The sequence below is a fragment of the Lagopus muta genome, chromosome 3 (assembly GCF_023343835.1).
Source record: "Lagopus muta isolate bLagMut1 chromosome 3, bLagMut1 primary, whole genome shotgun sequence".
Classification (NCBI taxonomy): Eukaryota; Metazoa; Chordata; class Aves; order Galliformes; family Phasianidae; genus Lagopus; species Lagopus muta.
Window position 1 is genome coordinate 12,241,585 of NC_064435.1, and position 144,179 is coordinate 12,385,763.

At 44.6% G+C, this 144,179-nt stretch overlaps 1 protein-coding gene across 5 annotated transcripts; it reads right to left on the reverse strand.

The window, feature by feature from the left end:
* Positions 1-13,680: 13,680 nt before the first annotated feature.
* Positions 13,681-82,008, reverse strand: ZHX2 (zinc fingers and homeoboxes 2). 5 transcript variants are annotated; one of them, XM_048939276.1, is made up of 5 exons: positions 78,582-78,712; positions 50,658-50,723; positions 36,803-37,043; positions 20,859-23,520; positions 13,681-15,271 (listed from the first exon to the last, which is right to left on the reverse strand). In XM_048939276.1, exon 4 carries the CDS (start codon positions 23,350-23,352, stop codon positions 20,863-20,865), a length of 2,490 nt encoding a protein of 829 aa, XP_048795233.1. In that variant the 5' UTR covers positions 23,353-23,520; positions 36,803-37,043; positions 50,658-50,723; positions 78,582-78,712; the 3' UTR covers positions 13,681-15,271; positions 20,859-20,862. The 5 variants fall into 5 exon arrangements, with proteins under 5 accessions (XP_048795233.1, XP_048795229.1, XP_048795231.1 ...); XM_048939272.1 differs by lacking the exons at positions 36,803-37,043; positions 78,582-78,712 and adding an exon at positions 79,245-82,008; XM_048939274.1 differs by lacking the exons at positions 36,803-37,043; positions 78,582-78,712 and adding an exon at positions 78,959-79,050.
* Positions 82,009-144,179: the final 62,171 nt, after the last annotated feature.

Sequence of the window (144,179 nt, forward strand, 5' to 3'; positions counted from 1 at the left end):
TTGGGGTGAGTGCGTGCTTAACAATTCATTCAATCCTTATTGTCCTCTGAGAAAGAAATGCCCTTCTACTAACTCAAGTTTTGTGAGGTCGATAGAGATCCTGCCAGATATCCCCAGATGCCAGGTTTTTTTTAAGGGTCTGTTATCTCAGCTGATTTGGAGACACATCCTCCAAATGACTCTCTTGAGTCTGATCATTCATCTGAGTAATCGTAGAGGTGCCAAGGAAGGTCACTGACTTGGTACATAATACGCTGTGTGAATTTGTTGAGTTCTTTAAAGTGCAACATCTTGGTCCATACTCAATACATCTGACAAAACATAACAAGTGTTTGCTTTTTTATTTTACTCAAGCTGTATAAACGGTCAGTGGGAGAGCCAGGAATGTGAAATCAAATGTATGCTTCTGAAATCCTTCATCTTTCATTCTTATTACTTCGTCTTGGTGGCAGCTATTCTCTGGTAGCTTGGTGATTTTCTTGGTGCAAGAAAGGGACATTGAGACCCTGGAGCATGTCTAGAGAAGGGCAACAAAGCTGGTTGAGGGGTGTGGAGCACAGGTTTTACAAGAAGTGGCTAAGGAAGCTGGGATTGCTCAGTCTGGAGAAGAGGAGGCTCAGGAGAGACCTTATTACCCTCTGTAACTGAAGGGAGGTTGTGGTGCCATGGGGATTGGCCTCTTCTCTCATATAACCAGTGATAGGACTAGAGGGAACGGCCTCAAGTTGTGCCAGGGGAGATTCAGGTTAGATGTTAGGAAATACTACTTCTCTGAGTGGTTGGGTGCTGGAATGGAGCTGCCCAGGGAGGTGGTGGAGTCACCGACCCTGGAGGTGTTCAAGGAACGTTTGGATTTTGTGTTGAGGGACATGGTTTAGTGAGAGCTATTGGTGATGGGTGGATGGTTGGACTTGTAGGTCTTTTCCAACCTTGATGATTCTGTGATTCTGTGATGTGATTTAATTCTGTGATTCTGCCAGTGATTTAATGAGAAATGCTAAGTTGCTTTGACCCATTTTGTCACCTGATTGCCTCATGAGGGAAACTGAGAGGCTTTACCTTGCAGGATAGCATATTGCATGCAATATAGTATCAGATCTTTTCTGTGTTACTGTATTACTGAACACAGTACACAGGAAGTTAGATAACTTTGCCTTGACATGATAACGAGCTCAAGAAAAACGCACTCTAGTCTCAAGTTTCTGTGATGACCAGTCACCTGATACCTTTATTTCTGTTTCTCATATGTGACATGAAGATGATTCATATTCTTTTCAGCCCCATATTGGATTAGGATGGTAGATCAATTTGTACTTGCCCCACAGTATGGCAGGGCACTAAATTTGGTGCAGGTCTTAGTGTTATCAGTGCATGCAGTAGTAAGCAGCTTTTTTAGTTGTGCACATCCCTAGATTCTTCTTTGCCATGGATGATAGTAACAGTGTGACTTGAAATTCGGAGTTGAGTGTATCATCTTGGTTTTATTAATGAAGTTAATTATGCAAGATATGCATATTAAGCAGAAGTATTTCTATCTAAAAGATGTCAATGTGCTGTTTTTTAGGATTGAAAAGTTAAAAGGACTTCTTCAGTTTACATTTTTGAAGCCTGTGATTTTGGTGATGAAAGGAATTTGGTTTGCAGCAGTGGCTCATCCTTTTGTTATTTGGAACAGGATCTAGGAGGAATGATTGTAACACCTGTGAGCAGGAGTTGCTTAAAAGGAACTGTAAGTGCAGGATGCTGGCAACATCTTGTTGATACTGGGGAGGGAAGAAGTGATGATGAAACCTTAGTTCTAGTGCTTTTTGTTTTGGCATTCCACCAAAACAACAATATCCCTGCAAAATGCCATTAGAGCTCAAATTCCTTCATAAGGCCAAGTTTCTCAGCTGTTGGTCACTCATGTTGAAAATCATGGAAGCTGGGGGTAGCATGTAGAAGCATAAACACAAGAAGTCTTCTTGCATCTGAAAGTTTTCATAGAATTCTTCAAAGAAGCGTAGTTAGTCTTGAACTGACTGTGGATTAATGAACAATGGGTAGATCCCAGTGTTAATGATTTTTTTTTTTCCATTGTATCCAGGGATGTAAGGATTCTGTCTGCACCAGCATATAAGCTTGTCAAGCTGAGTGGTTGACATGAGGTTCACATCATCTTACACAGCTAGTCAAGTGTTGGAAGCTGCTTTGTAGTGATGCTTCACTGTTTTCAAGTTGTTCTGTTGGTTAGCTGTGGTTAACTCTAGCATACCCCTCAGCTTAATTTAAAACAAAATAGCCACCACCTGGAAATGCTCCTTGTAATAGTTGTTTTCACTCAGACTTGCAATGCTCAGTATTGTTGCTGCAAGAAGTCTAGCAGGTGGTTAGCTAAAAAGTTCATTTTGAAGCCATGGGAGGTAAGAATAACGGGTTTTCCTGTGCTCATCCATACCTCTGCAAATGGTGATGTTGCTCTCTGGCTTGGATGAGGCTAGAGGGACTAATTGTCCTTCCTTGCAGTCCACATAGTCCCCCTGCTGCGTATTGCTGTTCCTGAACGTAGGAGGGGCTCTCAAACCCACACAGTCAAAACTCTTGTAGCTTGCTCAGTGCCCAAGCAGTGGTGTGTGATCATAGACATAAGACTGTGGGCAGTGTATAGCATGACAGAGGATCACAACTGAGGTCATGTTGGTGCTTTATTTTTTAAAATGAAACCTTGTGTGTGTGATGATGGATACATAAGGTAGAGAAATACACTGATTTTTGGAGTGAAAACATTTCAGTTCAAAAATCTGAAGGGATTTTGATCCCTAAATTAAATTTCCTGAATGGAGGATTCAGGGATCAGGAAGGGGATGTGAAGGTGCTGAGAAGTTTTTTAACTGGACTTGTGAATGGTCTGGTCAAAAATATTTTTCCAAGTGCATTTTCACAATGCAGGCTGTGAAAAGTGACAGTCTCTGGTTGTAGAGAAAAGCAACACTTGTCTCTTTTTTCCTACTGAATCTTTAATCCATGATGGGGGGAGATGAGGCACTACATAATATCTGTACTTGTAACTGGGATAAGAAGATAAGCCTTTCATAACGAGGAAGCCTTGAGCTTGTGCCTGTAATATGACTGTCTCTCTAAGCAGGTACTTGTTCACTCTGAACTAGCTGTGCTTATTGCTGCTACTTCAGCAGGAGAGTAAAGAAAATGAGAAGGTGTGTGTCTTGGGCTGTTGGCTACTTTTGTTTTGGGGATTCAGTCTCAGGAGTTAACTGACTGCCATCACTGTTTCAGTATTTTCAATTGGAAGCTTCTAAGCACGGATTACATTTTCTTAAACCTGGATGCTGGAGGATTTGGGTTTTCTAATTTATGCATAAATGAGTAGGAAAGTTATTCTTGCCATGTTTTCTGATCTGTCTTACCCTTCTTCCCCAAGACACATCATGTAAGATAAAAATTCAATTAGTATTAAAATCAAAAGAGCACAGCAAAGATGCTGGGGCAGTATCAAGAAGATTAAATAAGTTGCTTTATGCAGTTGATGGCATTGGGAGCTCTTATTCTTTCAGTACTTTCATTGTGTAGATCCAGGAAGCAGATTAAATCTTGCAGGAGCTGATATTCCTGGAAGATCCTGGATATTCCCATTCACAGGAGAAGGATGTTGCAAGCATTCAAACTGTTGCTGAATTTGGAAGTGCTCTGGATCGTGCAGTGCAACAATTTTTTTTAACCTGTTCTGCATCTGTCATAGCAAAACCCAAACTTAATTTGTAGGAACAGATGTGCTCCTTTTCAGCTGTTTTGGTGTCTGCTTTGGCTTTGTCTAAAGTGCATGTAGCCAAGGGCAGTAGCTCCTTATGGGAACCAGCACACCCAAATGCAAAATGTGGGAAATAAGAGAAAGAAGTGTCAAGCATGACAGGACAGTCAACTTTTCTTTATCTGACTGTCAGTTGGCTTTGCTAAACAGTTGGGGTTGTACAACCCAGAAGTGGTACAGACAAGAATGATGTTGTGGCTGAAACATTTTGGCTCACAGCTGAAGATCAGTCCTTGCTTGCAAGGTTCTTGCACTGGGTTGATTTCACTTAAATAGTATCAGACATCTGTGTGGTGTGGGAAGTCCTTGCAGTGTGAGAGTATTTGATTTGGATGACAGTGAGGATGTGATACTTCAGTTTTTATTTCTGAAGTGACTTTTCAAGTAGGTTAGAGTATACAGTGAAATTTTTGTTTGCATTTAGAACTCAAATCAACCCTTAAAAGTTGCTGTCGGTGCATACTGCTTTGTCTAGGGCAAAACAGTTATGCTGCCTTCATTTTCAGAAGTGCTTTGGTAGTGGTTTAATTGCAGTAAGCAAAAACTTGAGAGGTTTTAGAAAAAGACCTAGCTTGGATCACTGTCTCTCTTGCTCTTTGCATAGAAGGTACGTAGAGATGCTTAAGAACTTAGAACTTCTAGACAGGCAATTTCTGCATTTCTGGTGAGTTTTCTAATACATCTGCTGCTCTTGTTGGGTAGTTGCAATCTGATTTTTTTTAGTTTTCCTGTATGTTTTAGTGAGAACAGTGTTGTCTCATTAAAATCTTCCTTACCTCTTTTTGATCTGAAACTGAACTCAATTTTGTGCCAATTGAATGTTTCGGGATAGGACTGGTGGAAGGACAGGGTATTCTTTCAGCAGCCCTATCACTTCAAACCTGCACCCTCTCCCTGTGCTTTGTGAGCCTGTGTTCTGAGGTGGAAGGGAAGACTTGTCACAAGAATCACCAGATGCATCTGCAGAATGGAAATAGTCTGTTTACCTGAGCAGGTTGTACCAGAGACTCTTCATCCTTTGCCTACCATGACAGCCATTATATATAAGAAAGAATTTCATTTTTAGAAGTGTAGTCTTGATACTTAAAATCATGGTCTCAGTAACAGTATTGGTTTTATAACAGCTTACAATCTTTTTTTGTCTCTTCTGTTAGCTGTTGTGGCAGTAAACAATCAATCTCTCCCTCCCCGCTCCCAGGGAAGAACTTGTTTTAGTACCTCTTCCCTTGCTCACATCCATCTCTGTTTTCCAGATATCACCAACTCATTCTCTCATGATATGATGGAAGTAACCAGTAAAACTCAAAGTAATTGTCCTCAAATTCAATATATGCACTTGGAGCTTGCTGCTGCTATTCCAGAGGATCCTTTGTGCAGTTCTTTCCAGCTCTGTCAATCAAATGGATAACAGGTTCTCCAGATCTCCACATTCCTGACAGCTCGTCCTTAGAGCTTGCATAGATTGGGGTACAGGAGCAGATGGGAGTGTGGAGGGCTGTGGCAAACTGAGCTGTGCCATTTTACCTGGGCTGTCTGCTACGACCTTGTGTCTGGCACTGGGAGGTTTCAGTAGTCTGCAAAGTCCTCAGGCAGAGCATTGCCTTGATCAGAGATGGATTTTTGTGGTTCAGAAAGACGTCCATCAGTAAAAAAGTTTTCATATCTAACGATGTATTTCCCTACTTTTGCTCTCCTCACTTTGTCCTTTTCAAACGATTTATTCTTCTGTGCCACGTGCTTGGCAGGGGATTGGAAAGAAGAAGCGAGAGAAACTGATACAAATTGATGCTGTTCAAGTTTTCTGAGTGATGTGATAGTGGATTTGAAGGGGAAAAATCCTCTATCGATGGTGTATGTGGTGCAGTGATACAGTGCTTGATGGTCTGGTAAATCTCGAAGAACTGTGTCAGCCTGATTCCTTGAGGGCAGACAGATGCAACTGGCCCTACAGCTGTTATCTGGTTGAGTAACTAAGTGGATGGAGGATATTTAGCTGGCTGCAGCTGCAGGATTTTAGATCTGTAGCCGCTATTAGAGCACAGCTCACTGAGGCCAAATAATTACTCTATAATTTAACGTCAGTGCAAACAACATAAGCTTATGCATTTGCTCCCCTATAGAAGTGCTTTGTCCTCTAAATCTGTTCCTGTGCGTTCCTCAAAGTCATCCTGCAGCTTTCATGTCCCCTTGTGCATCTTAAATTAGATCAATAACTTCCTAGGCTGGCTCTGGTGGAGTGGCTTGCTCCACAGAGCTGCTTTCTGAAGCTGAAAGCAATGCAATCCTCAGGAAATCCTGCTGAGTAAGGAGTGCTTCGGTTAATGTGTAATCAAGTCATGATAAGACCAGCTAATAAAGATAAGGTTCTTAACAAGCAGCATGGGACAATGAGCAGGGAAATGGAGAATGGCAAACAATGTGATTAATGATGACCCCTAGCTGCACTGCTCCCAGTGAAACCAAACCCACAAACCACCAACCCTGAAGAGGATGTGTGGGCATGATGCTGAGGGGGAAGGAAAGTGGGAAGAATCTAGGGACAAGTAGCAGGAGAGTAACTGTACCTGTATAACTGCAAGGGTAACACCTCTGGCTGCAGGCAGGGTGTCTTAGACATAGCTGGAGGGAATTCAATTCCACGCGTGCGAGTTTGTTGGTCTTTTTTATTTTAAAAAGTGGAATTGGAGTTATTCTCTCTAACTCATTAGGGGAGCCTCTGTAGAACAAATAGGAAGCACACAGACTCAGGAGGAGCACCCTGCAGTGGAAATGCCCATGGGCATGGAGCAGCAGTCGCTGGGCAGGATATTCTTTGTATTTGATGGTCTTTAACTCAGCGCTGTTGCCACCACTGAGATCACTCATGTTGAATCTGTACCTTATTGTATTGCTGCCATTGTTTTGACTTAAACTAAATTCGCCAGTGGGCCTTATCAGTAGGGCTGACACTCCCACTTCACTACCTTTCTTGTCTAGAAAGATACACTCTTTTCCCCTAAGTAAACATGAAGATGCAAGCTTGCTTACACTGAGAGGCTCCTCACTATGCATGGAGCAGTGGTAAACTGCACACTGCCCAAATGAGGGCAGTTCTGTGGACATGCATTTATTTCTGACTATGCCACTGTGTGTCAGACTTCAGCTTTGCTATGTATGTGCTAACACTGATTGGAACTGCAACCCCAACAGAGAGCTGATGAACACAGGTGAAATAGGAAAAGGTTGGAAGGAAGAAGAACGTTGATCTAATCTCTTTTAATAGCAGCAGCAGATAAGATGTGGGCATAATTTTTGCCATGAGCATTGGTTTTGCAACCCGAGCAGTGATGGTTTTAAGAAGCTGGTAGTCTGGAGCACATTGAAACATTAATCTAGTGTTGAACAAGCATAATTGTCAATCAAGAAATTGCTGCTTGCATACGATGATTCAGGAAGAACATCACCCCAGAAAACTGCTGATCTTGTCCGAGAGTTTGTTCCTTGGCTTGTTCAGGCTCTGATGGCTGTTGTTCGGGAGCAGCAAATTAACAGCAGTTATGCAAGGCATGGAAGTAGGGCAGTTCTAGCTAGCATTGAGAAATAGATGGTGAAAGCCTAATAAGCTCTGAAAAGCTTTTATATTTAATCTTACGCTTGTAACAGCTTTAATAATTTCTTTTAAAAAATGAAGATGAACTCGGAACGTGAGTGTGCAGGTTGCTGGGGAGACATCAGCTTTGGCTCCGCTGCGTTTGTGGAACCAGGAGGAGTTACTGCCACAAGTCTTAATGTGTCAGCAGGAGCTGTTGATGTTAAAAATCATCCCGTGTCTGTATCCTTCAACTCTTTTGCAACGGTTTAGGTAGGTTGGCAGCTTTTGTCAAAAAATTGAGAGGAAGAGAGCGAGAAGTTACAGTTCTGGCACACAGCGGCTGCAGATGGCCATAAGCAGTGGCTCGGGGAGAGGTGGGAATCGCTCTTTTTCAAAGGGGTGTCAACACCGCCGTGAAAATTCAAACACAGTGAGATTTCTGCTTGCTGAAGGTCAGTGCGGCAGCATCTGCAGTTATCCTGAGTCGGTGGGTGGTGCTTCTGCTGAGTGAGACCATTTCTCTCCTGCCAAGGGACACCTGGAAGTTATTTGTGAGCAGAGGGGGGAAAAGCTTCAGCAACTTGTGTGAACTCAGCTCCCAAACCACTTGTGTATATACATATATATAAATATATATAAGAAAAAATCCTAAACAAGTCAGGGGAGCATGAGTATTAAGAAAACAATTCAACCCCCCTGAAAGGCCAGGCACATCAGCACTAAGTCCATTCTGCAATGCGACTTGCTGCTGTGCAGCTGAGGACAAAGCATCAGAGCCATCCTTCAGTGCCGCCGCCCCACCGCCTGCTTGCTCTGGGAGAGACGTGCCTCAGCTTTGTTTGGATGCTGGAATGCCCTTGAAATCAAAATCCACGGACACTCAGTGGGCTGGAGACACGTCTGTGTTCGTCACAGCCTTGTCTGATGAGATGCTGTCATCTGCCACCTCGATGGCAGTCAGCACTGTGGGCACTTCCCAGCCATAGAGGTGCTGGGTCCGATTCCCCTTAGCACAGAATTCATCTCTGTGCGTCTGGAAAGAGAGCGAGCTCCCTAGGTTCACAGTTAGGCTGAGCATGAAGAAAACAAAGCAAAGACTCAGCAGCTTGCTGTCATTTAGACAGGCAAAGCTCACACCAGAGAAAAAAATCCCTGTGCTCTCTGGGTGAGTGCTTATCATTCCTGGAGTTGGCACAGCAGAGCAGAGCTGCACATGCTTCAGAAAGCAAAGTAATTAATTCTCCTTGCTCCCAGCCACAGCAGTCTCCGTTGTGCAATGTTGCACCACAACCGGCCATGGAGAAACTTTCTTTCCAATCAAAAGAAGTATTCTTTTTTTTTTTTTTTTTTTCTCTGACACAGCAGGGTTGGTCTTCCTTTTAGTGTTACTGAAGACAATGTCTGCCCTGCCTTCCCATGACCTTCAGTGTGTGGCTTCACGTTAAAATTTCCATCTTCCTCATTCAAACACTGGCATTCAAACAAAAAAAGATTAAAATTCCTTTTGTTTAAATCCCTAGGAGAGAGCCTTGGAGCATGCTGCTGGTGAGATGCTGGGGTCCAGACTGGCTTGTGCTTCTGGCTCTGCTCTGGTCACCTGGGTTCTGGCACTAGCGTGGATCTCAAACCCATGGACCCTCAATCTGGATACCCATGTTTCTGGCTGTTTGCCCAGTTGTGGTTCAAGCCTGTTCATAGCTGGACTAGAGAACAGGCTTGGAGCTTGGTTTTCCCCAGCCTGGGATGCATCTCTTCTCCGTCATGGCTCCAGAAGTGTCAGTGTCCTCTTTCTTAAGATGTCAGGGGAAATTTTTCACTTGGAGGACGGTGAGACACTGGCACAGGCTGTCCAGAGAGTCTGTGGTGCCCCATCCCTGGAGCCATTCGGGGCCAGGTTGGATGGGGCTCTGGGCAGCCTGATGTGGGGGGCAGTTCTGCCCATGGCAGGGGGTTGGAAGTAGGTGATCTGTAAGGTCCTTTCCAAGCCAAGTCAATCTGTGTTTTTGATGCAGCTGCTTTGGGTGTGCTCCCCAGAGTCCATCTTAGCAAACTGTCCACTCCATCTCTGCATGTGTCATGGTATCGACTGATTCAGTTTAGAGGTAATTCCAGGTTGGGGCAGAGCTCCTTGGCTTTTCAGAGCCAGCTTCCTCATCAGTATCCACTTTTTACCTTGAGGTGAATGTAGGAGAGCTGGGCCTGGACCCCTGAGGAGTCAGCGTGACCCATAATGTGGGGCAGTAGTTGGCATGAATCATGAATTGAAGCTATAGCCAACTCAAATGGAGGTAGATGTTCATGGGAGCAGAGCTGGATTTCTGTGAAACCTTGGCTGTGACATCCCTTGTGTCATTGCCTCTTGGAAAAGACTTTGTGAGAAAGAGTAAGGAATGCAGGACAGGAAGAATTGGATACAAATGACACGAAATAATAATAATAATTTTTCTTCTACAAAATAATAATAATTTTTAAAAAGTATGAAGAGAAAGATTTTGGGTATAAAGAAGTTTCATGGCTATCCTGTTTACTTTGTCCAAGCCAATTTGCTGCCAGTGAGTATTTACAGATTTACGTTCAAGAGCCATAGACCTCATTTGTAGATTTCCATTAATTACTGATCAAATGACCGTGGAAGTCCTTCATTTCATTGACTCCTATGATCTTCCATCTTTCTCTGTTTTGGAGAACAAAAAGCTTCCTTTCCATATACTTCCCTTACTGCATAGATGCCACACTGCCTTCTGCTACAACACTGTGTGTGCTTTTATAGTTAGTAGTTCTTTTTCTCCCATTTAAGATTGTCTTTTTGCTACAGAACATTAGCCAGGGCTACTGGAAGATGATGGGCAAATTTGCAGTGGGGAAAGTCTTGAATGCTACTTATTCAAATTCAATGCATAAATATTGTTTATCTTGGTTGCTGTTTCACCTGTGTAATTCTTTAAATTCTGAATTCTCAGTGTGTAATTACTGCAATGGTCATAATCACTGAGAACCTATACCTTGGTCTGCAGAAGTCCAGAAGGTACTGAGCTCCTGTTCTGGGGGTGATCCCTGCATCTGCACTGCTGCTGTTGCATGCAGCCTCCCTGCCTCCCTTTCCACTTGGATTCAGTGATACTTCCAAAGGTTCACACCAGGGATTTGAGGTTAGAAACAGTGCCCCTGCAACGGCTTGCTTGAAAAATGGAATTTTATTTAAATGCTGACGTTTCTGCCCTGAAACTTTCCTCCCTCTGAAATTCTCAACTCTGAGGGAAGCAGATGGGGCTGTTATTTCTCAAGCACTCCTACATGACGTGTGCAACTAAACTGTGTCACAAGTGATTGCTGGGGCAGAGATGCTTGGTGGCACATTGCAGCCCTACTACAGTTGGAAAAATCATGGCAGCTGAGCATTGGTGACTGGCTCTCAGTGGCCCTCAGCTGATGGCAGGCAAGAGGTGCTCACATAATCCCTTGCTGGACAGAACTTCAATAACCACACAATCCAATCAATCAGCATTTGGAATCAAATCAGTGCCACGACCCAGGGCAAAGTTTAAAACTGGTGTTTTCTGTGCTGGGTGTTTTTTTCCATCATTGTGGAGGGGATACTCACAGCACATCTCTTCTGGCAGGAAACCTGCTGCTTGTAACTCTAAGATGGGAATTTTCCTGCCTGGTGCCCAGATCAGGTGTTTGTTTTGTTTCCTTTAAACATATGGAAACAGTCAGCCAAAAAAAACCTCTCAACCACTTCCATAAAATCAGGCTAACCTGATTTGGCCTGCAAGAAAAATTCCTAGCAGCATTGATTTTTGGAAAGCTCCAGTGCCTTGCAGAGGAATTACTGCAGAAGGTTAATGGCTGTGCCAGTGCTGCTTTTCATCACCCCTAGAAAGACACATCAAAATTTGATCAAACTATAAGCCACTGATAGCAACAGTAGCAACAGCATGTTCCTCTTTATGGCAAGGCTGAAGGCATAGTGAATTTCCAGGGATTCCGTGGTGTCTGTTGACAGGGGAGTTGTCAAATCTCGGTGGGCTCTTCAAGCAGCTTGGTCACCATTGTTCTGTGATCTCTGCCCAACACTTCTCAAATGCCCCAATTCAGCTTCTAGCTTCCTCAGGCAGAGCTGTCAGGTGCCCACCTTGCTGAGAACTGGTGCAGGAGATACAACTTGACTGGTTTGGGTCTTTCTGGGCCCAGACAGAACAGTAGTGTTATTGAAGAAGTGCTGAGAAGAAGAGGAATGTTGGTATTCATGCTCTTCCACTGGCAATCGTGGTGGTTTGGCATCAAACTCAAAGCAGCTCATCCTTCGGTGAGATGCTCCTTATACAGAGTGCGATCATCTGGGATTTGTTCTGCAGGCAAGGTGAGAGCATGAGGTGCAGTCAGGTCAGGGGTAATCCCATAACATACAATAAAAACGCTAGAAAAGGTCAAGCATAGCAAAAAAACCCCTGTGGTTGATGGCTGTTTTCAACCATATTCTGCATTAGGAAGACCTGGATGTGCCTTTGCTTCAGCTTCCTGGCTGTGAGAGAGATCAGTGCCCTGTCACTATACTGTGTGCCATCCTGGAAGCTCTTCAGCCATGGTGGAGTCTTGTGCTGCAGTGACATCAGCTATAGAAAAACCTGAAAAAAAAAAAACAAAGAAGAGAACTATTTTCAAAGCAAGGCCTAAATAATGGCAGTAGGAGGCAAATGGTGGCTTGTTGCTGATCACCATAGAGTCTTAGAATTATTTGAGTTGGAAGGGCCTTTAAGGGCCATCTGGTTCCACTCCCTGCAAGAACAGGGACACCTACAGCTAGATCAGGTTGCTCAGAGCCCATCCAGCCTGATCTTGAGTGTTTCCAGGAATGGGAATCCACCCTGTCTCTGGGTATCCTGTTCCAAGTGTCCTATTGAACAGGCAGGAAAGTTGTGTATGCATATAAAGAAAGAACAGCCTCATGTCAGCGTGCAAGGAGACATCAAGAAAGCGTGGATTACTCTGTTCAATTCATTCCTGTCTTCTGAGTGTGGGTTGTTTTTTTGTTTGTTTGTTTTGTTTTTTTTTTACAAGCAACATCATTAAAAATAAAATAGCATGACACAAATGCCTGCCCTAGACAGGCCATGTAGAGGGAAGGCAGAGCGCTGCACAGGGAAATCCAGCATCAGCAGACTGCTTCCATCCATGTGCAATGAAATTCTGTGCCCAAGGACATCCCCGGTCACTGCAGAGCACAAGCAGCTCCCTGACTGTGCCTTGCCCTCTCCTGACGTTCCTAATTACAATGAAGCCTGCTTGTGGTGCCCATTTTGCAAACTTGCTCAGGCATCCACTTGAAAGCAGTCCTTGTGCGGCACTGGGATGTTCCTAAAGAGGAAACAGGATCAGTTTTCTGTGATGAACCCTTGCATTTGAAGTCTTGGTCCCAACCATGACCTGCTCATACAAACCCGTCTGCTTTCAACCGAGGCTGGCAAAGCTGTATTGTTTTGCAAGCAAAGTTTGTTTGCTCCAGGAGAGCCCTGACTTTGTTATCTCTGCAATAACAATTTCCAGGGCTGCCACTGTTGCTCTGACTGAATTGCAGCGATCTTCCAGGGCCCTGGTCTCGGCCTCAACCCCACTGTGACTGGTGCTGTGCTAACACTGAAACCCCAGGTGGGTCTTGTTCTGCCGAGAGCTCCTGAGATCCATGGAGCACTGCTGGTTAAACAAAATAGGTCAGCACTCCAGACACACATCCTTACACGCACATTAGCCAGGAGAGACGCAAACTGGAATATTAAGCTGCCAAGTGGCTGCTCAAAACTGTGCACAAGGGCAATTAAAATATTAGCATCCTTTCATGTAAGCAAAGCAAGCAGAAGTGGCAATTAGTTTCTGTTACAACTTGCAGCCCCAGAGGAAAGGCATGAGAGGCATTTTCTCCTTTGCCACCTGACACTCGCATCCATCCACCCGACAGTCCACGCGGGGACATATGATGAGGCTGTGGGGGAAATCCAGCTCCAGTAGGCAGCGTTGCCCTGGGCTGCTTCGTATACTGCTGCGGTCAATGGCACAGCCCAGGTATGTGCTCACCAACAGGCCACAGGTGCTGCTGGAGCACTGGGGTTCTTTCCTTACCTTAAATTTCAGCCCCAGTGCTGCTGCAGCACTCACAGGGATAAGGGACTCCCCTGGCACAGCCCTGTGCCCTGGCACGGCACCTCTAGATGCTGGTATCGCAGACGCCGCTCTCAAAACTCTGCAATGTACCCCAAGAACAGGACAGAGGCTTGGTTCCCCATTCCCAGGCACTTTCATGTGGGAAACTACAATCTGATGTCAGGAAACCAACTATCTGCAGTGGGCTGAGCATTCATTTTCATCTGGCTGGTGTTTGCCAATCACCACAAACCCAAATCGCAGCTCTGAAGCCACCAAGCTCCTGTTTGCAGTGCAGAGCGGGAAGAGGCCAACGTTTGTTTTCAATTAAGAAAAAAAAAGAGACGAGAAAAAGGTTACCAAAATGTCTAGCCTTTGTTTTATTGAGTTACAACAAATGAGCAACAAGTTAGAAAAGTAGGATTTATTCAAACTCCCTAGCATTGTACTTGTGCAGTGTGCTGAAACAGGGGTAGGGCCAGGCAACGCAGCCAGCTTGCGCTCCCGCACCCACGCTGCTCCTCCTCAGACCCGCACGCAGACACCCACACAAAGGAAAACTAGCAGTACTTGAAAACAAGTGCACTCAGGGATCTAGAACTGATCTAACAATTTAGTGGCAAGGGTTAATTGGAAATGTCAGTTGTGTGCTACAGCTTCTAGAACCGGAGGATGGACGTTGGTTTCTGCTGTCCATCTCAGTGCCAGCTGAAGAAAGGCAAACAAGTTCAGGTTATGAAGCATCATCGTTTTGTCACCCCAACCCCCCTGGGGGTTGTACTACGTGTTCAAACAAAAAGTGCTGAAAACAAACAAACAAACAGAAAAAAAAGGTGTTCCAGCGAGATCATCGGAGAGCCGTGGCCCGGCCCGCGTTGTGAGGAGTGCAGCACAGGAGCTGGAGAAGGCGCACTTCAGAGGAGCACAGGAAAGCAGAGATTTAAATACTTCAGTAGCAGATGGCCATAAAACAAAACAAAAGAAGTCAAAACAGGAAAAAAAACCCAAAGCCCCAACCGAACCAGACCGACCCGACCCTCCCCAAACCCATAGCGCACTGTGTGGGCTGAAATGTAAACGGCTGTGGGGTGGGAACCCAGGATCGGATGTTGATTGGCACCAAAGAGATTCCAAAAAATTGCAAAACTTTTCTTCAAAGGCTTAAGAGAGGCTGTGGGCTCTCCTCCTGGAGGTCTCCAGAAGCCGCCTAGAAGTGACCACGGGCTCCCTGCTCTGGGTGTCCCTGCTGGAGCTCGAAGTGGGTCATGTGGACCCTGAGGTCCCTGCCAGCCTCAGCCATAATGGGATTCAGTGATTCAGAAAAGATCTCCTCTCCCTCCTCCCCACAAAACACACTTCCCTCCCCCAAACCAACCGTAACATTTTCCCATGGCATTGTATGCAAGAATAACTCGCACCTATTAAAAAGTTAACAAAATTTCCACATTGTACAAATCTGTTCCAGTACAGGAAGAGACTGGGCAGGAAAGTGGTTAGGAAAGAAGCTGAGGAGTAACCTATATACAAGGACCCTTTTTTCTTTCTCTCTTTTCTTTCTCAATGCAGTAGTAGGACTTTGGCACTATGAACAACCCCACGACGGCGCTCCACCAGAGGATTTCTCACTGTGCCTCCGCAAGCACGATTTGAGACGTGGAGTCGCAACACGCTGTCTCACCCCAGGCAGGAAAATAGATGTTCTATTTTCAGACAGAATTTCCCCTTCATTGTCAGGACAGTGCAGCTGATGAGTATCCCTGCAAAAGATTAAAGAAATGTATTACTTTAAAAGGCATTCTGAACAAATACTTGAGCTGTCAGCTAACACAGCATCCAACTTTCACTCCTGAGGATGCACGCAGCAGCACTGCACTTGGTAGGAACCACACCCTGAAGCTGATCCCTATTGCATCCTGATGCTGCAGGAGGATGCCAGGCTGGTTCTGTGGTACCAGCACACTGATGATACCCCCTGCAGACTGCTGACGGGAGCACACAGCCCAGCCTTGCCTCTTGCTGATCCCTTGCTGCCACAAACCCCTCAGGCAGAGCCTCACACTGACAGAGCAGACAGGGACACAAGGCAAGGCTTCTCCATTGGGGATGACTTTCAGCATGGTTTTCCCACTGAGCAAAATGTGAGAGTGCAAGAAGTGCAAGCACTCATGCTGAAGCAGCATGCAGCAGCACAGGGTTGCTCCTCCACACCCATGCTCACCATAACCCTTATTTCACACCTTTTATGAAGGCTGCTCTGTTATCTCTCACAGAAGCAGAGGGCTCTGTCTGGCATCCACAACTCCTATGTCAACAGAAAAGGCAAAATCCCCCCTGTCCCAGCAGCCTTGTCTCAGACAACCCCCTGCTCCTTCTAAAAAAGCTGAGAATATTTAATAGTTGCTTTGGTTTTGTTTCTCCCTCTGAAGTCCTTCATTGCTGTTCAGCCTGAGTCCCCAACATGGCTTACTGCTTTCAGGGGAAATGGCAAGACAGTTTTAGTTCTGCAGAAACCACTGGGAAGTCCCACAGTGCCTTCAGGACGCTCAATCTGGGCAGCAGGCACTGCAGCCATTGTTAAAGATAGAACATCGAACCATAGAAAAATGGGAACTTGAACAAAAAGGAAGGGAAACTCCACTGCTGGTGGCTCTTAACCATCTCGGAAACTGAGGAATGTGCAAAGCCACCAACAACTGACGTCAGCTCCCACAGTGGAAAGAGCTGAGGACGTCGGCAGAACCCGGACCCACTGATGCTTATCAGCATGATGCAAGCAGGAATAAAAATCATAGAATCACAGGCTATCCCAAATTGGAAGGGACCTCCAAGGATCACTGAGTCCAACTCCTGGCTCCACACAGCACCACCCAAAGATCAGACCCTATGTCTGAAAGCATTGCTCAGATGCTCCTTGTACTCTGGCAGCTCGGGGCTGTGCCCACTGCCCTGTGGTGGTTGTTCTGTTCACCACCCTCTAGTGAAGAACCTTTCTCTGGGGCTTTGTGGCGTGCAGTCCCAGACCTGGCTGTTCTTTGGCACATCTCAGCACAGTTCCTGGTGCTGCAGAATGTACCTCGTAGAGTCACAGCTGCATAGTGCAGCAGAGAAGTACTTCAGGACATTGTATGCTTCTATGTCTGTAAAGAGCATTTTCTACTTTGCTTGTTCCCACCACAAACTACAGGCTTTGGTGTCTGCACTTTGCAGGGCTGGGGCAGATGGGAGGTGTGGAAACAACTCTGAAACAGCAGTTTTTTGGTGAAGAAGTACATTTCTGAGGAAAAACAAAAGCTCTGGTCTGAGGATATCTTGGGAAAACCCCAAGGGATACAACGCTGTGAAGAAAGCCAGCAATGGCTGCCAAGCCTGCTCCTGCCCCTGTGGTTGAGCTGTGATTCTTTACTCAGAGGGTGATGGGACACTGGCACAGGCTGCCCAGAGAAGCTGTAGATGCCCCATCCTTAGAGGTGTTCAAAGCCAGGTTCGATGGGTGGCAGCCAGCCCACGGCAAGGAGTTGGAAGTAGATATCTGCAAGGTTCCTTCCAACCTAAGCCAATCTATGATTCTATGATTTGATGGATATAACATAAGGCCAATTTATATTCGTCCAGCTTGCACAAATGGAAGAAGAGAGCTGATTTTGACCCATGCTGTCAGAAGGCAGGAATCTCCACTGATGGATGTGAAGTAAGGCACTCTACTGGTACATACGGGATATGAGACTTCATTATGCAGCATCAGGAGCATTTGGAGTGATGGCTTGCTGCAGCCACTCAGGATCATGAAGGCACCATACTGAAACAGCGCTACTGTTCAGGACACCTGATCTTGCTCCATGGAATTCATGTGACTTTTTCAAAAGCTTCAAGCAGGCAGAAGTGTCCCTAGAGGTCTTCAAGAAGCATAGAGATATGGCAGTGTGGGACGTGGTTCAGTAGGCATGGCGGTGATGGGTTGACGGTTGGACTGGATGATCTTAGCAGTCTATTCCAACCTCAATGATTCTACAATTCTAAGCGTAACAGAGATTTTATCAACCTGTGAATAAGATTTCAGAGTCATGTGTGAATTCTGCTCCACTGAGGACAGGTGGCCATGAAAATCCCACCAGCTGCAACAGAAGCAGCAACCACTGAACACACATCACTTCAGAACAACCCATTTTCTAAGGCATGAGGTGCATTTAGGCTGTAAGGCAAATACACCCTAATGGCTTCTAGAACTACATGGGGAAACAAAGAGACCTGAAAAGTTCTGCAGCAGTTCAGGTTTTTACAGAATCTGCACATGAATTCCTGCCACAACAGAAGTGTGGAGACTGAATGCAGACAAATGTTCACTTTAAAGTGTGCATGTCAGGCTGAGAACATAACAACAAAGGAGCATTTCTGCACAATGTGAAGTGCAGCAGTGGAAGTTTCACATCGTGGCTGTGGCTGTGCAAGAATCAAGAGGAGAAGTTCCCGTCAGCAGTTCAGCACTCGGCAGTGCCTCCTGCCTGCAGCCAGGATGGTAACGTTGCCCCTCCGAGGTGCTGAGGTGTGAGGAAGAATCAGACTTCTATGTAAGAACAAGCAGGAACAATCTCATCTCCAAGCCTCTTGGTCTTTCAGCCATACTCTGGATGTCACCTAAGACAATGACCTGTTAGTTCAACTCCAAAGCTATAGTTAAAAATTAAGGAAGACAGTAGATCGCCTTCACTAAACTGAGAGTAAAAATCTATCCTGAAAGAAAAAGCACATGGATTTTTCACTGTTTCCATCAATGCAGAGAATAAAGCTCCCATCTTACATGTCACCATGGCTGGTCCCATGGCTTTCTGGCACCAGAAAGCAGGTGTCAGCAATTCTGGGCTGAGATGTGCTGGGAGAGTAAAGCAGAAGAAAAGAGAGAAAGGCTTTGGGCCTCTGTCCTGCAAAATGGTCGTCTGAACTCCTGAGTGACCCACATGGTGAAAACCCTGCTTTGGTGCATCTCTTCTCAGCAGGTGCATTTTACAGCCCTTCCAAAGCTCCTCACCAAAAGAATAAACTGATGGAAGTTTATTGCAAAGTTCCTGTTAAAGTTCATCTCTGATGGCCCTTGGGCCCCCATCCAGCTGTGGAGCTCCATGGTCAGCACCAGGGTGCAGCACGAGAGCTCTGTGAGAAAGCAATCCGAGGTCCCTTCCTCTGCTACAGAATCATAAATCATTAAGGTTGAAAAAGGCTACTAAGATCATCTATTCTAAACATCCAACTACCACCACTATTACCCATTAAACCTTATTTCTCATGGTCACATCTCCACATTTCTTGACCTCCAGGGTCCACCTCCCTGGGCAGCCGGTTCCAATGTCTCATCACTCTTCTGAGAAGAAATTTTACCTAACATCCAATCTGAACTCTTGTGGCACAACTTGAGGCCACTGCCTCTCATCCTATCGCTGCTACCTGAGGCTGACCCTCACCTCAGCACAGCCTCCTTTCAGGGAGTTGTAGAGAGCAGTAAGGTCTCCCCTGAGCCTACTCCTCTATGACTGAACAATTCCAGTTCCCTCAGCCATTCCCCATAAGATCTGTGCTCCAGACCCTTCACAGCTTCATTGCCCTTCTCTGGACAAACTCCAGGGCCTCGATGTCTTTCTTGTAGTGAGAGGCCCAACACTGAACACAGCACTCAAGGTGTGCCCTCACCAGAGCTGAGTACAGAGGGATGATCACCTTCCTGCTCCCGCTGGCTGCACTATTTCTGCTAAATGCCATGGGCAACACTGGGCAACACTGCTGTCTCACGTTCAGCAAAACATTGACCAACAATCCCAGATCCTTTTCCTCTGTGACGCTTTTCAGCCTCTAGGTCTGCCCTCATTACTAATCCTCACTCACAGCCCATCTCTCTCCTCAGTTACATTAGTGTAAGTATCTATAGATGAAACAGCAAAATGATGTGCAATAACAAACCTAATAAAAATAAAATAAAATAAAATAAAATAAAATAAAATAAAATAAAATAAAATAAAATAAAATAAAATAAAATAAATCTGACAGTGCATTTATTCATCGCTCATATAATTTAAAATACCAAATCAGAACCAAGCTTTGGTTTCCTATGTGGCTGTTCCCCATGCACCTCTGCAGCACCAGCACAGCTACAAGAGACACTCCTACCTCTACGCAGCCAGCACAGACTGCTAAGAAAAATCTGCACCTCTGCAACAAGGAGTGGTTCAGTCCCAGCACTAACTCTTCAACAGCAAATGGCCTTATGCAAGTGTGGGGACCTCTACCAGTCCTGGCTAGTGTATTTCCTTTTCAAAAGTTTTTAAAACAAATACTGAATTACCTTACACTTGTTAGACATCAGGGGACTATTAATTCTTTCTGAAAGATGTGTTCTTTAATTGTCAATGCTGTGCTTTCTGTCAGGTATATCCTAGCTTAAGGAGACCCCAGCTTGAGAGAGACAAGATCTGATCCTGTACATTCTCATACATGCACAAAATATTAAAGGTTGGTGAGTTCAGCTCCACACGCCATCAAGAAGCACAGATGGTACTTGCTCCAGTTTATACCTGTCTAACTGCGATCAGAAACAGACTTCAGGTCTCCGAACAACACATCTTTTCACACTGAAATATCATGTAACACTCCCCTCCTAAAAAAAATGGCCCCGCAGCTTGCTTTTAAATTCAGGATACTGTGAAGAAAAGCTGCTAAAACACCCACACAGCTTAGTCTGGGGCATTTCCTAAGCATCTATAGAGCAAGCAAGCAGAACAAAGCAGGCTGGAGACAGTTCTCACCTGCAAGAGGAAGAGGGCACATTTGCATGAGCCGCTTCATACCCTACAGCATTTTTTTTGCTTGCTGTTGCATACATCTCTGGCCCAGGCCCTTCCCCCAGACAGCTTTTATTCTGTGTCAAAAGGAGAAGAAGTACAAAGCCAGGCATGGTCTCTGTTCATGGGAGATCAGCAACCCTTTAGCAAGAGGACTGCTAGGAACTAGTGTCACCTAGTCAGTCTCTGCATGGCTCCACTGGTATGTTTTACATCAACCTCTGCAGAAGTTACATTTAAAGGAGACATTTCAGGATTTAATAGATTGATGCAAAAAAAAAAAAAAAAAAAAGCCCTTACATGGGATTTGACCTACAAGGAGAAAAGGAACCAGGCAAACAGTGCTAATCCCTGCCTACCAAGCAGCTGCTTCCATTTACAGGATGGCCATGCCTTGTGCTCAGGCACCCAGCAGGCACCAGGATCCAAGTCCAGGGATTTGCACTGAAAAGGGGCTACGGGATGCTGGAAGCACCCCAGAGTGAGGCAGTTCTGGGAAGCAGGGCACCCCAAGCATTACCTGTCTATATGTGGGCATTTTCTCCAGATATACTTTCAGAGTCAAAGTCTGCCAGCTCTGCCTGGCCCTCAGGTGCTGCCTGGCTCCACGTGTCCGTGCAGTCCGATGCGGCATCATCCTCGCCCACAGTCACCTCCACCCAGTTGACCTCCACTGGCCCCTCATTCTCCTCACGTCCATCACGGCTGTTGCACTCCAACCTGCCTGTATCCTCTGCTTGATTCCCCAACAAAGAGTCTTTCAGTGGTTCGCAGTCTCTTTTTGGTCTCACCACCAGCTTCCCCGAGTTCTCTTCATTCAGCTTTTTGTGCTCCTGGTAATGCTGCCGAGACACCTCATTACCGTTCTTTGGACTCTCAATGAGTTTTGATCCCTTTTTCTGATTCTGCTCGTTATGGCCATCAGCATACTGCTGCTGGTACTGGTCAACCCATTTAAGCAACCCCGATCTTAGTGAGGACCGGTTTTCCTTGAACCAGCGAACAATTTCAGTTCTTGTGAGCCCAGTCTGGGACGCTAGCTGGTCATACTCTTGTGGTGTTGGCCACTGGGTTCTTGCAAATGTACTTTTCAGTAGATGAATTTGCTCCTGGGTTTTCTTAAGTGTGGCAGAGGATCCCGATAAAGCACCAGGGAGCTGGGAGCTGTTCATCAGTTCTGCTTGGTTTATTGCACCATTAGGAGTTCCTTGTTCCTTAATTTTTCGGTATGACCCCATTGAGTCCAAGACTGCTTGCTCCATGCTGTCCCTTATCTTTCTCCTCTCGGAGAACCAGGAATCAATCTCTCTCCTGCTCAGCTTCGTCTCCACTCGAAGCCTGTCCAATTCTCCCTGCGTCGGAAATGAACATCGTAGGAAACTCTCCTCAAGGGCCCTAAGCTGCTCTTGGCTTTTCTCTTTGAACCTCTGGGGTGCATAATCTGCATATGGGTGGAACGAGCGGCTGTGTCGGCCCAGTGGAGGTGCTACTGGATCCTTCCCTAAAGCATCACCAGCGACTTGCACGATGCCCCGCTGACTTCTGTACCTGTGGTCGCTGAACCACTTCTTGATCTCGCTCCTGGAGAGCCCCGTTGCCTCTATCAGCCGGTAGACTTCCGCGTCATCGGGAAACTGGCTTGCTATGAAACTGGCCCTTAGCTCTGCTATTTGCTCCTTGGTCTTTTTTCGCTCGCTGGCAGGTGTCAATGGTACAGCAGTCAGCTTAGCAGGACTCTCAGGCACCTGAACTACATGAGGTCGCTTGGCCTCTGGAACGTTTGACAGAGTCTGTATTGTCCTCTTTTGTCCCTGGTTTGGGGCAACAGCAAGTGTGATTGGTGAACAGGAAACTGCTGACCCATTTGAAACGGGAGTTAAAACCAGACCAGTCTGGCCCAGTATCTGACAAGGCAAAGCTGTCTGGATGATAGGAGGGGGAATTTTTGCAGTTGTCAAAGGAGCTGGCAGGACAGTGATGGTTTGGGGGACTGCCTGGATAGTACCATTGAACATCTTCTTTCTTGCCTCTTCTACTTCTTCAGGTGACCAGCTGATACCATGCTTCAAACGTTGCGTAGCAAACCAGATTCGGATCTGTTCTTCAGGATGCTTTGATGCTGCTGTCAACCACGACAATTCCGCTTGCGTGGGGTAAGGAAATTTGTTGAAGGAGTTGATCATGGTTGCATTAGTGTCCAGTGCAGAGTTGTATTTGGTACTGTTCAGAGGTACCGGGACCTTGGGTACAAGGTTAATATTTGGTGGTAGCTGTACAGAGGGCATAACATGAGCTAACACATCCTGGAGAAGGTCTCCATTTATACACGCGATAGCTTCGGTGGCTTCAGTTATGATGCGGGGGAGAGAACCATCCACATGGTTTTCTGAAACTCCCTCTTCTGGCTTTTTGGGACCCTTCTTGGTTTCCCCTTTAGACTTTCCCAATTTCATCATTGGCGTTTTACTCACACTAATTCCCCCATGAAGTGAATCCTCACACTCTGCATTTTCCACCCCACTGCTCGTGACAGTGACATCATTAGTGGTGGTCTCAATGGACTGCTCTAAAACAGTCTGATTATTGCGTTTAATTAATTTCAGTTTAAAGTTACTCTCTCCTGGGTGATATTTTGTGTTGTGGTCAGATAAAGAATCGTATTTTTTGGTTGTGAAGTTGCATTCAGCACAGACATACAGGGGGTTGAGAATGACATTCGGATGCTGAGTGTCAACATGCTCTGTAAATTCGTTTAAGTTCTGTGTAGAGTAAGGGCAGTATTTACACTCATAGCCACCCTGGGGTTTCTTAGACTGATTTTCAGCAGGGGGCTTAGCCTCAACCACTTCACACTCTTTCACTGAGCTTTCTGAAGGCCAAGTTTTTTTAGCATCCTGCTGTGGTGTGCCAGGCCCCTTCTCTTTAGCAGTTTCTGCACCCTCTGGGACTTCCTGCTCCATCACTTCAGAGGTTCGCACCATACAGGGAGTTGTTGACTTTCTTTTGCTAGCCATGGCAGCCCAGGCTGCGCTTCCAGAAGGTGACTTCTATGACAGGTTGAGCAATAAACTGAAAGATCTTGTGAACGGCTGCAACCTTCCTTGTTCACTTAACTCTTGTTTTGTTTAATACAGGATTTCAGCCCCAGCTGTGACCATCAGCTCACATTTGCTGCATGACACCTGTGAAACAAAGAACACCCATTAGGCACTGATCTGTAAAACATGGCTCTTGCAGAAAGCCATCACTCAAGATAGGTGCATTTACAATACCATTTTGGACAACACTGAACTCTTCCTCTTGCTACTCTCCCCATCAACTTAAGAGGAAAAATCTGTCCACGCAGAATGAAAGCAGTGGACAGTTCACAATGAAGTGTGCCTCAGGTAGAAAATGGCTTTGAAACTAACAGGGGAAGCTGAACAGACAGGAGGTTTTAATCTCCATGAGAGTCAATGCATTGAGCTGGAAAGGAAAGCAGACACTGCTATAAATACTGTACCTGTTTATAGAAGCTGTAGTTTCTATTAATTATTATTTTGAAGCATGTAGATTCGAAATTGAGTGTGATTATTAAATTTAATTACTTCCCACTGTCACTTACCTTGTAAATATGTCTAGTAAATGATTGTGGTTACTAATGACGGGTGATTTCTAAATAAAGCTATGGGGCTTGCCTTGCTCGTAAAAGTAAAGGCAGTGAGAGGAGTTAATGCAAATCAGCATTTTCAGAGGTCTGTGTCTTGATTAGAGCAGATCAGTAGAGGTCTGTCAAGTCTCTTCTGGAATGAAAGTTTTCTTAAAATGCCCTTATCACGGAATATTGATTGCCAGGCAGTGAGCAAAGGTCCAAGACACCCTCAGATCCCTTTTAAATAGGGTCCTTTCCTGTGACCCTACTGATATTCCCATCAAGTCCTGATCTGTGCACCTAACTGCCTACAGAATTAAACAATATTTTTAAAGCATGATTCACACACTAAAGTGGTTTTGGAGTTCCCAAATGTAATAATTCCATCAAAATACATATTCTTAAGAGGATATGAAGTCAGTATCAATCAGTATGACCACAAAGGAAGAAAAACCACACTGGCTGTGTTACAATCTACCCATGCTCATCAGGACTGAGTGAACGGAGTGTAATTTAATAGCTCTAACAGCCTCATCATGCAAAAAAATAAATTGATATCACTCTCCTATTTGACAAGATACCTTTTCTAATGATTCCTTGACTCTACTTTGCTACTCCTCCTGATCAGACAGGCTTGGACTGTAACACTTTCAGCCTGATGGGAAACTCACTGTTTGCCATCCATTGGATGGGATATGGGGAGGCACCAGGGCTTAGAGGCTGTCATCGTCACTGCCCAAAGCATCAGCACCTACAAGCAACCCATGTTTTGGGTTTCTGCAATCTCTCTTTAAAAAAAATAAAATAAAATCCCTTTTAATAATAAGCAAGTAGATGAGCAATGGAACCAGTGATGCCCGGTTTTCTGCAAACTTGTGCTAACCTTTAAACTGGATTACACTGAATATTCTGTTATTTTTACATATTCCTCCAAAATTCCCCTCTATTTCCCTTCACAATCGTCCTCCCACAGAGTATTTTGTCTGAGGTCTATGGCTTGCAGTGTCCCACTGCAGATGGGGTCAGAAACACAAACAACTGTCCGAACACTCCTTTTCCTGCCCACTCATTTTTAATGAAGTTTGCAGAACTTCAATTATCTCTGATGCTTCTTCCCTTATATCAGATCTGGCTGAAATGGGTCAAAAGGTTAAAGAAGGGTGCAGAATCAGCTCCCTAAGCCAGGCTGCTGCTGGAAACAAGGTGCAGGTCACCTTCTTCTGCCCTGCAGATCCCACTGCACTTGTGATGTTGATGTTTGCAGACAATGGAAGGAAAGAGCAATGCCTCATCCTGGAAAAGGGTGGTAGGCATGAGGACGGAGCACAGCTCCCTGATGCTCTTTTGCTGCTCTGCCACCTAGGCCATGCTGCTTCACTTAATGGTCTGCTCCTTTTCTGATGTGTGACCTTCTGCAAAATTCATGCGGCAACATCAGCGAAAGGAAAAAAGTCAAAAGGCACCAAAGACAGAGTAAGGCTTATTTATATTTCACTATCACCTCCTCCTTACCCAAAAAAGAAGAAAAGGCTAAGAACAAAAAAATAAAGGAATGGGATGGAAGAAAAAGAGTGGAGAAAAAGCAGTATCTAGGTTACTGCATTGGAGCAATAAATGTTTCTTAAAAATGTTGAATGTGTTGACTTTCTGAAAGCTCAGCAAGCACTCTGCCACGTCAGGGAGCTGCGCCAAACTCCCACCTCTCATCAGGACAGAGGGATCAACAAGGATGCTCTGACATTAAGCGAAGGCCAAGCTCTCTCCAAAACACACATACAACGGTGGATGGGTGAAAAATTCTGTCTTCAACAATTTTAATAGAAATATTTAAACACTGTTTCTTTTTTATGGCCCAGTGTTTTTCTATATTTCTAACTGCTTTGCTAACTCTACACTGAATAGCTTTTCTGCCACACAGGAATCCTTATCCAACATAGCGGATAGTTTTGGAAGTCAAGAACAAAACAAATGAGATCCAACTCCAGATGTACTTGTTTTCAGAAGGAAAGAGTTAGGAGACCACAACCAGTCAGATCACATTTGTCCTTCAACCTCAATTCCTGGAGCTTCCTGAAAGAGGGGGAGGAAAGCAAGGCACAGCAACCGTGTGAGCGAGGGGTTTATTGAGACTTCCAAGCCACTGTCTTCTGAGGACAGCAGTGAGTTCCTCACTCCAGATAAATCCATGTCAAGTTGCTTTGGATCTCCTGGTCAGTTCTAGCAAAGAACATGGCCATACCACAGTTCTGAGAGACAGGCAGGGTAAACACACACTGATTGCACAAACCAATGGATTTTACCCACTGGTGGCTGGTCCTCCAGTTAGCGGTGACTCCCAGCATTTGCTGGGAGACACAAGATAACCCTCAGCAGCAACCAAAACTTAGCAAGCACCATATCGAGGTAGGAACACAAGTCAACTTCACCACCTAGCCCATGTTCACCATGCTCCAAGGGACAAAATTCACACCCAGTGCTCAATGAATTGGGCTGCACCAGGAAAAGGCTTCTGACAAACTCTGTCACTAAATCCAGTGGTTGGATCAAGGCAAGTGACTTCAGTTTTGGGCTGCTGTCACCACGATGCATGGCTACAGACCGGTTGCAGTTTTCCCAAGCATGGAGAAAGGCAGCCCTCGCCCCTGCAGCTGTCCTGCTTATCTTCTGTGAGGTTTGCCATACTGAATGAGGGAAAACAGATCATAAAAAAATAATTTTTGCTTTATTGTCTGAAATTTGAATTTTTGTTTTTAGATGAGCAGATGCACGAAGCAGCAACAGGCAGCCAGGTTAAAACCAAAAGCATTCGCCTCCAAGCAGACAGCTGCCTCTGTGAACCAGCTCCAAAGCAAACCACAGAGACCGTCTGCAGCAACAGGAGCTTTCGGTTTGCTTTGCTTCTGCAAAGCAATCACGATGGGAGCACGTAGGTCAGAAGCAATGTGTTCTTTTCAGCATCTCTGCTCAAAAAGTACAGTTATGAGGGAGGCCCCAGCCTGGTTTTGTTTAATTTCCAAGAGCTAACAAACGAACCCAGACACAGCCCTCTGATCTTTCAAAGCCCAGCTCAAAAGGCTCCAGAGATCAGGCAGAAGAACAAAGTGGCAACTCAGTGGTGACTTGGTGCATGAGCAGAGCAACGCCAGATCCCCTTGCTGCTTGCCTGGTTTCCAGGCTGGGAAACTGCAGAGCACCATGCAGAGAAAATAAGCCATGTTTTCAGGTCTGCCTGTCACTGGAAAAATGTGGGCTTGGATAGCAATATCATCTTCCAGCAGAGAAAGGTATCTTCTGCCTCTGTGGGTTTCTAAAGTGAAGAAAGTTTGGGTGGTGAAAGAACTTCCACCTTGGTAAAGCTCTAACTGTCTCAGTGCATTCATCAGTTCAGAGCTGTCAAAAATAAAACCCCTGTGCAACCTGCACCAGTGGTACCAACAGGACCAGAGCTGCTGGTGTGCACTGGCCTTACAAACAACGTGGTTCATGTGAACAGCTGGAAAAATAAATCACAAAGCTTTCTTGTGCTGGACTTTGCAATCTTTTCATTGCCTCCTATCTTTTCCTTGAGCCTGTACAACACTTCTATACTACTCCCTTAACCAAAAAAAAAAAAAAAAAAAGGGAAAAAAAAGGCAAACATTCAGATAGAGGCTGAACTCCTTGTTGCTGAGCTGTTCCCCATGGGCTTCGGTGTCAGGGTCCCCAGAAACATGAGAGAGACTGGGAAAGGCTGTTTGAAGGCTATTCCAAACATGAGACATGTTAAATAAAAAAGACAGGGAAACCCTTAATTCCCCCATGAAGACAAATGCCACTACTTCACATGGCACCTCACTTCCAGGGCTGGATGAAATGGATGTAATAGAGACTGGAAGGGTTGAAACCCTTACTCAGTGCAAATGGATCTTCACTGTTCTCAGATACACTGCGGTTTTGTTTTTTTTGTTTTGTTAATAAAAAAGCTATTAGAGTTTTTTTTACCTGTGATTTTCCACCAAGTCCTATCCAGCTAGGACACAGGACACAAGTGCCCATGTTTTGGAATATTACCCTTCCTTACCAAGCAGCAAATCAAAAACCAGCTGACTACTACCAATGTCATGTTTACGATTTGGTTCAGAGAAGGAACTGCTGCTGCTGAGAGCCCCATAACCCCCTTATGGCCTTTTACTCCACACCTGTGGAGGCTGCTGGCACGGGAAGGTGCATGGTACAGCAGAGCTGCTCTTCTGCTCCCTATCACAGAGGCCAAACTCATAATCCTTAACACTGCAGTAATATTATTCTCCTACAAATGCAAGGATGAGAGACAGTAGATTTATTTCATGGTGCAAGGAGGAACACGCCTCGGGTGATGTTTTTCCTGCCTTACAACTGTTTTTAGCATGCAGCTGCTGCAGCACTATCAAAAAGCATATCAGCTAGCACAGCAAAAATGCTGTTGGTCTCCACTGTGACAGTACACTTAAAAACATTGCTTAATTACATGCAGGAGAATAAGCAGAAGCAAACCAGGGCAAATAATTCCTGCATGATGGATCAGGGCTGTAATGATTCACAAAAGGGAAACCACAGAAAGAAAGGAAGGTTTTGTGAACTGCAACGCTGAGCTTTTAAAAAGCATTTAAGTTTGAGCAGCCAAGAGCTCTAACTCTTTCCCAGCTCTTTATAAGCTGAGCAAAACAAAATTGATGGGGAGGTATACAGATTGCCACAACAAAAACATGAAAAAATAAATTTGAAAATGCTGTATGTTTTCAGATCTCGTGAGCTGCTGTAGACGTTTCTAATTGGAAAATAACCGTGTAGATACATGTGGCAGGTGCCACGTACAATGGCAGTGCGTGTGATGGCCATGAACTTTTCCCTATATGGGAGAAGCAATTTATGATTTTTCTTTCTTTTCACAGGTGAATAGCAAAGCAAAGTGCCTCCAGGACTTCTGACTCATGTCAACACAACTTGTGGAACTGGGTGCCAATACGTCCGCAAAGTGGGGCAGATGCAAACGTGATGCATGCCCAGCTTGGGGGAATCCATGCCTGCAGCATGGCCAAGAGGTTCTGAAGAACGCATGCATCAAACACGACACACAGAACACTGAAGGACTGTGGGTGGGATGAAATGGCTCAAAAGGAGCCAACAATAAGAGAAAAACCTGGAGAACAGCGTGCCAAAGCCAATTCACACAAACGCTGCCTTTTTGCATTACATCTCAGCTTCTATTTAACCATCGTGTAGAGAAAAGACGTGGACAAATGTACTCTGGAAAACACAGGTGTCCTGGAGAAAACTTCAGTAAGCTTTCCTAGATCAAGCTGTGTTAGCCAGCAGCCTGCTCTTGATGTATTTCAGTGTATACTGCTCATAGTATATTCGCTGAACTAAAATGCTCACTTTCACACTGTTGCAAAGCCAAAAAAATGGCAAAAACTGTGGGTTTTCTGTGCTATCGGTTGTATGCATGCAAGCGGCCAATCCCATCCAAGAAATGGGTAAGTTGAACATTGTGTACTGTGAATTTTCTATTTTAAGTCTTCATCTGCAAACACTGGCTTTTTTTTAATTTCTCTTTTTTAAATGCAAGTTTAAGTTTTTGCCCAGAGAGGTTGTGGATGCCCCCACCCTGGAGGCATTCAAAGCCAGGCTGGATGGGGCTTTGAGCAACCTCCAACTGTTCTGCAGCAGGAGGGTTGGAACTAGATGACCTCAAGCGTCCCTTCCAACCCAAGAATAGAATATTGTTCAGGCCCATAGAATCATTAATATTGGAAAAGACCACCAAGGTGATCTAGTCCAACCATCAACACATCCCACCATGCCCACATCCCTTAGTGCCACATCTACATGTTTTTAACACCTCCAGGGACAGTGACTCCACCACTTCCCTGGGCAGCCTGTTCCAACTACTCACCACTCTTTTTGAGAAGAATATTTTCCTAATATCTGAACCTCCACTGGCGCAACTCGAGGTCATTTACCTTTTGTCCTATCACTAATTGCTAAAATCTGGACTAGGCCTGTTTTTAGCATTTTTGCTTTCTAGAAAGTGATAAGAATAACCTACCCAGAATGAAAAGCACCATCTGGTTCAATATTTATATTACAGCAACGTTTGCTTGTCCCATTTAAGAGACAGGTTTTGCTTTGGGAGGTGTCACCGTTCAGTGCTGATGGGATGGGGCAAGCCCAATGGGCCTGAGGTCATGTCCTGTGCCTGTGGTGGAGGTGAGGAACACAGACAGGATTCTGCACTTCCTGGCCACCTCTTCCTCCTCTGGAATACGAGTCAGCAGCCTACAGCTTGAAGACCAAATGGGGCATGTGGCAACCATGACTGGTGCAGAAGGGCCAAATCTCCTACTGATTGATGAACTTGGCACAGGCTGGGGAAAGCCATTTTCCTTCATAGTTTGTGCTTCTGCAAAGGTTTTAGGGTCCTACTGGACACATGGCTCTATCCATTGGAGTCACCCAATGGATACCAGTGTGCTTTCTGCACATGACAAGAAGGGACCTAAAATCCCTATGGTGCCTATGGTTGCCCAGGCTCAAAACTCAGAAGGTACCAGTGAGTGTGCTCCTGTGGCCTTGCTTTCTGCCTGGGGAGGGAAAAAAATGTCAAGTGGCCTCTTCCAAGCAACAGGACACATGAATCACCCCCAAAATGCCACTGGATACAAGAGCAGTTGTTCAATACCCGCCCAGGGGTAAAGCTTCTTTCCGACATCCTCCATCAATGTTTTCCAGAGGCAGTGAGTTGCAGAGATCAGTCACGCACTGTCAAAATTATCTCCTCTCATCAGCAAGCTAGTAGGGTGGGTACTTGCATGTTCATCAGAGAGAAATAAAAAGCAACAGATTTCTTAAGAGAGAAATAGAGACACTATAAAAACATTCATTCTAATTAGTTTAATTACTTGTCTGTGCAGCTCCCTGAATCCTCCTCACTGAAGTGGATTAAAGTCGCTGGATTTAAGTAATTTTTCATATTGAGTTTTACCCAGCATCATGTGGTGGAAGGACAAGAAATTCACAAACACAGAACAAAAATTATTTGTACACAGTATCTTCAGCTACGTGGCCAAAATCTGCATGTAGCCACGTTTGATTTTACATATTAAAACCGGATTATTTCACTTGAATATTCAGGTAATTTACTATTATATTATTGTTATTCTGAGCTATGCACTAAGCAAAGGATTCCTTGTGGGGCTAAAGTTTGCTCAAGCAACTTCTAGAAACCATTTCCCATTTGTGCAGGTTAAACCTCTACAGCAATGTCAGGTCTGCTTTCTACCTCATGACTATCTAGGCAGTTGTATATATTAATATAGATTTCATATTTCATTATGCATTCTTTCTGTTCAGACTTAACAGTTGTTATAGGGGCACCATCAGTTAAATGTCTGCAGAGCAGGAAGAAAACAGGTTATTACAGAATCAAAGCATTTAGTTTCTTTACACACTTGCAAAACTTTAAGTGACAACACAGAAGTTTTCCTGCTTCAGGACTTCAGGAGCTGCTCATCTCCTTCAGCAATTAATCCTGCCCTGGGAATCACAGTACCCAGCCAAGCATCAAATTTTTCAAGTAAAATTAAGGCACTCACGAACGTTTTTGTCAGTGAATTGCAAAGGGAAAACAAAAATCACATGTGCATACTGGGTGTTCCTTTTGTAAGACTTCAGGATAGAAATGAGCTCCAATGTTATTAAAAAGAAAGTTTTAATTTATCAGAAAGCAGTCCCTAAATCCCACTTCTGGCACAGGCAGCACACATCACAGCACAAAAGGGAAAAGTGCCCAGAAGACCTGACAGAGGGGAAGGAACATGGGCTGAGGGCAGGAGACGGATGGTGACCATTTCTCAGCTGGATTTAGATTTACATTTGAGGGAGAGAGAAAAAGAAGTCTGAGTATCAGGATGCTGAGTCTGAATGACAGACACTGACTTACTGGATGTTTGGCCAACACTATTTGTCCGACACGTGGAGCATCCGTTGGATCATCCTCACTCAACACAGCAGCAGCAATGAAGGTGTCTATGGAGTTCCCAGAAGAGAGGAAGGAGCTCAACGAGGAACACACAACATTAGTAACCTGCGTGTCTTTAGCTGTACACCTCCCTCTTTGACTCATTCAAGATGTGGTAAAAAAACGCAGATGGTTTGTGATTTATAATGCTGGTGACTCACTGCACCTCTTCCCTTTTCCCCCACCCCCAAGGGCTTCTCTGCATATCTTCATGTTTCCAGATGAGGAGATCAGAGGAGAAAATGCTACAAACTGACTGATGCAACATCTCCCTCCCACAGAATGACTCTAACATTGCACCCTACACCATGCCATTCTTTTCTCCTGCTTCCATTTCCACTTCCACTTGCCTATGCTCTATCAAACTCAGTGGCTATCACTTCACACCTTTCTGATTGACACTGCAGTCTGAACCTCAGCACTACCAGAAAAGGCTTCAGAACAGTTTCCCATTTTATAACATTAGGTCTTAGCTTATAATCCTAACACCTAAAAATATTCCCCGTCCAAATGAAAAGTCCTGAGTTACGGTGTCATAAGTTACCATGGGGTTTGAGGTACAAAGCACATGACATGCACAGTGATGAACAGAAATGTTCCACCACCTTGAGACTTCCAGAAGCAGGAACTTCAACACACCTTCAAAACCAAACCACTTCAAGAACTGCCAGCCAGGTTTTCACAGAACCTGGACACTCAGCATCCTCCAGATGAAGCCAGAGGATGTCAGACAAACCTGATGCTCCAAACACTTCCAGAAAGCGCCAACTTTAAGCAGATGAAGAGTCAGCTCATGGTTAGATGGTTAGATACTGTAACTCAGATGGTTAGATACTCTAATGAACTCAGGAGGCCAAACTGAGGTGACCCACACTGAAATGCCACATATTGGTCTGGGGGTGCAAACAGACCCCAACACACATGCTTCTGTCAGGTTGGCAGCCTATGGTCACTTTAGATCACCTGCTCACTAGCCAAGTTCAGGTGAATGACCCTAAACTGCTGGCAGGTGACGGAGGTGTGCTTCCCAACCTGGATCTCTACTTAAGAGACTGCTGTGATACCGATAAAGCACTTGAGACATCTTCTTTTCCCCAGTATTGCTGGCAAAATACAACTTATTGCTTACATCTGATGCAACCTCTCTCCAACCATAGCTGGTGCCCCCTCTCCAAACCAAGATAGAGACAATAACCTGGTGTAAGGTCAGCAGCTCACCTCTCTGCCATTCCCAGCCACGAGAAAGGCAATCACAGACTGGCTTAAATTGGAAGTGACCTTAAAGACCATCCAATTCCACGCCCCCTGCTGTGTATCTTGGTGTACATAAGGTTCACTCTCATCCTGTCCCATCTTAAATTTTCAAGCGCTCTACCTGTTTAAAGGACTGACTGTTTCAAGAGAGGACTCACCCCACACTGTGATAAAATGTAGTTCCTCTTTTGGAGGTTTTTCTTCTCACAAAGAAATCATGTGATGTCCACTATGTAAAACAGGTAGCTTTCCTAGGTTCCTTCCCCTCATGCAGGAGTCTGTCTTGGGTAGTTAATGACCTACGGTGTTCAGAGGATCCATCGGCCCACTGTCTGGCAGCCTTACAGCTGTTGAGGCAGAATCCTCACACTAGGGCTGTGAATTAAGGCAGCACGATTATCCCCATGGCTCAGATGGGCAATTAAGGCATGAAGACATTGTGGCTGAGGCTTCATTAAATGGCCAAGCCAATTTATCACTTGATGCTGTCAAATGTGATAGGGTAGAGACAATGCAAAAAATCATGTCCTACCCAGGATCATGTGGGAAGTAAGCGGGGCTGGAAATCATACTCAAGATATCTGTCTGCAGGCTACCACTCCATCCTTCTGTAAATTCAGATCATCCTCTTGACTCACAAGTTAACGATATTTAACAGCCCATGCCAAAGTGGCTGGGACTTTTAGTTTAGGTCCCAGTGAATGAGTACCAAAGTCTCAAACACCCCAACTCTCACACCCCAGCAGGCTCATGGCAGGAAGCAAGCATCTGAAGATCAAAGGCCTGCCCTATCTGCCTTCCCTTAGAAACCACTCATCAGGCCCAACAGCAGAGACACCCGGCTCTGCATGTAGGCTGCAGAGAAGCCCTCTGCTTCTGATGGTGCCAAGCCTCCCTCAGTCCTTACACAAGCTGAAAGTGTAGAGGCAGCTCTTCTGTAGCTGCAGAAACGCACAGCTATCCAGTCTGTAACAGTTCCTCCTGGTCTTTCTTTGCTTGAACGTTACAGCTCTCACTCTTCCTTTTTATTTTTTGGCCAAATTCTTGAAAATCCAATATTTTAGGGGGGCTGTTCCATGCGACAACGACCTTCTCATGACAACATCTCATTCAATATACTTGCTCTCTCTTGCTGTCTCTGGAAGCCCTGAAAATCCTGAAGCTGACCCATGCCCGCCCTGACACCTTTCAGTCAAGGACAGCCTTTCTCCTCTATTGTTAATACAAACCGAGTGCTCCTAGTGTGCATCAAATTATCCCTTAGTCAGTTCCTTGGTCAGCTCTGAGGTCAAAGACTGAAGGCGTGACCCTCTATAAGATGCTCAGCCACTGTTTTCCATCACCATTATCACACATCATGTCTGCTGAAGTTGTTTTATCATACCTGCTGTCTTGTTGAATTTGTTTTATTATACCTCTGTCCTTCATCTCCTGCAATTCCCGTTTAGATCACTTCTGCACATCATTTCCGCCTTTCTGGCTTTCATTTTTATCTCAGCACTTTGTTTTCAACATTATTGAACAGTATTCAATTATCCCACCCAAAACTCATAACACATAAAACACTTTGCCTTAGTATAATCCTATGGACAGTGTCATAAAGAGAGGACCTACAACACCTTCAGCAAAAGACTACAGAGACACTAAATAGAAGACTCTTGCAAACATCTGCATGCATCCTCTTCATAGCAGGACACAAAAACATTTTCCCTCAGTTTACTGGGGTTTAGGGCATCTAATACTAGACCAAAAGCCACCTGTCTATCATCAGAAGCCAGCTGAAGCATCACTAATGCCCCCCATGTCTATTCCATCTAAAGCTTAAAATTAATAGTTGTTTGGATCTTAAGTTATTCGTGAAATTCTTGTTCTGTACCACTGTTCTAACTTGTCATCCAACTAATATGCTAATATGCAACTAATAACCTTGTATTAAAGACGAACATTTATTTTCTTGAGGATAATCGCAGATTATACATACAACTCTTCTAAGAAAACCCAAGCACAGAGTTAAAAGCCTTTCAAACCCATGCTAGCTGATGGAGAATGGTCCTGCCATGCTCTGCGCTGCACTGAGATTACAGAGGGTATGTGCAGTGTACTCAGTGTCCCTCCTGGTGCCTACCAGGCAGGATAGCAAAGAAACGCATTTTGCCCCAGGGATCATGGGACCAAATAGAGCTCCTTTTTCCTCCCCCCTGCACCCTCTGCTGCTCTGATCTGTCATAGGACAGAGCCACTGCCCTCTGCACACTGCAGTGCTTTGCTGTTGGAAGCACTTGGCAGGGCCACAAAGGACCTTTGTTCACGCCAGGCCCTGGGTGCACAATGCAATCCTTCCCCCTTGTCACACACTGCTGGGTTTCCATGGCCGGGTCAGAAGCACTCCCCCCACTGCAGTGTTACCTCCTGCTTCCCATGGCAGTGCTGCAGAATGGAGGGGACAGAGGAGAGTCTGGCACTGCTTTTTGGGGAATGAATTCTGCAAACTCCAATGTGACGAGCAGCACATGATAGATCTGTGAGTGCCCGAGCTCTGCCCTCAATTTCTTCTTCACAGGACTTTCGCTGCTGCAAAACCACCTGAGTAAGATTCTCTGACTTCCAGGTATACTCTTGTTCTCCAGAGGCCAAGAATATGGCAGATAAATTGACCTAACATGATTCCTCTGAGTCACACTTCTCCACGTGCACAAAATCTGCCAGCCCGTGTGTGTGTGTGTGTGTGTGTGTGTGTGTGTGTGTGTGCCAGTGCAGCAGGGCTCAGAATACAGCACTGAGTGCAGTGAGGGCAAGAAGTGTCCCGGGTTGAGGAGCTCTGGGAGGTCCAGGAAAAGATGCCAATGTGGGTCAGGGGAAGGCGAGCACAGTCTGAGATGATGCTGCTAGGAAGGAGTGGGATTTGGCAGCATGGGAGTGTCTCTGTGTTTTCATTTCACTGTGAAATACAAAGAAGAGATGATTGCTGGATCACTCACAAATTATTTAAAATCAGTTCAAAAGAAACAGTGCTTCTTTTTGAAAAAAGCAGAAGGGAGTGAAAAGTACTTCTGGTAGGAAATGAAGTTCCAGAAGATCTGATCATGTACTAAATACAGTCAAGAGAGACACCTGGAAATAGGATCAGACTAGCACGATCCACACCTTCACAGACTTCTGCCACAGAGAGAGCCACAGAGAAGGACACGCTTTGTTTCTTCCATTTCTCATTTCAAACATCACAGGATTCAGAACAAACCAGTCTCTATTTCCAAACCCAACTCTGATTTGGAACAGCCAAAGTTCAGATGCTTTGGCATCTGCCTGGAACGCCCCTTACACTCCCAAACCTCAGAGGGACAATGTTTCACCCAGACAGATTATTACTTGCCAAGGAATAAACTGTCAGTGACAACAAGAAGAAAGAACTGGCAAAACCTCCCATTTCTTTCTTCCTTACCAGTGTAAACGTTTGCCATCAGGACACCTTAAGCATGATGAAGCCTACTTGACAGTTACCTCCTCCTGTCTCCTCCCACACGCTTTAATTCCACATACTCACTGCTTTCTGCACAGAGTCATTACAAGCATTGGCCTTTCTGACTTCCTTGATCCCCCTTGGGCTGCTTCATAGCACGTCCAGATGAACAAATGGTAACAATGGCTCTTGAGCAATACTTCAGAACTGCAGAAGAGGGGAACCGCTCATTACAGCGACGTCTTACTGAGGAATATTTGTCTAAATCCTTTTGTTTTTTTCAACTGGGTTTTTTCTTCTCCTGTTTCTGGTGAGTAGGAGGGATCTCGGTTGAAAAAAAAAAAAATCAAGGCTGGTTTATATGCATGAAAAACATCTCCCTGAGGGAATGTGTCCCAGTTGCCTCTTACAAGGTCAATTGATTATTTCATGTCGCCTTTTGGCACGTCAGAAATCTCCTGTTGAGCAATTCTGCTCCAGAAAAAAAGTATCTGAAGAATTTATTTTTGAGTAGCTTCTTACACATGATTAATTCTCTCCAAAAGCAAGAAAATCTAACCACTGTTTCCCAAAAAGATGATAGCAGAACGTAATGCAAAGAAGCCATAGGAAGGCAGAAGCACAAAACCAGGAACCAACTTGGAAGGCACTCCAGCTGTTCTCTGCATCATCAGAAAACAAGGCCTGAGCTTGGGTCTGTATCATCCCATAAGCCTCATTAGTTCAGTTCTCTTCTCTTTTTGTACAATTTAAGCTTCTTTCCAAACCCAACTCTTCTTCTTGCTTTAATCCCCAAAGCTCTCCCTCGCTTGCCTCACTCATGGATTATTTTCTTGCTAAAGTTTTCAAAGAAGGCCAAAGAGAAGTCAGAAAGAAAGCATTAACCCATGTCCACACCCCATGCCGGGCGCAGGCTCCGGCCCTGTCTGCAGAGGGATGGTGTGACAGAAGTGCTAAGTCTGTTTCAAAAAAAAAAAAAAAAAAGTGATTTGGGCAGCTCTTGCTGCTTCTGCAGCCAAATGGAGATGGAAACCCTGCAAAACCCCGAGCACAACCATCACGGAAAGCATTCGACAACAGCTCATTAAGTGTTTGTTCCATAAGAACCCCAAACTTGAGTGCTATTGCGTGGTGCTGGCACTGAGATAATCTCCACTCAGCCCATGCATGCTAACAGCAAAGTTTTGCAAGAAGTTCAGACTCACATCTCCTCTGACACAGTATGTTACCAATCTACAATGCTGCCTACCAGGGCCACGGAGCGTGAAAAGCAGGAAAATGGCCAGAAAAGGTCTGCAGCAAAGCAACCAGAACATGCTCTCATTCCCAGTGACTTCAGCAAACACTCCTCCCTCCTTTCCTGTGTGCTGAAAATAGGCTCCAACCAACCAGTCACTGACATTCAGCGAGATGCTAATGTTCAGGATTTGTTTGCCAGAACACGTGTGCTCCTTCCAGGGGAGGAAGGAGAAGAAAAAGATCCTTAATGGCACTGATTTTGTGATCTGCTTGCGTTCATTGGGTTCATCTCCCAGTTTTACGATGTTTGTGAAAACTTCTCTCTTTAAAACAAATAACCAACAAAAACCCTGCTCAGAGATTGGTGCAATGTGGCAATTCTTGCCATGGCAACACATCAGCTCCAAGTGTGCATTTCTGCATGGACCTCACTGCAGAACAACGCAAGGCTGGGAAAGAGCATGCAAAAAATTGCTAGTGGTTGAGACCAGCCTGGCAATCCCACCACCAAGACATTAAGGGAAGGAACCTCAGCTAAAACCACTGAACAACCACTTGGTCATTTGCAGGTTGGTTGATTTGCTTGCTTTGTAAAGCATGGTCCATGTATTTTGTTTCCCAAACAGCATGGAAAATTGCCTTTGAAGCACCAAAAGGGAGCAGAATTAAGGAAACTGGACCATGCTCCCAGATGGTCTCCATATACCATATAAAGTGCAATGTCTCCAGCCTGAGGACACTACCCAGCTCCCATGCTGCCCCTCCGATGGCACCACTGGATGTTGCACTACTAATACTGACCTGCTGTGCCTTCAGCACCCATTAAACATGTGCTATGCTTTCAAGCTTATCTTCGCAATCACAAGTCTTCCTCTGACACAGTCCCTTCTCCCTAGCCCTTTAATGAGTACTTTAGGAATTCAGCACTCTGAGACATTTGCAGGAGCTGAAACCTCCAGGCACATCTCATCTTAGGATATTCTTCAATCTAGCTATCTAGCCAAATTATTTATGTAACTCCTCAGGATCCAAAGCTGGCACTCAAGCCAGCTTTTTCCTCCCTCCCAAAAATATTCCCTCTCCATCTTATCACCTGCGAGACTGTCCTAAGTGTTTGGATTACCCAGGCTGGAGTCATCTAGATTTATTTCTCCTGAGGCTTTATGTGAAAGTTTAGTTGCACAACAGTTTCTGAGGTTCAGCAAAAACTATGTTCCACAGCTGAAAAAAAGGCAAGAGCTGATGCTGTTATCTGCAATCACCCAACCCCAAAATCCAAATAAGGTGGGAAGAGAAGAAGCAATAGTCCAGTGGTTAAGGTTGGGTCTGACAAAGATTTGAAACCACATCTCCAGGGAGTGTTCAAAGCATTATCTCAATCAAAATTCCTTTTCATGATTTCTTTTTCTCATGGAAGGGTCACAGAAGTTGTGGATGCCCCATCACTGGAAGTGTTCAAGACCAGGCTGGATGTGGCCTTGAGCAACCTGGTCTGGTGGAAGAAGTCCCTGCCATCAGCTGCAGAAACTAGGTGGTCATTGAAGTCCCTTCCAACCAAACCATCCTCTGACCTGCCTCCTTTCTGATGCCTTTTGCCTTCTTCATTCCCACCAAAACATGAGGGGGTTGAATAAGCTTGGTCAGAAAGAACAGGGCAAACTACTCACATAGCTCCTGCTCTATGTGGCCTTCAGCAATGCTCCCGAGCCTCTGGGGAAGAAGGGTGCTCCTGCCTTGGGAGGCAATCATGCCCAATATGACCCTATGCATCCAATTCCTCTGGTATCTCTGCGGCCTCACATCAGTAAATTAAAGAGACCGTTATGAGTCAGGAGGAGATGGGCAAGAGGAAGCAGGTCACCCTTGCTTGAGTAATCTGCAGAATGGAGCCAGTGTCTAAATGCTCAATGGCCTCTTTTACCACTTGCAAAGGCTCAAGCACAGCACGCCTGTTTCCTAACAGTGAAAGGTGGCACTAACCAAAAGTTCAAGGGTTCTGTCCATAGGACTTCTGTCTTAACTATTGTTGCACGAACGAGTTAAGTGTCTTAACATTAGGTCTAGAAAGATCAGTGCACAAAGGGCTCTCTGTGTTCTTCTCATCCCCTTTTTTTAGTTCTAGATCTTAGTCTTTCGAAACAAGAATAGGACAGATTTTACTCCTTTTGTAGAATAAATTAGCCTAAATGCTGAAGTCAGTCTTTTTGGACCAACATAGATTCCACCAAGGCAAATCAGTGTTGTCGGATTCATTCTTCAGGACGGATGAAGGACAGCCACTGTGGCATTTCAAGTTTCTTCCTTGGACAATTTAGTGTTGGTATCAGACGGCAAGAACAGAAAAATATCCCACTGCAGACTGCACAAAGATACATTTCAGTGCTTCAAAAGCTGAACAATGGCATGGCCCAAGCTGTGGGGTTACAGAAACTGTCCTTCCCTGTCCACATCCCAGGAATGCCACCCATTCTGTGCCTTGTCCTCCAGACATTTAACCCATGTACAGGAGCCTGAAATGGGATCTAAGCCCCCGTGTTACAGAGGAACCAAAGCACTGCCTGATGCTCGCATAAAAACCAAATCCAAAACCACACATAGCAGAAACCCACCAAAAGCATACTAGGATGGGAAGAAAGCAAAAAAATGATCTGAGTTTTTTACCAGTTCTGAAGTAAGAAATCAACGGAGTGTTAGTGAAATATAAGCTTTTCCTCCTTGGACAACCCTGTTTCAACATGCAGGAGCACACATGCTTGATGTATATCAAATTATACAGTAACAGCACATGCCATCACTGCTTTTGTAGAGAGTAAATAGTGCCAGGAAAGAAGCACCTTTGAACCCAGCCCTCTGCTTCCAGTCTCAAGTGACTCAAAAGAAGGGCTGTCTGAAGATGTATAGTAGAGGGTCAGTTTTACTCACGAGCTAGGAGAGCTATAAATCAGTCACTTTAAAATAGAATAATAATAATAATAAAAAAAAAAAACAAAACCAAGAAAAATCCCTGAGGCTTTCTGGGAAGAAGTAAAATTGGGGGAAAAAAAGGTAAAGATGAAAAGCACCTGTAATCTCTTTAATGTGGCACTGAAGTTCTTATGAAGAGAAAGCAGAGAAATGATAAGAAAAGAAAAGAAAGGAAAAAAAGCAGCCCGTTGACAACTAGCTGCAGATATGTTTTTCTAATGGGCAGTAGGTCAGCAGGGCATTCCCATCTGGCATGCTTAAACCGGAGCTTTGATGATGTTACATATATGATTTCAATACAAATTTGATCTTTGTGGGGTTCAAAGTCTATTCTGTATGTGCGTGTGCATGTGTATCACTGCATGGATGATAGCTTTCCAGTGGGGAAAATAGGGTGATCTGTAGGTAATGATGAAAACAGCAGGGGTTGGGTTACACCTCGGCTGTTTTTAGGGTTGGGAGGGGGAAAGGAGAAGAGAAAGGAAGAGACAGCGACAAGGGGCTACAAAAGTCAGGACAGAAGGGAACAGGAGAATAACTAAGGAGTGGCTTTGCCCTCAGCCTCCTACACCTTGCTCTCCACCTGAACCCAGAGCAGGAACTTCCACACCCCCCACTGCTGCCTATGCCCACCTCTGCTTCCAAGGCTCAACAGTTGGCCAAGGCAGTGATGGTAAAACACTTTGCTCCATTTTTAATGATGATTTGTATCTACATATAGATGAAAAGACACCTTAGGCATCCTCCTCCAAAAGCACTACGAAAAAGGAAAGACCACGAATACACATTCTGCTTTGATGTTCCACAGTGCTTTTCCAATCTAATTCAATAATGACTGTGTAAACAGACTACAGTCTGTAAGAGTTCCCAGTAAATTAGACACTCGCCTTACACTAATGAAGTTAAAGAATGTTCGCAAGGAGCAGAAGTCAAGGTTTGAAGCACAGATTAGGCACAGACTGAGCAGATTTGGAGTCTGGCTTTTAGAAAACCCTACACTACAACCTCAGTAATCTCTTAAATTTAGTTAATGCAGGCTTAGGATAGGTTAGCAATAATTAGATGACACTATACTTTCTCTTAAGGTGCATAAGATCCCCAGAGAACATCACTGTTTGTGCTGGCATGGATTTGCTGTACACTCAACTGCACACAAAACAAAAGAACATGCAAATGCATTTAATCAAATAGATCCTAGGAAGCAATAAATTGCAGCAAGAACAAATAAGGAGTTAACAATTTCTGATGGTCTTACTTTGCAAAGGGCAAGATAGAAAGGAGGATGCTTTTTTTTTTTTCTTCAAATTTAATTTCACAATCCCTGTAGATTATATTCCAGGAAATTACTCCGTTATGTGAATACTGTTACTGAATGACATTTTGGTCCCATTATCTCAGACTCTTCTTGGCACGTGTGTCAGATGTGATTCACCATATGTTTAATGACATGCAGCACACTGGTTCAGATATATCCTACCAATGCAACCTGCCAAGAGAGCCTCTATTTTCTTACGCTTCGTGTTACAACTTAACTCAGAAATGCCTCAGTTAGTCACACAGTCCTCTTCCAATTTTAAGATCTCCCATGTAGATTTATGGAACTTTAAACAACAAAAGAAAACCTCTCGAGACAGATAAAACTGCTTTTCACAAACTTGAGAAAGACGGAATGCTATTTAACTGTTAGCACTGGGAGTATCCCAATCCCAATACTTTCTCCAGTATTTTTGAGCTATTCTTGTAGAGAGACTTCCCTGTGTGATACCATGTAGGATTTTTATAGTGAGACTGTTTTCCCAGACCAACAGTTTTTCCACAACTCCAGCTTGAGCACTACAAAAACAAACAAGCAGCAATCCCTGCCCAAAGAGTTTACGTTGTTTCCTTCCTCAAAGTGGAGTTAGGAGAATTACCAGCTGCAAACTGCTTTGAAGGTAGAAGAAAAAAAAATAAATAAATTGTGTGCTAAATATTGCTGTCCCCATGAGTCAACACAGACTCCTCAAGATGCTCTACTAACCACTTATACTATGATAAAAATAGTAATTTAGAGCAATAAGCTAGATGCTTTACAATTGGTGGCTCAGGAACAACAAGCAGCATCAAGTGTTACTGTCTGTGATTTGCCTGCAAGGCAAATCTGCTTGAAGGTTAAACCTAACAAATTTCCACTCATTCAGTCAGATATGTTTTGTTCAGTCCCTTTAGCCCAATGAAGGCAAAGAGCTGAAGGTACTTCTGCCCCACAGAGAGCACAGAGCAAGTGGTGGTGGTGCCCATTACAACTCCAGGACACGTGGAGGTGTCCCACCCACACTGCCCTCACACTCACGGAGGCAAACAGGACAGCCGGCTCCTTTGCTCAAATATGTGAGGTGATATCTGAAAAGGAAAGCACAATTAGATCCCACTGAGTCACCATCATTGCATCTGAAGGTATGTGCTTCAGGTGGACACAAAAGAGAACACTACACCTGAGCACAGTGCTACTGATGCACCATGCAGTAGAGTGGGGCTTTCAGGAGAAGCAACATTTTCAATTCTACTGCTGTCCAGAGATCTGATGGGAGCAGAATGTATGCATTGGATGTGTTGCAGAAGGGTGATGTCAGAAACAGGAACACAGCGGTTGTACTGTGTACTTCACCACCTAAACTTACTGGATTTGGCTTTGATTATCTGGCTCTGAAGACTTGCACTGGGTTGAGAAAGCAATAAAACCACGCACAAGCAGGACAGGAGGGCAGCTGGGATGCCCAGAAGCTGTGCAGCATGCTGTGTGCAGCCGAGCAGAAGGGGATCTGCAAACACAGCCACGGCACAAAGCGGCAGCTTCAGGAGGAGGTGACGAGCTCTGGCAGAGACCTCATACGGGAGGGAAATCCCAGTCACACAAAGCCCCCGTTGCAACCTAGCTGTATGGAAGTCACCATCGCTGCTCACTGCATCCCTGACCATGCTGCACTGCTGCTGCAGAGTGGCACTGAGTCCATCTTGGGGGATTTATTTTTGGCTGGTTGGTCTCATTGAAGCTATTATCAGCTGGGAAGGGAGATGTGCATCACCATCACCTTATGCTTACCCCAAATGAACAGCTTTTCTTGTCTGCTTCCTACATCTCTAACCCTCCTCTGACATCCAGCAATAACACAGAATAGAACATCCTAACTGGAGAGCACCCAAAGGGACAACTGAGTCCAACTCCTGTCTCCACACAGGAGCACCCCATATCCAAACCCTACATCTAAGAGTGTTGTCCAAACACTTCTTTAACTCCTGCACCTTGGGACCATGCCCAGTGCCCTAGGCAGCCTGTTCCATGCCCACCGCCCCCTGCTGCACACCCTGTCCCTGACCCCCACCCGCCCCTCCCCTGCACAGCTCCATGCCGTTCCCTCAGCCCTGTCGCTGTCACACAGAGCAGAGCTCAGCGCTGCCCTCCGCTCCCTGGAGGAGCTGCAGCCGCCATCAGGCCTCCCATCAGCTCCTCTGCTCCGGGCTGAACATACCCAGAGACTTCATCTGCTCCTCAGTCCTTGCCCTCCAGACCCTTTTCCACCTTTGCACGCCCAAGATTTGGTGGCTTTGTACCACATCTGGCTGCCCCACAGCCTCCCCACCACCTCAGCACTCACCCAAGCCTCTCGTCACAGTCAGCAGTTCATCCGAGTGACACAATTACTCAGCCAGACGTGGATGGAAGGAGATACTCAGCCATCCCCATGACACACAGAAAATGTACACTTCATTGCTTTTGGAGCTTCTCTTAGGAAGGAAAGCAGCACAGCTTCTGCAGTAGCAGACCCAAGCACAACTTAGGGCTGCAATAGGCAGCGCTACACATTACCCTAGAGCTGTGGGATGCTCAGGTTTCTGCCCTTTTTATATTGTATTTAATATAAAAACAGCCCTTACAGAATCACAGAATGGCTTAGGCTGGAGGGGACCTTAAAGATCACTGAGATGGGGTTTAGGCCATATTACTGACTAGTGACACCGGGTGTGTGCATGGATCCTAAGCCAATAACAGCATTTGGTCTCACTTTGCTTTAGGTATCCCTGTCACTGCAATGGCTCTGAGCACTGGGGAGATGCATCCTTTGTGCCAGCTTGGACCTCTTTCCTGGCTTACTTACTGTGAATTGAAGTCCCTATAGCACCTTGCATTGTGGCTCACCCACACGAGCAGGCCAAGCTGTTGAGGCTGTGCCAGGGATCTGGCAGTTGAGCTCTCTTACTGCAGTTCACATTTGCAGCAGAGCTTTTATTTCCCTTTGCAAATAATATTTCAGCTTTTTTAGGAAGAGTCCATATGATGCATCAATGGAATCACAACTCCCATTGTACCCCTGGATCACATTCAGGCTCCTTGAGACAGCCACCAGCTGTCAGAGAGGCTTAAACAGGGAGATCCCACGTACAGAAATATGGGAATGCAGAAGAGTGCTTTAAAGAACTGCTTAACGCACTATTTGCAATACTACAGCAGCAACAATATTATCACTGAGATTAGTGTTGCTATATAGCATGACTTCAGCATAAACAGGAAGGAAAGCTTTATGTCTCAGTACTGTGCTGCTAAGCCTCATCCCAGCCTTCTGGGAGAGCACCAGTGCCAGGGACCTGGAGAGGCATGATGGAGATATGCGATGCACTACCTATAGTTTCAGACTCTTCTGCATATGTCAAAACACTGAACAGCTTTCTCTTCCCTCTAGGAAACAAAGGTGTTATTTTCCAAATGCTGTTTCACTACAAGATTAAGTGATGCGATGCAAATGGAGACAAAGTGTGCAATACTGGAGTTAATCAGAGAAAATAGGGGCCGGGAGGGAATCCCACGGGGGTGACACATTTATTTCATTATTATACCACAAATGACATTAAGTATCCACCGAGTCCCTGAAGGCAGCATTCCTGCATAAGAAGCAACCCCACTCACCAAGCACAACTGAACCTGTGACCATTCTATAAATAAAAGGTATTTACAAAGAGAGCTGTTAAATATTTATTTTTCTCTTTAGACCAAGTTCTCTGTTCATCTGTGTCTGCACAGCACCAGGGAGCAGAGGAGCTCACCTAAAAAAAGACCAGGAACCAGTCCAGAGTCCGGCCCCAGCACCAGCCTCCTCCACAAGCTGGCGAGGGAAAAGCATCCAACCTTGCATAGATGAACAGGCAGCAAACAAAATGGGCATGAGCTCATCCGGCAGGCAACGGTAGAGCGAGGAAGTCCAGCAACAAAGCGGCATTTAAAAAATGCTACCAAACCCCGTCCTCATAGAGCAGCTTGGTGTTAAGCATTAAAGAAGCGACAACCTTCAGTTGTCAAGTGTAACTGCAGATTTGCATTACATTTGCTTTGTGTCTTGGGAACACGCATACGTTTCTCACAACTAATGAATTACAGTGATTTATTCGGTTTTCTCCTTTGGGAAGCTGACAGTTCTGAGGGGGGGGGGAAGAAAAAAAAGCCAGCAAAACCTGTGGCTCTGAATACACTTCACTGCTAACCCTTTGTAGTAGTGTTTGTAATAGTTTTTACTCCGGCTTGCCAAAAGCTGAGTTTTAATTAAATATTAAAAAGCTATTTGTTAAAATAACGTCGCCATAGCAACTGGAGAAAGCTAAAACACCTCAGTGTTTCTGACTCACGGCATATTAATCAACCTCCAGCTATTATATCACGAGCACCCCCCGCCAGGCCTGTGCCCCCCCAGCGGGGCAGCGGCTCGTTGCTGGACTCTGCCCCGGGTTCAGCAGGGCCAGCTCCTGATCCCAGCCAAGCATGGGAGCCATGAGCTCCACTGCAGCTCCTTGTCTATTTCATAGAGTATTGCAGAGTCTTATCACAGAACGGCTTGGATTGGAAGGGACCTCAAAGCCCACCCAGCCCCAACCCCTGCCATGGGCTGCTTGCCCCCCACCAGACCTGGCAGCCCAGGGCCCCAGCCAACCTGGCCTTGAACACCTGCAGGAATGGGGCACCCACAGCTCCCCAGGGCAGCCTGCGTCAGTGCCTCACCACCCTCTAAGTGAAGGGTTTTTAAAATTGCTGCTGTCCTGCAGCAGGTGCTTGCCTACCGCCAGGCCCAGTGTGTGGAGTTGAGTCATCAAGGACCCAGGCAACTCTGATTTGAGGAAGTGGAAGCAGAGGCAGAAGTGTGGCTGCATGGCTCAGATGGAGCCAGGGAGAACCTTCCCCTCCCCAACAGCTTCATTTCGCTCTTTTAGCCTCCCCTCTGCTCATCTTTTTCTAATGGAAAAAAAAAACCTAATTGCATAGTTATTAATCAAAGGGAATGTGATGAATATTACAGCATTTGTACGCCAGCATTGGTTTCCTGCTGCTTTGTTTGGGTGTCACAGACTGTGACTATGACAACCGCAAGCAGTTATTGGACTGATGTCATTTGTGACATCATGCTTAATGGAAAAGAAAAGGAAGAAGAGACACGACCAGAAATACAAAGAATGGAACAAAACCTGCTTTCTTCTTTTTTCCTCACTCCTCCCAAGCCGGGTCCTGGGAGATGGCTGCGCTGGGGCTGCTGGAAAGCTGGAGCAGCTCTGGTGTTAGCAAAGCCTGGGACATGCTGAGCACTGGGGAAAAGCTGCCCCTGGCTGTAGGATGGACGTAGATCTGATGTCACATGGAGGAAATCTCCTCACCCTCTCCTGGCTGAGGGCCGAGGGCACGATCCAGTGCCAAAGCCCTGCACAGAGTGCTGCCACACAGTGCTGGCAAAGCTTTGCTTTGCTTTGGTAAAAAGTGTAAATTCACTGCTGAATTCCAAATAATGAAAAACAATCCTGCAGCCCTAAAAACCCATCCAAATCATATGTAGCAGAGAAAGGCTTCCTGCAACAAGAATCTCCTTCACAGCACACATCCAGAAGTACCATCAGAAAACAGTCCATTTTTCCAAGCTTTTTCAATCCACAGAACGTGCTTCTTTGCCCTCCACACTTCCCTGCCAGACCTGCCATGTCTCACCAGCCCTGATGCTGCAGCCTGTGCCGGCATCTCCTTGTCCCCTGCACAGCATCCCAGTGTGGGACAGGTGCCACTCTGCTGTGATGTGTCTCCCTCATAGAATCACAGAATCATTTGAGTTGGAAGAGACCTTTAAAGGTCATTTAGGACAACCCTCCTGCAATGAACAGGGACACCTACAGCTAGATCAGGTTGCTCAGAGTGCCACCCAGCCTGACTTTGAATATCTCCAGGGACAGAGCATCCAATACCTCTGTTCCAGTGCTTCACTGCCCCTATTGTAAAATACTTCTTCCTTATATCCATTCTGTCCCTTGCAGCAGGACAGTGTCTTTGCGAGCTGCCACGTGACACAAACTCTCTCTAGCAGGCAGGTCGCACTCTGTGAGTGTCAGGAGATAACTGAGGGTGGATGGAGGAAAGCAGCCTTCTCTCCCTCCTCTTGCCAGCACACCTTTCCAGGCTGAATGCCCAAAGCATTTTGCAGGACAACACCAGAGATCAGAGATAAAGGAGATGAGCTCTTCCACCTCTGGTTTCTCCTCCACCTTTTTGTTTCTCAGTTGGCATTGCCATGCTGCAGCCATCTCCCACTGCACAGTTCCTCTTGGCTTTGGTCAAACAGCCTTTCACAAGCCAGAGCATGAGAAAACAGGAAAATGGGAATTTACTGTCTCCTTTCTCTGCTGAACAATGATGCACCTTACTGCAATAACTTCAGAGTAACATCTGAGATTACATGAGTTACCTGGGCAGCTTCCAAGCAATTCTGCTTTATCTCTCACCCTCTTAACACAGCCATGATATATCAGAGCTCCTGCATTGCTGCTTTGCTTTGACTTAACAACACAGACAGCGTTTGCATGGCACCAGCATTGTGCCTTTGAAGAGCTTGAGCACAGCATAAGCAGGTCCCCCTGTTTGCTCCTCTTGCAGCAGCGAGCACCGTGTGGGTGCATCAGGACACACATTCATCAGGACTTCAGAGATGCTTGCAGAGCAGAGGCCAAATTTCAACATTGCCTACTTAACAGAGAATGAAACATCTGGAAGCAAACGTTGCCTGAACAGCATTCCTAATGTACGGTTATGCTATACAACGTGCTACACAGCACCTTTCAGCTGAGTGCATCTTTCTAACACAGTCTCTACCCATCCCATCTCTCTGCAGCCAGCACAGTGCAGAGAACAAGGCCAGAGTCCCTCTGAGCGACGCTTTGTAAGCGACTGACAAGAAATAAACTCACACCTTGATTAGCAGCTCTCCTGTGGCAGCCTGAGCACCAAGGAAGGAGGAAAAACACTTTTGATTCAAAAGGAGACTAGACGATGGATCTTACTGAGAACAAATCCCAAACACCATCATGATCTATGCCATTTTTCTCCCAGTAATAACGGGACTCACTGCTGGAATCCATCACAAAAGGCTGAAAACAGGATTCCCTATTGCTGGGTTTTTGCTTATCCATTTCTGAATGCCTGCCAGTTATTTATTTAGCAATTTTTACCATGTTTTTTTTTTTTTTTTTTCTGAACGCTGATGGACTCCATTTCATTCCTGTTAGCATAACAAAGCCCTTTCTTTTTTCAGGCTGATTTCAATTTGGGGTTTAATTCTGCTGTAGCCCAAATAGATTTGTGTTGGTGTAACAGAAAACAGGCTGTATGCCACCAAAGTAAAAATGGAAACAAAATTCTGCTGATTTCCAAGTAACCATAGATTTCTACCACCAACAGAAGAGGGTAAAAATGGGGTTGGGCTGATTTTAAAAACCTCAAAAAAAACACAACCCTTGTACAAGTGCTGTGATAGGAAAATGTATGGAAAAGCAGTGAATTCTGGTAATGCAGAAGGGAAACCCTTGGTTTTCCTTTGCTTCCATACGTAACTATATTGGAAAACAATGTTTTCCATTGCTTCTATACGTAACTATATAACTAGATACCTGTTTAGCTATATACATAACTACAATAGCTATGTATAGTTATATATATAGTGTGCATACATGTATGCACAGTATACATGTACAACATATACACACATATATATATACTCTCTCTCTCTCTCCCCCTCTCCCTCTAAATATAAGTTATGTATATATATATATATGAATGTATATGTATATACACACACATAAGATACTGGCTGAGCTGCTTTGAAGCAAGGAATGGAGCCAGGCAGGCAGATGTCTCACGTGGTGCCAAAGTACCTCTGAAGTTCCTCGATCAGATCAGACAGGAGCCAAATATTGTGTTGTTTTCTGTGTTGATGACAGGGCTGCGCTGCTATATGCACACACACACACTCAAAAACAACCTCATGGCAAATCCATCTTTTTCTCCCCTTTTGGAACACACAAGCTTTCTTCCTGAGAAATTCCTTGCCTCAAGTCTCCATTAATGTTTTTTGTCTTTTAATGTCTGGTAGGGTTTGAAATCAACAAACAAGTTTCAGACGGTGCTAATGGTCCATTCTATTGACCATATTCACAGTCAAATGCATTCATGTGGTTCATATCTGCAACAAGATAATTACTCAGCCTATGTGGCAATACAATGCTGACTTTATTTTGTGGGTTGCAAAGAGGTGCCAGAGACACACAACTGGTTCCAAAGTACTGGAGTTACTTGCTGTAAACAGTTCTGTCTTCTAAAAAAAATTCTTTTTATTCTTCCTTCTGTTGGAGCAAGCTCGGGTTTCTCACTTAAAAGGAAAATAGAAATAAAACATCTACTCACTGCACTGTATTTCTTACATCCTGGGAATTCAGCACTACTTTTGAAGGCGAGCAGAACTTCAGACACCTACAAAAGAAAGGGAAAGCTGTGTAAGCCCAGGAAAACTGGGGAGAAAAACAGCAAAACAGCAGCCATCCCACCCTGCTGCAATTAAGTTTATTTGACAGCACCCAAGAATGCTGACGGATGGGAACTGCAGCAATGCCTCTTCCATGACTGCTGACAGGACCACGCAGATGTGCTCCAGGATGTCGTGCTGCATACCTCAGGAGCCCCTTGGGAGAAAGAAAATCCACATTTCCAAGGCCAAGCAGACAGCGGGGAGCGATCACATAGGGATGTCCTGAGATTCGGCTGCTGTTGGGCTGGAAATACCCACAAGCATCTGCAGCAGCAGACACATAGCAGAACCAGCTCTGGCTACCGGGAGCCTCAACAAAATGCTTGTGGCCCACTGCCCTTCTCCTCCTTTCAAGGACTCACCAGCTGGATCCTAAAGCTAACATTAGTTTTCCTCATTTTCTACATTTTTTTTTCATTTTTTTCTTTTTTTTTCTGCAGATGGGAGAGAAAGGTCTGAGAAATGCCCTGCCTGAGAGTGAGGGAATAAACACCAAGGATATGTGAAGGAAAACAAAGGGTCAAAGGGTGACCTGAGTGAAAGCAATACATCCAGCCAAACTCACCCCTCGTGACACAGAAGCTTATTGATTGATTGGCAGTGCCCAGAACGCAGCTAAAGCTGAATTTGAAACTTCACACACTCTGTGCTATCTGGAAATGGAAAGGTTGGCTGGGAAACTTGACAAGTCAGAGAAATAACCTGAAGTCTTGTGCTCCTTTCCAGCAGGCCAGGGAGTCTAAGGCTCTTTTCAAAGGAATCACAGAATCATTAAGGTTGGAAAAGATGTCTAAGATTATCCAGTCCAACCCTTAACCCATTTCCAGCATACCAATAAACCATGTCCCTCAGTGCCACATTTCTTCAGCACCTCCAGGGACAGTGACTGCCACCTCCCTGGGCAGCCAGCTCCAGATACAGCTTCCACATACAAGATACAACTAGATTTCCTAAAAGAATATCAGAGCTACTCAAGTAGCCAGCAGCTACACAACCGAAAGTACTTCTTAAGATCTCAGAATAGAAAAAGCTGCATGTTTATTCACAGATAAATGCCAAACTGCTTCCCATTTTCTCCACCTCAAAGTAAGGCTAAATGCTAGTTTCATCACATCGTAACAGAGAACACCTCTACCTGCTGAAGGGGTGGAAACTGCCTGACACTGGGATTTTGGGATGGAACCTCCCATTCTCCCATGTTGTGCTATAATCCTAGTTGCAAGCAGTTTCATTATTTAACGGGGTCAGTTCAGTGATCTTGTACAGAACCCACTCTCTGAAATCTGCCTTTTCAGTGCTGTGTCCAACATACAAGTGCCGCTGCCTTGTTAAGAGGCCTCAGACTACCCCTGCAAATAAAATGCTTCTAACCACCAACCAAATACCTACAGTGCTAAGTAGCCCTGTCATTCCTTTCATCTCCAAGCTCTAGTTAGAGAGTTAATTAAAATAAATACATTACATACAGGGTCATCGCCTTTTAGGACTGTGTAACGAGTCTTTCAGCTGTTGGTGCTTTTCCTTAACACTCAGCTGATGCAGTTTCTGTGAGGCTCCCAGCTTTAGGAAACATGAAGCAGGAAGAAATCTCCAGAGTGACTAAATCCAGCTCCTTGCCTTTGTGTTTGTACCACGCAATCCTCTTCAGAATGCACGGTAAGAAATTCTACCCCTTGCTGCTATGAAAACACGATTTAACACAGCAGCTCAGAAACAAGTTGGGAATATACATATACACATATATATGCATGCATATTCCAGATCTTACAAACAGTCTCCTGGTGCTGGGAGATGTACTACTGCTTTTGAAAGTATGGAGTGAGGCAATAGTGAAATACGGAGTCACAAACACATTTTACATGGAAAAGTCTTTATTTTTTTTTGCAACTGGTGTGTGATTAGTAATACAAAGAAACCAGGTCTTGCTCAGCTTTGTTCAACCTGAGCAATCCTCCTTGAGCAGCTCCTCTTGAATGGACCAATGCAAACCGAAGCACCAGCCCGAGCCCTGCGTGGTCATTTGGGATGCTTGCCAGAAAGAAGTTGCGTACCCTAAAAAAGCAAAACTAAACTAAAAAAGCCCACAAATAAACAAAAAGACTTGTAAAAGTATTTCGCTTCATGAACACCAGCAGGTTCCAAACATCACACCTCTAACCACCTGAAAATGGGATTATTTTTCACTGTTTGCAACAAGATTTCCTCCAAAAAACTGTTGAAATAACTTTAGTGAACTCAAATGTAAATCTGGAGCTGCTCTTAGGGCATAGAAGAGAAATAGTTGTACTTTTTAGCAGCTCAACAGTAAAGTTCCTCTGAGACTCTCTCAACCTAAGGAAATAATCAATTTTGCAAAATAACATTTTACAAAGAGAAATGGAATTGGGAGTCCTGAAAGCATTTGCTTTCCCCAGCTGCGCTTGAGTCAAAATAAAATAAAATAAAAGCCAAACTTCTCCTTAATCTCTTTTCCTGAAAGATGTCAATTTGGGAATTTAACCCCACAGCCTGCCTGCCCAAAACACTGATGTGGAGTACTGTAACACCAACCCTCTGCCAGCTGCCAGCAGCTCTGTGAGGCTTTGGTGACCCATCACCATACTCCCACAGTGAGCTGCCTCATTGCCCAGATTTGGGAAGTCCCACGCTCTGGCTAAGGGAGATGCAATGGGTTGAGTTCTCATCCCTCTATCTGACCATCTAAGCTCGCTTGGCCATGCCCTGCCTGACATGGCATAAAGGCCACGGGACAACAAACACCCAAGTAAGCTCCTCAGCCCTGGCTGTCTGTATCCCAGGAGGCATTTATTGAGTTTTCAGTCTAGCTTAGATCCCCCAAAACTGCCATGATAAAAATTACCACCTTAGTTGAGGTGAATTTCTTTGAGCTAGAACAGAAATGCCTTCTATCAAATTAAATATTCACAGCTGTGTAGGAAAAGGATGGTTTACAGCCTGGAGATTACAGACTGTTATTATGGCATAGACACAAGCTTTCCTGGAAGTTGTCTGCTTCAATGCACTGAAAATCCCCATTATCCTGGTGGGTCCTGAGTACCCTAGTGTCTATCAAGGCACTGCTGTGTGTTGTAGCTGCTCCACTCTGGGTATTCAACCAAGACTGGTGACCCTCTGCAGAAGGAGAGAATGCATTCATGAAGATTTTTATATAAAAAATATATTTATATTTTACTTTTATAAAGCTTATGCATTCCCATATGTACGACACGTGCTTAAATAATGCAAGGATAGCACAGCTGAGCACAGACGCAGGGAGGAGAATACATGGATGGCACTCCTGGCAGTGTCAAAGTCCTACCCTGGGTTAAGCCAAACCACTTCACATTTCCTCTGTTTGCAATGCAAATAATGAATGCACAGCTGGAAGGTTCAGTGCAAAGTTTAATTAAAATCATTACTGCTTCTATCCCTTAACAAACCCATAAGAGAAGTCCAGTTTCCATCAAATACCTGAATATGCACTGGACAAGCTATTAAAACAGAAAACATAGCCCTGAGGCTTCCAAGCACGTTCACCAGATGTCACATCGTGTGACTGGGAACACCCAATGATGCCTGGATGTCCCTGCACCTCTTCATCCCAAGACCTCATCTGTGCCCCCCAGGGCACTCAGCTGCCCTTCTCCAGCACTGAGATGGATGAGGAGATGAAGCCTCCCATGCATGATGGGCATGGTAGTGATGGGTCAACGGTTGGATCAGATTATCTTAGTGATATTTTCTAACCTTAATGATTCTATGATTCTACAGAGGAAGGCAGGCAAGGCTGGGAGAGAGAAGGTTCCTGCAGCTTCTGGCATAGATGGGCATGGCAGGCAGCTCCTGTGAGGGACCATCCTCTCCACCCTGGCAGCATGACAGCTGTGAGCACAAGGTTGTGGTCCATGCTGCCTCTCCACTCAGTCCATACAGCCTTTCCACACTTCCTCTCCCCATGATATAGCCCATTGGGAACCAAGTTATAGAACCAAAATGAAAGAGAATGGGAAAGCACTGCTCAAAGTCAACTATATTTACTTTTCAACACATTGCTTAGCTGTGGATGCTAGCACAAGAGAAAGATATACTACTTTCTATTCTATTCTCTTAACTGTTTCTAGTTTCCTTCAACAAATCAAAGTGTTTTCTTGAAGGGTTAGAAATTTGTATCATATACCATTCTCAATTTGCTGCTGGCTTTGAAGAGAAGAATGCTTGGTTGTGTAAGAAAATTCAGTGATGTCCTGCAGTGTTCAGGCCATAGCCAATTTATTTGGCTTTTAGTGGAGTTGAACTATTTCACATTATTCCTATCCCTTGCTTTTCAGACTGTCAACCTCTGAATAGTTACCTATGAGATGAGGTACCAAAGGCTCACCCAGAGCTGGGAAGCTGTCCTACTCTCTTTCTGCCAGAACCAGGACTGACAACTGTTTTTCATCACTGGTTGCTATAGTAGGATTATTGTAGGACACTTTTGCTACCCAGCATATGTACAGCAATAATTTTTATTTCAAACAACCTAGCTGTGGACTATTCATCTATGAGGGCTGCTCTGAAAGTTATGCCTCCTATTTCATAATGTTGGCCTACAATGTCAGAGGTGGATGTTGGCAGTATGGCAGTAGTGGTTCAGCCTTCCCACCAATATTCAGTTACATGATGTTGCTGTGTGACAGACAGCAGCAGAGGGGCAGTCTGACAAAATGGTATCTGACATGGAAGCATGTATGGAGTAAAGGTCACTGAATTCCTCCATACAGAAAAAATGGCACCCACTGACATTCATCAATACTTGCTGAATGTTTCTGGAGACCAAACAGCAGATGTGAACACAGTGGGGTGGTCAGGAGTGCATTTCAGTAGTGATGACAGCAACATGAAAGATAAGCCGTGTTCCACATGGTGATGCACAGCTGTCACATCATGAAATGAAGAGTGTCTTGATCAGCTCATCTGCACAGCTCAGTGGATTACAACCAGGGAACTGTGTACAAAGCTGAATATTAGCTTCAAAGTGTTGGAAACAATGGTGGCAATGTTGGAATATCACAAAATTTGCACCAAGTGGGTCTTATGAATGCTCACACTGGAACGGAAAGACCTGTATGCAAGTTTGTGAGGACCTGCAGAACCAATTTGAGGGCAAAGGTGATAGTTTCCTGGATCACATCATTACTGGAGATGAGATGTGGTGTCACCACAAGCTGGAGTCAAAACAGCCATCCTAGGACTGGCAACGTGAATTTCCCATTAAAGAAAAAATTCAGGACGCAGCCCTCGGCAGGTAAAGTCACATGCACTTTCTTTTGGGACAGGAAAGGGCTGATGAAAGATGGAACAGCATGGACAACATTTTCCTATCTACGATGTTGTCACAGCAGCTGTGAAACAGTGGGTCACCTCCAATGGTACAGATTTTTAAGACTGTGGCATGCAGGCTCTTGTTCAATGCTGGTGGAAATGGTGGTGACTATGCAGAAAAGGAGTGTTTTGTAGCTAAGAATTTGCTCTATCAAATAGTGCTATTGTGCTCTTTTTACCTGTTGTATCCATGGAAATAAATAGGAGGCACTACTTTCAGAGCAACCTATGTACCATCTAGTTTTCAGCTCCAAGGGCTGCCCAGCCCTGGTGTTCAGATCCATCCAGGTATCATCATACAAGATTGCTGGGGAGACACAGAGGCTGTCATACACCAGGGATGCAGACAAGTATCACACACTCCTTCCTTCCCCCCACAAATATTTAAGCTCAAAACAATGGTGATGCTAAAGAGGAAAAGATCAACAGAGAAAGATAACTGCAGTGAACAGAATGCAAAAAGCATTCTAAATCCACACCAGCCACCACAATTTAAATGCATGTGCCAGCTTGGAAAGGACAAGGGTTACCATTCGAGATTCCCTACAGTTGGGATCTTGCAGGAGCATATGCCAAATGATGCGAACAGCAGTCAATGAGCATCTCCCCATATGTGTACAAACCTATTTGAGTTAGACTGCAGCCAGAAACATCACTAGCTGTTTTCACCACTTAGATTCAGTGTCAGAATGACACAATTTAAAGCCTCCCAGTACTGTTGTTGGGTTTGGCCTGGTCTCTCCAGTTTCAGCCTGATTTCCTCACCAAATGACACCCAGCCATACAGCAGTCTTTCTCCTGCTCTTAATTCATTCCCCCTTTGTTTCCCTCAACTCCCAAGCTGAAAAGAGAAGAAAAACAACTTGAAAAAAAAAAAGAAAAAAAAAAGGACCAGTTGAGGCCAGCCAGCAGTTACATTTTGCTGCTATAAAAATAAATCTGAGAGGAGGGGGTTTCCCTCATCCGGCTATTTAGACCATTCCTACTTTTGGCTGTAAGTATCAATGCATTTGCAAATTGCTGCCAAACACAGCAGCCGTCAGTGCAAAAGTGGTACGAGAGACAAAATGAGCATAGGATGTAAATATAAAGCAAAAAATTGCTCCGTTCAAGTAATGGTGTTTGTTTCTCAGCTGTGGAAACTCAGCGCCGGTAGGTGCTGGTAAATCTTTTTATTTTCAGTAAGAGCATCTCTGTACTGACATCAGGGAAACTGGAGCCGAAGCACCAGCAACCACTGCTCAGGTGCCAATGTCTTGCAGAAATGCTGTGAAAGGGCAAAGTCTGCGCATACTGAGCACTGAAAAATGGCACGCAAGGGCAAAACTGATGTCTTCTGTGATTGCCATGCAGAGCAGGGCTGGCATCCTCTTGTGGCAGAGATCCCTGTCCTGGTGCGGCTCCCTGGGCACCCCAAGGCTCTGATGGCTCTGCTTGTCCCTAGGACTAAAAGTTTGGTAGGAAAAAACCATGAACCTGTCACTTTTTGTCTGTTTCTCTTTGTTTTGAGGATTCCCAGCACAGCCTGGGCACTGTATCAGGATATTCTGTTAGGAATCAGTAATTTGGGTCCCATCCTTTCCCTCCAGCCAGATCTTAAATTTTATTTTATTTTTTTAAGGCAGAGAATACAAAGAGATGGAACAAAACTTTCTCCTTGCAGCCTGCTCATCCTGCAGCCCCACCAGTCCATCCTACCCCTTCATCTCCCTCATGGCAGCAATGGCTGTACCAAACATGGATTTGTTATGCCTCCAGGTCCCACACAACCAAACACCCTCCAATATTTTTGGAAGCCAAGAGAATACAGGCTCAGGCACTGAAGCTTCTATACATAAATTCAGACAGGACCTTTTATTATTTTCCACTGTTCTAAATGCATGTAAATTAAATTAAGATTTGGAGTCTTGTCTTGAAGAAAGTCTGCAGCGGCAGAAGCTTTTTCTATCTGATTTGGGATCCAGGGCACAATTACATTTCTGAGAGCAAATCCACATACTGCTTAAATGCATCTCTGCTACACACTCCAGGAAAAGAAGCTCCGAACGAAGGAAAATAAAGCTGAGTTCACATCCTACTGTGAATAGCTGTTGAGAAGAAACACACTTTCACCATTTAAAAATCAGATAAAAAAGTAGTTCATACAACATTGACCCTATCTTTCAAAATAACCTGCAATATGACATTAATTTCTTCCTTCTCATAATATATTTAATGAGCAGGAAAAAAAAAGCACACATGCCACACATGCACACTCCTTTATGCACGCCCTTTCTCCAAGTGCTCCTTGTTATTCTTCCAGAACAATACTTCAAAGCTGTGGAGATCACTGTATGTCACCTTTTTTTGAAAGATCAGATACACTGCATCAAAAAGCATGCAGGAAAAGTTCTAGGGCATGGAACCAATTTCTGCACACTTTTATCTGGGTCAGCTTTTCTATTGATTCTGCAAATACCATATCATTTTTTTTTTAAGCCAAGATTTTTTTCTGTTTGTTTCAAAAGAAGAAAAAGAGAAGATCAGAACTTAAGTCAAACACCCACCTGAGCCAAGGACTAGTTCTGTTGGGTGACTGCTATTCGAAACGGTAGATATAAAAAATAATAAAGTCTAACTAACTTTAAAAGAGCATCTGGATTGATTTCTAAATTCACTAAATACCATTTTCCCATACTGCCTCTTTCTTTATTGTACACATTTAATCCTCATTGTTACACACATGAGACAGCTGACAATGTCTAGGAAAGCTAATGTGAGGCAAACACATGAAAAGCACTCACACATGTTTTATCATTAATGTATCTCTCCATTTCTCTGCCAACTGCCAAGTCTTGTTCCGTGGTTATGACCTATTTGGCACAGCTTCCAGCTTTGCTTTATGTTGTCTCATCAACCCTAGTGTCTGTCTTAAGGTGCTCTGTAACAGAAATAACAAATAAGAGCTAGCCTTAGGTGATGAAAGGCTGGATTTTGTTTTAGGATGAGATATCTTGAGATCTCTTATCACCTCCATCTGCACATACAGTTGGGAAATGGAGAAGGGGTACTTCTAAGGACAAAGCCTATCAATAGGTGACAGTCTGTAGCAGTAGCAACTTGAAAGATTGCTTGTAACTCCAGATGACAACTGAAAAAAAAATAAAGTAGTTGGGAAGTCTAATTAACTCCTGGTGAAGACAAAACTAATGAACTAACTGACTTACAAGTGCTTTTCCAGCATGCAGTCCTTTTAACTCTGAGATGCTTTTTGCACATTTTGATGGTGGTGGGAATAACTGGGAATAACTAAGCGCTGCCCAAGAGCCTGATTAGCAAGTTTACTTCTGCTGGAAGCTAGGCGCACATTTTGGCCAGATTTGGTTTTGCAGGGAACCAGGCATGTGGCAAGTGGGGACATTTACATGAGTGCTTCTGACTCAGAGCTGGAGAAGGATCTGACTCAGCTAAGCATCTCCTTCCTGGCCCTGGGACACCAGCCTGGAGGATCACCAGGATGGATTCCTAAGCTCTGTCAGAGTTGCATCTTTACATTCCATTTTTCCCGCCTTGAGAGCTGAGATGGAAAAATGAGTCACAGTGTCCTTTACAGTAACTGTGTGATGCTATCAGCGCTTCCAACCCAGTAGAAAAGGGAATTTGGATACACGACTGAGCAAACCCCAAAACTGGGCTGATGGTCCCCTCTCCCTCATGCCTCCCTGCTAAGCTCTCTGCTCTCCAGCACTCTGCTGGCAGCTCCATCTGCTTTTATTCCAGGCATCACAAGATCATCATTGTCCACTGCAATTTGAGGAGACTAGTGGATGCAGCTCCCACTCAGCAGAGTCACCCAAAGAGATGCTTCCCCAAAGCCCGCTTGTCTCCCAATAATGGGCTCAAGGGGCTGGGCTAAATCATGGAATCATGAAATCATTGAGATTGGAAAGACCACTAATAGCTTGTAATCCAACCATCAACTCATGCTGGTGACTGCTCTGGACTATGTCCCTCAGTGCCACATTTACCCTTTTCTCGAACACCTGCAGGGATGGTGACTCCACCACCTCCCTGAGCAGCCTGTTCCAATGCCTCACCACTTATTCTGAGAAGAAATCTTTCCTAATTTCCAGTCTTAACCTTTCCATCATCCTGGACCAGCCACCTTTCTGCTCCCCACTAAGCCATGCTCCACTCAAGCTGAAATGCAGTTTCTAATACACTGCTAATTGCAGAACTGTTGCTGTATTATATCCAGACTTCTGCCTTTTGCTGTTATTAATTGATTGCTTGGAGCTTCGCAATCTTTCGAAGAAAACGCCTTGAAAAATTAGGCTGGGGAGAATCACATTAAACAGGGAAACGAAAACGTCTTCCTAGCTGTGCCGTAAAAAGTAGGCCAGGCTTCTCTCCGCCAAATCTCCGTGTACCCCTGCAGCAGTAACAGTTGGCACAATTCTTAAAATACGTACAGGTTGTGACAAGGCCGGCTGATTAAAGACCAGCTCAGAGCGCTGGGAACGCTTAAAGCATTATGGTGAGTTTTAAAACTGGAGAGACATCGCGGCTTCAAAAGAAACCTCTCCAGCCTGGTGCTCATCCAGCAGCTCCTTTCAGCCCTGTGCAAGATGAGTGACCAACACAGACCCGTCCCTCCTCTCCATCATCTCTATTGGGATGTGCAGGACTGTTCTACCTCAGCTGCTTCCATCGCTTTCCTGTCAAGTATCAGTGACCCACCACCACAGTAGGTTTAATTGGAAATACTCTCATCTCCTTATCACAGCAAGGCTGACTGGAAATTTGGCTTCATCACTCCCACGTCTCCATTAAAGTCCCCACGTTTCAACAGCACAAAACACTGCCTGGCCATGTTTTCACAAAACTCCATCTCCCAGCTCTGATGGCCACAGTCCTGGCCATTCCTCACAACCCCAAACCCTTTTCTGTCCGCCTGTGGCCTCTGTATTTAAATATTCAGGCAACTTTGCAACAATGCTCTTTATGCCTGTGCTCTTCCATATGGACTTCAATAAGCAGCTTTTGGCCACCTGCTCCACAGCGAGTCACCGTACATGGGGTGGCTGTCTTTGAAAGAGCTGTTGGGCAAATGAGTCAATGATAGGTGTAGGTGCATGTGGAACTTGGGCAGACTCTCTTAAACGAAATTTACAGACAACTACAGGCAAACACTGTGCTCAGGTTTATACACAACACCTCAGAGCAGGAAATGGTGGTTTGAAGTAGCTGGCATAGCACAAGTTTGCCTCACAAATTGTCTCCTTGTGACACTCTGTGATGACTTCCCAGTAATTATGGAGAAGCAGTGGCAGTGACCACGGTGAGTACCTAGAGCAACCTCTGTTGTCTCAGCGCAAACAGCTCAGGCTTTATTTGTACTTATATGCTAGCATTTTCCAGATTAAATGCAGGGGATAAAGCAAAACCCTCAGTGTCTCTACTGGCCTTGATCCTAACTCTGCTACAAACTCACACATATCCCACTGAAATGACCAGGCCCCACTTGAGCCCAGAAATCCCTTTATGTAGAGCCCTTAGCACTACAAAGAGGTCTGTAACACTCTGCTCAGAGATTAACGGTGCTCAGTCATTTCATTCTAGGTGGAAGCTGTATTTGAAATGTTTTCCTACTGTTCTCAGGGGGGTTTCACATTTTACACGTGTGACAAAGCCTATATGGGTTGCAAGAAAATAAATCACGACTACGTAGCATTGCCTGAAACCTAAAGCATCCATGGACCAAATTTCATCACTAGCTTCAAGATGCTCAAATCACCTCTGGTACTAAAATAAAGGCAGAATGTGGTGCTGGAAGATTAAGGTCTCTCCAAGCCCTGTCAAGTTATACTGTCTGTAAATAGCAGCCAAGGTAGGCTTTATTGTCATGGAATGCCAACAAATACCAGGCAGTGCTTCTGATCTATCTTAGTTTGGTGCATATAATTTTAATTAAAGCATTTGAGTAAATACAGATGCAAATCAGGCTCAGTATAGCATCTGGCAAATTGCTATCAGAGCCCCGAGGCTACTGGCAAATTATCAGCATGCACCTCCGTGATGTGAAGTTACCAGACCCAGTCTTGGTGAAGGCACTGTGTATTTTGTTTTGCTGTTTGGCTTACACTGGAAGTAAAACCTCATACTGGTACACACATAAGAGGTTAAATTGTCCTCTGTTTCAAAAGGAGCTTTTAGGAGGTAAACCAACATCATTAAAACCTGTTCTTTAGACAGCCTACGTCTAGCAAGAAGGAAAAAAACCTTTTGCATTACTGCAACACCTATCAAAGGAACTCAAAGCGCCTCTGAAATGTTAATTAATCCACACTCTTCCCAAGGGAGATCTATTTTAAAGATTTTTATATGTAGTTTGCATTATTCTTGCATTTGCCAAAGGCTCACAGGAGGGAAGCCACAGAGATCGAATCTGGACCTGGAGCCTCGATTGCCTGCTCCTCTATGTTCGATCACAAGACCTCCCTCCCCAAAAATCACAAGAACTCACTTGCACCAGAGAAGTGTGACCCTCTTTGGCCTAGATATCACTGCCTCAAAGCGGTGTTAACTTCAAAACCTTGTTAAAAGTATGTGAAGGCGATTACATGACAAGAGAAATAAGGGAAAACAAATCACAAGGGGAGAATTTTTTCTGGTTTTTGCAAATTGAAGGAATCTTCAGATCATGCTGAAAGGATCTTTGGAAAATGAAAAGGTACAGCCAAGATAATGTTCACGGTAATACCCGCACCAGCTCTGGCTGATTGTTCCTCCTCTCAAGGAACACTTCCATCTTTGCAACCCTGCAAGCAGAGATCAATTCTCCTTCTTTCAGAACCTGCATTAAGACCAATGCTTGGAAAGAGGCAATAGCTTTTAAGGAGTATCTGCACAATTAACTTGAGCGACAGCAATGATGCTTAAGCACATGCTTAACACTTTCCTTACAATATACTTGTGAATTTCCCTGGGTATGAATTTTCCACCAGTACAAAGTCAAATAACATTCCCAATTTATTCAGAAATTCTCCAGGAAAAAAAAAAAAAATCATGTTACTGATGACAGAGAATAGGACAAGAAAACACAGTAAAACACAGTAAGGTCTGTAGTCCCATGAACACGTTGACGATGTGATAAAATGTGACACATACATGACATATCATTACTATGACAACAATGTTTGGAAGGCATTTGCAACCAACATTTTGTAAGCATATGGTCATGTATTGGCCCCTTCCTGTGCTCAAAATTAAAAACAAGACAGAGGGTCAGGAGCTAAAAGCATCAAGCCACACACTGGCTTGTTTGCATTCCTGTGCCCTGATATCAGTTACAATGATTGCATATTCATTTAAATGCTTTGCTCATCAACTTTTTTTGTGTTTAGTGTTTAGATTAACATATATATATATATACATATATATAAACAGGTAAAAACAGCAAGTATTGTTTTTAAGCATTGGGATGTCGGTGTGAATGTCTCCAGTAGGAGTGAGAAGAGTGAGTTTCTGGAAGCAGAAAGTATGGAAGAGAGGGAACGGGGAAATGAGATGTGATTAAGGACATTACACTGAGGTCCTGTGCACTGCGATCTATTGGGACTAGCTAAACATGAGTGCTTCACACCCTGGGAAGCCAGGTGTCCCAGTTCAGCAATAGCATATATATGGTACAGCAGTCACATTTCAGTGTTTCAGGCTCAGCTTCTCCACAGCACCTTTGCATTTTGGCTGGATCTTCCTTTAGTAAAATCATTTTGGATCCCACTTTGCAAGAAGAATAAATGATGATTTTCACTGGATGGGGAGGAAAGAGAACACAAAGATGACACAGTCCCTGTCACGGATCTGAGACTTAACTGGGTAATGCCAAAAGATTGAATTATTGAACTAGCTTTGCTAAAAGTAATAGGTAACTCTAAACGTACAAACAGATCAATAAGACGCTTGCAAGTCTGGTGTCCCCTTAGCTGCCCGTGGCACTGAGCTGGCACATCCTTAGCGACCATGTGGAAATCAGTGCCTCCTACAGTGTACTGAGAAAAACCAAGCTACCTGACTAGAAACTCATTGGACTTTCAGAACTAGGGGGGCAGAGCTGTACTGGGAAGAGGCAAGGGAGATGCTCTGTCCAAGAGGTAAACTGGTACTTTGTTTCCTGTGTCCACGTATTTTTTTTCTTTTTATTTTTGGATCTTGCAACATTATCCAGTATTAAATCACGCTCAGCCAGAATAACAGCTGCTGTGCCCTATCTCAGAGAGCAGAGAGACATCAAAACCAGCCCCACAAAGAGAGCTGACAGAAGAGGACATGCAACATTAAACTGTGGCTTTCACCTCTTTGTTATGGAGGTGAATTTGAAAGCACTCCTTTAAAAATTATAGATACTAAGAACTCATGACACAAGAAGCACCTCAGCAGCAGATGAATATCCCCATCATACTGGCAAAGTACTATGTGGTAGATGAAGCCAATGCAGAAAGCCCACTCTCTACAAAAGCACAGCAAAACTACCTCATAGGACTGAGGAAAGGTGGCTTTTCCCAGCTAAGCAAGCCTTTCCTTGGGGCCATGCCAGCATGCATGTGTCACTCAGGAATCACACCTCTTTGTGCTTTTGGCCAGTACAGCCTTGCTGGCAGAAGTCTGCAGTGTAGGCATGGCGTAACCCCAAGCTATTTTCAGAAGAAAACGAGATGCAATCTAACTTTCCAGCATCCATTACAACTTTTGTTTTACAAAATACAAAATTCAACCCCAGTGACTCTCCTCAAAAAGCTCCACCATCCGTAGAAGGGACTGCCAGATAAAGCAAGTTAAGAGATGTCAGTGGTGTGAAATGAAAGGTTTTACTAAAAAGCCAAATAGGATAGACCTCACTGATAGGCAAGCTCTAGGTTAGTGCTGTTTGGGGAAAGGATTCAGCACCTAGAGTGAAACTGTAATGCTCATGATTTGCACACTCCTCAACTGTGCAGAAGGAATCCAGCCATGTGAGCAAAGGTAAGCAAGGTGAATTTGCACTCCTGAAGCAAAGGCAAGCACTAGAAGCAAAGCGCATCAGTGAGAAATATGAGAAACTAACCTTTACACAGAATCACAGAGGTTGGAAAGACCACCAAGATAATCTAATCCAACCATCGACCACCAACATACCACTAAAACATGTAACTCAATGTAACATCTACTCTTTTCTTTACAATGGATGATTAAAATACTGTAGGACAGCTTCATCCCAGACTTAACCAGGACCCACCGTATTTAGTCAGCTGCCCACTTCCCACATATAATTCAAACACAGATATGGCTAATGAAAAGCTCTTCTTTATAAGAAGTGCTGGAGACTCACAAGTCCCTTTAGAATTATAGAATCATTCAGGTTGGAAAAGACCACTAAGACCATCTAATACTACCATCAACCCATCACCACCAAGCCCACTGACCTACTGGTACTCCACCAATCGCTAAGACGCTAAGACATTTTAAAGACTATGTTTCAGAAACCATGATTTGAAAACAGAGGCAATGGTTTTCATTTTGACAGGATATGACAGGAATATAGTGGTAAAAAAAAATAATAACAGAATGGAAAATGACTAATGAGTTCCAGTGTCTTGCAAAGTATGGTCCAGTCTTCAGCCTGAAAGTGCTGAAATCAGGAATCTGCCAAAGAGTGCAAACAGATGCACATTTCCTTGTAAGTGTTCCATGCAGCTCAGCAAGATGCAGGAGACGCATCTGGAAACTCTCTGGCTGCAGGCAGCTTTTCAAGTTACAACACCAAGAACCAAAAGCTGATATTTCTCCAAAGAAACCTTCTTCTTCTTTCAATTATTTTGTAGGATGTTAAGTTTCTACTTACTGGAAATGTTGTGTTTTCTCACATCATTAATACTTGACCATTGATGCTTCTTATAGGATGCTGTCCCCAGTGTTTTGAACCATACTGGGCATCCCTCTGCTCAGGAATTTGCAACATCCTTCACCTGTAATTTAATCCCAAAGTGAAAGAGGAGGAAAGGTCTGTTTTAGGTTGACTCCTCCTTACTGCCAAGGAAGAAGTAAAGAAAAGGCTGTCCAAACTTATATGAAGAGCTTCATGCCCTTGGTGAGATGAGAGGGGAGATCCCTCAGGATCAGAAAGAACAGAATGGCCCTATAAAAGCAGAGGTAAAGTCACAACGGGCAACTGAAAAAATACCAACTGGGATGTGCTCTGCAGCCTTCACTGCAACGTCCCTGGAAGAACTCCACCAGTAGAAGGGCAAATGGGGAGAGGAGAGGAGAGGAGAGGAGAGGAGAGGAGAGGAGAGGAGAGGAGAGGAGAGGAGAGGAGAGGAGAGGAGAGGAGAGGAGAGGAGAGGAGAGGAGAGGAGAGGAGAGGAGAGGAGAGGAGAGGAGAGGAGAGGAGAGGAGAGGAGAGGAGAGGAGAGGAGAGGAGGCCTTTCAAATTTATTTACACCAGTGTTTACTTTGCAGATGTCTGTGGGAAAGAAATATAGATTCTAATCTGTCTGGCACACCACCAGCTGAATGCAGTTGGGATTTAGCAGACAGGCTCCTTACTGCTGGTAGATGAAAATGACAGGAAGACCATTTTATCTCCAAAATCCAAATAAAATAATATTCCTGCTGCTCCTCGGTACCGGTGGAGCCAGAACAACTGACACCTTCACAGGCAAAGCACTGTTCAGTGCTCATCTGTCTGATCACGTAGAAGCCTTGTCTGGCATGGGATGGGAATTTCTGAGAGCAACAGTTTCCGAGGAGGCTTGGGGAGACTCATGGGACTGTCAGCTTCCAGGAGCCTCGTGGGGCTCCTGTCTCTGTTTCACCACCCTTCTATTCACAGAATCTCAGAACCACAGAATCAGAGTGGCTTGGGTTAGAAGGGACCTCAAAGATCACCCAGTCCCAATCCCCCTGCCAGAGCTGCTCATCACTAAATCAGGCACTAGATCAGTTTGCCTAGGGCCCCTAGGGTCTTGCAATGAATACAACATTCAGGGATACACTACTTAATTCTCCACCTACAATGAGTCGAGTCCATCATGAGTGGTTCCAAGACTGAAGCTTTACCAGTCTGTGCCTCTGTAAGACTTACTGAATCAGGCTTAACACAGCCTGTGGCTTTTGAGTTGAATTAGCAGATCAGGCTCCAAGCTCAAGGAGAACAGAAACGGTGATGAAAGCACCTCCACACGGAGTGGATGCAAAGGGATACAGTGCTTGCTGGGGACATGGCATGGGGATCTCAGTTTCCTGATGGCTCCACATCACATTAAACCTGAGCAAAAAACAGCAGTGGGAGAAAGTAGGAGATAACAGGTCACTTGACACCTAGCTCAGGTTGCCTGCAAGAGAATTCCTCCAAGCACACAGAAAACCTGCTAATATTCCCTGACCTGAATCCTCCCTTTTTCACACTAACCAGACTTTAATCAAAAATAGTACAGCAGTTTTGGCAAAAACATTTCCATCCTCTGCTAGCTTCCTATTGCTTGGTTACAAATTGTTCAATGTTTGTGCCTCACTTTCCCCATCTATTAAGCAAAAGTAACATTACCTCTTCTGGATGGAACTTTCACACCTTGGATTTTGTAAAGCACTGTGCAGAAGGCACTAGAGGACCTGCAGATCATAGGCAAAACAGCCAAAACTCTTAAGGGCAGACACTAGAGTGGGTCAGCTGGCTATGAAGCTGCTGTGTTGCCTGGAGTTATGGGCATCAAGGGAGCAACTGAGCCAGCAGTGCTGCAGCAAGTGCGTGCTACGGGCAGCCTGTGCCTCTGCAGCCAGACACAGTGCGAGCTCAGAAAGCCAAAAAAAAGAGAGAGAAAGAGAGAAGCTGCCAACTTCTTCATATTCATGAGCTCTTTAATAATGCTCAACAAAACTTGGAGGCATGTTCACTGCTGTTGCTCCTGCCCTTTTGCACAGTGAGCAAGTCATAAATATTTCAGGGGAAGAGCCCAGCAAATTTGCAAGATTGGTCATAGCCTTTTACAGCATTAATGAGCAGGCCATTAATAGTTAATGAAACAGCTGCTGGTGATCTCAGAGGTAAAGGCAAGATGAGAACAGCAGTGTTTGCCCACTCACTACAGCGTGATAATGTGAAGGAACAGCTTGATCCTTTTATCAGATCCTCTCCAACAGGACAGGATCATGGAGATGGGTGGAAGACCCCCAGTACAGCTGCACCCAGCCCTTCTGCAGGCTGTACCCCTGTGCAGACCCCACAGATGGAGGCTGCTGCAGAGGAGCTGCACCGCTGCCCCAGTGCTGTACTGGGGTGAGGAAACTGGAATGTATACATGGTGTCCAAAAAGCATGTCAGAGAATCATAGAATGGCCTGGGTTGAAAAGGGCCACAATCATCATCTAATTTCAACCTCCCTGCTATGTGCAGGGTCGCCAACCAGCAGACCAGGCTGCCCAGAGCCACATCCAGCCTGGCCTTGAATGCCTCCAGGGATGGGGCATCCACAACCTTGGGCAACCTGTTCCAGTGCCTCACCACCCTTTGTGTGAAAAACTTCCTCCTAATATCTAACCTAAATCTTCCCTGTCTCTGTTGAAAACCATTCCCCCTTGTCCTGTCACTATCAACTCATGTAAACAGCCGTTCCCCCTCCTGTTTATACGCTCCCTTCAGGTACTGGAAGGTCACAATGAAGTCTCCCCGCAGCCTTCTCTTCTCCAAGCTAAACAAGCCCAGTTCCCCCAACCTTTCCTCATAGTAGAGGTGCTCCAGCCCTCAGATCATCTCAGTGCCCTCCTCTGGACCCGCTCCAAGAGCTCCACGTCCTTCCTGCACTGGGGGCCCCAGGTCTGGTCGCAGTACTGCAGATGGGGCCTCACAAGAGCCGAGCAGAGGGGGACGATCACCTCCCTCTCCCTGCTGGCCACCCCTTTTTTAATGCAGCCCAGAACACAGTTGGCCTTCTTGGCTACAAGCTCACACTGCTGCCTCATGTCCAGCTTCTCGTCCACCAGGACCCCCAAGTCCTTCTCCGCAGGGCTGCTCTCAAGAAGATCTTCCCCCGGTTTGTATAAACACCTGGAATTGCCCCGACTTCAGTGCAGTACCCTGTATTTGATCTTACTGAACCTCATTAGGTTCTCACAGGCCCACTTCTCCAGCCTGTCCAGTCCCTTTGGATGGCTTCCCCTCCTTGCGAAGTACTGACTGCACCGCTCAGCTTGGTGTCCAGGTAGAAACATGCAATTTGTATGTGCAGGTGTATGTGTGCAGCTCCAGCAGTGAAAGGACAGGTCCTTGTGAGCAAAGACATTCAGGGAATGTGACTCAGAAATTCAACCTCAAGAGTTAAAACCACCAGAAAGTGGTCCACATCAGCCCTGCTGCTCCTACAACCAAAGAATCCATCAGCGCTGGATTCTCATACACAAAGCTTTCCCTGCTGAGCAATTTCTAGAGGGCTGCAAAAAGCAGCAAGGATCTGTAGAGAGGAGGCTCTCTGATGACCCTGAGGTGGATGAGGACGACACAGATAAACTACTAGTCTGCACATACCGAGGGGTTTGTAACCAATCTCTGTCTTAGAACAGAGTGCAGATTACTCTTTGTTTGGGCTTTAATGCTCAGAATTTGGCATCAGCAGCCCTGCAATTATTGGGAAGAAAAATATGGAAAAAGAAAGCTTAATTTCAAAGTTATAATCTTCCTACCGCACTTCAGAACAGAGTTGCTAAACAGTGTTGAAGTCAAATACAACTGCAGCATAGGGCCCTTCCTTTAGATGCCCAAGCTATGTGCTGGTACCAGCTGGAGATTCTCTGTCCACATGCCCTGCTTTCACCTAAAATGTATGCTTCTGGCTGAGAACCTCCTGGCACCATGCTTGCTAGTTTGTAAGCAAACTGATCCTTGGATCTGCTTGCCATCAGACAAGACTCTGCCTGCTTAATTTCAGTGCAGACCAAGGGTGGCCTCAACAGATCGTCCCTGTAAAACAAGGGTTTACTACACCCAATTTGAAGCAATTATTTTATTCTGTAACTTGATTAAAAGCTGTCACTTACAAACACACCTTGAAAAAAAATTACTATGTACACATAATAAAAAGTAAATAACTGGCAATAAATGTTCAGTGCTTCCTTTTAAAGCCCATAGCAAGCAACTTTCCTTCATGCTTTAACTGGGGAGCACCTTAAAGCCATCATAAACCTTGATTTAAAGACTTCAACACATTGAACTATTTAAATCATTTTAAGGATGAAACTTCATGAATGAAGAATCCCGCCAAACCCAGATGTGCATTGGGCTTTTCCTCACCCTCATACCAGATGTTTTACATAATTCAAGAACAGATATTCAGAAACCACTGACAAGTCAAAAAAGGTTAATGACTGAAAAGATGTACTCAACTGCAAATTTTACTCCACCGTCCTCCTAGCTTATTCATCTCTTTCATTAAAAAGAATGTAACAAGATTTTTAATACCTCCCCTCCTCTGCTAGTAGTATTGTGAAATTTCAGTAAGATGCGTGTCTTAGAATTTGCTGATTCCAACTTTCTGAATGTTTTTAAACTGATTTTAAAACATCCAACAGGCACAAGGATCACCCGAGGACCAGCTAAAAATTCAACAAACTGCCACACAAGCCAAGCCAAGCAGACACAGAGAAGGTGAGCAATGCTTCAAGATGGGTATCATTCTGGGTAAAGGACCAGTAATAAATCATAGCAAACAACAATCCTTTCCTCTGCCATGCATGAAAGGGAGGCAAGGAAGGGTCCTCCAGTTGGGCTGCACCTGGGAATGGCAACAGGGAAGGATGCATTAGGTCCAAGGCAGCAAAGGGAAACAGATGATCAAACTGCAATCCTTGGTTACAGAATCACAGAATCATTAAGGTTGAAAAAGAGACCTCTAAGATCACCTAGTCCAACCATCAGCCCACCTCACTCCCACCATGCCCATCAAACCCTCAGAGGCACATCTCCATGTTTCCTGAACACCTGCTGGGATGACGACTCCAGCGCTCCCCTGGGCAGCCTGTTTTAGTGCCTCACCACTGTTTCTGAAAAGAAATTTAAATGTACACAGAATTTAACAGTTCACTGTGCAGTGGTTTCATGTGCAAATATATCCTTTCCAAAACACAGCCAACTACACCTTGCACTACTGCAGACAATGCATCCAGAAAGTCAGACCATTCCCATCCCCATTCGCTCCCCGCTACCTCTGCAACTACAGCACTCTGTAAACAGCCTCAAATCCTTTGCCCTGAAGTATCATAGACCTTTACTGCAACAAGATCAGTTTTTGGAGGCAGCACTACTAGGATTAAACATCCAATGCCCTCCTTGCAATGCAACACTCACACTTTCAGTGGGGTGCTGCATATTTAACAGCACATAACCTAGTGGGTTCCTCATTTGATCGCATACCAGAGAATCATGGAATGGCTTAGGTTGAAAGGAACCTTGAAGACCATCTAGTTCCAGCCCCCTGCCGTGGGCTGGCTGCCCCTCACCAGCTCAGGCTGCCCAGGGCCCCATCCAACCTGGCCTTGAACACTTTCAGAGATGAGGCATCCACAGCTGCTCTGGGCAGCCCGTGCCAGTGCCTTACAGAGTAAAGAGCGTCCATTTACAAACGAGCAAGAGTGGAGTGGAAGAAAACAAATTCAGATTTCGGGAGATAAAGTTCAAATCCAGAAACTCAGTGCTCTGATCTTCTAAGTCAGTAGAGATGGGGCTGGAGCTCATGCTCTGCTCAGCATAAGTAATGCCTTGTGACACCGCTCTCTAGCTCAGACGCGCACCAGGGGCTCATGAGCTCTGTGGGCGTGTGGCACAGACCCTGGGCAGCAGGCATAGCCAGCACAGCCCAGCCACCCACCGGGTTTCAGACAGCCCTGTTGCCTCCCCGGAGGTGATCTCCCACTGTAGGAAAGCATGAAAATAAGGTATGTAGAGATAAACACTGGGACACTGGGTAACAGCACAAGTGAGCAGAATTTAAGGCACCTCGAGATCATTTAGGCTTGAAAGCAAAACACTTCAGAGGGCTAAGATTTATTTTTTTTGTATCTGCTTAAGTGTGGATTTTGAAACTTGTGTTTGCCTTAAGCAGTATTTCTCAAACCACCCCTAACCCCTGATTTAACTACAAACACACAGACGGGATGCTGGCAGATCTGCAGACAAGAAAGGCACAAACTGTACTAAGTGATGGCAAAACTACAACGATGCTCTAACTCCAAACAAAAAGATGTCCTATAAGGGTAGTTGAAGAAAATAGTTCCCTCCAAACACTGCTCTTCCACTACTTGAAGAGAATAAAGCAGGAAGGAGATTGACTTTTTTTTACATGGCCTGATAGTTACAGGACAAGGGGGAATAGTTTTAAACTAGAAGGCGGAAATTAGGTTAGATTTTAGAAGGAAATTCTTCGCTGAGAGAGCTGTGAGGCAATGGCACAGGCTGCCCAGAGAGCTCTGGGTGCCCCATCCCTGAAAACATTCAAGGCCAGGTTGGATGGGGCCCTGGACAGCCTGAGCTGGTGGGGGGCAAACAGCACAAGGCAGGGGGCTGGAACTGGGTGGGCTTCGATGTCCCTTCCAATCCAAGCCATTCTGTGACTCCTCATCACGCTAATTGCCTCCTGGCAGCTGAACACAATCCCACAGGTCCCCAGCGAGCAGCAGCCCCGCACCCAGCAGCCCAGCCAGATACCATCTCTGGCACAGAAACCCCACGATGCTCTTCCAGCATCTTGTCACCACTGACTTCCCAAAGAAAAGCTGTGCCGTGTGACAGTAATGACAAATGGCATCGGCAGTGTGGCTGCAGGAAATGCCACAGGAATGCCCAGCGGGGACAATAGAAAGGATGCAGGACAAAGGATGGTGTCACTGCCTTGGGCTGAGCTTCCCCAGTTCTCAAGGAAACTGTAACACAGTGTGGAGGACAACAGGCACCAGAGCCCTCATCAGCAGCATGCTCTGAGCATATCATTTAAATACATCACTTTCCGAGGAGACAAAAGATGGGCAAAAACTCCCCATGATCCCTGACAGTTTGTGCTGAAGAGGATACTGAAAAAAAAAAAAACAAAACATATTTGCTTTGGAGGTGGGAGGCAGAAAGAGGGATAGGGAAGGCATCTTGTCAAAAACACTTCAGTCTGCAACCATCAGGAATTTCCTTTATTTCATGTCAGAGTGAATCAGCAGTGCTCCCCAGCAAGGCAGCAAACCTGAGAGATGCCACTGCTCTCTGCTTCTGCCTGGCGCTCCCAGCTGAGCACCCCAAACCCAAAAACCTCACTGCTTTGAGATGGTTACGCTTGGATTTTCTTTTTTTTTTTTTTAAGAATGAGTATTTTCCCACTTTTGTTGTCTGAATGAAGCATAACATAAAGTAACTGAAACTAATAAGCGTGAAATTAGGTTGAGAGATACAAAAAATATATATATATATTATATATATATATACATATATATATATCTTCAGAACTTGGGAGAGAGAAAAGGGAACACACGGACTGGAGGCACAGAGATGGGGCACAGGCTTCTAGAGAAAAACTGGTGTTTTACTGAGCCCCTCTGAACACTGCCTTCAGTTCAGAACCTGCTTCATCAGAGTATTACTTAGGTAGAAAAATCGCAGCAAGATTCTATGTAAAAATAAAGGAATCACTTCTTTTTTTTTCCAATTCAGCTCTGCTTAAGGGACACCCATCAGTTTTCTGCCTTCCTCCTCCATTCATAAGACTGCATGAGAGGTGAAATAATTCTGAACTTGAGGGGTTATGGTCACTGATGCAGAACATGCAAGAAAATACCTTTTGTTTTTTTTCCTCCAGCAAGTCAAATACACATTGAGCACTCAGTTGAGAATTGTGGAAACAACAGACAATTAACAACAACAAATGAGATGCCAAAATCTATAGGTAACTCGAAGTTTCAAGTTTAAAAAACATTTAGCATTTAAGAGGAGAAACAAGGTCAGGAGAGAAAGACTGAGAGAAAAATGGGGAAGGAAAACTAAGATTTCAGGCCCACAGTGAGTGAACATGGGCACTGGAGGAGTTCCCAACTCATTTCCCTCTCTGTTGATGTGAAGTTAATTCTCCTTGCCACTGATGCCAGATGGGACCACATCACTGAGATGCTAAACATTTTATATGTACACATATATATACATATATAAAAATATTTCAATAAACTTAATAACACATGTAACTTCAGCGGTTTCAGAACCACTGAAGTGCCACAGACACAGCATAGGTCATGTGCCACCAGCACTTTTGGCGATGCAGCTCATCAAAACCATGAATAGATCTGGGTGGACAAATCCACCATCAGTGAATTCACACAAGGTGCACGCTTGTGGTGTGGCTGTGGGATTCTGACCATTGAAATGCTCATAGAATCACAGAATAATTAAGCTTGAAAAAGACCACAAATATCACCTAGACCAACCATCAACCCATCACAACCATGCCCACTAAGCCATGGCCCTCAGTGCCTCATACACACGTACGTACAAACTCTCCAAGGTCCCCCAGGAGGACTTTCCACAAGTCTCCTCCTGTTCACACATCTCACCCAGAAATCACACATCCTCCTGTCAGACCGGGTCTCCCAGTGCACAAACGTGCTTGTGGTGCTGGTGTACGTAAGGCAACAACTTCTGCAGTCAAACAGAGACCTCAGGTTTTGTTTCAGAGCCGTTCTGGGGTTCTCTCAGTTCCAGAGAACTTGCTGAGTGCACTGCCCTGACTCAGTGCTTCTCAAAACAAAAGAAGTGTCTACTTTCTTAAACACAAAACAAACAAACCGAAAAACCAAGCCAACCCCATGATGTGTAAAGCCATGGCATTCTTGGAGAGGGGGCTGGAATGGTGATTCCTGACCTTTCTTAGGACAACAATGCTGGAATCAAACTCATTTGACTTTATCCTGCAATGTCATCCCATCTGGGGCTCCACACCAACAAGCACTACTGTGTGTTAAAAGTACTTTCAATGCTCTGGAAACCAAAAGCTCTCACAGCTTCTACGTAAGAATCTAAAACTCATTGCTGACGTCTGACAACTGTGATTGTATGACAACACAATACTGGCACTTTCAGTAAACTCCAGACCTGCTTACAGCAACACCACACGTGAGTTCCAGCCGGCACATACACATACCTCGAAAGAAGACCGCAAGTATTTTAAAGGATGTAAGCTAAAGCCTTTAATGCCTTATTTTGTTTATTTATCTACTCAGACTAACAGTCACAGAGACTTGAAGAACTTATTTACGGTAAGGGTAACAAAGTACTAAAAAAACCAGAGAGGTTGTTGAGTCTCCTTCTATGGAGATATTCAAGAGCCATCTGGATGCCTATCTGTGTGAGCTATTGTAGGGAACCTGCTTTAGTAGGGCGGCTGGACACAATGATCTCCAACAGTCCTTTCCAAACCCTGCAATTCTGTGATTCTATGTGCATGCCACAGCGCTGGCTTCACAGTCACTGCCAGGGAAAGGCCACTCTCTCTGGATTATGGTTATACTAGAAAGAAAGATAACTAAAATTACACTCTCCACATAAAAAGTAAATGCAGCTCTTTTGCTATGTGATAGCCATGCTAAAGTCTCAGGGAATTCACTTGAGACCATGTCCATTTCTAACAAAATTATAATCAAAATGCTATTTTTATTTATTCTCAGTGGCTGTTTTCATTCCTTAAGTGGATGCACAGAAATATGGGTCACAAGATCCCAACCACAAGAACCTGCAAGCATGATATCTGAGGGTCATTCCACTTAGTGCAGAGGGAAAGGAGTAACAGCAGAGGATGTCACACATGCAAACACAGTGATGCCATGCCTGGCATAAGTGCTTCCTTTTGTATGAGGGTGAGCTAAACCTGCTGGGTTCTGTAATCTGGTCTGCTGCAGTTTGAAACTGGTCTGGGAATGTACAAAGAAGAAAGTGCCTTCATCGTAGTTAACACCAGCTCTCTTTTTGGGGCTTTTACTAAAAACACATTAAAATCCTTTCAAAGAAAAAGAATCGAAGTGTGACACTGCCAGCTTGGGGTGTCTCCTGCAACGGGTTATTGCTCCTACAGACACTGGAAATTACAGCTTGCAGCCAGGAGGAGAGAAAAGCAAATCTGTGGGACTTGTGGACAGAGCAGCTGAAGGAGAGCTCTCCTCCCATACACCCACAGCAGATGACAAGACTCAGACAGAAGAACTTCTTGTGGAGGCCAGGCAGGAGAAACGTCATTTTATGGAGGTGAGTAATCACACGGACTTTGGGCTGAGCGCTGTGGGCTCTGCACGTCCAGAGACTGAGCTCACCACAGGTACCAGAGCACAGGACAAACACTGGGAGCTCGCGGCCCTGCATCTCTGCAGCAGACACGCCGAAGCAAAGAAAGGACTGGCCAATTACTTCAGAAATTTACGGGCTTCTTGGCATTGATGCTCTCACAACTCGCAGGACCTCAGCTGGCTCGAAATAACCGGAGGTCCATTTGCAATTCTGCGTTACAAAGGGCTGCTGAGCTCTTCCTAGGACTGAAGCCACATCTACATGAGAAAAGCTTCACCGGGACAGAAATGTGTCACAGAGGCAAAGAACTTGGGTCACAGATACCCCTTAAACAACAGAGTCCCTCTCCTGCCGGGCTGCTCCCATCACCCCACTAGGTACCCAGTTGCACTCTGGCAGTGCTACTTCCAACCGGGTTTCTGCTGGGGACAGCCGGGCCCCCACTGCGCCCACCCGCATCGACTCCAGCCTGGGAAATCCCCTGCCCAAAGCTTAACCCGGAGTTTTAAAACAAGCACAACTCTTTGTAGGTGAGCCGGATGACGAGGCAGAGAGCAGCAGTGATTTACAATCATCGGTTGTAAAACAGTATTACAGAGGCGCTTGACATCTTAGTTCTCAGCCCCAATTTGGAAAGGGACTTTGCTGGAGTTCCTGTCATTTCTCTTCTAAAAGATACGCCAAAACTCCTCAAACCGATGCTCGATTGGGACGGGACACAAAATTCAAGTGGGAAACACTGTGCCTGCCCGGCTGATAGCCCCTCTGAGCTGTAGGATGGCTCCAGGCAGAGCTCCCTTGCAGCAGCCGCTGGAGTCACTGCACCCCATCACCGTCCCACCCTGGGAGCCCTCCTCTTCCCCCCCCCCGCCATACACCTTCGGATGCTTTGTCCCCTTTTGCACTCTGACCCCAAAAACTCTTTCTGGATTCCCTTTTGCAGGGGGGCCCACGGGCTTTAAAGGAGCACCTGCTCGTGGGGATGGGGATGCTCCATTGGAAAGGTCCCCGAGGAACCCCAGGAAGTGGCAAAAACTAGGGTGATATCACCCAGCTGAAGGTGTTCCTGGACTCAAAGTGAAAGAAGGGCGGCAGGAGCCCAGAGCCGGGCAGGCAGAGCTCTTCGTATGTCCCAACTGCGCTTTCAAGTTTTATTCCAGCTAAGAGGAGACAAAACTGGAGCCTTATGTTTCCCCCCTCATCCCAAAGGGGAAGAGAGGGAAGAAAAAAAATAAGGAGACAGTTGCACCACGGCTTTGGAAACCAACTGAAGCCAAAAGGAAGGACACCCCCTTCCATCCACAAATAAATAAATAAGTGGACGCGACGTGCCCAAGGCCGAGCTTCCCGAAATCTCCCGATCCCGGTGTTAAGGGGCTCAAGCAGAGACTTTCGCGATCGCAGAGGGGCGGGCGGCTCCGGGCTGCCGGTTCTGCTCTCCGCCGCCCACCGGCAGCCGCGGGCGGAGGGCTCCGCGCGGCGCAAAGAGGGGACGCGGTGGAGGCGGAAGGGGGGAGGTAATAAAACCGCACGGAATCACGGCACGACAGTCCCGGCCAACTCCAGCCACGGGGAGCGGAACGGCCCCGGGACCCCACTGCCCAACGCCCGCAGCCCCCCGGACGCCTTTTTTATTTTTTTTCGGCTGTTGTTCCCCCTCGCTGAAAGCCGCCGGCTCCGTTTTACACACCGCCCCGACAAATTCGCCCTGCTCGCCTCTACGTAACGCCCTGTCGAAAGCGGACGCCATATTTTGTGTTGCTGATGTCGACACAGACAAACGTAGACATGTTTTTTTCCCCCCCCCCCCGCCTCCTCCCGCCGCCGTCCCCCATCTCCCCGAACTTGAGATCCGCGGGGCAGCGCGGAGAAGGGCTGCGCGGGGGGCACGGCGCTGCGGCGAGACGAAACGTAAAAAACCTATTCCAACCCTCCTCCCAGCACCCTCCCGGCTCCCACCTCTCGGTAACCCCCCCCCTCGCCTCGCAGCCCCAGCGGTGTCCCGGGAGCAGAGCGCTTTATCCGGGAGGAAAAGTTGGGTGCGAGCGGCCGGGGCGGTGGCGCGTGTGGGCAGGGAGGAGGGCGGGAGGGGGGTGTGGGGGGGAACCCCGCCTGGGAAGTTTCCTACCTGCGCTCAGGGCGGCGGCACCGCGTGTCCCGGGCGGAGCGGCGCGGTTCCCCGCTCCCCCCCGGTTCCGTTCCGCGTCGCTCCGCTTCGCGCCGCCGCGGCAGAGCCCCGCGCCCGCGGGACCCCGCGCCCCCCGCCCCCACCGCGCCGGCCCCCGCGGGCAGCCGCCACGCGCGGACGTACGCACCGCCCCGACCCCGCCGAGGAATTAAGGAAGAAACAAGCAAAAATAAAAAAAAAAGAAAAAGAAAAAAGAAAAAAAAAAGAGCCCCCAAAAAAAGGCAAAAAAAAAAAAAAAAAAAAAAAAGGCCAAAAAAAAAAAAAAAAAGAAAAAAAAAAGGAGCCCTCGATCGGCGGGGATCTACGCCAAAACCCACATGATCTCTGACGTCAGCCTGCGTATTTGCATACGATACCACCGCCGGCGCGGCTGCCGGGGTCTCTCGGCGCGGCGGAAAGTTGGGAGCGCTGCCGTCCACCCCCCCCGCCCCCGGGAGCGCTTCCTCCGGGGCCTCCAAGCGGATTTCCCACGCACCCCCCCCCCCCGCACCCCCCTCCACTCGTGCTCCGAGCGTGGGCTCCGCCGGTGGCCGCGCGGTATCGCCATCGCTCCGGGGCAGAGCCGCGCCGCCCTCCCGGCGTCTCCGGAGCTTTGGGACGCACCCGGAGCGAGGTGGGCTTCGGGGCGCTCAGTCGGGGCTTTGCGGGGGGTGCTGCGTGTTTCCAAGCGGTGCCGCTCTGCTGCATCGCGGGAATCCTATCCCCCATTTAAAACTGTCGTTAAACTCTCGTGTCTCTGCCTCGCTATCGGAGAAGCGTAGCGGACGGCAGCCGGGTTATTCTCCGTTTTTACTTCGGCGGATTAACGACAAGAAGTAATTCACCGGCAGCATCTCTCTGCTGGGTGCCAGCCGGCTCTGGGTAACGGGACCGCGAGCGGCAAAGCACCGCGGAGCTCCGGGCGCGCTGCGTGCGGGGCGGAACCTCCCGTCACATCCATCCCGGGAATGCCTGATGCTATCAGACGGCTTCCAGGGCTCAGCCGTGCCCGCGTCCCATGGCGGGGAGTGACGGCGTCGGAGGAGCTCGAAGTTCCCGCGGCCGAACAGAAAGTAGCTGTGTCCAGGCAATGATCTCTTCGCAGGGATACCCCTATCGGAGCGGGCGCGTATCCGAGTGCCGGGCGGAGCGCGGTCTGTGCAGCGTTTGCTGGCGGGATGGGATGCTCCGTGCCCGCCTGCAGCCAGGCCGGCTCCGAGCGCCCGGCTGCTGGTGGGAGAGACGAGCAAACCCCGGCGATAAGCGCCGGAGCTCCGCTGATTCTCTCTGAGCTCTGGGTTTTCCCGTGAGATTTTTTTTTTTTTTTTAACATGGAATTTCCACTTTCTTGTAAATACCGCCGAGTCTGTATTAACTCTTCAAGAGCTGTTCGGCTGCGTTTTGGAAGGAAAGAAAAAAAAACGCCTATCTATCTTAGCAACCACTCCTCCCCTGAAAAATGAACGTTTTTTTTTCTACAATCTCAATTTCCTAAGAAAGACAAGAAAAAGCCAAAGTGTTTTAATAACCGTTACGCTTGTTAATGTGGAGGGTTCTTTACGGGCCAGATCTCCTTGCAGTTGCCCTAATTCACGCTTACTTTAATGCCTCTTTGTTTTTTTTTTTTCTTTTCTTTTTCTTTCTGCCTTGCCGAGCGCAAAGAGCCCTTTGGCCCGTAAGGCGGTGCTGCAGTCGGTGCTTTCAAGTGCAAAGCGGGGCCGTGGCTGGAAGCCCGGAACTTCCTTTGGGCCCACCATTGTGATCCGGCGATCTACGCTGCGTAGGGCCCCTTCGCAGATCCCTCAGCCGTCCCCCAAACCGCACTCCATCATAGAAGGCCACCAGATTGGTCAAGCATGATCTTCCTCTGGTGAAGCCGTGCTGGCTGTCTCACACGCTCATTCCTGACATGGGTGATGTCATACGAAGTCATTAAAATGGAGCGCAGGTTTGAAGCGAGGAGTATGTGGGCTTTAAAACTGTGTCAGTTCCTATTGCCATCCTCCATGAAAAAGCTAAGAGTACTTATTGGCCTTTGTGTATTCGATGGTAGTGCTCAGAGAAACTGCGGAGATCGTGGAGATAAAGCCGAGGATACCCACTGCTCCTTTCAGTATCTAAAGAGGGGCTCTAAGGAAGAAGAGGACGGAGTTTTTAGCAGGGTTTGCGGTGATGGAACAAGGGGAAATGGTTTCAAACTAAAACAGGAGATTTAGATCAGATAGAAGGAAATTTTTATTTATCTATTTATTTATTTTCGATAAGGCTGGTGAGGCACTGGAACCGGTTACCCAGAGAGGTGGTGAATGTCCCATCCCTGGAGACATTCAAGGCCAGGCTGGAGCAGACTTTGAGCAACCTGATGTCCCTGCTCACTGCAGGGGAGTTGGACTAGATGGCCTCTAAGGGTCACTTCCAACTCAAACAGTTCTATGATTCTATGATTCTCTGTGACTTTGTGTTTTCCTGCACTCTGCAAAATGGAGCTCAGTCTCAGTCACCAAATTCCTCCTCTGTTTGAATGTTGAGCAGTGGGACCAACAACCCATGTGGCACCTCAGCCCTGATGCTGTGCTTTAGGAAATGGATAGTTGGCCAGTTATCTCCAACTTCTGCCCCTCTGTCAGACATAGAATGGAATGAAACAGAATGGAATAGAATAATAGAATGGAATACAATAGAATAATAAAATAGTTCAGTTAGATAGGACCTTCAAATGTTATTGAATCCAGTTGCCTGACCTCTTAATTAATGCGGGCATTGTCCAAATGCCTCTTGACACTGGCAGCCATGAGGCATTTCTCAGAATCCTGTCTCAGTGTCTGTCCACCCTCATGGTAAAGAAATTGTTCTTGATGTCCAGTCTGACCCTTCCCTGGTGCAGCTTTGTGCCATTTCCACGTGTTCTGCCACTGGTGATGAGGAGCAGAGTCCAAGCCCCTGCTCCTGCATCTCCTCCTCACTTACCCATTGTGTAACATATTCTGTGTGTAACTGATTTATGGAAACCTCATATTAAAACAATGCCAGGTATCATCAGGAAATGGAACTTGCTTATGCTGAAAATGCAAAAAGGAAGTTTGCATTTTTTTTCTCAAAGGCCTCTCTTTTCAGTGAATAGCACTACAGAAGCCACACCAATCATAGGGCACAGTGAGTGTGCGCACAATTTCCCAGGAATACAAGGGCAGAATGCTGGCTTGCTTTAAATCTCGTGCTATTTCCATTTCCTCTGTCCACTTTCTCTAGATTTAAGGTGACATCCACTCTGTACAGACCTCAGATAAAGTTGTAAAGTCCCCTGTGAAGTAATACATTGGTCAGAGACAATGAGACTGTATGCTGAAATGTATCTGTACATTATTTACGGCGAGGAGATGAGTGTCTGACATATGCATTGTCACATATGTTTCAGTCTTATTGAGTTAATGGTTCCTTTCCGACTGTTTATTCCTGTGCAGCCGAGGCTGAGTCAGCACAGCAGATCTCGTTCCCTTTCCCTGAGCTACAGCTCAGAGCTGTGCTCCGGAGAGACTCCGTGTGTATCCTCGAAGGAGATGTGCATCCTTTGGATGCCAAAACAGAGGCATATAAATAAAAGAGCCAGAGAGTCATTTTCTGCTGAGTGTGGATGAGCGCTGCTCATGTGTGTGCTGCCTGGAGCTGTGGCACTGGGGGTTGGTTTGTGTACAAGATTCAGCAGCGGGGGGGTGGCTGGGAGCTTTGGGATGTGTTTGCTCTTCCAGGGGAGGTCTTGGGTTGGAGGCTGAGCTGCTGCCTTGCAGGAATAACCAGGCTGCAGCTGCTCAGTGTGCACCTTGCTGCTAACTGCATCCCACCCTACTTCATCCCCCCACCAGTATGGCAGTGCCATGGCTCTCAGCTGTTTGTCATTACGCATTGAAAGCCAGCTTTTGGTACGGCCCTCAGTAGAAATAAAGGTAAGAGCAATTTTAAAAGAGGTCAGCAGATAAACAGTGCTATTTTTCCCCTCTCTGGTGGAGACCAGTGCCATGGCAGGAAGCAGCATTGGCTGCTGGTCAAGGCACAGTGTGCAGAGCAGTGTGGGGGAACGCAGCTCATTAGCCTCCTATATTTGCCATTCACTCCTCAACCTATGTAAATATTTTTTCCCCAGCAAAACAATTACCAAACTGTGCTTTCCCCTCTACTAAAGCACTGTCAATCCTCTTGCTTTTCTTTCAAATTCAAGTTGAGGCGGAGAGCACCAATCAGATGCAGTGTCTGCAGAATGCGATGCTAAAAGGAATTTGCAAAGGAGCAAAGCACTGCTGAGGTCTGAATCCAGTCAGCAGGACTCACCTCATGCTCTGTGATGCCCTTAAGCTGGTGGAAGCTGTCCCTTCAGTTCCTGGGGCTGATGAGCCAAGGTGGAGGGAATCCCCCAGGCACCAGCTCCGGGTGCACCTGCACTCATCACCTCAGCTTCAGACAGGTCCTGGCAAGAGGCACCTGACTCTGTCTTTTTCTGGTTCATAGACTCCAGGAGAGCTGATCACTTCTCATGGGAACCATCTGGCTCATTCTTTGGAAGGTCAACTGTTAGTCACAGAATCACAGAATCACAGAATCACCCGGGTTGGAAGGGACCCCAAGGATCATGTAGTTCCAACCCCCCTGCCTAGCAGGGCCACCAAACATACACATTCAGATCAGGTTGCCCAGGACCCCGTCCAACCTGGCCTTAAACACGTCCAAGGACGGGGCATCCACAACCTCCCTGGGCAGCCCGTTCCAGGGCCTAACCACTCTCCTAGTAAAGAACTTCCCCCTAACATCCAACCTAAATCTTCCCTCCTTCAACTTAAAACCATTTCCCCTAGTCCTGCTGTTGTCAGCCCTTTTGAAGAGTTTACTCCCCTCCTGGGTGTAGGTTCCCTTCAGGTATTGATAGGCTGCAATGAGGTCACCCCGCAGCCTTCTCTTCTCCAGGCTGAACAAGCCCAACTCCCTCAGCCTGTCCTCATAGGGGAGGTGCTCCAGCCCCCTGATCATCTTAGTCGCCCTCCTCTGGACCCTTTCCAAAATCTCAATGTCTTTCTTGTACTGAGGGCTCCACACCTGGACACAGTACTCCAGGTGGGGCCTCACAAGAGCCGAGTAGAGAGGGACAATCACCTCCCTGTCCCTGCTGGCCACCCCTCTCCTGATGGAGCCCAGGATCCCATTTGCCTTTCGAGCTGCCAGAGCGCACTGCTGGCTCATGTTCAGTCTCTCGTCCATCAGGACCCCCAGGTCCTTCTCTGCCGAGCGAGTGAGGAACGTGCTTCCCTGGAGTCTGCTCTCCCTGATGAATAGGACTCAGCCCAAGGTCCTTGAGCTGCTGCTGCACTCAGAGGATAGATTTTATCCTGCTGGGGGCTGCTGAGCTGCTCAGGATATCCTGAGTTGGAAGGGACCCAAAGGGATCGCTGAGTCCAACTCCTGACTCCACACAGGACCACTCAAAAATGGTCCCTATGTCTGAGAGCACTGTCCAGATGCCACTTGAACCCCAGCAGCTCAGAGCCATGCCCACTGGTGCAGACCCTGTCCCTGACCCCCACCCGCCCCTCCCCTGCACAGCTCCATGCCGTTCCCTCAGCCCTGTCGCTGTCACACAGAGCAGAGCTCAGCTCTGCCCTCCGCTCCCTGTGAGGAGCTGCAGCCACCATCAGGCCCCCCCCTCAGCTCCTCTGCTCTGCGCTGAGCACACCCAGCGACTCCAGCTGTTCCTCATATCATGTCCCCACAAGGACAGGAGCACGTCCATACTCCTCATGTGCTGCATTACCAAGGGCCCTGTAGGGCCTGATCCAATTTCTTGCTGGTGAAGTCAGGGGGTTACGTTTCCCCTCCTCTGGGCATTTGGTGCCACAGTGCAGCCCCAGCCCTGCAGCATCCAACCTGCCTGCTGCCTTCCCTACTGCGGGGCTGGCTGGACAAGTGGGCTGTGAGATGTGCTGGGCTGGGAGGACCCTGCAGCCGGGCAATGGGAGCACAGCCCCTGCTTCCCTCCTCTTCCTGCAGAATTCATTGCCCTTTGCTGACAGTGCCAGTTCCAGGGATTTTTCTTTTTCCTTTTTTTTTTAACTGTTTTTTTTTTTTTTTTTTATTGCTCTCGCTAATTACCAAAGCAATTTTTAAAATTTAAATGAGGGCTTCCTCCCTCACAGCCCATCTGCTGTGAAATCATCACACGCATCCTTTTGTGACAGCTCAGGCATTGCCATGGCAACGCGCTGTGATGCGATCAGCCCTGAGTTATGACCTCACTGCAGGACCGTCAGCCTGGGCTGCTCTGGAAGAGGAACGAAAGCAGCTCCTGCATCAACCCAAGTGGGCTCTGTGCTTTGAGAGGGTGGGATTTGTCCTGGAGCAGAGAGGTGAAAGGCTTCCTCAGGGCTTGCTGCAGAACTCCAGTGCTGGGCTGGGGCAGGATCCGCCTGAAAGCCAAACATTTTTCTTCTTAGAGAAACATTTGTTTGAGCAGTCATTTTATTACACTAGCTCAATTCCTTGCTATGTTTTACGACTTTTTCCTTTTTTTATTTTATTTTTTTTCCTGTGTACCCAATAGATTAAAAGTGCTGGAGACCAAACTTTCCATTTCCTGCTGGGAGCTGAGTAGCGCATGGCCGCTGGCAATGCATGCTTCACCTTTACACCCCATGACTTTGCCCGGGCCACATCCAGCAGATAAGAGGACTGGGCAGCAGTTCTGCTTCCCAGGGCATTCATCCCCTGCCTCCCACTGAGCCTGGCGCAGAGGGTGACAACTGTCGCAACTCTTTGTGGACAACTGGAGGGGATTAGTGACCAAAGGCCTCCCTGCAGGTGTCACCACCAGTGTTACCCATTCTTAATTAACCAAAGAGCTAGATCAGAGCCCCTGCTTCAAAGTAGAGGATTTTGTTTTCTTGTCTTTTGGTTATTCCTGTAGATTTGGGAGCAGATTTTAATCATCAAATTGAGCTTGCTCTTCTAGACAGCTATTTGCATTGTTTAGGTGATTCACTGAGACAGCTTGGATGTTTGTTTATACTTTAGTACGAATTTTCAGGATGTGCCTTTATCTGTCCCCTGGACTAGAATATAACACATTAAGACCAATGGTACAAACAGAACTAATGGGGATTTTTGCCAATCCAGGAATGCAGGCGGGTTGGTGACACTATGTGCCACCTCTCTGGAGATTTGGAGAGTGAATAGGCAGTCTGAGTCGGCTCCTTTATTCCTTGCCAAATGGATACAGGGCTGTCTCTGAGGACTTAAACAGTATGTGCCTATTGAATGATATGTGGTAACAAAGCTGAGCATGACAGGGGCAGACTTCTGGGAAAGGGGGAGAAGATCCAGGAGAAATTATACACTTCCTTGCTGTGCAGCAGAGCATTAGAGCATGATATTTCTATATGCTGGTATGTCCAGGGGACCCTATTAGGGCTGTGGTGCCAGAATCTGCACGGTGACATCAGAACAGGCAGCCTTTGGCTGCTGTTGGTTCCCCCATGCCTTATGGTGGAGCTGCTGCACAAAGCAGACAGTACTGGCACATCTGTTCCTTCACTATCCCTTTTCAAACATATATCATCCACACAGCCCCACGTGTGTTACCAGTCAGGTCATCTCAGCTTGCTTTACCTGTCTGCACACAAATGCTTGCTGCAGCTCTGCCTGTCAGCCATTTGGGAGGGTTGACCTCAAAGACCACAAATTTTCAGTCTCACAACCAAAAGGTTGGGGGGAAAAAAAATGGAATCAAGCACAGTGATTTTCTCCTTTAAAACTGGCTTTAAAAATAGTCCCTGTCCCAGCCTCTTTATGCTGCTTCACAGCCTCCAGCAAGTTTCTACAGCTGAGCTGTGCTCCAGCCCCAGAAACTGCAGTACAGCCCTGGAACGATTGAAGTGCAAATGGACTGACCCTAATCTAGGAAGATGCAAGAGAAACGGGTCAGATGTTACACTAAACACTTATGGCAACGTATTTTAACAGCGGGAGGAGAGAAGTTTGTTTACTCTGGACAGATTTAATATAAGAAGATTGATATCTTCTCTTTTATGAAGAGGAATGTAATTAGTTTATTGGTCTTTGGCTGTATGTATTCAAAAATAAGAGTACTTCTATAGCTCTGAACAGGGTCTCAAGATGCATAAAAGACTAACTTGGGAAGCGCTACAACACACCCACACCATCAGCCCCTATGGTTATAGTGGGACTAGGGGAGCTGGAGATAAAGTTCTCCAGTGCCTTTGGCACTGGGTAAGAGTTCATAATCACCAATGTTGTGAGTTCTGCCAGCACCATGCAAGGAACCTGTGGCACAGCCAGATCTCCTGAGCATAAAGCTGCTGGGTTTGCTGCATGGCCATCATTTGTCTCTGCTGCCGGCCCCAGCAGGAGTGCCCAGCGCAGCACACTACATGTTGCAGTAGACATGTCTGAGCGGCCTGCATCTTAGCAGAGGCAGCAGGGATTTTCCTGCTTTTGCAGGAAAGTGTACTTGTATTGCTGTCAGAAGTACAGAAGCAGCACTGCAGTGCTCATACAAATAAATTGGAGCTTCTCTGCCACCGTGGCTCAGACAGCAGTTCCTAATGCCCTTTTGGTGTGTGGTCTGCCCTTGGGTCCTAGCACACAGATTATCCTTGTGTGCTGGGGAAGCTCCAGGAGTTTGTTTTGCTGAAAGGCCATGCTAGTAATATCTCCAGGAGGTTCTGGAGAGTTGAAAAGTGAGCTGCTGGAGAACATGCTAAATTACAGGCTAGGCTGTGTGCATTTACTTCAACTAAAGGGAAAAGCTTTTCTGATCTCAATAAAACCCAGAAAAGCAGCTCTCTCCGTGCAAAATATTTTGTTACAGTAGCCATCTTAAATGTCACCCTGCTTCAGTGTCAAATTTATGGTGACATTTTTCCACAGAGGTGGTTAGGCTCAGCTCAAGTGCTGCCTGTAAAATACTGATTTTCCTGCACCCAGAGTGTGTCTGGGGAAAAAATGATACTGTATGCAAAATCTCTTGCTTCAACCTCTGGGAGCGCTTACATTACAAGATGCAAATCAAATTAAATTTAGTGTCCTACTGCCAACAGCGGTGTTGTATCCAGAGCTGAGCAGGCAGGATGGGAGCTGGGAGCTGTGATGCATGGGGGTGACCCAGGGAGAAGCCTGGGAAAGGCAGTGAGAGGGCATGCACCAGGAGGGTGATTTGTAAAAGCGTACACCTTTATAAGGATGTGAACATGTGTTTGCGGCCCTGAAGGCCAACTGTATCCTGGGCTGCACCAAAAGCTAGGTGGCCAGCAGGGAGAGGGAGGTGATTGCCCCCCTTTTGTGGATGCCTCATCCCTGGAGGCATCCAAGGCCAGGCTGAATGTGGCTCTGGACAGCTTGGTCTAGTGGTTGGCAACCTTGAACATAGCAAGGGGGTTGAAACTAGATGATCATTGTGGTCCTTTTCAATCCAGGCCATTCTATGACTCCCAGGGTTCTGAAGGAGCTGGCTGAGGTGGTTGCCGAGCTTCTCTCCATCATATTTGAAAAGTCGTGGCTGTCAGATGAGGTCTTGGATGTCTGGAGGAAGGGTCATGTTACTCCCATTTATAAGAAAGGGAACAAGGAGGACCCAGGAACTACAGGCTGGTGAATCTCACCTCTGTGCCTGGGAAGATCATGGAACAGATCATCCTGGACCACATGCTTGATCACATGAGGAATGAGCGAGTGATCCGAGACAGCCAGCACAGCTTCACCAGGGGAAGGTCATGCTTGACCAATCTGGTGGCCTTCTATGATGGAGTGACGGCATTGGTGAACAAGGGGAAGGTGACCGATGTCATTTACCTGGACTTGAGCAAGGCCTTTGACATGGTCCCTCACCACATCCTTATCTCCAAATTGGAGGGATGTGGATTTGATGGGTGGACAACTTGATGGATAAGAAACTGGTTGAGAGGCTGCAGACAGAGGGTGGTCATCAATGGCTCCATGTCCAGGTGGAGGCTGGTAACGAGCAGCATCCCCCAGGAGTTTGTCTTGGGACTGGTGCTCTTTAACATCTTTATCAATGACATCGATGATGGAATCAAGTGCACCCTCAGCAAGTTTGCTGACAACACCAAGCTGTAGTAGACACGGTAGAAGGAAGGGATGCCATTCAGAGGGACCTCGAGGGGCTAGAAAGGTGGGCTCAGGTGAACCTGATGAGGTTCAACACAGCAAAGTGCAAAGTTCTGCACTTGGGCCGGAGGAATCCCAGGCATCCATACAGAATGGAAGGAGTGGTCCTTGAGAGCAGCCCTGAGGAGAAGGACCTGGGGGTCCTGATGGATGAAAAGCTTAATATGAGCCAGCAGTGTGCCCTTGCAGCTCAGAAGGCAAATGGTGTCCTGGGCTCCATCAGAAGAGGGGTGACCAGCAGGGACAGGGAGGTGATTATCCCCCTTTATTCTGCTCTTGTGAGGCCCCATCTGGAGTACTGAGTCCAGGTCTGGAGCCCCCAGTACAAGAAGGACAGGGAGCTGTTGGAGAGGGTCCAGAGGAGAGCCACAAAGATGATCAGGGGGCTGGAGCACCTCCCCTATGAAGACAGGCTGAGGGAGCTGGGCTTGTTTCAGGAGAAGAGAAAGCTGCAGGTTCATCTAATTGCAGCCTTCCAGTACCTAAAAGGAGCCTATAAATAGGAGGGGAGTCAACTCCTTGAAATTTTAAGATTCTACTCTGACCTCGTGAGGTCCCATCTGGAGTGCTGTGTTCACACCTGAGGCCACCAGTACAAGGAAGTTGCAGAGCTGTTGGAGAGGGGCCAGAGGAGAGCCATGAAAATGATCAGGGGGCTGGAGCACCTCCCCTGCAAGGAAAGGTTGAGGGAGATGTGCTTGTTCAGCTTGGAGAAGACTTTAGGGAGACCTCATTGTGGCTGTTCAGTACCAGAAGAGAGCTTACAAGCTGGAGGGAGATTGACTTTTTGCACACTCCAGTTAGTGATAGGACAAGGAAGAATGACTTTAAACTGAAAGAGGGAAGATTTAGGTTAGATGTTGGGAAGAAATTCTTTACTCAGAGGTCAGTGAGGCACTGGCACATTTGCCCAGCTGTGGATGCCCCATTCCCAGAGGTGCTCAAGGCCAGGCTGGATGGGGTCCTAGGCAGCCTGAGCTGGTGGTAGCCGCCCTGTCCGTGGCAGAGGGTTTGAAACTAAATGATCTTTATAGTCTCTTCAACCTAAGCTCTTCTGTGATTCTGTGATTCTGTGATTCTATGATTTTGCTGGCTATGAACTGTATAAACCATCTAGTCTTTTCAGTATTAAAAAAAAAAAAAAAAAAAGAAGAAAAAAGAAAGATAAAGAATCCCTCTCTTTCAGCCCCTTGAATTTATTTGTAACAGCTTTTGGAAGTCAGTAGGGTAAAAAATTAGTGTACGTTGTGCTAATGGTTTCCCAAATGTTATATTGTCTTGGGGCACAAGGGTCTCTCTGTGACCAGAGAGGCCACTTTAACTTATATCTCAACACTTTGATGAAACACATTTCAAAACAAGTGCTGTGCCAAGGATGTTGTGATGGATACTGAATCTGATGGATAGTGGTAAAATGCAGATTAATATTAATCATATCTACATAATTTAATGAGGGATATAATGCCACCTGCTGTGTGGTAAAAACAAATTACTACCTCTTTGGTTATTTTTGACTGGCTCTGGAAAGAAAATGAATTTTGACTATGCTAATTTGCCTTTAATGTTGTATATGTGTAATTAAAGATTCACACACTGCAACTAAGAACAAATACTGTATAAAATCACACACAGAAGAGGCCTACAATGTTAACTCACCACTTCCCAGAAGTACCCCACCCCAGCATCTCCTGCTTGAGTTGAAGAGCAGTTTCCTTTTCTTCACTGGGGACCTAGAAGACATCTCCTACCATGTTATATGTGAAAAAGAAATCTCTTCAAAGACAAAGATGACATTTATTCATGGGAAGAGCCAGATGGAGAAGTGTATTTGTAAGGTTAGACTGGGCACAGCACATGCCTGCCAGTACCATTTGTTGGTACATTTGTCTGGTGCCTACTCCACCAGCAGCCCCAAAGGTGGGGATGCCCTATGGATCCAAAAAGGGAGACATGATGCCTTGGAGTGGGCGTCTCTGTTGGCAGACATAAAATGGGCACGTATCACATTACAGGAGGCATTGCAGTCAGATAGTTCCTGCACCTGCTGCTGCAATAGGCCTTTTTGAGGACCTGGAGGAGAGAAGGCTGTGGGGTGACCTCATTGCAGCCTTTCAGTACCTAAAGGGAGTCTATAGACAGGATGGGAATCAACTGTTTGAAGGGGCAGGACAAGAGGAAACAGTTTTAATTTTAAAGAGGGAAGATTTAGATTGGATATCAGGGGGAAGTTCTTTACTATAAGAGTGGTGAGGTGCTGGAACAGGCCGCCCAGAGAGGTTGTGGATGCCCCCACCCCGGAGGTGTTCAAGGCCAGACTGGATGGGGCCCTGGGCAGCCTGGTCTAGTATTAAATGGGGAGATTGGTGGCCCTGCATGTGACGGGGACTTGTAGATTCATGATCCTTGAGGTCCATTCCAACCTGGGCCGTTCTGTGATTCTGTGACTATATGATTCTATGACCTGGTGGAGTTTCTGGCTAATGGTTTCTTTTGCAGCTTGGGGCATCAAGTCTCACCAGAGCTGCTGCTATGAAGGTGCTGTCTCCTCACATCCTCCTTACTGGGATGATGGTGGGAATGTTTGTGTGTGTTTTAAAATAAAATAAAAAAAAAAAGGGTGAGGTGCTGGACTGCCTCATCTGCTCCTCTGGTGCAGTGATTTTCTCTGAAGCGAATAGTAGAACACTAATGCATCATCAATAGAGACAAGCGATTTCAGAACAGTGTGATTGCATTGAGAAACAGGTGCCTAATCAATCAGTCCACCTTCATCTATAGTTTCAGCAGATCTTATGAACAGAGATATTTCTTCCATGATAAGCTCCAGAAGCCACAGCTGAAATCAAAGCTGAGGGGCATCCTGAAGGCACACTGGTGCTGTCCCAGCAGTTGGTGGATGGACATGAGACATAGGTTGGGCTGAGATCATCAGTGTGGATCCACAGTTTGGATAGGGAAAGCACTGCGAGTGCAGCACTGGATCCTATAGGCCCAAAAGGAGCTCCTGAATATCAGCTGAGCCTCGGAGAGTTGAAACACAGAAAGTGAGATCACAGTGAAATTCCTGGAGAGAACTTCAGTGCAGAATCATAGAATCACAGAATATTCTGAGTTGGGAGGGACCCACAAGGATCATTGAGTCCAACTGCTGGCTGCACACTGGACCACCAAAATTCAAACCAGAAGGTGATGACAAAATGACTGCATGGTTAAGAGAATTTCCTGCCGGAGATTAGTTTAGCTACTGATGTTTACCAGAGTTAGAAGAAATGGTTTCTAAGCATGGATGTGTTGAGAGATTTGAGGATGGCTATACTCTTGCATGGTCCTGACTTGCTCACCACTGTTAGATCTTACCTGGGAAATTTGGAGAAAGGGGATCTGAATGGTAAATACATGCAGATGGGTGTGTAGAGCACTGCCTCTCCAAGCTACAGCTGACCTGAGTCCTGTCAGAAACTGTCAAGAAACTTGAGCTGAATTTCCAGCTAAGGACAAGCTGTATTTTCAGCAAGTGATCCATCACTGACTGTAACAGCAAAGCATAGCCCATGAAAGCTCCAGCATCTGAACAGGGCTTGGGGGAAAGGAGGAAGCGTTAAGGCTTCACAGGATAAGGAGCCGAGCAGTTTGTACCCACAGAGATTAGGAATTTCAGCTATTGTTTTAACACTAGAGGTGCAACCTTCTCTGACTACTAGTAAACAGGCAGCTCTTAGGCCATCCAGGTGGCACTTATTTTGTTTTCTTTTTTTTTTTTTACCGTCTTCCAATCTACCACCTTTCATAAGCAATTTGCCTGAAATCCTGGTCCCAGTGGAGCAAAATGCTAAATATCTCACTGGCTGTTTTGTGGTAGGGGCTCATTCTCCAGCAGCACTGGCTGTACTCTGAATTTACGCACTGAGAAGTCACGTAAAAATAGCATATATATCATGGGAGATTTGCATTCTCTGTATGTAGTACCAGTGTGCAATGTGATTTGTCTGTGCCTGCCTGAATTTTTATAGAATCTACATCTACAGGATGTTCCCTCTCTGTTGAGGCACCACGTGCGTGGCAGGGGTGAGGTACAAGGGCAGCATTGGTGCCATACTGTAGGACTGCCCTGCGCTGTTAGCATTACTTGTAAAAGCCCAGACACCAGGAGATGGGCACAAGAAATGCACCAAGCATTAATAACTTCACTTCTGATAACTGGGTAAAAACAAATATTTGTGCATGTTACAGCCTGTTATCTGGCTCTGGGAGTAAAGTGGTGATTCAAAGTGCATTCAGAGCATAAGCGTGCAATCTTATTTACATTGTCCCAAGGGGAAAATGTATGAGCAGAGAAACTCGTGCACTCTGTTTAATCTTAACACTCCTTCCAATAAGCCCCAATATTGTATATAAAAAAGGGCTTTTTTTAGTGAAAACAGCTGACATCATCACAAGAGCTGCTCCCTTGAAACCACAGTTCTTGGTTCCTCCCTGGTGAGGTGGGTTCAGAAGGGGCTTTTTGGCTTGGTGCATTCCCTGCTGCTCAGGTTTTGGGAGCTGAGGGGAAGGGTGGAGTGAAGAAAACAAACATCCTTCTCCTCCATCTGCTTTTTATGTCACTTGTGAAGGAGCTATCAGAAGTTCTTCGTTTCACATTTTGATCTCATCTCCCATTCTGCAGCTTCATACAGATGTGGATTTTCTGAGCCATTTGGTCTGTTTGGATAATAGAAGCCTGTTAGGTCTTTTGGAGTGAAAAGCTGATATACAGTTGCCAAAATTTGTGTAGACGTTTTCCAAGTGCAATTTTCCAACTGAAGCCCAGGGGTTGGGCAGACTGGGAGCTACTGGAGGGCTGTGTGCTTATTTTGATACATTTTTAATGTCCTTTAAAAAAAAGAAAGAAAGGAAACTAAGGTTGCTCTTTCCTAGCAACCAGCTTCTCCAAAATGATAGTTGTTCCTTTTTTTTTTTTTTTTCTTTTCTTTTGGTACTGAAGAATTTCTAAAAAAGACTTGATTTATATCTTTTAATCTAGATTTCCATTTTCCTTCCAGAGCTTTAGAAGGACAACAGATTCTTCTGCATCCATGTGGTAATGAGAGGTGCCCACATGCTCTGAATCAGAAAAAAAAAGTATTAAAAATCTATAGTGTTTCTTGGAAAGCAGCTGTAGCTGCCAGTTCCACACCACTTGTGATGGTAGTAACCTTCTAGCACCTCTAAGGGCATAGATGCTAATCCAAAGACTTCTAACACCACTTGCTTCTCCTGTGTTTCATGGGTTTGTTGTGATGATCCAGGCTTGTAGTACTGCATCCACCACCTTGATGAGCAGTGTTGAAGCATGCTACATTAATCTGATGGGACTTGGAATGGTGAGAGGCTCTGAGCTCTTTTTCTAGCATCTCTGGATATATTTACAAGATAGAAAAGAGTGAGCATCAAGAACAGTAAGGGAGACTCTGAGTTCCCTGCTGCTGGATGCTCTAGGATCTGGTTCTCAGAGACTCAGCTGGTGCCTGTGGGGACTGCCCAGACATGGCTAGCAGCTCACTGGGTACTGCCTTGCTGACCTGAGTGGGTGTTTGGCTGAGGAGGTGTACCCAGGTTCTTAGGGCTGCACGTCTACTTCTCACTCGTGCTGATCTGACAACTCTTTGTCTTTCCTGAAAAATGTCTCTTTCTGAAATAGACTTTTATCTTAGCAGTCTTTTCCAACCGTAATGATTCTATGAGTCTATGAGGGCATGATGGGTTAATGGCTGGACTAGGTGATCTTAGCGGCCTTTTCAACTTCAGTAATTTCATGATTTCATGTTTCTGTGATTCCTTTCAGGTTTGTTTTCTTCCTCTGTTTTCGGAAGTTCTGCATAATGAAATAGAGAAACATGGATTTTTCCCTTACCTTCTCTCCCTTCTTTCTTATTTTACTTGCTTCTGTTGAAAGTACCAGTACGTTCTGCTGCCATGTCTTCATAACTACTGTCCATGAGCTGAAGAACTTGCATGCAAGGCTCTGTATTAGGATGTAAATATCTGTACTGACAAAGTGAATGCAGGACTCAGTAACACAGACGCTTTAAAACATGTCAAGACACCACTGCTTTATGAAGCTGTGTGCAGTGAGACCCATCACAGAGCTTCTGTTGACCTCTGAAGGTGAATGCAAACCTCATCTCAGTACAGAAAATGGCATAAAAACAGCCTCTGTTCTCCAGACCTGCTTAATTTCCCCGTTATGTGTAAGCTAGAAAGCCTCCTGCACCTTTCTGAAGAAGGAATATTTATTTCTTAAAATTCTAAAATCATTATCAGAAGATTTTTCTATTGGAACTGAAACACAGCAAAGAAACTTTAAACAGCAGGGAAGCAGACTGGTAAGGTGGCCCAGCCATAATTTACAGAACGATGTTAATCAGCACAGTACTGCTGAGGATCGTGATGCTCTGGCTGTTTTTATTTCCCTGAGCTGTTCAGTTAACAGTTGGGCTAATCGGTAGCTGTCAGGCTTGTGCTGAATGTACTGAAGATTTTGGTGATACTACTTTGTCCACTTGAAGACAAGCAATATAGTTTGCATTTTAAAAGAATACCAGTTAGAAAGCAATCTCCGTGTGCCCACAGCTTACTCAAGGTATTATAATTTTACCTGATGCTTTCCTTGCTGCTTGTCCTTCTGAAGCTGTTCTATTTATTTCTGTTATCTGCTTCATTGTCAACACGCAGAGAACAGACTGCCTTCTTTATTGTATGTGTGCAACGTGCCCGCTGCAGCCTGGCTCTCCTTGCTGGGGTTCCAAGGTGCTGTTATAATTATAACCAGGATGGAAAGTTTGAATAAGCAGCTTTTCTGAGTGATGAATGCATGTGAGAAAGTCTCCTGGAATTTTTCCTATATTAAAGTAGTATTTTTTTTTACATTAACGACTCCAAAATAGCTGAACTTTGTCTTGAACTTTTCAGTGTGCTTTTCCCATAGTGTGTATTCTCTGAGCTGCTCCTCTGTCAAAGGGGAAACTCTGGCCTGAGGCAACGGCCAGCCCGGTTGTCTTTTGCTGCTTCATTTTGGGCAGTGGATGTTTTTGTTGTCTGAACTTCTGTAGAACTGCAGGTCACATTATAGCTTGCGTATATTTCTCCAGAAAGCAGTTAAAAATAGTTGGTTTTGAAGATATATCTTGCCAAAAGGTATTTTTAATTGGTTAAGGAAAAACTGCTTAGTAAATGGCAACACTCTTTTTATGGACATGTTGCTGTGCTGGTGGTAAAGGGATAGAGCTGTTCTGTGTTAGTGGTTTTGCAGCTTCCTTTGCAGCTCAGCAGTGAAGATAAGGGCGTTGGAGAAATGCATTTGGGAAATAACCTTTCTCCATACTTTTAGGGGACGAATTACACTTAATCTTTTGCTACCTAAATTTCTTCTCCATAACATGCAAACTATAGACAAGCTAGGTTCTATTCTGGACCGCCAGCATCTGGAACTGCAGTGGCATTTTGCCTTGGAGCTGGGAGCTAGGCAGGTCCTGCTTGTTAGGAGTGACGAGTTATGGACTTTTACTAAACAATTATCAAAGCAGATCTTGATAGCTGGTGATCTGGATTACACTGTGTCTGGTGAGGGCATTTGATGGGGATTTCTACTAGCTCTTAGCTTAGAATCACAGAGTCATAGAATGGCTTAGATTGGAAAGGTCCTTTAGGGTCACTTAACTTCAACCCCGAATTATTGACACAGACTAATTGTGCAGTGGTTGGGTGGCTCTTGCAACTATTACCTGCCCAGAGCTTCTTCCTGAAAATGTACAATAGGTAGGAGAGCATAGCAGAAAGAAGCATAGCAGAGGGCATTTAAGAATTATGGATTTTCCTGGAGTTTGTTCACAGCACCTGGTTATTAGACTGTGCCTGGATCCATCTTTAAGTGGTCTGAATTATCTGCAGAACCACCACATCTTTTACAGCTTCCTATTAAAAGACTGAGAAAAGCGGAGATAAGAAAGTTCCATGGCAGTTACAAGCTATAGGTTGGGGTAAATGAGGAATCCTGAATGCCAGATTGTCCAGAAAGTTTGGAAGATGTTGGATTGGACTGGAGGTTGTTGCCTCAAAGTGTCCATAAACATATGGCCTAAATTGTCTAAAGTGAGGAGGAAAAATTGACATGTAGTGAAGGCTTCCTTTGTGTTTGACTGTCTTACAGGATTCTCAAAATTGCAAATGGTTGTGCAAACAATGTCAGGTGCAGTGAGGACAAATCTGAGTTAGTAGAAAGAGGGATTTGCTGCTCTGGGCTCTGGGGTCAGAGGTCTTCACTCAAATTTGCTTTGAGATTTTTTTTCCTTCAGCCTAGAATAAAGATTATACTATAAAAGCCAACAGATGCTCAACTGTTGTGTTATGAATGGTATCACTGTAAATGCCTCAGCTTGTTGCCCTGAACAAGTAGTTTATTTGAGAACTCAGCATTGCAGAAAAAAAATGAATGTTGTGTTTTGGGGAGAGTAAAGAGGGGGACTTTACCTTCCCTCCTCCCAGTCCTTTTTTTGGTACCCCAACTCCCCCATACTCTTCGCAGGAGATGCTCTCTCATGCTTGGGTATGGTGTGGGAAACTTTCCCTAGCCTCCATTCTCTTTCAAGAGCTTTGTGCAGTGAAATGAATACTGTAGCTTCCATCTACATGTGCATGAGCCAGGCCAGAAATCTTCAGGTTCAAGACTAATACTCAAATGCTGCATCACTGTGTAATTGATGGCCTTGTACTTATGTCACTCCAACCCTAAAATAACCAAAATAGGGACATAATTCCATAAGGGAATTCCAGACCAGACATTTACCTGATCTTTTGCATTTGCAAAGGGTGTTTTGGCAGGATACAAAACACCGTGCATGGACAAGTGAAGGGCGTGGAGCCATCCAGGTTCAGCAGACAAACCTTTGGCCAAGGGAAAGGCTGAGTGAGTGCCATAAATGCCCAAAGACATCACTGCTAGAATGTAGGCTAGAAGCTGTCATTTTCATGCAAACTTGTACCCAAAAAGTGAGGAAGAAAATAGTCAGCCTCACAGTTGCTTACCCATGTAGAACAGCTTCTTGATTCCCCTTTTTCCACTTTTGTCTCATACCTTTTATCACTGCTCAGTAAGAGCCTAATCTTTCCATGCAGGGCTGGCCTCAGTTTGGCATATACCAGGAAGCCTATCAAAGAGCTCCCATGGCCTAGACAAGGTGAAAACACCTGCGTGGTTATCTTTCTGACAGTGTCTGCCAGGCGTGTTTGCTATATGATGAACACAAAGCCAGATCAGATTACTGGACAATGGAGAATTTCACCCTCATTTAAATCAAGTTGCATTTTGGGGGAAATTCTTTCTAAAATTCATTAGTAATTGATGGATGGGCTTTGTTTGACTGTTTCCTCTTGAACCTGCCAACTGAAACCAAAGGGACTCGGGCTAAGGGGCTCAGTTTGAGATATTCAAAGGTATTCAGACTCTCAAAACCTGAGATGTAGGATCAGCAATGTTGTGCTTGGATGGGAAGGGCTTTGACAGATGAGACAGCTAAGATTTTGGGTGAGAGTTGTTTGTGCACAGCATCTTTGGGGATCAAGTGAGAATCCACAGTCTGAGGAAGAGCCATTCATCTGCAAGTCCCAAAGTTGGCCACTCCAATTTCCAACCTCTCCAGGTCCCCCTGAACGGCAGCCTGCCCTCAGCATCTCATCCACTCCCTGATTTGGTATCTTCAAGTCCCATCATGCAGGTCATTAGAGGAGACATGAAGCAGTTCTGGTCCCACAGTTGGTCCCTTAGGGACCCACCAGTGCTGGCTGCCAGTTGGACTTTGCACTGCTGGTTAAACCTCTTTGAGTCCAGCAGCAGCACAGCCAATTTTCCACCCACTTTGTTGTCCTCTTATCCAGCCCACATTGCACCAATCTGATGATAAGAACACAGTGGGAGACCACATTAAAGGCCTCACAGGATCTGAGGTGCACGCTTTCCACTGCCCTCTCCTTGTCTCCTTGTCTCCTTGTCAATCACCTCACCACCAAAAACAGACTTCTATTGCATTGGGCATGTTTTAACTTAAACACAAGTTTAGCTAGCTCTGTACTGCCCTCCCTCCACCCTCCAGAATGCGGTGTTAGTGTGGATCCAATTAAGTTTATTTGCATCCCTTGGAGTTGACATACCTTTAACATACACTCATGCTGCTGCAAAAGCAACTGAACCGAGTCCTGAGCAACTGAGTCCCAAATATTCCCTCCAAAAATGCCTTGCATTCTGTGAGAAAAGACAGATGACATGCAACATGGTCTAATTGTACAGCAGAGCCTTGTTGTGTTTATGTGAAGAATTATTACAGTAGAGCTTCAAATATTAGCAAAATCACCCCAAGTAAACAACACGTAACATTTGCATCTCTGTTTCCTGCTCTCATAATGATCACTCATCTTTATGCACAGAGTTATATGGGTTTTATTGCTAATGTATTTCTCATTAATAGCCTGCTTGAGTTTTACGGTGTATCTTTTTTGGCACAAAATCAATTAAGAGTTTGCAATTATGTTTCCAGATAGAAGATACTGTTTGTATTCTGTTGCTCTTTAAATCTAGGACAAAGAGAACTAGATGGGAACATCATGCATAGTGCTTGGCTGAAGATACCAGAAGATTATTTACAAGATATTTATGGCCAAAAGGACAGAGTTTGCTCCTGGAGTTACATTGCCTTCCCTCAGCTAGAGGCAACAGCAAAACCAGCACTGCAGAAAGGACAGGAACTTCAGGCAGATTTTGTCCTGAGGCTCCGCAGGCTGAGAAATACCCAGGCTGTGCAGGATCTCCATGTTTAACTGGAGAAAAGGCAGCAGTAGTAGTGAGGGTAGTGGCACAAGTCCTGCCTGTCCTTGGAGAGGTAGGACTGGCCTTATGCAGAGCTCTTCCCACACACTGGTGAGACCTCGTATGGGCACACTTTGTGCAATGTTAGGCAACATGCCACGTGAATCATTTTGCAGAGGCTGCAAAAATGTGGCAACATATGGAGCTGAGTTTGGGGAAAGAATTGAAAACAAACCTCATAACTTGTGCAGTTTCCTCCCATGGCAGCTGTTCACCTGTGTTCATGATGTTTGATAAGGGCCTCTCTGCTCACTGGAGGAACCTGGAAGCCATCAGAGGAGTGCCCGCTTTCCAGAAGCCTTTCATCACCTCTTTTCACAGCTGCTTGGGATGAGGAGTGAATTCTTTGCTGACCTGCGGAAAACACAGTTGGCTGCCTCCCTACATGACCTACAGGAACCTCTTGGACAGCATCTCCATAGATCTCATCTAAACCCAGCATGTCCTGACAAAGGATCTTACAACAAAGCTGAGAGTTACTGGTGGACATAGCACAACCACATCCACACCTGATTAAAGCACCATAACTGCAATGCTTCCCCATTTAGCATTGCAGCTCCCACTTGAAGATTCATCTCTTTCAGCAGCCACCACAAAACTTGCAACGTCGACAAAAAACGAGTGGGTGGCAGTCCTTGTTTAAAGCTGCTGTGAGGATAATGCTCAAGATGAATGAGTTGTATCCCTGCTCCTGCTACAGATGTCACATAGGACACTGGCTATCTGGTCTCTATGGACCTCAGCTCTCCAGCCATAGAAAGAAGGACAGCACTGGTGTTCTCTGCCTTAGCTAGTTACACTGCAGCTTTTATTTATATTTATATTTTATATATTTATTTATGGGGCACCTAGTTTACTCCTGAGATAGAACCTCTAAGTAATTTAATCCAGCTGAGAATAAAACAACTTCACTAGAAAATAAGCAGCACAAGAGTCATAATAGATAAACTTACCTCAAAGCAGGAACTCTGATGAACTGAAATCACAGTTCTGCCAGAACAAAAGATCTAGTTAGAACTGTCAAGCGCTTCTCACTGGGGTACCTCCTTCAACCTGGTTGCCACCCAAGCTCATTTGGCTCGTCCATCTCCAGCCTGCAGCTCTGATGATCGCAGAGGTAGTCTCCATGCTGTAGGAAAGCCACAGGTAAACACTTCTTCTCCTGGCTGATTTTTGCGTCCTCTTCCAGGACACTGGCATTGAACTGGGCTGCTTCCCCTCCAGTTAATGGGGCTGTGAGTGGTTCGTTATCTTCTCTCAGGGCTTGTTTGGGTTGTGGGTGTCCTTAGGAGTGACACGTCACCATCAGTAACTCAGTGCCTCTGGGCTGTCCTTCTCATCTGCTCAATGGTACGTTGTCTGTTCAGGGTCATCCCGGATACTCAGGATTTGGACTCTGAAAAGTAGAACTGTGGCACACACTGACATCACTTATCATTTTGCTGTCAGACAGAACTGGGGAAGGCATTCTTTGGGCCAAGGGCAGGGGAAGGAGGTAAGGGGAGAGGTCTCCTCCTGAGTGCTGGATGGGCAGTCCAAGGGTGTGGAGGTAGCTCCCAGGCATTGCTGTCATTTGGCAGCCATCTCATGGCATTTGCTCTGCATATCCAGAGGCAGGATTAGTACTCATTCAGGTCACAACTTGATGCCTTCTGTTGATTCTCAGATCAATTTTTGATGAGAAGTGGGGATTTTTGCTCATCTTGTACCCCAGAAAGTGGTCTGACAGCCACAGTTTTGCTGGGCCAAGTCAAGGTTTCCTGTTGACCCTCATGTCTGGGTCTCAGTTCCCCCCCAAAAGTCTGGGAGAACAACCCCTTCCCTTCTGCAAGTAGGTAAGAGAATTAATTCCCTGAAGATCATGTCTATCCCATACTGGCCTCAATATACTTAACTGAGTACTCTACTACTCAATAGATTATGGGATGTAGTCTGCCCTCCACCGGGTAGACCTCTAAAGACATCAGATGGCAAATAGTTGAAGGGCACATTTTTTCTCTCAAATTCTTATAAAAGGAGTTTAAGGTGATGAGAATATGGCAGCTCCTGTGCTGGGAGGATCTGCTATTGGGTAAACTGGATCCCATCACTATGACTGAAAGGTTGGCAAAGTCTGAGCAAACTCCACTCTTGGTCCTTCACCTGAAGAGACTCTGTGGCAGAAAATTAGGTATTTATTTCGTTGGCTACTGCTGTATCCATGCCTATTCTTACTTGCTAAGGGCTCTGCTCCAGCAAAACTTGAGTGTTTGTTAAATACCTAAATGGGAGGGGGATAATTATGTACTTAAAGTTATTTAATAAATGCTCTGTTGGAGCAAGGGGTGTACAAGAATTGTCTGTGAAGTTGGCTGCATTAGATAGAAGCCAAGGTGGAATCTGGCCAGGGATTCTCTCACTCATTTCTGTATCCCAAAGCACTTCACAGAGCTTAGTGGGCAAAATATGGCCAAGATTATTCTTTCAGTATTCTAAGTTTTCTACTAAAATCATCCATATTCCGGGCACTCTTTCCTGTAATGCAGATAGGCTATGTCTTTTGCCATATGGATATGTACAGACCTGGCAACTCTGTTCATGGTTGTTATTTATTTTCCCTTGTTTGTGTCGATATGAATCTCAGATTTTTTCCTTCCCAGTCACTTCCAGTGTTTGAAATGTGCATTTATGCAGGAAGATGTTTCCCCATAGCATTTTGGGATAGGGCCAAGCTGGCAGTTGCACTTGTGTCCTGCTTGATTTTCAAATATTTGCAATGGTTCTTCCACTTTTTGCAGAGGTGACTCAGCCACCCATGCAGTGACAGCTGAACTGTCATAAATTGCAGCCTGATGTACTCAAGGTTCCTGAAATCAGAACAATTTTACTGTAATATCCTAAGCTGTAAATGGTGGTAATTCATTTGCAACAGCTTGTGAAGCAGCAGCCAGAGTTTTGCATTAGGGCTGTCATCCTGCTTTTCTCCACCTCTCCACTGCAGCCTGTCTTGTACTGTGAGTGCAAGAATTGCTTTTTTAATGCATGGAAAAGCATCTCAAACACATCAAGAGGAACAAGTTTGATAAACAGAGCAATCTACTTCTGCAGAGCTGCCTCTGTTTCAAAGGGCCACACTGGCCTGAGGTGTCGGTGCTGTACTGGTATAAAAAGTACAGTTACTGCACAAGAGGCCTTCAATCTGCAAGTGCAAATGTGACACAAATGGGTCTAATGTGCATGGGACTTGTAATGGGTGACAGCTTAAGAGCTGCGCTTAGAAAATATGGTCCTTTGTGTACCATTCTCTTTACTTGGCTTTCATTTACTTTCTCAAACACATGGGGGAGATTAAGAACAGAGCATTTACTACCCTCCAGTAACTGTACTTTGGTGATCTCTCTCTTTCTCTCTCTCTCTCTCTTTCTTTTTTTTTTTTAAATCATAAAAAGAAAGCAAGAGCTATCACAGAGCTCCGCTGTGGATCAGTGGATCAGCACGCATGCTACAGGAATGGCAATTCTGCAGTTGCACTTCTGCAGCACTGCAAGTTGGATACGCTGTGCTTTTATCACTACCCCAAATCTTAAACCTTGTAGATCTACAAAACAACCAGTGCAGACTGCGCAGTTTTGAAGGGTGCTCTGCCTATACAATTCTGCCTCCCTTTGTACCGATGTTCAAGAAGCAATGTAGGGAAGAGTGAATCGGAATGGCCAGGTGTAGGCAATGTAAGGTTTCTTGGTCACTGGAAGCTCTCTTTGCTCTTGCAGCAGCCACAGAAGCACAGAGAAGTCTGTGCTTTAATGTGCACTGGGAGACTTTTCACTTAAGAAACAGTGAAGTGTATTTCTGTGAGCACTTTGCAGGTGTGAACAAGACAAGAACAGTGTTTAATTGTTCCTGTCCTCATTATACATATCTGAAGTTACCCTTCCAAAGGCATAATTTCAAACTGTCACTAGATACATTTTCCTAAGGAAGCCAATTTGCTGATAAGATTGAAGCTATATGGTGCTTTTTCACTGCTACCAGAACACGTGTTTTTGTGATTGCCAGTTCTTCCCCTTGCCTTTTCTTTCTGACCAAAACACAGATATTACCAGTTCACATCACTCACAGACAATGAGACGAATCAATAAGAGGCACGGTATTGCTTTTATTTCTGTGTACAGTAGTTCAGGGCACTTCCTTCTGTAGAAAGTATTCGTTCATGCCTCCTATCTGCCTAGGAAGGCAAGGTCCAACCTGATCCTCCCAAGCCTGTAACTCTAGTAGTGACCCATTAAGTTAGCTGCTGGCCTCTGCTAGGTCATCCCTTAGACTCTTTTTGGTCAAACCAAACAAACTTATCTCCCTCAGTATTTCCTCCTAGATCTTTTTCTCTAGTCTCTTAAGATAGTAGGATTGCCCAAATCCTTTATCAGCTGGAGGGCCAAAAGGCACTCTCAGTAACCTAACATCAAGCAGACATGGACAAACATTGATGCCCCCGATGAATCTTGCTTCTTCATATATAGCCCAAAATGAAGATTTTCCTTTTTCTCTTTGAGAATACATTGCTAGTTCTTATTCAGATGGTGTCTACCATAATCACTGTGCCCTTTTCAGCAGGGTCCTATTACTTTTCAGCTGATGGAGTCAGTCACATCCTGGAAACTGCCCCTCAGCTAAACTGTGGCAACTGGTTATGCATTTGCTGCTTGGAGTCTTAGGCAGAATTCCTGATAGAACTTGTTGAAGGGTTTAAAATATCTCTGTCTGCCTAATATTTTAACTCAACTCAAGGGTAGAGGTTTTGTATTTATCACATATTGGGGTTTTCCAGTAAGCGTAAAGCCCACCTGAAACCAAAAATAATAACCAGACTCTACAAAATTTCTTGATTCCTGTGATGTGATGTCTCTTTCATGTAATAGCAAGGACCAAATTAATCTGCTTTTGCTATAGGAAAATAAGAAAAAGCTGAGATAAGCTGAAAAAGCTGAGATACTCTCATACTCTAGGTAGAAGTCAAACTTGTTGGCTGTAATCAGATATAAAATTTGGCCTAATTTGGTACAGTAGGTGTATCTACATCTTCCTGGTTTAGAAATTAGAAACAAATTTATCTCTATTTTTTGTTGTTCTGCTCTGTAAAACTAACATTATCCGTTAAATTTAATTAATCGTTAACTAGCCTTTCTCCTCAGTAATTATCTCTCATCTCCTAGGAGCACATAAACTCACACATTCTTAGCACACAGAGGCCCATGCCAAACTGACATAAGTAAATAACGGAAGGTGTGAGCTTCTTTTGTGATACTCTTAATGACCAAATCACTGCTTCTCTTAAAACACTTCCCGCTTGGGCCTTGCAATATGTGTTAGGTACTTGTGGTAACTTGCCCTCCTTGAATATCACATTTTTTAAATGTCCTAAATTATTTATTTACAGACTTTAGTTCAACTTTGAAATGCACATTTTGATGACCTAGTGATGAGATGTCACTACTTGTTCCATTCAATAATTATCCATCCTACCCGTTTTCCTTTGATTCTATCAAGCATGTATTCACTTTGATCGGACAGAATACTCATTGGTAAAGGTTGCAAAGAAGCACGTAATTCTAATTGTTCATCCCTTAATCTATCTCTGCAGTTCACAGTATCAAATAACTTTGACTGTTTCATCTTCAATTGTAACTTCATTTAGTAAATTCAGATTTTATGAAAAATTTGAAGACTTTCATTTCTGAAATGGGATCGCAGAATCACAGAATCACAGAATTGTAGGGGTTGGAAGGGACCTCCAGAGGTCATCGAGTCCAACCCCCCTGCCAAAGCAGGTTCCCTACAGCAGGTCGCACAGGTAGGCATCCAGGCAGGTCTTGAACATCTCCAGAGAAGGAGACTCCACCACCTCCCTGGGCAGCCTGTTCCAGTGCTCCGTCACCCTCACTGTAAAGAAGTTCTTGCGCACATTTGTGCAGAACTTCCTATGCTGCAGTTTCCGGCCGTTTCCCCTTGTCCTGTCTCCACTCACCACTGAAAACAGTCCGGCCTCGCCATTCTGCCCCCCACACCTTAGATATTTATAGACCTGGATCAGGTCTCCTCTCAGCCTTCTTTTCTCAAGGCTGAACAGACCCAGCTCACTCAGCCTTTCTTCATAGGAGAGATGCTCCAGGCCCTTCACCATCTTTGTGGCCCTCTGCTGGACTCTTTCCAAGACATCCCTGTCTTTTTTGTACTGGGGAGCCCAGAACTGGACACAGTACTCCAGATGAGGCCTTACCAGGGCAGAGTAGAGGGGGAGGATCACCTCCATCGACCTGGTGGCCATGCTCTTTTTAATGCACCCCAGGATGCCATTGGCCTTTTTGGCCACAAGGGCACACTGCTGGCTCATGGCCAACCTGTCATCCACCAGGACACCCAGATCTCTCTCTGCAAAGCTCCTCTCCAGCAGGTCATCTCACAGCCTGTATTGGTGCATGCAATTATTCCTCCCCAGATGCAAGACTCTACACTTGTTTTGTTAAACCTCATTTGGTTTCTTACTGCCCAGCTCTCCAGCCTATCCAGGTCTTGCTGAATGGCAACACAGCCTTCAGGCGTGTCAGCCAATCCTCCCAACTTCATATCATCAGCAAACTTGCTGAGGGTGGCCACTATCCCCTCATCAAGGTCATTGATGAAGATGTTGAACAAGACCGGACCCAGCACCGACCACTGAGGAACACCGCTGGTTACAGGTCTCCAACCAGACTCTGCACCACCAATGATGACCCTCTGCGCTCTGCCAGTCAGCCAGTTCTCAATCCACCTCACTGTCCACTCACCTATCCCACACTTCCTCAGCTTTGTTGTAAGGATGTATTTTTTACCAACAGGAAAATATTCTGCTGAACAAAAGGTATTTACAACTTTGTTATGATTAAGGATATTGAAATATACATCAGCCATGCTAAAATGACTTTTTTTTGTTGTTGTTTGATACAGGAAGAATAACATCTCCCAGGAAAAACCCTGTAACAGGAGGAAGTATGTTTCTTGGGGCGTTTCTCACCTCATCAGATGGAGGTGTCTATAATAGTAATGCCTTTATCTGTGTTCATCATTTGGAGTCTCTCCCTGCTCATTGAGTAGCAACAGACACATCCATAATATGATTCATATAATGACAAAGAAGCTGTCTAAAATAGCGTGCACTGCTACATTCTCTCCATTCTCTTCACTAACTATAAAGGGATATCAGTTGCCCACAAGCACACACCAAGTGCCATTTGAAATGCGGTAGTGCATTTGACACAACTGTGTGGGGTTGGCAGATGAGGTATAGAATCTCAAAGAGACCTTTCTGGAGCCATATTTGGAGCCAGACATTGCTCCACTGGAGCACTCCAAAGACACTGCAGACACTAAATGCCTGCATTAGATGACTGAGTCAGTTGCAGCACGGCCCAAGTTGCTTTAGGATATCTGTTCAGGAGATCATGCTTGATCTTTGATGCTGCTCAGGGAAGAACTAAGCTTATCTTGGTCCAGTGCCATGTTATCCAGTTCTGTGTGGATCTATTGGATCCCCCAGAACATACTGAACAACATTAGACAGTTATATTTGTCCAATAAAACCAGGTCCTGAAAATGACTGCAATGTGAATTTACATTCCTAGTACACATGTGGATGTCTAAGCTTCTCCCTCTAAATCTGGAATTGAATTTCACCCCAAAAGTGAAGTATCTCTAATTTCCAATCTTTAACACAGCTGGTTAGCACTCAGGGACATCTATAAATGAGATCTCGTCATTGATCTTATTTGGGAAATTGTTTGCTGGTGGACCTCAATATAACATGGCATTGCTGACATATCTATTCCACAGGACAGATGGCGGCAGTCATTCTCTGGTGGTGACTCACCAGAGAACTTGGAATTGCCACTCTTTGATTATTTTTCTGTTCTAAGATGGAGATCTGGAATTAAACATATTGCAGCAACAACATAAATTTCCTCTTAGGATGTGTTGAAGGCTTTTGCATACAAAGATATACATAAATAGTTAACATATTTTTTGCTTGTAAGGGGTCTCAGCCAAGAGGATAGACTACACTCAACACAACCCTGCTTGAACAGGAGTGTTGGACCAAATAACCCCCAAAGGTCCCTTCCTGCCTCAGCTGGAATTCTGTGATTCTGTGATCATACAGAATTGAAACTCGCCCAACTGCAGTGGATCAGTACATCTGTCAGTAAAAATACAAATATTTTCTGGATTAGGAGATCGGGATTCATCCAAGTCTGGCTGAAGTTGGATGCAAGACTGCTGAGCTGGTGTAGAAGGAAGAAAGCTAGAAGTGGTGTCTGGCTTCTATTTAGATGCTGAGATCCTACTGATTTAAAAGAGATTTCCTTAAATCCTGGGCACTTAGAATGAAAACGTGCCTTTGGATCAGGATCTAAGATAGAAGGAATCACAAATGGAGCTCACCTATCTCCTGCTAATACTGTCTGTGTCCATCTCCACTAAATTAGTTTCTAAATTAGAATTTGAAGCTATTAAAACACCTATTTTTGCTCTGAGATTTTGCAGTTGATCACAAAATCTTGCTCTTTTGGGATAATCCAGTCCCTAAAAATTAGATTTAACACTGAAATCTAATGCAGGGCTTAGCTCAATCTGCATCTGTAACAGTACTATATTGTGTTCTGTTTTGTACCATGTGATATTTGAAAAGCTTTCTTCTGATACACATAGTACTTGCTGGGTTATAAAAAAAAAAACAAAAAAAAAAACACCAACCAACCAAGCAAAATAACAAGGTAGTGAGATATATCAATCTCTGCTCTGATCTACGACAGCAACTTGAGGAAAATTTCTGGCCAGCCCACTATACTTCCTTTTGTGTGACAATTATAAATTAGCATAAAAATGTCACTTCTATGCAGGTCTGTACTGTGTTCATCACTTTGATTGGCATAGAGCAGTTCTCAAAGCCTCAGACCATTCCTATTTGGTTCATAGCACTTTGCATGGGGTTGAATGATGGGTCTGGGTGACCCCCTGGGGTAGTGTATGGGTTAAGAGAGACACCCATGTGGCTCCAATGAGAAAGGCACTCCAATGAAACAAGCACCAGAGAGATGGAAGCAACAGATCAAGTTTGTAAATTAACTCTTATTCTCTATTATCAACAACCCTGCTAAATAAATAGATACTGGCATTAATATGCAACATCTGCATAGTGCCGCTGTTGTGGGGGGTATGCTCTACTGGGACAGAGAAGAGGGCTCCCCCAGGAGATCATAGAGTTGCCTCTACTGGGGAATTGTCACAAATAGGTCAGATCAAGATTAGCTGGGGGCCTTGTGGGCAGGATTGCTTCTGTTTCAGTCTGGTGTCTTGTGGGTTCCCAAAACCTCTCTGGAAGAGCGTCTCTGTGCTGTCTGCATGTGGGTATTTGTACTGTGATATTTCTCTGAAATGTGCTGTGAGCCCTCAGACAGGTAGTCCAATGAATGCCAGCGCAGTCTAAGTCCTGTCAGAGCCTCAATGTGCCTCAATAACTGACTTAAACATTATTCAGCCTTTCATTTTATGTCCAATGGACTTGAAGTTTCACAGTATCTTACAGTTTCTTGATTTTTTACAGTGTTCTGCTTGTACTAGCACTGCAGTGCACTTCTCTAATTCTTCTTTTTATACCAGTTTCTCCTTTGTCTTACACTTAGGCAATCATTATACCATCTTGGTGATATTCTTTTGGCTTTTAAAACCAGGGTCCAAGCATGCAGTATTTAAGCGAGTGAATAAGAGTGTAAGTGAATGAGTGAGCACATCCACTGACTTCAGTGGGATTAATTAACGCTGAGCAGATAGGGAGCTGGCAGCAATCATGTCCTGAGACTGCAAATGCATTGACCTCTTGGTCTGAACTTTGCCTGTGGACTTTCCTGCCTCTGGGGGTGCGGCACCTCCACAGACATCCCACCTGGATGTGGGCATCTCCAGCCATATACGATGGGCTGCAGCAGTGATGAGGAGAAACAAAGGTCATGTTTAGGCTGGAGGCAACCAATATTTCAGCTATCCATTTCCATAAAAGAGCCTAGCTTTTTTCTTAAAACTCTTAGAAACCTAGTAAATCGTTTTCGGAGAGCAGTTTTTCATCCAACAAATAAAACTGAAGCTAAAATAATTAATGTATATTGAAACATACAACAATATAATACTCTCATTTAATGAAGGCTTTCCCTGCTGTAGACTCTTGTTACTGTATTACAGCTACTATGGAAGTCAATTTACCTACTCCTAGGCATATATTTTAAAGCTTATTTAAGTAGTATAATAAAATATAATAATACAGAGGGTACCCTGGGATTTACCTCAAAAATCCTCCAGCACATGCATTTGAAAAAGTATTCACAAGCCCTAGGTTTTCTGGAGGTGTTTATAGCTCTTCATGAATTTCTGTGGAGAGAGGGAGGGATTGTTAGTCCTGGTTTGCTGACACTACAAAACATAAAACTTCCTCAGGGTTTTGCAAAAATTCCGTGTTAGTGTTTAAATCACTCCTAAGTTGTGCTAGATAGATGTAGCAATGTGTATTTCATTTTATTTCATTATTCTTTGGGACTCTCAGTTTGCTTTGATTGACACTGCTGGAACTTCCAAAGCTAAAATTACAGCGTACAAAGAAACATGCTCAGTGCTGAAGGGATGATGGATCTTGCTCTGTCTCATTTACAATAATTTTCCTTGCCCTAAAATCTTAGAATGATTAAAAAAGGGCGATCTAACTAATCCTCCTCAGGAAAATGTGAGCTGTCCCGATTTACTCCTATGAAAGAGCTTTCAAAAGTATTTTCAAAGCACAAAGGGCAAGCTCCCCATCCAGAATGAATTCAAAAGCAGGCTGCAGTAATGGGACTGTTTGTGACCTCCAGAGACCTTCTGGGAGTCTTCACGAGTGCATGAATTTTCACCTGCTAAATTCTAGAACAAGGAAGATATTCTTGAAGTTATCCAGAGAGAAAGCCGCTGTCCTTCCAGTATAGTAGTGGAGAAATCCCTGACTGCAGAAGAATCTAACAGTCACAGAATCATAGAATCATAGAATGACTTGGGTTGGGAGCCCAAGGATCATTCAGTTTCAATCTCCCTGCCACATGCAGGGCCACCAACCTCCAGATCTGGCACTGCCCAGGCTGCCGGGGCCCCATCCAACCTGGTCTTGATCACCTCCAGGAATGGAGCATCCACAGCCTCTCTAGGCAGCCTGTGCCAGCACCTCACTGCTCTCTCTGTAAAGAACTTCCCCCTGACATCCAATCTAAGATTTCACTGCTTGAGCTTAGCAGTCACTGATATCAATAAAATGCTTGTTGCACTAAGACTGGTCTTCCTTCTTCAACCAGGACACCCTGCCTCGCTTTGTCATCTGTAACCCTAGCCCCCCTTGGTTCAAGCTTGGGTTTGCCCCTCTAGTTCATTTATTTAGGGGAAAAAAAAAGCAACAAGCCATGTTTTCTTTAGAAATGCAATGCAGCAGCCTGACTGCTACTCAGAGCCTTTGCATTTAGTCAGTACTTAAATTCACAATCATAGATTTATCTGTACACCATGTAGGTGGTTCATTTCAGGCTGGAAGGAGTTTATATTTCCATTGGGGATGGAAATGGAGTCAATGGATTCAATGGAATCAATGGAGTCAATGGAGTCAATGGAGTAATACTTGTTGACTTCAGTTTGTGAGGTCAGTGTTTAAGATGACTGATTTTCAGTGTAGCTAGAAGGATATTCATTCAATATCTTTGTTCTCAGTGAAGTCTCTTATTTCCTCCTGCTTAGGATAGCATGGCTGATTTATCCCATACGGTGGTTTCTACCTTGTTCTGCCTCCTGTTTCCATGAACAAGGAAGAAGAAATGAGCTGGAGGCTGCACCTTCTGGCTGCCTCTTTGTGAGCACCAATTCTCCTAGTTCTGCAAGTTTCAGTTTCTGACAGTGAGCTGTACTTGATATGATTAGTTTTTCAGTAGCATTCTGTGCTTCGGGGGTGTGCCTGCTTTGGAAAATATTGGTGAAGGCAAAGCATACTTGAATTACTCAGCACTGCTTTGGGTTGTGAAAGTGGACACCAAGGTTTTTGCTCAACAGAAACACAGAAATGCAAAATCTGCCATTAAATAGCCGTGTTCTGGAGTCTAAGGAAAGTGTAGGTCAGACCCCAGGGCTGTGCCTGCATCATGGCATGGAGATGGAACTGCAGGTCCTGGATTAGTTCCTGGCTGGTTGCCCTGAGCCCTGTATCAGTGTTAGGTTGCAAAATGAGCTGCTGGGATGGGGTCTTGGGGCCCCCTCTATAAGATTTGCACCTCAGCTGCATTTCACTCACTGAGGAGTGAAATGACATCAGACGGTTTGTGTGAACTAAGAACATGGGTATCAGTTTACTGCATTGCTAGTGGTTAAGTTTTCACATGTCCCTGCAGGAAAGAAGTATTAAGAAGATGAAAACAGACTCTTTCATGGGACAGCTGTGCACCCATCTGCATCCCAATTTTTTTTTTGCAAACTACTTTCCTCCAGCTCTGGTTCTGCTTCTTCATTTGTAATTTTAGGATCAATCTGTGAATGTGTACTGGTCTTTCAGAATGAATGTTACCTGTTTATTACTTGTTTTCCTTCCAAAATGCAGTTTGTGAGTAAAGCTCTGCAGAGTGAATCCAGAAAGGAAAACCAAGTGTGGAGAGGAAAGAGAGCCTGAGAATTTGCATGCTTAATGCCTCTTCTGCTTAATTCCTGTCCTGTTTTGAGAGGATGGAAGGGACCAGATGACTTATGTGGAGCAGCTGAGGGAATTGGGGTTGTTTAGTCTGCAGAAGAGGAGGCTTAGGGGAGCCCCTACAACTCCCTGAAAGGAGGGTGTAGCAAGGTGGGGGTCAGCCTCTTCTGCCAGGTAACAGTGACAGGACAAGAGGTAATGGCTTTAAGTTGCATCAGGGGAGATTCAGCCTGGATATTGAGAAAAAATTGTTCCCAGAAAGAGTTGGTGAGGTATTGGAACAAGCTGCCTAAAGAGGTGGTGGAGTCACTATCTCTGGATGTATTCAAGAAGCGTGTGGACATGGCACTGAGGGACGTGGTTAATGGGCATGATGGTGATGGGTTGATGATTGGACTAGATGGTCTTAGAGATCTTTTCCAGCCTTAATCATTCCGTGATTCTGTGAATCTCTGCAGTGGGAGCCTAGGGAGTGGGGCTTGGACAGGAGCTGCTCCATCTACTGGAGCTATCAGGGGAGAACTGCTTAAATGAGGAGTTGGCAAATAATGAGTGTTTCAGTGTCCATCACATGACAAGAGGCCCTGTTTGGCCTGTTTTAAATTGCAGCAGCGGAATGTTCAGAAGGAGCTTTTATTTTGGAGGAGGATCCCTGTCAGAACAGAAGCCATTCTCTCAGGCAAAGTACCTATTAGGTGGCCTTTATCCATGTAGCCATTCCATACATATCTGGAGCAGGCAAGCATTTACACATTTGGCTAACATCAGTCTGCAAAACCTCATCTTACTCAGGCTGTTATTTAATTTTGTTAGCCCTAGATGGGGTCCTGTGACAACTGCTAATGGTATTAGAGCATCATGAAGCATAATCAATCCTACATTTATCAATCCCATCAGATGGCGGGGAGGTGCTGGCACAGCTGCCCAGTGCATCCTTGGAGGTGTTCAAAGCCAGGATGGATGGGACCCTGGGCAGCCCGAGCTGGTGGGTGGCAGCCCTGCCCATAGCAGGGGGCTGGAACTGGATGACCTTGAAGGTTCCTTCCAACATAAGCCACTCTGTGATTCTATGATTCTACCCTAGAATCTAGGGTACCTAGAATCTAGGTGCAACTAGAATTTATTATTTACAGTGAGTACCTTCCTGACTTGTCCATTTGTAGTGTCACACATGATGAGGAATTTGAAAGACAGCAACAGCCCAGCTGGAATGACGCTAGAGCTGCATTTGCAGCAGCACAGCTGACATAGCAAGAGTGACACAGCCAAAATTAAATCAGCGCTCTGGGAATACTTGATAGTGCAAATCCCAACTGAAGCACACAGCAGGCCCGGTGACATCATGGGCACTTTTCTTCTCCTGAAACTCCTCAAAAAAATGTGTGCATCTTATTTTGTAAAACATGACGTTCTTCAAAGTGTTCTCCCATGATTCATTTGTTTTGGGTGTGGTAACAACACTCAGTTCCCTGTGTACTCATTAATTTTCTCCCAGTGGAGAATTTCTCTCTTCCTTGTAATTTTTGGGGGTGGAAAAAAATTCCTGGTACACGCCCTAATAGGACAACCACTGACTGATTGAGTAAGGGGAAGATTGAGATCTCGGTCTGGCACTGGGTGCTTGATCCAAAGTCTATTTGTACCCATTAATTTCATTGTACTGTGGATCCAACCTTTTATACCATCTGATTTTAAAGGTTTCTGTGCTTGCTCTAGGAACTATGCTGTCAGGTTTCTGAATTTTGGAAGTGTACCCTTCTGCAATATGCCAGAGTTTCATCACGTAAAAGGAGAAATGACCTCCTGATCTGGAGACAATCCAGCTGTTCTGCTCTGAGGGATTCTTTAGAGTTCTGATTCAAACCTCAAAGGTCACCGATACTGACCCTTCCCAGACATTGTTACCTCCTTCTGTGAGATGTGATCAGATGTGAAAGTGAAGAAGCTTTACTTTCTGATCTTTTTTTTTTTTTTTTGGTCTGTGAGTCTTCTAATGCGGCAAGATGCTGGAGAAGATCCACTGCTTGGGACTGTGTGCTGCACTGTGGGATTCAGCCTCATCACAGTGATCACAGTGCTATTTCCTCTGTGCAACACCGATGAAGCTTTGGGCTAGTTGGATATGGTTTTGATTAATTGAAAATGCTTTCCTAGTGCTTGTAAGTACATTTGATGGCAAATAGCATGGGTGTGGACCAGATCTTCTGTTTCAAGGAAAGTCTGATTTTCCATTCCCAACTAGAAAGAAAAAAACTGCCCTTTCCCAATAAATGAGATGAAATGTTTGGTCCTAATTTCCATCTTCTATAACTTTGGTTACTGATTTTTGTTTTTTAAGTCCGTATCAGGAGAAAGAAAATCAAAACTGCTACTCAAAAAGGGGAAAATGGAGTATATGAACTTCACAATATGCCATCCATTTCTTTCCTAGGGCAAATGATATTGTATTTCTGAAAATGCATGAATTATGAGAAAATCGGGTCTTTTTTTTTTACCCCAAAAACACTGTAATGAAAACTTGCCAATCAGCTGTTACCACAAGTGCACCCTTGGGCTGATCGTCCAGGCAGATCTGGAATGGGCTTACCAAAAAAGCACCTGGTGAGCAAGGAACAGTAGCAGACTTAGGTTAAAGCAGGAAAAACAAATCCAACCTACTTTAAATGGAGTTCTGCTGTCACATAGGTTGGACCCTTTATTTCCATTTGTACTTTTGGAAATTCTTATCCTCCTGTTCCCCTTTGTAATTCACTGAATAGATGTATATGGCTACAGTGGATTAGAGATTTTATAGCAACTTCATTTAGATTGAAAAATGGAGATAGAAAAGTTAAATAAGAAAATGAATAATTCAGTTTCTTGTAGAGTATGCTGTGTCTTTTCAGTGAGATCCTGTGTATGATAAATGATGTTCAGCCTGTATCACTCCATGCGTGGGGTTTGGTGCTGGGTACCTTACAGGCATTCAGAAGCCAGCATGGGTCTTGGAGATGGGTACCTGGGGATATAAGTCACCTGGATGACTGTAGTCAGTACTCTTGTGGATACAGTGCTTTAGGTGGGCTGAAACTGGGAGAGGGAAATATGCAATTTGGCTGCTGTTTTTTAAAATGTTAACAGTGTTAATGTTGTTAGTCAGATAGAAGAATATCTATTGCCTTAATCAGTAACATAACCTCAAGAGAAAGTAAAATCCAAAATGGTAAGTCCCTTGAGTTACTTCAGTGCTGGAGCTTTCCTAATACTCTTCATGTCTGTGCTTGCGTCTGTATGTGACTGTGTAGAATGGAGAAGTAGCAAGCTGAGACTTCAGCTTCGGTGATCAATTTTGGAAATGATTATTTATTTGATAGCACCTGAAAATAGATGAGTTTCTTGAAAGGAAATTATATGGAAAAGGAGATTGCAGTGCAATGAAGGATTTGACAGTTCAGCGAGGAGAAAGAGTAGGGAAGAAAATAGGTTATGGAAATTGGAATATGTGGTTACTGAAGTTAACTGAAATGTGGGTGGCTAAAAATAATTTTGCATGTGAAGTGTATGTACATCCTTTTTCTGGAAAGCATGTGAAGGAAGTGATTTTTTATTTCAAGGACAAAGGCTTCTCTCAGAAATGTTCCTTGGGATCTGTAGATTAACGTGAACTAAGAATTATTGTTTATTGAGGAACAGGTTTTTGGAAACAGCCAAGTAAAATGTATTCTTGATCTCTCATCTTTGTGACTCTGCAGTTTTTGCTTCTTGTCCTGACATTTTCTCTTTCTTTATTGGACAAAAATGCGTACAGCTAAAACCAGTTGGAGTATTCCTCTGGAAACACTGCTTTAAAACAAATCATTTCATTGTCAAAATAGAAACTGATGTGGAAAATTCCTGTTTTTCTTGAAAAACAAACAAAACAATGCAAAAGTGAAACAATGATTTCTTCGGCTCCTGACAGCTAAAGGCCATAGCATTTTTTTTGCTAATTGGGTTAAGGGCCAAAGACATTTCTTTTTTCAGCAGATGAAACTTGAAACTTTTTGGATGAAACTTGAATTTTTTTACACAAAACAAAATAACCTTTTGCTGGACTGTTTGTGAGGCTGTCCTAGTAATGCAAATTCTTATTCATCCTCATAGAAATGGGCGGACACAACCATTAGACAGATTACCCATCAACAGTTGTGGGTTCAGGATTTTCCTCTACTAAAATACTTTGGATGCCATAAATCATGGTGCAAAAATGCTCAGCTGTGTCTTACATTTGGATTACATTGAAGTGTCTTTTGAATCTCAGTGTGCTGTAGGAAAGGAGAGAATTATGTGCAGAGCTCTCAGATATGCAGCATAGGTGCTTAGTCCAGGAAATATTAATTGCACATGAGGAAATCGAGATTCTTTGCCCATTTAAAGACTATCTATCATTTTCAGAATTAAACAACTGAGTAGTTCTCACACGGATGTTGAGAAGGTAAGGAGATGCAGCATAATTGTATGTGATTGCCAGGTAATGAAAGGTTTCAGGATCATTACTTTCTTACAGGAGGTCTATCTGCCTGCCTGACAGGTCTGTAGCATCCAAAGTTCTGACAGAGATTGCCTGGCCCAGGAAGCTCTGTGCCATCCCACTCCATAATTCACAAAGAACTCACGTGCCTTGCAGTTAACCAGAACAGACATGAAACTGGCAGACCTTAGGGCAGGAATTTGCCTCCAACTGAGTAGTGTCCCCCATTCCACTGCAGAATGCCATCATTTAATGCAAATGGTCAGACTGAGATAGTTGCATAGGGCACAGGTAGCTCTTAGACCTTTCTCACCTGCAGCTGCCCAGCGTGTGAAGGGGTGGGGACATCATTCATACTGCCAGCACCCTGGGGCGATCCTTTCCCTGTGCTCTTCTGTGAGAGCTGAGCAGCCCACCTGCTCCAGGAATGGAGGTGGAGGTCAAGATGGAGATAAAGGGCCCTTTCCATGGTCTCCTGCCTTCAACTTCTGGACTACGTTAGCTCTGCATTGTTTGTTATATCCAGGCCAGTGCCCAAGAAGCGTTGATACCATATGATGCCTTTGCTGTCACTTAGTAAATGCTAGTGTGGACATGAGTGAAAGAAATCTGCCTCATCTGCACAGAGAAAAAGAAAGAAACTGTGCTAAATGTGGCACCTTGAGAAAGGGCAACACTGAGATGAGACCAAATAAAAAGATTTTTCATGTTGCTAACATCTACAGTGAGAAACTTTCTGTTACTTCTTGATGTATATTTTGTTGACACGGTTTTAACAGATATGATCAAGCTCAATTTGCCTGAGTTTGAAAGATGCACGGTGCTTCAGATAAAAGAGTGCAAGTAGGTAGGCTGATGGTCTTTGTTCTGCAGAGCTGTGGCAGCACTGGAAAGGACTAGTGTTGCATTTGAAGGCTTTTTCACCTCTGTCATGACTAGCTCTTCATGAAAAAGACTTTGAACTCAGGACTCTAGAACATTACACTTCATCACACCTGGACATGAAAGATTTTGAACAGTGCTTAAGTCTCCCAGTAAAAGACAGTATTGCTCCCCATTTGGGACACAGCTCATGTACCTGAACAAATAAAATATGAACAAACAGAGGAATTAAATTAGAAAGGAATCAAGACCTTCAAGAGCTGTGCAGAGCCCTGACTGAGTTATAGCTCTTAGCAACTCCTCGTCTGGAGTTCAGACTGTGCACACCATACTGTGCACAGCAGGGTAAGTCCATTGCCATGTGCAAACTGTGAATTTCCACCACCAATTTTTCTCCAGAAGCCACACTGTATGTTTCACACTTTTCACTTGGATTTTTGCCTGTACAGCAGCTGTGCAGCTGATCTTTTCATTGCCCTGAGAAGCTGAAGCTTTCTTGGGTCTATGAATCATTAATGAGCTCTGCCAGAGGCACCGAAATTTGTGATATTTAAATAGCAGGATGCTCAAATACCTGGATGACAGTTACATTTCACTGTTACATTGATAGTTTTACATATACTGTCAAATTCTATCAACAAAATGATGAAAGCATCTGTATCACGTCTGGGTGCATATGATCTCCACTGTGTGTGTAGGTACTGGTGTGACACAAGTAAACAATGGCTTTCTCATGTCAGTAGATAGCAAACAATCAGACTGGAGTAATAAACTGTAGCTTAAAACACCTCAAAGTGTTGTGGTCACTGTGGTTCCAAATGTGCCAATGAAGAATTTTTTTTCATGTTTTTTTGTTTGCCTGACTTTGTATGTATTTGAAGTCCTGTGTTCTTGCTTCATGATGAAAAGAGGAAATGCTGTGGAGAGAAGGAAGGAGTCAGTCTGAGTCAGGAATGACTGAAGAGCCAAATGCCTAGGGACTCTCCAGATTTGCACTCTTTGACTGAAGACTTGTGGATTCCATTGAAGATTGGGAATACTGAATTGCCCATGGAGAGAGACTGGAGGTGCTGAGTTCTGGACTCTCTGGATGTGCTTCTGCTTTCTACCTGCCAGGGACAAAGAACTGCTCTCTGGCCCTCCAGACCATCTCTGATTTCTGTACTTCTAAGAACACCAGTACCAGACTCTTCTTTCCTCTATCCCATACCTCCAAAAATCTAATCCCAAGGTTATTTTATTTTCTTCCTGACTGATGCTACAGTCATCAGTCCATATGAACTGTTCAAACACTGAGAAGAATACACAAGTATATGCAGGTAAGCATTTTCATTTTACATATTACAAGAGGAATAACTTCCTCAGACAGTGCAGTGGTAGCAAGGGCAGGTAAGAAGGCAAGAGTTTTTGAATCACTGCATTGTGCTTAATCCTTCAGAGATGAATGCTTCCTTGAAATCCAAATGAGACCACATTTCACAGGCAGGTGGCCATGAGTCTTATCTCTGGCTTGGGAGTGAGCAGTGCCTGTTCATTGTGAGCTACAGGTATATAAGCATCTTGGGGCTGATATTTTTGACTTTTGACATGACCACATAGCAAGACTTGGTGCCAAACCCTCTTCTGATTTGCTTTTGCTGACAGGCATTTTAACTTCATCTGCGGATATCTCAGAGCCAGTTGTAGCAGTTTCCAGCCCTCTAATCTTGTCAAGGTATTATAATATCACTGCAACAAGCAGCTTTCTACTGGCACTTAGCAGTGGAGCACATGCCAGAGATTCATGTGAATCATAGGGAAATGGTTCCCACTACTGAGTACATTAAGTTAAAGGAGAAAGTTATTTCCATAGTAACCACATATGGTAGGTCAGATGGTGACTTTCCAGATTTACCACCAGTGGTTTTGATCCTGAATTATTTATACAGTGAATTTAGCTTCTTCGGTCTGCTTGGCTGGTTGCCTGTGAATCTCCATGTTAACATGTGGGAGAAAAAGGAAGTTTTATATGGAGCGCCAGAAATGCTTAGGCTTGATGTTTTTATTCATAGATGAATAAAGAGGATCATGGCAAGGATCAGTGCAAATAACAGTGGAAACACTTGAGCTCTCTAATCTACATTTTACTACAGACAATGTGGTCTACATTAATTTGAACATGCTATAGGTGGAGCTGGTAGCATTTGCAGTGCCTGAATTGCCACACATGCTTCCTCCATAAGACCTATTTTTTCTCACTTGAATCTCCGCAAAGCTTAAAATACTACAACTGAAATCCATCAGTTCTCCTGCTGCTTTGGACAGTAAATTTTGGAAGAAAATTTCAGCCAATTGCAAGCCAAATTCTGGAGAAAAATATTTCTTTGCTCACATAAAAGTTTTCTAAAAAATGTTTTGATGTGAAACTTGAGTTCTCCTATTGGGAGCAAGCACCTCAAATTGCATGGTAAAGTGATCTTAACATTGTGAGACGTCCACATTTTTGTCCCAAAAATTATAGTCAAATGTGGTGAAAGTACAAATTTTTGGTTAATTTTGAGCAGATTTACATTACCTACTTCTTTTCCAACCACCTGAGGAATTTTGGGCCCAACTTTTGATCTCTTACTATGAGACGGGAGCCAGGAGTTGGACTCAGTGATGTTTATGTGTCCCTTCCAACTCAGGATATTTTGTGATTCTACGAAAGGAGAAGTCTCCTGTGAGGAGCAGAGGCTGCTGTGTCACACCATATCACTCACTACTGTGGGCAAAAGAAGAGTAACCACCAAAGAGATCCCGCAGAGACAGGCAGCAGAGGTTAAAGGATGGATTGATGCTTCCAGACAGCAAAGCCATGGGCTGTGAAGGTCCTTTCGTGAGGATTCAAAGCTATCCTAGTGGACTAGGGGCCCATGGTGTAATTCCAAACAACTGAGCTGGCAGTGGGTTGGAAAATTTGCCTGCAGGGGGCTGTGAGGTAGAGGCCAAGGCAGCTGATATTCAGTGCTGTGCATCGTGAGTGAGTAAGCGATGAGATTGGCTGTAAAGCCATCATGGTGAGAAGTATGTAATTGTAGGCAGGAGGTAAGCATGAAGACATACAGCTCACATTGACATGGACTCAATGGATATACAGCTGCCAAGAAATTAGAGATACTGACTTCATGCAATTGTGCCTCTCTTTTTAACTGTGGCTTGTAAAAGTGTTTGATACCAGTGATATACATGGTTACCAGCAAGATCTGTATGCTGCAGTCCAGCCCTTACCATGGAGCTGAAAGGATCAGAGCCTCATGGCAACCTCTTAGACAGCAAAATTAGATTTAAATCCAAATTCTTTGAATGGAGAAGCTATGTTCAAGTTACATTAACATCTCTATTAGGAAAGTGATTTGCAGCATACCTGCTTAAGCAAAGATCTGGCACCCGTTTCCCTAATGGCCAGCTTCTGTGTTTTGTTCTTTCCCATATTTCTCTTATCTTGGTGATTTTTTGTTCCTTTATCACACCCCAGGAGTCAGGGTAGAGAAGGATGGAAGAGATCCACTGAAGCTGCTGTATGTTTCTGGTCTAGCCTTCTGCAGGCTTAGTTGTGCCTTCATTCTCTCTCAGTACTTTCCCCTCTCCACTGGGTCCGACTTGATGGAAAACCAGATATCCACGTGGGTGAGGGCGTTATTGAGGAGGTGGAATGAAGCTGGTCCCTCTGTTTTAACCAGCTTTTGAATCTCCTATCATGGTTGGCATTTCCAGTATTGATAATTATGGAGATCAGGAAGCCCTTGGTACAAAGGTACCTCTAAGTATTTCGTTCCTGGGCCTCCACTCTCTGTTTTGAACTTTCTGCTCTGCCAGCTTTTAGCCCTTGCACCCACAACTTTTCCGCTGGGACTGGTTGAATGTTTGTTGAAAGGTTTTATAGAGACCATTCAGTTGCATGTGAGATGAGAGGATGGCACAGTGCTCAGCCTTTGTCTAAGAGAGGAAATATCCATGCAGCCATCTGCAGTGGAGAGCCAACACATTTCTCTGGAGAAAGGTTTGCTGAACCCTTTGGGCTGACTGCTGTGGAAGCCTCTGGCAGCAGGCCATAAAATTCTCAGTACGGCAGCAGAGAAATCAGTGAGAGTTTTCCATTCATTTCAGTGAAAATAAAACTAATTCCTAACAACATTATGTAGTCATAAAAAGCCCCAGAAGAATGAAGAAACAACTAGCAAAAAAAACAACCAACAAAACCAGAAATAACAACCCGAAAAACACGGAAACAATTAGAGTGGCGAACAGGCTTGCTAGCAATTTGTTTTTCAAACAAACTTAACCATTTTTCCATTCTGAAATGTGAAAAAATTAACTGCCTCTTTTACCCACCCAACTCCTTCCATGTCATTTCCAAACACTAGTGTGTCTTGATTTGAAGCATGTAAGAATTGCTCACCAAAGCTTCTGAATTGCTGATGAGAATATGTCAGTGAAGAAGAAATAAATCCCACTGTTCTAGTGTTCTTCAGTGATGGGGAGATAGAAGCTGACTCAGAGTGAGTCTGGACTGGGTGGTCATATTCCTACTGCAGGTACCCGAGGTTCAGTGGGATGAATGTAGATGGACAGTTTTCCTTTTGATGCTGGCTCTGTTATATGATTTCGTATGTTGTACCAGCCTTTTTTATCTAATTTCTTATATTGCCGCTGCTCCTTTGCAAAGTTCTCTTCACCACGACCAGGGCCTAGCTGGATTATTCAGTAGGTGAGAGATGTAGAACTGAATAATTTGTGTTGCTTGAAACCTTTGGATTTCATCAGGGCCCGCCTCTGGCTCAAATTGGAATCAGCTTGGAGATCAAAGCATACAGCTTTGGGCCTCTGGTCAGATCTCATACATCCCCAGTGCTGAAGATTCCCCAGTCTCTCTGGGTACTTTCTTCAGTACTGAACCATGCTCAAGATGAAATCTTTTTCCTTGTGACTTTTTATAATTTTACTTGTGTTTCTTTACCATCCATCTCTGAGAAGAGATGGACTTCATCTTCACTATGCCTTCCCATTAGATAGTTGTAGATGGCAGCAAGATCTCCCCTGAGCTGTTTCTTCTTCAAGGTGAACAAGCCCAGATCATTCATATTTCCTCCCACAATGTATGCTCTCGTCCTTGACCATCCTTATGACCAAATGTGAGACTCATTATAGTCTGTTAATGTCTACATTGTGTTTGGGAGCCCAAAACTGGGCACAATTTTCCAGAATCAGTGGCTGCACTATTGCTGGATTGACAGAAAAATTCCCTCCCCTGGCCCCCTGGCTTTGCTCTTGCTAATACAGCTCAATATGGGGTTGGAAAGGGTGCACTGCTGATCCAGGTTCAGTTGGTGTCCAAAAGGATCCTAGAGCTGTCCCTCAGTTTGTACTAATCCATGGAGGTGCTGCTCCAACCCAGCACATCCAAAATCACAGAAATCCCATCTGTTGCAAATTGTGCAGTTCTGAGTCAAAGCAAGTCGCACGCAAATTTTACAGCTGTCTTTGGGCTTTTTCCTTTTTCCACTAGAGGGACCCAAATGCAAATAAAACTCTACCAGCTAGGAAAAAGTGTGTGTGTGTGGGGGGGCGGGGGGGGATGAAGGATATAAGCGTTGCATGAAAGGCAGTATTTTCTCCCTTCTAAGATTTGTGGTAAGGTCTGGATTCACCTTTCTTTGAGCTTGAGGTGGAAATACTTAGAGACTTCAAACTAAGAGCTGGAGTGCCTATTTCAGAACAACTTTGCAAGACTTGAGCACCTCAGACTTTATTAAATTAAATAAGCTGCAAGCCAAAAACAAGTTTTAAGTGTTAGCCAGACGGTTGCCTTTTGTCAGTAATGAATATTTCAGTTTCTGTGTCAATTTTAGCAGTGACCTCTCTGCAGTGTGTGTCCCTGAATGGACATTGCTTTTTTTTTTTCTGCCATATGATGGCAGAGCATGGTTTCTGTTTCAGGTAAAGGACGGAAAAAACTGCTGCTCCTCACTGAGTGTTCAAAACCTGTTAAAAGCATAGAGGGAGGGGGGCCTGGATGTTCAGTCCTAGCCCTCTGAAAAGAAAAGCAAAAGAAAAAAGTGCTGAAGGCATAAAGATGGTAGCTGATGGTTTTGGGGTGTTATAGTGGAAAAACACAGGATAAACCTTTCCTCCTGTCACATAAACTTCCTCCACAGCAAGATTCACTTAAAAGTCTACTTGAACTTCAAATCACCACTGTTTAGCTCTAAGTCAGCTGAATAAATGTCCTGCATGGAAGACCAAATCTGAAGCAGGTACTGGGGAAAGAAGAGACAGAGTCTGCATTAAAAAGCTGAAATAACTAGACACATAACTATGGCATAACCATATGCACCTACAGACTCTACTGAAACTGAACCTCAGACATCTTCTAGGTACAGAAGTGCTTAATAGAGGAACAAATCTTTATCACTGTCCATGCTGCATGACCAGTTTGGCTGCAGAAATCTGTGACTGTCTGTCCTGGTCCAGGAGGACGGCTCAGGGTTTTCTTTCAGCATATGATCCTGCTTTGAAACAGTTATTTTTGCTGGAGTCTGGGACCAAAGCACTCCGAGGTGGATGGATTTAGTGACCAGGCATCTGAGTGAGCATGATGGGAGAGGAGCAGGCAGCTGGGTTTTAAGCACTGGACATTTCCCCTGATGGTTTATTGTGACCCTCTTTATTTGCTTTTCTGAATTTCCAGGCTCATATCTTTTTCTTTCTCACACTTTTGTTGCTGGTAGGTTTCATCTCATGCTACACCAAGAACTTTGCAACCCAGCAACTTCTCTTCCACTCACTTCTTATCAAAGTTAAAAGGGGAGGGCATGAAGAGCTGCCAGAAATAGGTCTTCTGAGATCTGTTCTGCCTGTCAGATGTGCTATTAAAACCAAACCTCCTTACTGTGCTCCGGGGTAAGAGAGAGAACTTAAATCAAATGAGAACCACAATGGAAGAGAAAGGTGCTGACCTGGGACTGGGAGAGAGAGAGGGAGGAAAGCCTAAGCACATTTGTGTGGTTATCAGGCATGGGTCTGACATGCCTGTCTTCACCTGCTATGTTGTCCTCCTTGATGGGCAAGCTCAAACTGAAGTTAAGCTTGGGACCTCTCTGATGGAAGGAGCTGCTTTCACATAGCTCCTGGTGGAGGGAATACTGGTGGGATAGTGATTTAGTCAACTCTGGATTTAGAAATAGACTCTACCAATAAAAGTGTATTTTTTGGCTTGTACAATTTTCCTAAATTCCAGTAGCAAAGAGTAATATTTTGGGGCTGTTATCAGCATAATAACAATTGATCTTGCCCATACAAAAATGCTGTAAGAAGAGCACCACCAGTTGATGTGATTAAATTAGTATAAATGCCAACTTGTAACTGGACATACTACTACTTCTTTTGCTTTCCTACAGGTCTTTGTATTTCTCTCTTGCCTTATTGTTACCTGTCCTGTACACTTCTCTCATAATCTGCTGCTGACAGTTATCCATTAGGCATAATTTCCTGACCATCTTGTGTATAACTTAGACAAGCTGTAAATTTTGAGATTTATAGGGAGTCACATGAACTATGCTCCTGAGGCACTTAAATGAAAAACATTTAGATGATCAGTCTTGGCAGGAAAAATACAACTGGAGAGCTATAAGAGCAATCCGTAAGAAGTAGTTAAAGTTAGTCAGTGGGAGTTGATTAAGACAAAACAGGCACTCAGCTTTGTCACTCCTTGGGATGGAGCCACCGGTGACTGTAAGTTGTGTGACGTGGACATGAGTGGGTCCTAGACAAGAATCACTCTGATTTGTACCATGTTCCTGCTTGAAGCGCTCTGATGTCTGGGAGCCAGGTGGGCCTGGAGAATCCCAAATAACCACCAGCAAAACAGCACAACTTGAAGGAGATCTGGGGGTCTGAAGTGATAACTGCAGGACAAGGGCAAATGGCTTTAAGTTGAGGGAGGGGAGATTTAGGTTGGATGTCAGGGAGAAATTCTTTACTATAAGAGTGGTGAGGTGCTGGAACAGGCTGCCCAGAGAGGTTGTGGATGCCCCGTCCCTGGAGGTGTTCAAGGCCAGATTGGATGGGGCCCTGGGCAGCCTGGTGTAGTATTAAATGGGGAAGTTGGTGGCCCTGCATGTGGCAGGGAGGTTGGAGATTCATGATCCTCAAAGTCCCTTCCAACCTGGGCCATTCTGTGATTCTGTGGGTTCTGGTTGACAGCAAGTTGAACGTGAGTCAGGGGTCAGAAATGTGCCTTGGCAGCCAAAAATGTCAGCTAGACACTGGGTGCATGAGGTCCAGCACTGCTGGCCGATCAAGGGAAGGGACTGTCCCACTCTGTTCTGTGCTGCACGGCCTCACCTCGAGCACTGGGTGCAGGTTTGGATGCAGCAATATGAGAAGGACATAAAACTATTAGATAATGTCCGAAGCAAAATGGCGAAAGGCCTAGAGGGCAAGACATATGAGGAGTGGCTGTAGCTACTTGCTTTGTTCAGCCCAGAGCAGAGGAGCTGAGGGGAGGCCTGATGGCGGGTGACAGTGACATGGCCTGAGGGAACGGCATGGGGCTGTGTCAGGGGAGGGGAGGGTGGGGGTCAGGGACAGGGTCTGCACCAGAGGGCGGTGGGCATGGAACAGGCTGCCCAGGGCAGTGAGCATGCTGGAAAAAAAGTGTTTGGACAATGCTCTCATACATCGGGTTTGAACTTTGGGTTCTTTCTGCTGAACCTGTTCAAAAGAAGCACCCTGCTACCAGCTTTGCTGTCCCAGGCAGGAGAGAAAGCAGAGAACAGTGGAGCTGGAGACTCTCTTTGTCTGCAGACTCTTCTTAGATTTGGTGCAGAAGAGAGCAGCCTCCTAAAGGGAAGAGAAAAAATAACCAATTTTAAAAACAGTTATTTGCAAAATGCAAAAGCCATACAGAAACCTTCATTCCCCATGTCCAGGCTAGCACTTGAGCTCTTGCGCAAACCCAGGTGTGTATAAGGAAGCAGTCTATGCCATAGAAGTGTGAATAAGCTGTGTGATGCATGTGTCATACATTGTGAATGCTCAGAACTTAATGAGAGTTTCATAATTTAAATATGCAATAAAACTAGTCAGTTTGACTGTTACGGCCAACTGCAGTGACAGAGCAAGCTTGAAGTCCTCAAGATCATCTGTTGTAAAATTAAAGCCATGTTTTCTCTTATTAAGATAGACATAATCATTTAAACTCAGTAATAAAGCTATAGTTCTCTGGGCTGGTTGACGAAGGATCCATAATAAAGGAGAACTAATCCATTCTGGCATAGACAGAGTGAGCAGAAAGAGATTATATCCTATCATATATTATTTCTTTCACAGGATCTTTGTTACATGCAGTGCAAAGGGTGAAAAATGTTAATTGAGATGATGTGGGACTGGGGCTATTGTCTGTAGGGTCCCAGCCTCATTAGCTGCAGAATTTGAAAGTGTGAGCAAGTCAATGGATTTCAGAAAGAGAAAATGTGGCTTAATGTTTAATGCAGTCAAATACCACCCTGAAAGGCTGGATTCTTGCCCAGGTGCTGAGCTCCTATGTGGTGCTGAACCAAGATTTTCATGGAAGGAAGAAGTGGCCCTGCTGCTGGTGTAAGAATTGGCTGGTTGCTTGCCAGGAGGTGGGATACTGGCTGAGGGTCTTTCTGCTGCTTGGAAAAACTTAAAATAGCTTTTTCCCAGTCCTTGGGCAATGGGCTACAAACGGGTAGAAGGTAGCACTGGGAGAACTTCCTGGTGTTATCGGTGGTGTCAGGAAAGCAAGCCTGGTCCAATCAGTGCCACGGATTCAGAGAGCATCCATGTTGCAGACCCTAGAACAGGCAATGGATCAGGACTAAGACACAGGTGCTGTTAAGATAGAGCTAGCATTTCCTGATGCCTACATCTGGACAGATAATTGCTTGATGTATAGGCTTTATGCATTGCCTTCTGGGATAGCTGATTCTCTCCAGTGGTGTCTGGACTTCAGCTTCAGTGATAGAAGTTGCTGGGGACAGCTTCCAAATCCTTAGGTGCTGCCACACTCAGAGTCACAGAGACCTTTTCCAACTCTGGGTAAAATAAAATATTTGACATCTACCGTTTTTTATATCAGTAGTCTCTCATTAGTACCCCTAGCTCCAGCCTGGTGCTACACTGGAATTCCTGTAATGTGGATTCCCATGACTTTTCTTTTCTGTACCTGTTAAATACAATACGTACCAAGACTGAATTGCACTTCAGCCTATGGTCATGTACAGGAGAAGATGACATGAATCAATGCGCTAGAAAGCTGAGGAACCACAACACACTTCTCACCACAGTGCAGCAGAGCTAGAAATTGAGGCCAGTCTGTGGCCTGTGACCATGCAGCACTTGAAATGGGCTTAGAATTGGCAGTACTTCATTCCCTCATTACTGACCCATGAGTCCTATCTGGTATAGCAGGACATGTACATTTGAAAGCTGACTGTTGGTTACATCTGAAAAGCACTCTTTGCTCTGAATTCTGCTTCATTCATCTGACTAAATGGAAAGTAAATTCCTCAAATTGAATATTAATTAAGCGGAATAAATGCAAACCAGAAGGAAAACAAAAAAAAGAACTGCTGGTGAGCATCATCCACCAGTCTGTGGTTGTGTAACATGCTTGGAGAGCACTGCTCTCTTAAGTGAGTTAATGAAAGACACCAAAACACCCTTCGTGACTGTGGTTATGTACTGAGCAGTCAATAAACCCCCACTAAGATTTATTGGGTAAAATCCATGGGAGTGGTGGAAAAGGAGGAAAGAAAGAGCAATCTATACATCTGGTGCCAGAACTTTAATGCCTTCCTATCAGCTCCAAGATTTTTCTGGCTGCCACTTGTAAAATTCTTTGGATACTCCCTGAAGTTTGTCCCCCTCAGCTCAGCACCATGGGTTTTGTTCCTACCCATCTTAACACGACCTCCTGCTTGGTCTTCACACTGACTGTCTTCTGACTTCCACTCTTCTCCATGATAGAAGAGCTCTCCTTCAACAGAAAGGGCCATGTAATTTTTTCTTTCGCTTAACACTTTTTGCTATGTTTTGCTTGTTCACCTGAGCTCAGGTGTCACCTCATTTGTCCCATCTCCAAGAACCAGTACCCTTGTGAAAAGTGGTACACTCAATGTTAAGTTGGACACTCACTGCCCGCTGAACTAAATTATTCCACTGATCATGTTGTAAGGAGCTACCTAGTACTTCATGATAATGTTCTGACCTCCATCTGCTTGTCCACTATTGGTCCTATGACACATCTACTAGCACTTTGCAGATATCTCAGATGTTCAGGATACCTCCCTTATCACAAGAGCCTGTGTATAGCAGCTGAACTGAGATCTAGATCTTGGCTGATCATAGTGTTATTTGATACCCTGCATCTGCATTCAGGTGTCTTAACCCGTTTGCATTCATCTGTTTTATTCTTCAGCTGATCTTCATGGGTACTGGCTGGGCATCTGAACAGATTTATTGGAATCCAAAGGACATAAGAGCTGTATCTCCAATGACTTTAATGGAAACTGAGACTCTGATATGATGAATACATGCAGGGATCTAAACTTGTGTCTTACTCTTCAGCTGAATCCTACCTGAGGCTCATGATGTACCATGTAGAAGTTCAAGACTACAAGTATTTATAATCAAGGGCACTAACAGTCCATACTATGCCTCATCAGTCTCATTTGGAGTGTCCTTCCACTTCTGTACTTGGCCTTGAAGCTTTATTTCAACCCACAGATGCAGTAGGATGCTGGTCTCCAGCTTTGCCACAGTCCTACCCTGCTTGGACATGGGTTCCACTGAGACCTTTCCCGTCTCTATGGCTCCATCTGGCCATTCCAGGGATGTGCATAACCCTGGTTCATCTCATGAGGCCTGATGCTACTCAAAGCCTATCCTCATGGAACTGCATGATGCCTGGGGCTGGAGCCTGATCCCACCTGTTCCCCACAACCTTCCCTGCTTCTCAGTTGGTCTTTGATAATTAATTCTTGTATGCCTTCTCTGTGGTTAGTTTAATCAGTGTTGGGGTATGTGTGGCAATGAAAATAAGCTACAGTAAAATGGACACACTAGAAGTATTAATATCAATACAAGTATCATGATCAGCTTTAATCACAAATCACAATAGGACCACACAGAAGCTAAAATGGAGATAAACTGAGCAGCTCTTGAAAAAAATAAGAAAAAAGAGCTATTTCAAATATAGCAGATGATTTATTATTACTCTTCTTCCACGTATCTAATTGAACAGACTTCTCTGTTCGGGGGTTGGACTCGATGATCTCTGGAGGTCCCTTCCAACCCCTACAATTCTGTGATTCTGTGACTCTGTTTATGAATTTGATTTCAGATATTTTGCTAATACTGGGAAATAGTCCTGTCTCAATCCTTATATTCTAATATTCCCACAGTTTTAGTAGTATTATGAGCCTAAGTCTGATTTGTAGTTTTTGAAAAGATGCCATCTTCCCATGATAGGGAATCGGTATCCAAGACCCATACAGCCCTTAATCTTGAAGTCTTCCAAATTTTGAACTAGCTCAGAATGTGACTAGCATATAGCATAAGCCCATTTTCTATTTTATTTTAATTTTAAAATTTGTTTTATTTTGATTTATATATTATGTATACATACATCCTATTGGGGTATAAGGACTCATATTTTACTGCAAGGAAAGCAGTCACTGCTAGATGAGAGTTGGATTTCTTCCCCAGCTGAAAATGTCTGACCCTTGAACTCTGTGAGTGGGATTCAGTCAAGGTGAAGGGCTCAGTTTCAGAACTTGTGAGATGCTCTTGAGTACACAAGACATCTGGGTGGATCTGGAAAAAACAGTCCTACAAGAGACAAATACCATTCTGGAGTAGTGCCTGAAGGGCATGTGGAAACTTCGGGGGCATTCATCAGTGGTGTTCCTCAGGGACTGGGACTGGTGTTATTTAACATCCTTGTAAGAGACATGGACGGTGGGATCGAGTGTACTCTCAGCAAGTTTGTATATGACACCAAGCTGAGTGGTGCAGTTGACATGCTAGAAGGAAGGGATGCCATCCAGAGGTACCTGGAAAGGTTTGAGAGGTGAGCCCATGCCAACCTCATGAAGTTCAACAAGGCTAAGAGCAAGGTCCTGCACCTGGGTTAGGGCAATCCCCAGCACAGATGCAGGTTGGGCAGAGAATTGCTTAAGAGCAGCTCTGAGGAGAAGGATTTGGGGATGTTGGTTGATAAAAGATTCAACATGAGCTGGCAATGTGTGATGCAGTCCAGAAGGCCAACCATATCCTGAGTTGCATCAAGAGACTTCAACCAGCAGGTCAAGGGAGGTGATTTTGCCCCTCTGCACTGCTCCCATGACAACCTACCTGGAGTATTTTGTCCAGTTCTGCGGCCCTCAACACAAGAAGGACATTGAGCTGTGAGAGCAGGTCCAGAGGAGGGTTGTGAAGATGTTTAGAGGGCAGGAGCAGCTTCTCTATGAGGACATGCTGAGAGAGCCTGGAGAAGAGAAGACACCAGAGGGACCTTTTAGCTGCCTTCCAGTACCTGAAGGGGACCTACAGAAAAGCTGGTGAAGGACTTTCTAGAAGGACATGTAGCAGCAGGGCAAGTGGAAACTGTTTTAAACAGGAAAAGGGTAGATTTAGACTAGACACTAGGAATAAATTCTTTACTGAGAGGGTGGTGAGACACTGAAACAGGTTGCCCAGTGAGGCTGTGGGTGCCCCCTCCCTGGAAGCATTAAAGGCCAGGCTGGATGGGGCTGTGAGAAATCTTGTCTGGAGTGAGGTGTCCCCGCCTGTAGCAAGAGGGGTGGCAACAAGATGATCTTGAAGGTCTCTTCCAACCTAAACCATCCTATGATTCTATGATCTCTAAATGCACCGAATCACACCCTAAATCATTACCAATTGTAATAGAAATACCTGATGCACAGTCATAGTGGAACACAGTGGAAGAGACTGCCTAGGGAGGTGGTGGAGCTACCGTCCTGGGAGGTGTTCAATAAACGTGTAAACATGGCACTGAGTGACATTTAATGGGCATGGTGGTGTTGGGTTGATGGTTGGGCTAGATGATTTTAGTGGTCTTTGTCAACTTTAATGATCTTTGTCTTCAGATGTTTTCATTTGTACTGCAATCTCTCCATTCGTTTTGGATGAAATGGACCAGCAGCTCACTGACAGGGCCAAACTTGGTGATGCTGCACAGTGAATGTCCAAGAAGAAAGAGCCCAGATGCAGAGGGGAGTCTGTGTGAGACCTAAGCTTAAAATGTGAGACCTGACAGGCTTGAAATTCATTGCTGTCTGGTACAAAGATAGAGATATCACTTGAATATGGGTTACTGCAGCTATTTAGGAAGACTGTAATGTGAATACAGGCCAAGCAAAAAAATCAAGTGATGTTCAGATGAAATTGATAAGCCAATGAACTGTCTGTTCCTGCCTCTTGAATGCACGAAGCTTAAAAATAATTTTTTAATGGGAAACATGCCCATGCATTGCACAGTTTTGAAAATTGTCAGGCTGGAGGCCAAGCAAAATAAGTTTTAGGATTTTCTCAGCTTCATAATTGTGTTATTACACTGTACTATAGCAATTGGGCTGTGGTATTAATTCTATTCTCCAACATTCAAAAGAAAAGGAAGTTTTTCTTTAATTGGCAGATAAAGTTTTATTCATGAGGTATTAACAGACTTAGCTTTTTGCCTACCGAATTGTATTCCGTGTTTCTGATAGTAAGATTTAACTTTGTCACTAAGGAGCTCTTCTATTTGTGAAACACTAACAAGCAGCAAGCAAAGAGGGAAAAAATCCCTTAAGGAGGTAGGTAAGACATGCAGTGTTTTTAAACTGAAGTATCAACTGTTTACATACTCTGAGTGGACTATCTCTATCTTGTCTGAAAACCTTCTTTGAAAAACAAAGATTTGGTAAACACCATACTGGCACTGTGTGCTCTCTTTGCCACTGGATTCAACTGTTTGCAGGTTGTTCTCATGATCACAAACCTGTGACGGCAGGGGAGCTAAAGCTGCTCAGGACTTCCATGAAATCTGTCATAGGAAAACTGATTGCCTAAGGGTCACTGCTGAATTGGTGCAAAATCCTATTAGCAAACATCACTTTCTTCTTGGTGCTCAATTCAGTCTGTCCATCTATTACTATCACTGTCGTAATGTCGTAAAAACCTGTTTGCAGTTTTTCTTTGTCCAGTGGGGGAAAACCACAGATAACTGCTTTTTTTCTTTCTGGCTATTTACAACAGTAATCTCACGTGAATATTTGCCCTTTAGGTATTTGGAGAACTTTGACAAAGAGCTTTGCAAACATTCCATACCATTTCAGTAATGGCCCCATGCGTGTCAAAACACCTTGAGGTAGCCTAGGTATGTTTCATCTGCTAAGCACAGAAGTTGAGGGAGAACTCGCATTTTCCTCCACTGTTGTCTTAATTGATGGGCCATCCCATGAAGGTTGGCCAGGGATGTCCTTCCACCACAGGCAATGGGTGAAGATTCTCTCCTTCAGGTGATGTAGTAATGTTGATGGGTTTGGTGTGGAACCTGGGTTAATTCCTGAATGATAGCTCTCTGAGGTTACTGTATTATTTTGTGAGTGTTGCATATTGCACTGAAGATGGATAAAACAATTGTCTCTTCTAGCCTTGGACAGAACTTAACCTGGAATGTCAAAGTAAAATATCTGGAGCCTCTAGGCGAATCCTATCACCAGACTAGTTCACTGTCTCAATTATGAAAGCTGTTGTTGATTCTTTTTTTTGCTCACTCTTCTTCATTATGATATATTGTCCATTAAAAGGCAAAAAAGCCAACCTAAAGCACTGCACTAATATTCCTTTGTAGCACACTGACTCGGTATAGCAGAGAATGATACCGACTAGTTATAGAGCATCTGTTCTTGTTTACAGAGTGCTCAGTTGCAGCTGAATAGCTTCCAGAAAATATGAACTATAATCCATGCAACTGAACAATCCTAGAAAAAAATACATCATCATTGTTATTGTTATTCATTCAAATATACTGTGAAGGTGAACCAGAGCTTGAGACTTGTTTACCATTTGGTGTCTCTATTCCTCTCTTTTAGCAGAAGTGGAGACAAATAATTTAGCAAGCATTTCAAGACTGTGTTTACAAAGCAAGCATCTGAACATGTTGTGCAGATGAGCAAAGAGCAATCGCTTCTGATGGGTCATTACCAGACTAAAACTTGCTTGTTATGACAAAATTTGTTCTGTCTATGGTGTGTGTTTTTGAGGTGATGAAAAGTTGTGATATTCACTGTTGTTGAACAATGAAAGTGTTGGAGTATGTCCAGAGAAAGGCCATGAAGATGGCCAGAGAACTGGAACACCTCTCTTATGAAGAAGGATTGGGGAAACTGGGCTTGTTTAGCTCGGAGAAGAGAAGGCTCCAGGAGACCTGATTGCAGCCTTCCAGTACTTGAAGGGAGCTTATAAACAGGAGGGTGAGAAACTTTTTTTACGTGGGTAGATAGTGATAGGACAAGGGATAACGGCTTTAAATTAAAATATGAGAAATTTAGATTAGATACTAGGTGGAAATTATTCAGTCAGAGGGTGGTGAGGCACTGGAACCAGTTGCCCAGAGATACCCCTTCCCTGGAGGCATTCAAGGCCAGGTTGGATGGGGCACTGGGCAGCCTGAGCTTGTGAGTGGCAGCCCTGTCCATGGCAGGGAGTTGGAACTGGATGATCTTTAAAGTCCCCTCCAACCTAAGCTGTTCTATGATTCTATGAGTCTATGAATGAAGGCATCCCAAGGCATTTTGAAGGAAATGTCACTTCAAAACCCAATCCAAGAAGCAGGTTGTGACCCACTGTGTTATGCTTTGCTGTGTAGTGCCTGTTGAATTTAGTGAAGTAATGTGTAATGGTGTGCAGAACTGAAAATGTAGTAAAAGGCATTTCTGAATTGCAGAAACTTTGTATGAGGTGTCTAAATCTTGATTTCAGTCACTAAAAACATTTTTTCTTCTTCTTAATCAGACTGAGAATCCAAGTTCTGACTAACATCTCTGTGAGTTACTGAGCTTTACTATTTAGGTGTCTTCAATTGAAGAAGGAATCTCTTATGAAATGACCTTTTCTGAAAGAAATGCTGATGAAGGATCTTCACAGTGAAACATCACCATAGAAGGACAAGCCAAATTCTTGCAGTACTTCCCATGGCTTCTCCTAAACAATATTTTTATGTATATATATATTTTCTGTTTGTGGTTACACAGCTTCCAGAATTTACCAAAGACTCAACCGCCAGTTAATATGGGGTTGCATGATATATATTTAAGAGCACGGGGGGTCTCTTTTACTGTAAAGGACACTGAGATAAAAGATGCCGTATATGGTTATAGAATGTCTCTGAATGTGAATTAGCTGTTCCCCAAGACAATAAACTGTCTGGTGTAGTATTAAAATATCTAGCTCTTAAGTACTGAAACCAAAGGTGAGTGAAAAGCCCTGCGTAATTTTGTAATATTAAATCTGAAGTGGAAACTGTAAACTTCTGACTCGAAAAAGGGGAAAATTATTTTCTCTGGGAGGATAGTTATACATGGGAGCAGGTTGCCCAGGGAAGTTGTGCCATCTCCATTCTGAGAGGGTTTTTCAAGACCTAAGCACTGAGCAGCCTGGTCTGGTCTCATGGCTGTCCCTGTTTTGAGCAGAATGCTGGATTTGAGACCAGCTAAGTTGCCTTCCAACACCATTTCTCCTGTGAGTCTATCATCCTGTGTACTTTGATGGTGCATTAAGACCTCAGTCAAGTGGGTTCATTTGTGTTGGTGCTGTGAAATGGTATCTACCTAGGCTTTCTAGTCTAGTTGAATCAAGCAGGTTATCTGTCCTGATAATCTAGATATCTGTCCTGATGTCTCTAATGTGAGGCATAGATTGGTATGTATGTCTAATGGGATATACAAAATTCTCACTCCTTATAACAGCAGTTCTTTCCTACAACTCTACACATTCATTCACCAGGTTTAAGACCAGGTGGGTGCATGCTGGAGGGATAATGGCTAGGACTCTGGGGGTTGCGTCGTACATTTTGATTGAAAAATTTTTCTGCTTGTTGATGTAAGGGTGGAAGATTTAGCAAAATACAAAGTTGTGTGGTCATAAAGCATCTTTTCATTGCTCCTGCATAGAAGTAGAGCTTTTAGCATTAGTTGGTCTGAACATCTAAATATTCATCTAAATGTTAGTACAGCACTGCTCTAAAGAACTTCCTGAAGAAGAGAGTGTCTGGACTGTTGCTATTGGTGGATACAGAGTTGGAACTGACTTTGTGTTAATAGGTTGGATTGAATGGATAGGACTATGTTTTGGATGACTTTCAAAGCAAAAAGAGATGTATTTGATGAGGAAGCAATGGAGAAATATTGCTGGAGATTTGCAATAAAACAATCAGATGAAGAAGACAGATGATCTTATCAGTTGTATTTTGAATGGATTTCCAGAAATAATCATATATAACTGAATATAGCAGGAAAAAATCCTGCTAGCCTCTTTTTAATTTATGCAGCTTGTATTTTTGGTCCTAGCCCTAGGAGAAGAACCCCAGTGTTATGTGAGGATAAATGTCGGGCCTCAATAAAGCCTTTGAGTGGTGTCAACGTGCCTTGTCAGAAATAACCTACCACATCAACAGGCAGACAGATACCTCCAGCAAACCCGCACTTTGTTGGCTGAAATGGCTTTTTTGTTCACTTGGTTTTTCCAAAGCATCTTTTTTGTAGACCAGAGAATAAATTATCACCCTCAGATGTTTTCATTTTTTCTCTGGAGCATTTTTCTCCATGTTCCAGCCAATTCTGAAGACATCATCTTATTTAGTATTTGCAGTTGTCAATTGAAACCGTTCAATGTGCTAATTCTGAAGCCAATGCTGTGGCGAACAGTCTGCTGAAATGATCTCCCTATGATGCATGTTCTGCTTGACCTTATGTTGCCGTGTTGTGCTAAGGGAAGAAGCTGACATGGGAGCACTGCAGAAGACATAGTTGCTGTGATTCCCTGTCCTACACCACTTACAAGATGGGTTGTGTGAAAATTGGGTGAAATTGTGGAGTTGCCCTCAAGAGACACAGATGGTTATTTGCTTATGATTGTGCTCTACTATCCATGAATTTGCAGCAGTTTTCACTGCTAATGGCTTGCTAGCGCCATGTGAACCCATGGAGCAGTCTGATTTGTGTGTCTGTGGTCTACAGTCAGGAGGACACATCAGTCAGCAACTCTGTGGTGGATTCAGGGAGAGAGATCTTTGTAGAGATGCTGTCCACAGGGAGACTTTCAGGCAGTGCCAAAGGACCGTTTTGACACCTTTGCATGATGCTGTCTGTCTTGGTTCTGGTTATCCCTGTGTGGCAGTGAACAGCTTGTGGGTAAAAGAGCTGAAGGGTGTGGTTTCCTGACTCCTTTGCTGCTTTCATCCCTGTCAGGAGCATCTCCATGAGTTCACATGGGACTCACCTCTGCATGTCTGCACTGTGGTGAAAACATAAGCCCAGAAAAGGAACGTTATGGTAGGACACTTTTTTTCCAGTCATTTAGTGGATGATCCAAAGCCCAAAGTGTCTCAATAGAATTGGTTTATCCGTTGCACTGTTTGTGATTCCCCAGTGCTGCTCCTAAGTGCCTGCTGACAATACTTGATTGATTTTTATTTGCTTGTATGGTTAACCTGAAAAATCCATTCCTATATAAGCCTATCCCTTCTTTTTGCTGCATACCTACTTGAAACTCAGGACTGATTTTGAACATAAGTAATGCATACAATTCTTACATGTCATTCCAGGTTCTGATCATTTACCGGGATTGACCTAAGAATTTCCTGGTAAAAATGAAGATTACCTAATCAAAAACATGTCCGCATATACTAAAATCCCTCAAGCACCATGTTGACTGTGACACTGACTGTGAGAACAGCACTGGTCATTGCAGTTAATTGAGCAGCTTCTTTCTCACTGGTGCTTTTCCAGAAGGGTATTAGCACAATGTGTTATTGGAACATACAAACACTGAGCACCAGATGCAGTGGGGTTGCTTGATTTTTCTCTCCCCAAATGTGCCCTGATGTGTTGAGAGTGAAATCTGGTAATTTAATTTGTGATGCCTTTAAGATCACTCCAACAACCCAAAAGCAGTGGACAGAGGCAAATAACATTTTGCAATATATTTATTAAATGATAATGCAAACCAGAGAAATCTATAATGGAGGGAGGAAATCATATTCCCTGTCTGGGAAGGTACTGAACTGAATTTAAAACCAGAGAACCGGACATTGTGGAGACTGAGAAGGGAAGGAGGGGGAGCTGTCCCGACTTTCCCCTTAAGAAGTGAATTACTGGTGAGACCACACAATATTCTTCCAGTTTTCTGTCCTTCTGATCTTCCTTTACAAGTAGACATGCTCACATTTTGATGCATTTTTGGAAGTATTGCCCTTGATGAGGTTTACTTAAGGTTTACTTAAGATTCCTTTATTTTTTTGCCCTGAAGGATGATTTGTTCTTGCAGTTGTATTCCCTGCCAGAAGTCCTACCCTCTGATTGCTTCAAATAAGTGGAGAGTAACAGAACATGGAGATAGTGAAACTGTTTTTACTCTGTGGTAGGCAGCAGTTTCCCTTCATGTACCACCATCATTGCCGAGCAGCATGGAATGAGAAAAGAGTCTCTGTAGTGAAGTCAGTAGCTCCTCATCTGTAGAATAAGAGGGATTTCAGCCAAAAGAGCAGAATTGCTTTTCTCTTCATTTCTCATTTTAGTTTCTGCTCTTTGTTCCTCAGTATGTACATTACCCTTTTTTTTTTTTTTTGCAGTCACTGGGGGATAAAATAGTCCAAGATCCTGCTTACCACTACTTCAGCACTTTCTGATCAACCTATACTTACCATGTAACCTATACCCTATACCCCTCCTGAATTTGTCATGAAGATTTCCATGGGAATTTAGTTCTCCAGACCAGATTCTGCTTTGTTATTTCAGTATAAAACCACAGCAGTTCCACAGAAACCCTGCTGCTGTTTTTTTTAAAATCTCCATCCACATCTATGAGATTTGTGATTCCCTTGAAGCAGTGTGGAATAATCAGTAGGTTGAATATGGTTGTAAGGAAACTTACTGTGAAGATTTGCTGCACTAAATAACTTCACTTATTATAATTTTTTAAAATTTCAATTAAAACAAATTTGTATTCTGATATCGGTTTTTGAAGGACAAACTCAGGAATATGGTTTCAAATAGATCTCAGGGTTACTGTTAGATTTCACTTACTATTTTTCAATTTAATAGGCAGAGCGAAACTGTTAGTTCTGTATTTCATGTCATAAACACAATTGTATAGAACCTTTGCTTTTGAACAGAGTAGGACTTCCTTGGAGTCAGAGAAAACAGAGGTTACATGCAACCACAGATGAGGTCATTCACAGAGATTTTTTTCTCTGTCTTTCTCAGAAGATCACATGAATAAACCTCCCTAAAATGTCCAACAAAATTTTCCTCCAGAGGAATGGAAGTTATCTGCTGATTAATCGTATAAAAGAATTCTACATTCATTTATTCATACAAATATCCTCTGCTAAAGTCAGATTCAGTCAGAGTAGTTTGAGTATGTATATTTTAAGAATAACACATATTAAAATGTTACTGTTTTCTCAACAATCTTAGGAAAATCCTTGGACAAAAGAATCAGAACTATAATTCATACTACAGGACGTGGTGCTGTCAAGTATATTAGTTTGGAGTTATTTTACATTTGCTGTAATTGCTAGGCTCATTTAGCACCAGGAGAGTACTTAAGCATCTGCATTCTCTACATGTAATTTTGGGAAACTGAATTTCCGGGGTCATGGTTAGTTGTTGAGCAAAGCAATTTATGTGTCTGTTGATCCTGTTCTAGAGGTATTGTCCCTGTCCATTGCAGGGAAGTTGGACTAGATGACCTTTAAAAGTCCATTCCAACTTGAACAATTCCATGATTCTATGACTTTATGATTCTATGATTCTATGATTTTGACTCTGCTGTACTCCATACTGTATTTCTCCTGTTTCTTACTTCATGTATCTGTAACTTCACAAGAAAAACCTTTCTATGTAAATTCTGATCATCTAAGGTGTAAACGCTGTGCTATGAGGTCCATGCTTTAACCTACATGACATATTTTGTCCCAGTGATTCCACATGAATAAGATTTAAACATGTTTTTGAACATTTTCCTGGATTTGGCTCAGGATGTTCAGTCTTTTTAAAGTCTACACCCATTTTCTTTCACTTATGAGTCACCATGCTTGTAGTTGATCCAGACTTAAGTTACAATGATCCCCAGATTTGGCACAAGTCACTCAGGGGATAATGTGGACATTGGAAAGTCAGTCCTTTGGAAGGACATTCACACTTTTTACTCCTCTGCACTGATCAGCATGGTGTTTGAACCTACACATGGGTTTTGCACAGCCTGCAGGTCAGTCGGGAAAAGGCAATGGTCAGAGCTGACCCTTCTCCAGCTGTTGGCCTGAATGACCTAATGTACTGTTGCCACCCTCTTAAGTTGCCCAACAGCCTGGCCAGGCAGCGCGTGACCTCACTCCATGGCATGAAGTACCATGTTGTGTGCCATTTGGTCTCATAGCAACAAAGAGATCTCCTCACCCAGGAGAAAAGGGCTGGCTGATCCACAGACCAACATGTGGCAAATGAACTTTTGCAAAATCTCAACTTGTCTGTTATTTTATAGTAGCATGGTCAGACAACCATTTAAGAATACTTGTTTTTCAGGTCCAAACATAGTGTGCAAATACAGATCTCTGACTGAAAAGATCGAGGCACCTCCAGCTTTCCCGTATCTTCCAGCAATAACTCTATTTCCACTTTCTCTAGAAAATTCTCTGTTTGCAGCAGGGCAATTGAAATTCAAAATCTTTTCCTGAAACTCCTTGATCCTTATAGCTTCTGCTTTTCAGCTACAGATGAAGGATGTTGGTCATATTAGATCCTTGCCACAAAAATCCAGTGTCTGAATCACCATTTGCTCCCTAACTTCTCTCTAATGTTGGAGGTTCTTGTACTGAATTGAAGGAAATAGACTACTTTGGTGTCTAGGATCAAACCAGCATCTCACAAGCTATGAAGGGATGTGGTTAAACTACTTTACTTGCTTGAAAGGAGTCTTGGGAAACATCTGCACAGTCCAGGAGAAAATAGGGTCTGATACTGGTGAAGGCAAATAGCATATATTCAAACATTTGCTTTCAAGGAGATGTCCTAAAAAGCAGTGAAAGAAGTTAAAAGTTTCCTATTTGGTTGTTAGCAGAAGTTCAGTTGACTGTACAACCTAAACTTAGCCCCAGAAGTGGCTAAAGTGCTTTTTAGAGCTCCTGTCTCTAGCGTGGCTTGGAGGGAGCAATAAAATTAGACTCCTGGAAATGAGAATGTGACCTGTATTAAGCTTGCTTTGAAACTCTGGTGCAATAGGAGTTCAGTCCCTGAAAATATACTTTAAACAGACCCTACCCCTGAATTTGTCTTTCCTGGTAGAAAAATCTGGCAGAACTGAGTGGGATTTGCAGCAAAGTTATGTGTTAATGTAGTTTAAGCTCCTGAGGGCAAAACTATCTTTGTAAATCCATCGCTGCAGAAACCACTTCTTAGTGCTTCACCAGCGCGATAGCCCTACATGTGGTTAAAAAAAAAACCAGAAAGTTACAATAATCATGTAGATTAGCAGACAAGAAAGAAACAGTTGTATGTTTGCTTGTGCATGAAAATGTTCCTTTCTGAAAACTTGCAAGTAATCTTTTTAGACATGGCAGAAATCAGGAGAAATGTAGCCTTGAATCAATACCTGTGGGAGATGATGACTAACAGACTCAACAGAGTTTTTTGTTTGGAGGGGAACACTTAAACTTTCAGAGTTGGTACCAGCTGTTCCTTTGAACAATGCTGCACTTATGATTCAGAGGACGGAGGCTGTGTTGTAAGCAAGCAAAACTGATTATTTCCCTCCGTACTCTTACTAAAAAAATATTTTAAAAAATTGAAAGAAACTTAGGTGGGCCTGAAAGATAGAGGAGCCTCTAAAGTACTTGTGAATCAGTTTTCCTGGGGTAACTGCATCCACATGTGAATTTATTGAAAACATATGTGACTTTGATAAAAGATTACATTTAAAGAAGGGGCTAGAACTGGGCTACAGACAACAGGGTACTGTGTTTCATCAAACACTGAGCTACACATTTTAAAATGTTTCATGTTAAGAGAAAATGTTTAGATGATTTTAAACAGTGCACTACTCCATTTCCATTGGCTTGCTTATCACAGACCTCTTAGGAGTGTTTCTGTTACAGGGTAATCCACCAAGGCCATTCATCTGCTTGCTTGCTTGGGGGAAGAAAATTGAGTTACAAAATGTTTACTCTAAGGAATGGTATTATGTATTAGTGAGGTTTAGGGCTGGGTGAGCCATCTGGGGAGAAGAAAGCGCAAACACAAAACTTGCCTGAGATTCATTATCATCATTAACTTGCCCTGCATTTTCAGTGTATGAACTGATGATAAGTAGGATGTGGTGTGTTTGATACGAATCAAATACGAATCAAATCTCTAAAAGGAGCTGATATGGATTCAGACATTTATCTGTTTAAAAACAGATGAGGTACTTTCAAATTACCTAGTAGACAGCAAAGAAAATGATTGTGTTTTGGGGAAGAAAAAAAAAAGATGTTTAATGTAACAGAACTGCAGGTCATAGAAACTGCACTGTAAATTGTATATTATTGTTTATGCTGCACTGTATTTTTACATCACAAATAGAAATGCACCTGGGCTGGGTTCAGCTTTCCCTGTGTACACAGAGTGCTTTAAGTACACTACATATAGCTAGCTTCCTCCTGGATTTAATCCTCTGTAAATTCAAAGACTCTCCTGCAATCTGAATTTCATAATGAAGTTTGAAGTCAAAGTGTATCAAAGACCTTTGGGATATTATTGGTCCAGGCAGGTCAGTTCTTTAACTAATGGCTGCAGGAATAAAGCCTGAAATACATCTTTGCCTTTGACTTTTGTACCTTGGTCATGAAATATTTCTTGCTGGGGGCAGTGGTATTGAGCAGTAGTCTGCGACAGGCTCTGAACTTCTGACTTCAGCAATGCTGTTTGGCTGCTGTTCCCTATTGATGGTCTTGTGTGTGGATATTTTGCTCCAGAAATGCAAGATTATTTTAGAACAGTGAATTTACAACAGTAAATTTACATCAAAATTGATAAGAAATCTCATGATTTTTAGTACTGTTTTGGCAATTTATTCTATCTACAGAAATGAATTTCCACAATCTGAGAAAGCTCCTATGATCATAAGATGCAGCAGCACTTAATCATCCGAGGCAACCTGATCTTCATTTAGTTGCGATTAATCATTATCCAAAGTCCTCTAAGTGGAGGATTTTTGCCACCTTTAGACACTACTACTAAACACAGCTATCAGCAGCAATCCTCTGCCTGAATAGAGGAGCTACTTACAATGCAGTGCTGTTTCTGAGCCACAGGTAATAGTCCTGGAATGTCTAGAATATAACTGAATCAGATCCAACTATGAAAGGGTCATGCAAGCATCTTGACAGAGCTCTAGATTGCTGAGGAATCAAGCAGGTATCATTCAATTGCCTTTTTATTTCAGGTAGTTTCCTGCCCATCCACCATGTGAAGAAGGCTGAGTTCTAATACCAATGCTGATTCTTTAACCAGGTGACTGGTTAGTCAAAGGGAGTTTATAGGATGGAGGACGTAGCCTCTGTTATGCAATGGGCTATCAAAAAGACAACTCTCATGTCTTCTGCTCTAAGCACTTTAATCAATCAATCAACTGTTAATACCACCTGACACAGTAATATAAAGCTCAGACTTATCTCTGTGATTTTCTAACAGCAAGTGTCAAGTGGTGCTGTTGTGGATGCTCCATGCAGGTTGAGTATCTGCTTCACTGAATTACAGTCTCATCAAACTGGGTTAGGTATCTTCCTCTGATGTATACCTGCCTGGATTCCATTATCCACAAAGCAATGCCATGAATGGCATGATCAGAGTAGCTACATTTCCTTAAGGACATTTCCTTAAGGACATTTCAAGATGTGGCTCTGGGCAGCCTGGTCTGGTAGTTGGCAACCCTGCAATAGCAGGGGAGATTGAAACTAGAAGAACATTGTGATACTTTTCAACACAGTCCATATCACATTTGTTTTGAGAGTAAGTGTAGGAGTAAACTGTCTTAGGCCAAATCTCGTAATGATGCCTT

Excerpts from the sequence above, each read along its gene's own strand:
- ZHX2 (XM_048939272.1), bottom strand. The coding sequence starts at position 23,352 with ATGGCTAGCAAAAGAAAGTCAACAACTCCCTGTATGGTGCGAACCTCT.